Consider the following 144179-nt stretch of genomic DNA (forward strand, 5'->3'; position numbering starts at 1 on the left):
ATTTTTTAGATGGAAAACAGACACGCACACCAAAAGGCATAAAACAAACACCCAGAAATATTTTGCTTCAGTTTTACATGGGTTATTTTTAAAGATCTGTCTTGCTGTGTGGATTCCATTGAGAATGAAATGAATCTGTGCTATTGCTTCCATGGAAACCTGTTTCTTTGTGGTTAGCTGAGCAGTATCCAAGCGCTTCAACAATATCCCAGAAAGTACAAGTACTGTTAATATTTAACAGACGAAGTAAAACCTACCAACCCCATGGCATTTATTATGCAACTCACTATTAATAAAGAGATTCAGATCCATCCTAACGTTTTCTCACCCTCTAAATATCCTTGTGAGGGTTTTTTCGTTGTTAACCTGACCTACACAGAAAAAGGAATGGGTAGGGGGGAGGGGAGGACAGGACCTAGATAGAAGGGGCATGAAACCTTGAAGGTGCGATAGATAAAACCTTATCGTACTTGTAATTGCAACTGCCTCTATTTCATTTGTTTTATTTCAAGATAGAACTGGTTTAAAAAGAGAAAAATGATACATCCAAAAGGAATGTTTTGCCAAGTTATATTTGATCAAGGTTGAAAAAGAGAGTATCATGTCACCGAAGACAATTTATATAACATTATATAATCTTGGTGTGATTAACCAAGATGAGGCAAATGATGATACAAATCAAATGGCCCAAAGGAGACAATGTATATTTACCAGTGTCCGTGGGAAACTGAGGTTTTTTTTAAGCGTATATGATTTGAAACTCCCAGTGTGCCTTGCATTAAGAAAAGCATTCATATCCCTATCCCCGCCCCCCCACACACAAAAAGTCCCATTTTGCAAAAGAATTAAGCATCCAGGTAATTATTTTTTCTAAAATCTTTACACTGCCTGGATACTTGGGAACTCCTCCAGTGCTTTAGAAGTTTTATTTATACCACAGTGTGAGGAAATTCACCACTTAAGAGGGGGCAACAATACTGAAAAGCGGCCAGGGTTTTTAGTGTTTCCGTATATTATCATTCCATTTAGAATATTCTTATTTGAATGTCTTGAGATTGAGTTTCTCAATTCTCAGGAGAGGATACAATTTGAAAGCCTGAACATATATGTTTAGGTTAAAAACCTTAAAAATTATAAGGGGAAAAAATACTATATTTTGAGCTTATATACAAATGACTCTATAGAGGTGTGTCACTTTTGTGTATAAATTCAATAAAAATCATGTTAGGAAGTGCCACTGGGCAAAATCACTGAACTATTTATATCTAAAGCTGATATTTGCTGATAGCCCAGAAAGATAGCTGCCCATGTGCTTCCTGTGAATCTTTAAACTGATACAAAGTTGAAAAATAGGGTAAGTTTAAAATCATATATAATAGTATCTCAGCTTTGATAAATTAATGTAAATTTGTAAAAGATTAAAAAAAAAATCAAACATCAAAATACTAACCATGATTATCATTGGGAACTTATAGTTAATTTTTGTGAGATTTTTTCTTTTACTTTATACCTTAGTCTCTCCACATTGTTCACACTAAATATATGTCACATAAAAAGGAAAAATTATATTTTCTGAAAGAAACTATCAGCAGTCTTTTCATCTTTCTTTGCAAGGACAATTAAACCTTAAATATATAATGAGCTTTATAAGTTTTAAAGTATCATGCATCCATTATTTCATTCCAGGTACACAATAGCCTGGGAGGAAGATATTACAGAGCATGGAGTCTCACCTACAGATAAGGGAAATGAAGGCCAGAGGTCATCCGACTTTGCAGGATGGCAGGGGACATAAGAGTCAAAGCTTGAAGAACATATCTGGTGTTATGGGGTCCCTGTCTCCCAACACTTAGATTATATATGAGATATAAAACATTGATGGTTTTCACATCTTTTTAAGTTATAAGTCCATTTTCACATCTTAATTTTTTTGTATTCTGTTCCTGTATGTAACACACTGCTAAGAATCAAGCAGATGTTTAATAAACATTTTTAAATTAACTTACAACAATCTTTTTCTCTTTGTATATTTTACAACTCATTTATCTATGCAACTAAACATATTTGCTAAAGAACTGACAGCACTTCAATCAATTTTTTTCTTTAAACTATTTTCCAAAGTTTGAAACTCTGGGGTTTTAAATTTTATATATATATACATATATACATACATACATATATATATACACATATATATATACATACATACATACATACATACATATATATACACATATATATACATATATGCATACATACATATATATACATATATACATACATACATATATACACATATATATACATATATACATACATACATATATATACACATATATATATACATATATGCATACATACATATATATATACACATATATATATATGTGTGTGTGTATATATATACTTTCCTGACCATCCATGCAGTTTTAGGGGAAAGGATATAAGGAAAGAATAACATGAATATTCACTAAGCAGTTTACAAAGAGTAATGCCTAGCAAGGGTAAACAGGCATTGCATAAGTGCCAGCTCTCCAGGCCCAGTGGGAAGTGGGAAGAGGGAGAGAGGAAGGCAGGTACTCTCCCTCTCGCCGTTTTCCCAGGCTAGTCCCAGAGTGAGATCAGTAGTCAGGACAAATGGAGTTCTAAGGGACAGTCCCAAGATGCATGATAGAGAAGGGGGAAATGAAGAAACCAACACCCCAAGATGCCAGGATGAACAGGATATTACCTAGAGCTTCAAAGTTCCTTTCCAGGGTTGCTCATTTGTTGTAAGTGATCTGCATCAGCAGAGTCACTGCAAACATAGATGAGTAAACTAGAAAGAGGTACCCCTTCCTCCCAGCAGACACAATCTTGACCAAAGCACGCAGCGTGGTGAGTGGCCTGGGGTTTGGATTATACCCCCTTGTTCCCTGACCAGGGACTCACGCAGTAAGCCATGTGCACAACTGTATGCCACAGTTCCCTGCGTGAAGTGGAAACATAATCAAGTCAGGTCAGCCTTTAACTGGAAGATATTTTTGACTCCTTGCCAACAAAGTACCCTTTTGTTTAATGGATACACATACACACACATCTGATACATAACAGAGACAAAGAGATGATTTGCAGAATCCAGAGGTAAATGAATTCCCAGTTAAAAGGAAAATGGATGCCCACCTCACAGAGTATAGTACTGACGAATAAGATAATACACATCAAACACAGAGCACAATACCTAGTGTGAATCATTCAGTAAAATATTGGTTCTCTGCCATTTTCCCCTGAAACTATTTTGATAAAGCTGCTGTTACAGTGGTAATTTTTTAAAATCCAACTCTTTCTTGCCATAAGTCACAAAGCCTTCATATTTCCCCACTTAGGAATAAACTTTTTCCCTCCCTCACCATCATCCTCTATACCAAGTACATTTTAGAGTAGCAGGCAGTATGCCATAGACACTGAACCCATCTGGAAGAACTGTAAATTAGTTTTGTATGATATGTTAGTACAAAACACAAAGCCAGCTCTGACTTTACATTTTATAATAAAGCTAAAATTTGGCCCATGTTTGCAAAACTTTTGCCAGCATTTGCTATGGGTCTGTGATTGTCATTAACCCGTAGATATGAACCCATCCCAAAGACAAAAGATTCCAGATCGGCTGAGAGCCGAGCAGAAATCAGGCATATATCCCAATGTCACTGACCCTGAAAAAAATGAGACGTTGATGCACAAAATTGTGTAGGAAAAATGTTCAGAGTCATATCTTTCAATGAACTTGGGTCACAGCCCTTTCTATCTCTATCTCTTCCAAATGAACCTCAGAGACAGGTTGTTTCTGAATGTTTACCATGGCTTCTGGGGCAGCCATGAACTCTCTCCTTCCCTATAGCTTTCTAGTTAAAAAATTGTAAATGTGTAGAGAATTCACCTGCCATATCTTGACCAAATTAAAAGGCAGTGGTAAAAAGACAGCACGCTCTGTTAATAGTCTCAATCCTGGCCTTGATTTCCACATTGGCATAGAGTGACGTTGTTTTTAAGATAGTCATTAGCCTCTCTCTAAGGCTGCAGCCCTCTCAGAACTTCTGAACCCTGGAATCTCACAAGTAGACAATGACCCCCAAGGTGTTCATTTATATTTTATTAAAATGTCATGTAGCCAGATTTTTCTGACCTGGTATAGCTTTAACCAGGGACAATTTCTAGAGGATGAAATTCAAGGCAATGATCTAACACATGGTATCTTAATAAATGGTAAATTGTACAAATCAGAGAACTTCTATCATAGCAGCAAGTTTGAAAATAATAGAGGCCATTATACAGAATACGGGTCAAATACCAGAATTAGGCAGCCCAAATCAGAATGAAAATGTATACAAAACAACAGAGTACAAATATTTTAAAGCCAGGGAAACAAAAATAGATTCTTTTAAGAACAAGGTAGTGGAGGGAAAGATAACAGAAAACAAGTTAAGAGCTTAAGTTCCCTTTGGGTTCCTCTGAGTTGTAACAGCTCCCCAGCTGAGCATACCAGGTGAGACCTGATCTTACAAGGTGCCGAGCAGAGAAGAAAACAGGACCCAGGCTTTGCTTCCATCCTTTGATTCTCACCCAACATTGTACACTCCCACCATCTGGTTGACTTTTAGTACTCATGAAGGACACAAGTGCCTCTTTTCAAACAACTCCAAATCTTGAATCTCATTTTCACTCACACCCATAGGTAAAGCAGTGGCCACTATTGTGATGCTTAAAAAAAAAAATCCCCAAAATAAATATACGAATCATCTCAACTAAATTTCATTGTTTGTATGTGACTTATCTGCCCTCCCAAACACATTAAACACCAAACCTAGGTCAATTCACTGCTTTGTAATCCACAGGTCCTAGCCCAACATCTTGAAGAAAGGAAATGTTTAGACATTTATTCATCTATTTACACCATATCCATATATTTTCCTAAGTTCAAAATTATTATTGATATTTAATTAAGAACAAATTGATAGCCATTTAAAATGCAGAAGAGAACAGTTTTAGCACGATTCTGTTTCCCCCTGCATGATTTTTGCATTCATTCGGTCCACAAGGGTAAGAGTGAGGTACCTTGTTAGATGTCCCCAGGATACCAGAGTAAAGACAACAAGATGTCTGCCCACCAGAATCTAGTTAGGGAGACAACAAAGTGAGTAAATGATTGAAACAATATAGTTTTTCATTGTTAGTAGTTTTGCCTTTAAAATTATCTAGAAAGAGGGTGATACTGGGATTCCAGATTAGGAATTATCAGTTGGCCTCCTCCTGCAGATCCAGGACCCTGGGGTTCCCAGGAGAGATACAATCACAGATGTGCTAGATGTGCACGTGGTCTTCATGACTCAGGGATTCTATCAAGTTCAAGACTGACTCCCATGCACATGGCAGACGCTCTATACTTGCTGCTCAAAACAAAGGTGGGCTGGGACAGACAACTTTTGAGCTATAAGTTCTTCGAGTAGGCTATAGGAGCATAAATGTGGATAACACCTACTTTTCTTGATAAACAATCCAGCTTCCCAGTTAGCCTTATCAGGGCAAGGGAACCCCTCCCAAGAGTCAGGCAGGCCCAAGGCAATCTCACTGTAGCATCTGAATTCCAAGAGAGACAGTCCACTGAAAGCTAGAAGGATAGAATATTGGCTGAATTATCTCTGCACTATTCCCAGGGCCTAGACAATGTCTGATCCTTAGTAAGCCTTCAAGAAAAGTTTGTTAAATAAATAAGTAAATTAATGAATCAGGATAGGACCTAAAGCAACGACTCTAAAGAGAAGACACCAAACATAGACCAGAGGTCACACAAGGTAAAAAGAGTCTTCTATCTTCTCTCATCGAATTGAAATTTATACCACCACCCCCTTAAAAAGGACCTTGGTCCAGTACAGTCCTTGGTCTTGACGTTTCTTCTTGGAATGAATGAGAAGAGAAATCATAGCTCTCCCTAGAGATGAAAGGGTGAGCAATAAGTTTATTTTAAAAGTATGCTCAAAGTATTGCTGGGAATACAGTAGAAAAAAGGAGAATGCACTAACTTCATTCAGCCTTAAGGTTAAAGAAGGCTTATTAGAGCGGAGACCTTCAAGATGGCGGAGGAGTAAGACATGGAGATCACCTTCCTCCCCATAAATACATCAGAAATACACCTACACGTGCAACAACTCCTACAGAACACTTACTAAATGCTGGCAGAAGACCTCAGACTTCCCAAAAGGCAAGAAACTCCCCATGTACCTGGGTAGGGCAAAGGAAAAAAGAAAAAACAGAGACAAAAGAATAGGGATGGGACCTGCACCTTTGGGAGGGAGCTGTGAAGGAGGAAAGGTTTCCACACATTAGGAAGCCCCTTCACGGGCGGAGTCAGTGGGTGGAAGGGGGAAGCTTCAGAGCCACAGAGGAGAGCGCAGCAACGGGTACAGAGGGCAAAGCGGAGAGATTCCCGCACAGAGGATCGGTGCCGACCAGCACTCACCAGCCTGAGAGGCTTGTCTGCTCACCCGCAGGGGCGGGCGGGGGCTGGGAGCTGAGGCTCGGGCTTCGGTCGGATCGCAGGGAGAGGACTGGGGTTGGCTGCATGAACACAGCCTGAAGGGGGCTAGTGCGCCACAGCGAGCTGGGAGGGAGTCCGGGAAAAAGTCTGGAACTGCCTAAGAGGCAAGAGAACATTGTTTTGGGGTACACGAGAAGAGGGGATTCAGAGCACCGCCTAAACCTGCTCCAGAGACAGGCGCGAGCCGCGGCTATCAGCGCGGACACCAGAGACAGGCATGAGACGCTAAGACTGCTGCTGCCGCCACCAAGAAGCCTGTGTGCAAGCACAGGTCACTACCCACACCTCCCCTCCCGGGAGCCTGTGCAGCCCGCCACTGCCAGGGTCTCATGATCCAGGGACAACTTCCCTGGGAGAACACACGGTGCACCTCAGGCTGTTGCAATGTCTCCTTGGCCTCTGCAGCCGCAGGCTCGCCCCGCATCCGTACCCCTCCCTCCCCCCAGCCTGAGTGAGCCAGAGCCGACGAATCAGCTGCTCCTTTAACCCCGTCCTGTCTGAGCGGGAACAGACACCCTCAGGCGACCTACACGCAGAGGCGGGGCCAAATCCAAAGCTGAACCCCAGGAGCTGTGTGAACAAAGAAGAGAAAGGGAAATCTCTCCCAGCAGCCTCAGGAGCAGCTGATTAAATCTCCACTATCAACTTAATGTAGGCTGCATCTCTGGAATACCTGAATAGACAGCGAATCATCCCAAAACTGAGGCGGTGTTCTTTGGGAGCAACTGTAGACTTGGGGTTTGCTTTCTGCATCTAATGTGTTTCTGGTCTTATGTTTATCTTAGCTTAGTATTTAGAGTTTATTATCATTGGTAGATTTGTATATTGATTTGGTTGCTATCTTCCTTTTTTTTAATATATAGATTTTTTTTCCCTTTTTCTCTTTTTGTGACTGTGTATGTGTATGCTTCTTTGTGTGATTTTGTCGGCATAGCTTTGCTTTTACCATTTGTCCTAGGGTTCTGTCTGTCCTTTTTTTTTTTTTTTTTTGGTATAGTTTTTAGCACTTGTTATCATTGCTGGATTTGTTTTTTGGTTTGGTTGCTCTCGTTTTTCTTTCTTCCTTTTTTAAATAATTTTTTAATTTTTAATAATTTTTTAATTTTTTATTTTGATAACTTTATTTCATTTCTTTATTTTTTCTTTCTTTCTCTCTTTTTTTTTACCTCTTCTTCTGAGCTGTGTGGTTGACAGTGTCTTGGTGCTCCAGCTGGGTGTCAGGCCTGTGCCTCTGAGGTGGGAGAGCCAAGGTAAGAAAATTGGTCCACCAGAGACCTCCCGGGTCCATGTATTATCAAACGGTGAAAGCTCTCCCAGAGATCTCCATCTCAATGCTAAGACCCAGCTCCACTCAATGACCAGCAAGCTACAGTGCTGTACACCCTATGACAAACAACAAGCAAGACAAGAACTAACCCCACCCATTAGCAGAGAGGATGCCTAAAATCATAAGTTCACAGACACCCCAAAACACACCACAGTACACAGTCCTGCCCACCAGAAAGACAAGATCCAGCCTCATCCAACAGAGCACAAGCACCAGTACGCTCCAACAGGAAGCCTACACAACCCAAGAACAAACCTTAGCCACTAAGGGGAGACACCAAAAACAATGGGACTATGAACCTGCAGCCTGCAAAAAGGAGACCCCAGACACAGTAAGTTAAGCAAAATGAGAAGACAGAGAAACACACAGCAGATGAAGGAGCAAAGCGAAAACCCACCAGGCCAAACAAATGAAGAGTAAATAGGCAGTCCACCTGAAAAAGAATTCAGAGTAATGATAGTAAAGACGATCCAAAATCTTGGAAATAGAATGGAGAAAATACAAGGAACGTTTAACAAGGACCTAGAAGAACTAAAGAGCAAACAAACAATGATGAACAACACAATAAATGAAATTTAAAATTCTCTAGAAGGAATCAATAGCAGAATAACTGAAGCAGAAGAACAGATAAGTGACCTGGAAGATAAAATAGTGGAAATAACTACCACAGAGCAGAATAAAGAAAAAAGAATGAAACGAATTGAGGACAGTTTCAGAGACCTCTGGGGCAACATTAAATGCAACAACATTCGAATTATAGGGGACCCAGAAGAAGAAGAGAAAAATTAGGAGGCTTACAAAATATTTGAAGAGATTATAGTTGAAAACTTCCCTAATATGGGAAAGGAAATAGTTAATCAAGTCCAGGAAGTGCAGAGAGTCCCATACAGGATAAATCTAAGGAGAAACATTCAAATACACATATTAATCAAGCTACCAAAATTAAATACAAAGAAAAAATATTGAAAGCAGCAAGGGAAAAACAACAAATAACATACAAGGGAATCCCCATAAAGTTAACAGCTGATCTATCAGCAGAAACTCTGCAAACCACAAGGGAGTGACAGGACATATTTAAAGTGATGAAAGGGAAAAACCTACAACCAAGATTACTCTACCCAGCAAGGATCTCATTCAGATTCAATGGAGAAATCAAAAGCTTTACAGACAATCAAAAGCTAAGAGAATTCAGCACCACCAAACCATATTTACAACAAATGCTAAGGGAACTTCTCTAGGCAGGAAACACAAGAAAAGGAAAAGACCTACAATAACAAACCCAAAACATTTAAGAAAATAGTAATAGGAACATACATATTGATGATTACCTTAAATGTAAATGGATTAAATGCTCCAACCAAAAGACATAGACTGGCTGAATGGATACAAAAACAAGACCTGTACATATGCTGTCTAGAGGAGACCCACTTCAGACCTAGAGACACATACAGACTGAAAGTGAGGGGATGGAAAAGATACTCCATGCAAATGGAAATCAAAAGAAAGCTGGAGTAGCAATTCTCATATCAAACAAAATAGACTTTAAAACAAAGACTATTACGAGAGACAAAGAAGGACACTATATAATGATCAAGCGATCAATCCAAGAAGAAGATATAACAATTGTAAGTATTTATGCACCCAACATAGGAGCACCTCAACACATAAGGCAAATACCACCAGCCATAAAAGGGGAAATCGACAGTAACACAATCAGAGTAGGGGACTTTAACACCCCACTTTCAGCAATGGACAGATCATCCAAAATGAAAATAAATAAGGAAACACAAGCTTTACATGATACATTAAACAAGATGGACTTAATTGATATTTATAGGACATTCCATCCAAAAACAACAGAATACACTTTCTTCTCACGTGCTCATGGAACATTCTCCAGAATAGAACATATCTTGGGTCACAAATTAATCCTTTGTAAATTTAAATTTAAAAAAATTGAAATCGTATCAAGTAACTTTTGCGAACACAACGTTATGAGACCAGATATCAATTACAAGAAAAAACCTGTAAAAAATACAAACACATGGAGGCTAAATAATACACTACTAAATGAACAAGAGATCACTGAAGAAATCAAAGAGAAAATTTAAAAAATACCTAGAAACAAATGACAATGAAAACACGACGACCCGAAACCTATGGGATGCAGCAAAAGCAGTTCTAAGAGAGAAGTTTATAGCAATACAATCCTACCTCAAGAAGCAAGAAACATCTCAAATAAACAACCTAACACTACACCTAAAGCAATTAGAGAAAGAAAAACAAAACAACCCCAAAGTTAGCAGAAGGAAAGAAATCATAAAGATCAGATCAAAAATAAATGAAAAAGAAATGAAGGAAACAATAGCAAAGATCAATAAAACTAAAACCTGGTTCTTTGAGAAGATAAACAAAATTGATAAACTATTAGCCTGACTCATCAAGAAAAAAAAGGGAGACGATTCAAACAATAGAATTAGAAATGAAAAAGAAGTAACAACTGACACTGCAGAAATACAAAGGATCATGAGAGATTACTACAAGCAACTATATGCCAATAAAATGGACAACCTTGAAGAAATGGGCAAATTCTTAGAAAAGCACAACCTTCTGAGACTGAACCTGGAAGAAATAGAAAATATAAACAGACCAATCATAAGCACTGAAATTGAGACTGTGATTAAAAATCTTCCAACAAACATAAGCCCATGGTCAGATGGCTTCCCAGGCGAATTCTATCAAACATTTAGAGAAGAGCTAACACCTAACCTCCTCACACTCTTCCAAAATATAGCAGAGGGAGGAACACTCCCAAACTCATTCTACAAGGCCACCATCACCCAGATACCAAAACCAGAAAAAGATGTCACAAAGAAAGAAAACTACAGGCCAATATCACTGATGAACATACATGCAAAATCCTCAGAAAAATACTAGCAAACAGAATCCAACAGCACATTAAAAGGATCATACACCATGATCAAGTGGGGTTTATCCCAGGAATGCAAGGATTCTTCAACATATGCAAATCAATCAATGTGGTACACCATATTAACAAATTGTAGGAGAAAAACCATATGATCATCTCAATAGATGCAGAAACAGCTTTTGACAAAATTCAACACCGATTTATGATAAAAAACCCTCCAGAAAGCAGGCATAGAGGGAATTTACTTCAACATAATAAAGGCCATATATGACAAACCCACAGCCAACATTGTTCTCAATGGTGAAAAACTGAAACCATTTCCTCTAAGATCAGGAACAAGACAAGGTTGTCCACTCTCACCACTATTATTCAACATAGTTTTGGAAGTTTTAGCCACAGCAATCATAGAAGAAAAAGGAATCCAAATCGGAAAAGAAGAAGTAAAGCGGTCACTGTTTGCAGATGACATGATACTATACATAGAGAATCCTAAACAGGCTACCAGAAAACTACTAGAGCTAATCAATGAATTTGGTAAAGTAGCAGGATACAAAATTAATGCACACGAACCTCTTGCATTCTTATACACTAATGATGAAATATCTGAAAGAGAAATTAAGGAAACACTCCCATTTACCATTGCAACAAAAAGAACAAAATACCTAGGTATAAACCTACCTAAGGAGACAAAAGACCTGTATGCAGAAAACTATAAGACACTGATGAAAGAAATTTAAAATGATACAAACAGACGGAGAGATATACCATGTTCTTGGATTGGAAGAATCAACATTGTGAAAATGACTCTGCTACCCAAAGCAATCTACAGATTCAGTGCAATCCCTATCAAACTACCAATGGCATTTTTCACAGAACTAGAACAAAAACATTCACAATTTGTATGGAAACACAAAAGACCTCGAATAGCCAAAGCAATCTTGAGAAAGAAAAATGGAGCTGGAGGAATCAGGCTCCCAGACTTCAGACTATACTACAAAGTTACAGTAATCAAGACAGTATGGTACTGGCACAAAAACAGAAATACAGATCCATGGAACAGGATCAAAAGCCCAGAGATAAATCCACGCACCTATGGTCACCTTATTTTAGATAAAGGATGTGAGAAAAGACAGTCTCTTCAATAAGTGGTGCTGCGGAAACTGGACAGCTACATGTAAAAGAATGAAATTAGAACACTCCTTAACACCATACAAAAAAAATAAACTCAAAATGGATTAAAGACCTAAATGTAAGGCCAGACACTGTAAAATTCTTAGAGGAAAACATTGGCAGAACACTCTATGACATAAATCACAGCAAGATCCTTTTTGACCCACCTCCTAGAGAAATGCAAATAAAAACAAAAATAAAAAAATGGGACCTAATGAAACTTAAAAGCTTTTGCACAGCAAAGGAAACCATAAGCAAAAGACGAAAAGACAACCCTCAGAATGGGAGAAAATATTTGCAAATGAAGCAACTGACAAAGGATTAATCTCCAAAATATACAGGCAGCTCATGCAGCTCAATATCAAAAAAACAAACAACCCAATCCAAAAATGGGCAGAAGACCTAAATAGACATTTCTCCAAAGAAGATATACAGATTGCCAACAAACACATGAAAGGATGCTCAACATCACTAATCATTAGAGAAATGCAAATCAAAACTACAAGGAGGTATCACCTCACACCAGTCAGAATGGCCATCATCAAAAAACCTACAAACAATAAATGCTGGAGAGGGTGTGGAGAAAAGGGAACCCTCTTGCCCTGTTGGTGGGAATGTAAATTGATACCCCCACTATAGAGAACAGTATGCCCGTTCCTTAAAAATCTAAAAATAGAACTACCATATGACCCAGCAATGCCACTACTGGGCATATACCCTGAGAAAACCATAATTCAAAAAGAGTCATGTACCACAATGTTCATTGCAGCTTTATTTACAATAGCCAGGACACTGAATCAACCTAAGTGTCCATCAACAGATAAATGGATAAAGAAGATGTGGCACATATATACAATGGAATATTACTCAGCCATAAAAAAGAAAGGAAATTGAGGTATTTGTAGTGAGGTGGATGGACCTAGAGTCTGTCATACAGAGTGAAGTAAGTCAGAAAGAGAAAGACAAATACCGTATGCTAACCCATGTATATGGAATCTAAAAAAAAAAAAAAAAAAAGGTTCTGAAGAACCTAAGGGCAGGACAGGAATAAAGACGCAGATGTAGAGAATGGACTTGAGGACACGGGGAGGGGGAAGGGTAAGCTGGAACAAAGTGAGAGAGTGGCATGGATATATATATATATACACTACCAAATGTAAAATAGATAGCTAGTGGGAAGCAGCCGCATAGCACAGGGAGATCAGCTCGGTGCTTTGCGACCACCTAGGGGGGTGGGATAGGGAGGGTGGGAGGGAGACGCAAGAGGGTGGAGATATGGGGACATATGTATATGTATAGGTGATTCACTTTGTTATAAAGCAGAAACTAACACACCATTGTAAAGCAATTATACTCCAATAAAGATGTTACCAAAAAAAAAAAAAAAAAGAAGGCTTCTTAGAAGTGGGGCCATTTGAGCTATTTACATTCCACGTGAACCACAAAGACTGCCCTTTTGAAGTACTTTGCTCTTGGACTTAAAGAGGATAGCAATGAGAAAGATGACTTCATAATTTCCCCTATGAAAAAAGGAAAGGACAAAGAAATGACAACAACAAAATTATCACAGACATCAAAGATTATTTCCTGGTGACCTAACCCTTAACTATGTATGCTGGTAGCTTACTCAACAGTTCAAGAATTTAAAAAAAAAAAAAAAAAGAAGAAGAAATCAAATATGGCAAGGAATACAGACTAAGAATTTAACTTTGTGAGTTTATTGTGAAAGAATGAAAGCTACTTTTCCTTACCTACATCTCAAGGGGAGAGCAAGGATTTATAACCTGTATGTCACTCCAAGGAAGAGAGTTTCAGAAGGTTAGGCTCCCAAAGTAAATAGCTGGATCGTTCAAGATGGAAAAAGCTCAGAAGTTTCTGAAAGACATGACTCTATCCTGGTGGACCTGATGCCCATGCAATGTGGAACTGCTAATGAGGTAACATGATGTCTAGGTCTAAACCCTGGGCCCCGTGGCTCAGGAGGGATCAAAGATACAGTGGCCAAGTTGGACATGCAGACTGTGCCACCAAATCCAAACGCTTTTCAGTGAGCCACTTCAGCAGCCAGACCATAGGCCCTTCCTCAAATTTTCTGGAATGTATAAGACCCTCAGTTTCCTTGAATGACCAAAAGAATTTGCAGGGCAAAAACAGATGAGATTAAATTCTCAACAACCTTGCAGGGTCAGGAGGAAACAGAGCCAGATTTATTTGAACATGAAGAAATATAACACTTCCTGCTCCCAGAGTGGAGGAGCCAATTTATACTCATTCTATAAGTTTGCCTGAAGTTCTAAAACAAAATCAACCTTTTAAAAAACAAAAGCAAGCCCCTAGATCTTTGTAAATGAACAGCAGAACTCCACATGCTGCAGAGTACCCATATTTACCTCAGACACAGCAAGTCAACTGGAAAACCAGCCAAGCTTGATAAGTTTACCCAATTTCTAACCTTCCCAGAGCTGGAAGAATGTCTGTCTCAAGCCGTTTCAGTTACTGGCCTGAGATGACCGAAGGATTTCCTCCCACTTAACAGCCATTCAAAAAGAGGGAGGGAAAAATCCACTCACTGAAATTCCCTCCTTGGCCAATCACCCATTTAACCAGACAAACAGGAACAGAGTAGCTAATGTTTAAAGGGAACTAATGTTACATGTCAAAGTTAAAACTCATGTTTTCTCTTGCATTTTTTTCTTTTTCACAGAACATATTAACAATGTCTAAGGGTAACAAGAATTCAATAGGGACATTTCACTTTTCTAGATAGCAGGCATTCATTGGTTCTTGAATGTTTCATACAAGGCAGAATTTCTGGCTTATTGTGTTTGATAGAAAGAAAAGCATTTTGAATCAAAACAGAGGGGGAATTGCAAAATGAATTCTAATGAAACATGAGCAAGCAAGAACATCAAAGTAGGTTTTGTTATGACTTAGCATTCAAGGGATGGGGAAAAAAATAAAAAGCAAGTATCCAATTGTTAAATCAAGACTTCGCAGCTCCCCTGTCCTGTAGTCAATTTGCCAAATGCCCTTTTTCTTCTCTAATTCCATTTTTCAATATCTCATAACTCAAACCTGATTGATCACTTAGTCACATCAGCCTAAATTAATTAGGCCAATTAAATTAGAATGCATGTGGTAGAGAATCAGGCTTTCACAGAGCCATTGGCTGCTGGGCTTCTAAACATTCGACTACAGAGTCTCATTTCAAGCGCTGTGATCCTGCAGGGGTGGTTTGATTTTTCAAAGGGGACACGTTGCTACTCAGAAGGACTTCTCAGGACACTGTGGGGGAAAAAAGTAGTAAAAACCAGAGCAATCTGACAAAAATAGGAAGCATTGTCACCCAAACCCTGAGGCAACTCACACATATGGTGCCGTATTTTAAACATGAAGAAATAGACGCTGTCTTAACAGCCTGGTGCTGTTAGGATAGCAACTCCCAGACAGCACATCTTTCCTGGTAAATGTGTGGAGAGAAGCATTGTTCTGAGGAAGCCTCTTATGGATTTGCTGGCAAGGTTGCCCATAGGCAGTGGTGCAGGTTCTATGGGGCATCCTCTGAGGGGCAGGACGGGGGGCTGAGATCATGCCATGTGCTCAAGGCACCACATACCCTGATGAGGGGCTGGAGCCTGTAGGAAGGGGGCCTTTCCCTAATTGGTCCACAGAGGAGCCACATTTACGCAACTTGTCTAGAGAGGATACATATTCTTATCTGCAAAAAGGCACTATATATGCTAACAGCTTGGGAACTAGATAATAAATAGGTTGGATAATGATTTACAGTACAAAAACCTGACAATGCTGAGACTAGAGGAACTTTCACTTTTAGGCAATCTCTTGAATTCACTTTAGCTCCTAAAGAGTCTCAGCCCCACCCATCTGCAACCTTGGGATATTGGAGCTTTTGGAAAAAGCCAACCAGAGATTTGATGACACCCCTAGGTTTCCTTCAGGTTAGGGTAGGAGTGTAGAGAAGAGGGGGAAGAACTGACATGTTTCATGTCTAAACTTTAGCACACTTGAGGGCAGGGACTGTGTCTTATGCACAATTGTATCCTTAGTACAATGCACTCAACAAATCTGTGTGGAAGGGATGTATTCAAATCCATTTTATTCTTTCATCTTGCTGTGTTTTCAATAAAAGAGAGATGGTTAAACCTATCTTTATTTTTTTTATATGCACGAAATTCAATCCTATGTTAACCTGGCAAATAAAGCACTTTTGTGAACATTTTTCAAAATCTGTTAAAGGATCACAGGACCTTAGAGTTAAAAGTGTCTTAGTCTAATCTGCTTAGTTGCAAACAAGGCAGCAGCAATCTAGAGAGTTTAAATGACTTGTGGTTGATTTCACAACCAGTTGGAGGTAAAGCCAGAAGTGGAGCTCAAAACAACAGATCCCAAACCCAAAGTCTTTCTCCAGTGCTCTGAGAATAAGAGAGCAGGCATTATATACCTCTAACATAAGAGTTGTCCGCTATGTTAGGTGCTGTCAGCCGCCCGTGCTGAGGTCTTACACCATGCCTGTGGCCCCTTTGCAAGCACCATCCTCATTTTCCTAGTGCTAACTCTGACACCACCCAATCAGCTGTATGTTTGTGTACTCTACACACACTGCTAGGCTCAAAAGTGGGTAATCAGAGAGCAATCTCAGAACATTTACATAAATGGGCCCCAAAGAAAATACCAACTAGAAGCCTGTTACTTTCAATTCCTTTGTTAAATGAGCCATGAAATTTTAAAAATGATAACTTCAAAACTACAGAGCAGGTAAATGTGTCATACACCATCCTTTAGCATTGAAAGGGCTAGGCCAGAGCAGTAATAAACTGGGAAGCCCCCACTGAGAAGAGTGATCTGGCTTTGCAAAGATCATGCATCAGAGACACTGAGGAGACGCACCATAAGGTAGCCAGGATGAAACAAGAGTCATTCCACTCTTATAGAAAGCATTCCAATGACTGCCACAGAACAAAGTGGTAATCATTCTTAAAGAACGTTGGATTCACGTCAACCAGGGAACAACATTTAAAAGGGCATTTTTTTCTGTGGAATAAGTACAGATTTTCTGACCTCCATTTCCAATAACTGGAATGGCACATGTGTCTGGTAACTCAAAAGAGAAGAATATGTGAAGACCATTATAATAGAATATTTTAGTCAAATAATAACAAGCCATCCCTTCCTCAGGCAAAGGAACCAACTGCTTGAACGTGGTAGGAAAGCGAAAATTCAGAATCTCAATCACATGGGGTCACACAGGCATTTCTGGCTTAAGATGAACTTGAAAAATATAACAAAGAAAAATCTACAATGAGCAATAGATTTATGAGCTCAAAATGTCCATTTGCCCTCAAAAAGGCTTCTGGAAATAGATTTTCATTATATTTTGGACAATATAATGTTGTATCTTTTGTATCTAGAAAGTTCAAACTGGATGAACCAGCTATGAAAGGAAATTAATTTTATTATACCTTGATAACTTTTGTTTCTATTCAATAATTTCTCAACTGAGAATATTTCATGCCTGGTATTGATTACCATTTCATACTTATTGAGTGCCAGTGTTCAAGATGCTGCATAGAAGACATGATGAAAACTAACTAAATTGGCAAAGTGGAGTCGAGGGTGGGCAGTAATTCAGTGAGTTTGGGCAGCTTTCTAAAACTGGAAGCATTTTCATCAGCAGGGTTCTATGCATAAATTATTTTTGTAAGTGTCTTAAGATTATGGAAAAGAAAAGAAGGGAAGGATCTGGAAGAAAACCTTTGTAAACAGTTGTCTAGAATTGAGTTGATATGGTTTAAACTCTGAACCATACTATTCTGCTTATAATAATCAAGAATGTTAAGGGAAGGGTAGTAACAAGTGATTATTTAAAAATTTAAGTTGGTTCCCAATTTGAGCAACAAAATAAAGAAGCATTGGATTACAACCAAAAATACAAAACACATAGCCATGTGTACATACCAATATTAAAGTTTTAAAGATTAAATAATGAATGAATGAATGGAGGAGAATAGACAAATCCCCCTTGCAGAAGAATTTCAAATAATTTACGTAGGTACTTCACCCTCAAGGAGGTTGAACATAATTCCTCACTCACTCTTTAAGTATGAGCTGTGTACAGTAACTTCCTTCCAAAGAGTATAATGTGAAAGCAGGGGGAAAGAATAACTTTACAGTGGAGAAATCTGGCAAACACTACCTCAATCAGGTTATTAAGGCAAACACTAGTGATAAGTCACATTTATAGCATGTATACTTGATAAGATGTGATGAGTATGGTGTATTATTGCTGTGTGTGTTTTTTTGGTTGTTTTGTTTTGCTTTTGTTTTTGTTTTTCACAAAACTCATAACCCCAGTCTACTCATGAGGAAAACAAATACATCCTTATTGAGGGATAGTCTACAGAATAGCTGAGTAGGACTTTCCAAAACTGTCAAGATCTTCAAAAACCAGAAGAGTTTTTTAAAAACTGTCACAGTCAAGGGAAGCCTAAAGAGATATGACTTCTGAATGTAATGTGGTGTCCTGGATGGGATTCTGGAAGGGGAAAAGGACATTAAGAAAAATCTAAGGACATAGTACGGACTTTAGTTAAAAGTAATGTATCAGTATCAGTTCAAGTATGCCATACTAATGTCAGATTCTAACAATAGGGGAAACTGGGCCATGGATTTTGGGGAATTCCCTGGACTATAGTTTTGCTTTTTCTGTATTTTTCTAAAACTACTCTAAAATAAAAATTGATTCAATAAAATAAAAAGGAAGTTGGCTGTGGCAAAAAAAAAAAAAAAGACAGTGTTAGAGGTGAAGAAATAGAAGTTAACAGTCAAAAGTAGGAGCTCTTAACCCAGCAGAGCCTGGGGTGTCAGCACTGGGGAAAAAGAAAGTCAAAATTCATCTCTAAATGCCAAGCAGAACTGTTTGAAACAATGTGTTAAGAATAGCTGGGAGGTATTCATAAGCACAATTAGCACCTTGAGTGACTGGGAGCCAAAACTAAGCAGCTGTGGGAGAGCGAGCAGGCCAGGGTCATAAACATGTCCTGTGATGGCATCTTAAATGAGATAAGGTGCCCGAAGAGAGGAAAGTGTTCAGCGAACAGGGCCCAGGTTTGTAACAAGAACTCCTATGTTATGTGTTCTCCCTAGTGTTTCTAACTAAGAGGAAGAGTTAAAACTGTTTTTCTACAAAATTTTCATGTTGACATTTTTTGTCACTTTTATAAAGGTTTTTATGTCTCAATACAGGCAGCCCCTGCTTCTCACTACTTTGAAATTTACCTAGTAGGAAAGAACCTAAAAACAATGCCTCGCAACGCTGGATCTGACCAGCCTTCCGTTTCAGCAGCAGATTCTTAATTTGGAGGGACTGAATCATCCATTTCTCACCTTTCTCACCAGCCAAGTATTTTTAACTTACTGTCAGCTATGGAGTAAACATAGAGTCTATAAGGGAAAAGTCCATTTTTCACTTTTCTGCTTTTGGCTGCTGAATCCAGGACGCATTACAGCAAAAAAGAGGGTCTTTTATGTAAAAATAATATTGGTTTGTTTAACATTTTTCTCCATTTTGTTAAATATCCAAAATGAGTCCCTGCTACTTCAACAGGGTCCACTTCTTACCTAGAGGCAGCTTTTCTGCACTATCCCAAGTATAGAAACTGTGGGCAGCAGCCTTGAGCTCCCAGTGGCTCCAGGGATAGAAATGTCATAGGGGTGCATCCAGTTCCCTGTACCAGAAGGGCCCGATCTGGAAGGTAAGCCTCTGTGGACCTGTTCTGTAAGACCTCAAAGATCTGGGATGGGAGAGAGACAAAGCTTGAACTGCTGCTCAAGATCCACTGGACACACTGATACTCAAGAACCTCAACTTTATGAAAACAGTTCGTTCCAACATCTAAAAGAAACAGTCAGGGTTCCATTAGGTTCTTAGGTCTAAACTGAGAAAATGAAAGTAGGGAGGCCAAAGAAAGCAACTGATTGAATAAGAAGAGAGTGGCATTTTCTCATCATCAGTGTAAGTGGGTAAAATGTCAATTAAAAACATTTAAGCAAAGCTTTTGTTTCTCCTTTTGTTTGTTTGCATGATAGATACAGAATACACTTCATGGTCAGGGACAGAAAAGCATATGGCAAAGACTGGGTGTTGCAGAATGACGAAATTCAGATAACAGTTCTGTGTGGTGCAGTGAAGAACAGAAGGAATAGATTATACCTTGGAATAGAAACACCAGGGGAAATATCAAAGCCGATGGAGATAATGATGAACAGAGAGGCTGCCTGAGCACATACTCCATGTTCAGAAGTGTGGGTACAAAGGAAGATGAGGGAAGTTAAGGTGAGAAAAGGTCACCTATAAAAGGTGACCAGAGTGAGGTGCTAAAGGTGGGGAGGCTTAAAGGCAAGTACTTGGGCAAAGCCTGCATAGTCCACACAGAAGGAAATAGTGAAACTGTGTTTGAAGAAAAGCCCAAAGTAACTGGTCTGTCCTCATAGTCCTTGAAGACATAGTGGCTAGGAGAGCCAAACTCAAGTCCATAAAAGAAAAGTAAATAATCCTAGTAAACACTTACACAGCAATTGCTATATGCCAGACACATGTAAACATATTAACTCAATAATCCTATGAGGTAGGGACTTTATTGTCCTATTTTATAGGTGCAGAAACTGAGACACAAAGGGATCAGGTGACTTGCCCAAGGTTACACAGGTGATCACAACAGCTATCCAATGCTGACTCACATCACACAAAAGCTGCCTGCCACAGGGAAAGAACATGAATACTCAGCTTAGAACTGTATTGCCATCTAAAATAATTGTTTTAAAGTGAACTGTTTGGAACCATTGTGTTTCTCTACATTTGTTCTTTCAGTCAACTGTGCTATAAATATCTACTGAATACACATGAGGCACCAAGCACTGTTACAGGATTTGGTGGTAGGAAACATTACAAAAGCCATGCCTTCCTGAGCATATGCTCTAGTGAGGGGCAACAGATAAACAAAACAGATGAGAGTGATACAGTATATTATATGGTAATAAGTATGGTGAAGACAAAGCAGGGAAGAGGAACCAGACTGACAGCTAAAATTTTCAGTAGTGTGTCATAGGCTTGAGACATAAAGGACGTGAGGGAACCAGCCATGCAGATATTTGGGGGAAAGCATTCCAGGCAGAGGGATCAGCAAGCATAAATACCCTCAGGTCAGAATGGGACAAGATGTCCCAGGAGATTTTTGTGGCTAGAATGGATTTATCTTTGGTTAAGTTCCTAGGCCAAGCCTGAAAGTGTCTTTTACTCCATAAAAAAGTGAAATACAAGTGGTCTCTAAATTACATATACTTCACACACTGTTCTCCAGAAGAATTCCCTTCACATATCATCCTTCCAGAAATAACTCGAAGGCCACCAGCTCCTCGCAGATTCTTCTTTTATCTCTTGCTAAAAGTGGTACATGCCTTTTCCAAATTCCTTAGGGTATTTGCCATTTCCACCTTGCTTCTCATTAGAGTTGCTTTTCTGCCTTATCTTCCCTCTGAATTGTACATTCACTGAGGACAGGATATGGATCTGGTTAATTGTTTTATTCTCTAGAGTTTAACCTTGCTCATAGTTAGGGTTTAACAAACACTTGAGAAGGTTTGAGTGTGTGCTTTCTATCAAATTAAGCTCCAAATTAGAATATCATTAATTTCATATCTATATTTTATTATAAGGAGGAAACATATTGTTAACCATATTTCTTGAATTTTTAATATTCACAAAAGTTTTTGCAAACTACTGCAACTCATCAACATGTTAAGTTGCAAGCTAATATTTTAAGCTCCAATGATCTTAAAGAGTAACACATTTTTCCCACACAAGCATAAAAAGAAAGAAAAAGATTAGTTTCGACAACTTTGTTGTAAATAAGTAAAAACGACAGATTGCAAAATATCTTTGCTTATGCAATCAAAAAATAAACAAGAATAACATATTTAAATATCTCAAGTAGATAAAACATTTAAAAACTAGGCCAAACTTCCATTTTTTGCCCAATTTGGCATTGACCAGTGTCTTATGCCCTATTATTTCCAGACTGAAAAATTAATTACACAAGATGTCTTTTTGTAAGGAAACACAAAATCTGACATGGGGTTGTTAAGACAGCCAATAAGTCACTACAAAATTGCTTTCAAAAACCAAGAAGTAGAGAGACAACGTAAGAGGAGTACTACAGAATTCAAAATAATTTGCACTGAATTTCTCTTTATTTCTCTGTTGTAGAAAGTAGCCTAAAATCTCATATAACTGATTTGAAATTGACCAAGCAGACATTTCAGCTCTATGGTTATTATTACTTTTAAGAGAGTAGAAAATAATGAGAAAAATCAATGAGAGAAAAAAATTCTTTATTTTGGGAAAACAATCTCCTCATTTGGAATTGTTTCCTCCTTCTGTGCCTCTCTCTGTAGAGTGACTTTAGGTGACTTCAGGCTGGGGTGTGTGGCCTCTGTGAAGCAGACTCCTTTGGGGAAGCTGGCCCCTGGCTTGAGGAAGGCCGTTCTACAGACCCTGATCTAATCTCCAGTTTGACGGTAGATGATCACAGCTGATACTAGGGCTGAACAGCTCAGAAAGCTTCTGCTCAGTGCCCATACATTCACCAGGACTTTGTATCTTATCGCAGTAGGATTGAGAGGGGCAGGAAGCGGCAAAGTTCTAGTCATTAGAACCTAGAAACTGCCCAGTCCCAAGGAAACATAATTTAATAATCTGGGCCATCCTGGGTTCCAAAATCTGAGCCTCTCTAAGTAGAAACTATTTCTCCCTTTCCCCTTCCGTTTTGCTAACCCCAAATTGTCCTTCCTTCCAAATCATAATAGCATCACTTCCTTAATTGTCTTGGATATAATTTTTTTCCCAGAGCCAAAGCTAGCTGTCATTCTCACCATCCACAATAAGTATTTCCAGAGTACCTGCCATGTGACTCACTGTGCTAAGTTTGGAAGACTTATGCTGAGTGAGACAGATATGGTCCTTGTACTCATTAAGGATAGGAGGAAAAAATAAGTGCCCTGAAGTATAGGGAACAATGACCTTTGATCAACTTCTTGATACAAGATGGCATATTTAAGAATGTATCACACAATAAAAGACAATGGTAAGCACTGACAGAAAGTGAGGTCCTCAGGGAGAGGCAAGTCTGTGTTAGAATCACATGGGGAGGTTTGTCAAGCTCCACAGCCCAACAGTCACCCCCATCCCTCCCACCTCCACCCCAGTTCCAGTGCGAACCTTACCAGGTCCTCTCCCACCCAAGATAATGGCAATCTTTGTACATTTCTTCTCAGCAATCCTTCCCAACATCCCCCCCCCCACACACACACACACATAGTCCGTAGTAGCTAAGCGGGGATGCACTGGGAAAATGGAGTACTTTTTTCCAAAGTTCATTCATGACATGAGCACAGGCAGGCACGTAAGGCAAACAAACAAAACTTTTGGAGATTCTGAAGCTTTGGCTTTGAATATCAAAAGCCAAATCCTGGAAGACTCAGAACAAGCATTTATGGAATGGGAAACATTTAAGAGGGAACTGGACAGCCAAAGAGCAGTTTTCCTACCACTTGGATTAGAGATAAGTCTGAGGGGCTCACGTGCTGTGAGGACCTGAAGAGTGGCCTGGCACACTGCCCCCCTCTGGATTGAAACTGGGGGGGGCACAGTTGTGTCCACATCAGAAGTCACAGGTGAGAGTGGGGATCTCAGAGCAGAAGAGGCTCTAAGATTTCCTGGCTTCCCACAATGTGCTTCAGACACTTCACAGCTCACAGAAAAGCCCTGTGTCCAACATGATGCCAAACTGTAGGTTTCAAAGGGCTGAAGGAAGAAAATAGGCTGCAGAGCCCCAGGACAGTCCCCAAAGTCATGGCTTCCACAGTGTAGCACATGGAAAACAGCCAAGAGTTTCAGAGGAGGCACACTCCCCACCTCCTACCAAAAAAAGTAAAAAATAAAAAATAGTTATAAAAGTGACTGAGAAGGGAGGTGATGGATGACTCATGGTTCTGGGGCAGAGCATACAGATTGTATTAAACCCTGCACTTGTTACAAATGAATAATCTGTAACAATTTCCAATAGAGTCACTAAGAAAAGAGTTAGAAAATAAATAGTACCTGTATCCACATCCAGAAGAGACAACATCACATGTCTACTCACTGCATTTGCCACAGGGAGTTTGTAGAGAGCAGTTCTTTGGGAGACCAACGAGCAAATGGAAGGAGACCCCACTGAGGGAACCAGAGAGATCAGAGTAGGACAGAAAACCTGATGCCCTTTCCTTACGCCACACTCATCTACCAGAGATTAAGGGAACGTAGAAGGAAAGGGAAGGAAATTCTGATTAGACTGAATTTTAAACCAAAAGAGACAAAGATTTAACTAGAAGTGAATGTTGTTGAAGTGACAACATAAAGTTTTCCTTTAAAAGCAGAGATAGAGACCAGAGAGTAAAGTTCAGATATAAAGAAGAGTTTCAGCTTTGCACATCCAAGCCTGTGGACTATGACGAACTTATAACACTCACACCTATTTTAACTGGCACTAAAGGACAGATGCTCCCCAACAAACTTCTTAACAGCACATGGCAGGATCAGAGACACACCATAAATCCAAATTATCTTCTTTTACAACACTTTGGAAAAATCATGGTAAGCTCATATACAAAGTTAGTAACGGGCAACCGACTCAACTTCATAATAAGAAACTACAGCAGTTAATTAGTTCAGTCAAAGCCCACTGCATGGTTTTTCTCATTGTAACTTTTTGTTACAAATGAATAATCCACAGCAATTTCTAACAGAGATACTAAAAGGAGTGTTAGAAACTAAGTTATAGTTGTGTCCACACCAGAAGAGGCAATATCACATGTCTACTCACTGGACTTGTCCCGGGGGGAGTTTGTAGACACAGTGGTTAGAGCTTGGGTTCTGGAGTCATGGAGCTTGAGTTCTAATTCCAACTCTGCACTGATACACACAACATGTGTGAACCCCAGATGCATCAATTACAATAAGTGAAAGAAGTCAAACTCAAAAGATTATATACTGTATGATTCCATTTAAATGACATTTTGGAAAAGGTAAGTTTACACGAGCAAAAACAGATCAGCAGTTTGCTAGAGCTGGAGACAAGTGTAAGGGTTGACTAGAAAGGGCCTGAAGAATTTGCAGGGGACGGGTGATGGAACTATTCTATATCCACATGTCGCTTGTCAAAATTCATGTAAATGTATGCCAAAGAGAGTGAATTTTACTGGATGTGAATTTAGAAATAAGTGCTTTTAAAAAAAAAATCCCCATCGTGCCATTTAATGGCTGAATGATCTTGCCCCGGTTACTAAATCTTTTTGTGCTTCAGTTTCTTTACCTCAAAAGATAAACAGAAGCACCCTCTGCACAGGAATATTATAAGGATTAAATGAGTTAGTGTGAATAAAGTACTTAGAACAGAGTTGGCCACATCAGAAAGCTTTGGTCATCATCATCATCATCACCATCACCATCATCAGTGCCATCATGCCTGGTCTATGCCAGGTATAGTGGATTCCGTGTGCTCTGCCTGGATCCCTCTTCACCCATGCACCAATCCCCCAGATGCTGGGAAGATTGGCTGTTATACTCTCCCAGCTGATTTCCTCACTAGAAATTGCCCTCCAGTACAGGCCTGTCAGCCAGTCATTGGCTATTGGTGGTCCCCAGGTGTAACCTTGGGTTGATGTAGGCATACAAAGGCCAACCCCCTTCTCAAAATTTGGGACAATTCTGAAGGGCCATCTCAGCTCCAGAACTTTCAGTAGGATTGATTTTGGCCTCAATTGCAACTGCACTGTGGGTCAAACACTGCTCATCTGTGACGTCTTCTTCATAGGCAGTAAAGAAAATAAGTGTACAGACTCTGGAGCCAGACCGCCTGGGTTCATTTCCTGACTTGGCTATGGCCATGGGACCTTGGAAATCACATACCTCCTCTGTGGCTAGGTTTCCTCATGGGTTTCTGGCAAGGATAAAATTAGCTAATGCATGTAGCAGCACTTTGAACAGTGCCTGGCACATAGCAAACACTAAATTAACTGCTGTTATTATTACCCAACTCCCAGTGATCCAGCCTTCATCTGAATCTCTGTGACCCTCACTGTCTGATCATTCATTTTCTCTTAGCTAATTTCAAAACATTATTTATATTTTTAATCCATATTCATGTTGTTCCATTGTTTTATCTCAACTAGAAGTATTAGTCCTATTTTTTTTTTTCAGTTTACAAAGTAGGAATTCAGAGAAATTACATGATTTGCCTAAGATCACACAGCTAGACAGGGTTATGACAATTTGTCCTCAGAACGTGGGCTTTTCCCATTATACCACGCTAGTTATATAAGGAGCTGTGGTAAAAGCTCCTCCTTATATATATTTATTTATTTAAGTGTATGTGCTATGTAAAATACAGGTCTTAATAAGGAGACAGTAATTATATAAAAGTTGAAAGATACTAAAGCATGATAGTTCAACAGCCTCTCCCTAATACTGGAAAGCCTACTACATTTCCAACAAATCATTGGTTGTCTGGCCTCTGAATATTTTCAGTGACAAGGAACTCATAGCTTCCTGAGACAGCTTGGTTTTATGATGCTCTCTCCATCAGAAAGGAGCTATCTATATTAAGGCCCTTTTCCTAACTACTGCTTTGCTTCATTGGTCTTAGCTCTGCCTCAGGAGCCACACCAAATAAAATAAATCCTTCATCCATGCACTGCCCCTCCAAATATTTGAAAAGAGTTATTATATTCCCATTCTTGTTTCCAAGCTAAATAAAGCAGATGTCTTCCCCCAACCCTCCCATCACAAAGCTTTTAGTCACCTCTCCATCCCAGGTGCATTCCTCTGCACACACTCCAGTTTTCCAGCATCCTGAAATATAATGCCTGAATCCAAACATAGATTCCCATCTCTGAACTGAGCAAGTCGGGGAGAAAAATGACACTAAAACCCACATTGATATAAATACTATGCTTTCATTAATTCAGCCAAGAAACCCTACTATTTTTTGGAAGTCATGTCACCCTGAGAACTCGTGTGGAATTTACTCTCAACTAGACTCACCAATATTTGTTCCAAATCTCTTTCCCATTCCCACCGTATCTTATCACTGTGCTGTTTCATTGTGATTAGCCACTTAAAATTTGTCATTATTTCAATATGTCAGGAACATTTTGTCAACTAATCTTCATCTAAAATATTAACTTCTTCCAACTTGTGTCCATTTGAAAACTTCAGCAGCCTGCCATTGAGGTTCACCTCCAAAACATTATGAAAATAATGGCCTGCAAAGGGCAATGACAGAGACCTCCCTCAAGCATGCTATTGACAACTCATGCCCCCCTTGAGGTTCTGTGTTCTACCAGTTACAGATCTCACTCAGCACTATGATCCAACCTGGATCCTTCCATGTTGTTCTCAAGGGTGGTCATGAACGACTTCATCAGATGCAGGCCCAAATCTCAGTGTGCTACATTTCTGTCATTCCTGTAATTTCCTGATCTACCAACTCGATTCTGCTGTCTCACAAATAGTTCCAGCTCAAGGGAAAAAATGTATTGAATTTTATGCTAAGGAGCAAACAATGACCTTTGGGTCAAATTCACAAGATCTTCTTCAGACTGGCCCTGAAGACTATGAACTACCCAAAGAAAAGACACAGCCTGTGCACAGAGGTTAATGAGAACAGGACACATTTTAAAAACTAAAGCAAATTCATATACTAGAAGGAAAAAGGTGCAAGAGGAGAAGAGTGAAGAGGTTTGAGGATGGAGGGAGAGAAGAGGGGCCAGACCTTGTAAGTCATGTTAGGAATTTGGACTGTATCCTGAGGGCAAAGGGGAGCCACTGGCTGATGTTAACAGGAGAGTGACATGATTGAATTTGCATTTTACTAAGATCACAGGCGAAGGCTGTTCTGGGGACTCCTACTTTGACAGGGAAGTGGGAGTAGTTAACCTCTTAGGTCCTGTCCAATGCAAGGAGTCTGTAGTTCTATTGCTTAGCTAATCAGGAAACCCATAGGAGGATTAGCTTCTTCTTGGAGGATTTGTGCTTTCCCTGTCCTCATAAAATTGTCTAAGACTCATCACTCCTATTGGGTGAGGCTGTGTGTGTGAGTGTGTGTGTGTGTGTGTGTGTAAGTAATGGGGGGAAAGGGGAGGCATATATCACAATATCCTAGCACCCTCACATGTCACTGCAGAATAAGTTCTCACTGTCACTGACGGTTCTTTCCAGCTCAGCAAGCCAGGCTGCTAAGAGCTGCAAACATCAGTGAGACTAATTCATAAGCTGCAAAGTACACAAGCACCAAATACCAATATTGAAAGAATCAAGGAAGTGACAAAAGGTTGACAGATACTTGATTAAAATTTCATTCTTACCAAGCAACATGCTGTCAAAAAAAATGTAACAGATGATTACCTGGTAAATTCAGAATTCCTTAGGTCACTTGTTAAGAAAAGTCATCCATAACTTGTAAACAGACAAGAGGATGAGTGCGAATTGTTTCAAAGTCACACTGAAACAGTGTTGAACAGACCCATTTGGTCAAGGATTACTTAATTTTCTGAAATAATCTGCCATCGCTAGATTTTGGTATTTAAAATATAAATTAAAGGCTCAGGTTCTGTTAAGTTACATGTTATCTTGTAAACCTGTATCTGGTACAGAAGCAATATTTTCTGTCTGAGAGAAAAATAACCTCAAACGTCACAGTTTCTTGTACTGTTGATGGTTAACAGTTTAATTCTAATGTAGCAATCTAACTTAATATTCCTTTATTACATCATCTATAAACAACCAGCTCCTCAAATGATCTTTGAACCTGCTTTACGATTTTACTGTTTTTCTCATTAATTAATGAGTTGGATAGTATCTTTGGCATGTGTTAATTTTATATTTGCATCAACGTCATGTTTTAACTTTTTGAAAATTATACTTTGTCATTCTGAGCACTAAAAATTTTAGTGCAATACTTCACTGTAGTCTTGCTGCTGGATTTTAAATTTGATTGTTGGAGGTGATCTTTTTTTTCATAATGGGTCTTTCCTCTGTTTTCTTCATCTTGCAGTGGTAATATCAAGTAAACTAGCATTGGTCAGACTTGTACATCCTCACTTCTGGTGTCTAAGAAAAAGACAACACATACGAGAAAATATTTATACCTGGGGGCAGAAGGAAAGCAAATACATATCCTTTCCTTTTGGCCACTTCCTTTCTTCATTTTTATGGCTAAAAATTCTCCTGAGGCAAAAAATATATATATTTTATAGAAATATCTTCCAAGTTGTGAGAAAATTCTTGTCTACTTGAACAAATGGAATGTATGTTTAAAACCAAATGAAAATGCCCCTTTCTGCTTTGTCAGTGTGGTGGGGTCTGGAGTCATCCTTATTACTCAGTCCTACAGAGTTCTTACACTTAGGAGTTTCCACCTTACACAATAAATGTGCATGAAAGTGGTGCTGGTACAAGACAATTTGTTTAGTGCTGGTTTCTTACAGATACATGAAAACCAGTAAGAAAAATAAAAGATTGAATTACGGAAAATTTTCTCAAAATCTACTAGCTGAAAGAATCCAAACCTTTTTCTTCATTTCCTACGGAGCTTATGCTTTCAAATTAAAGTAAATTGTGGTGTATGTATTTATGACCACCACCTGAATTTTCCATATACTCTGAGCCTGCTGTTTTTCCCCCATGTAAAAAAGCATTTATTCCCCAACCACCATATAAAAAATACAGAGAGAAAATGAGCAACCCTGGTTCAGTACCATCATGCTAATTTACAGTTAAACTTCTCTTTTTTGTCTAATGTCCTTTAGAATCACTTGATCTTCTTAAAGTCTGTGATCTGGGTTCGTGTGGCTTTTAAAAAATACAATATTGGTTTTAATAACCCAGATTTGCAATGATTTTGATCGTTAGCATAAATTTCATCTCCTTTTATGCCAGAAGCATTTCTTGTTTCAAAACCATTCAGCCCGTAAATATTATGCTGTTCTTTTTCTGGCTTTTACTGGATCTGACAACTTGAGCCGCTGCCATCAATGTACATTATGGTACCAAGTACAGTTCTCAGACATGGGATGTACAGAGGTCGCCTGTTACTATTACAGCAGGAATCTTTTTTATTAAGATGGTTTCTGGAAAGACCTCTGATGGATGCTGCTGAGCCAGAGGCTCCCACAGCTGCAGCTCTAGACAAATCCAGGGTGGATGTTTGTCAGCGGTTGTCTGAGTCCCTGTGACAGCGCCCGAGGATAGGCTGCCAGGCTGGAGCAGTGCGCTCAGTGGGAGGCAATGGAGGGGGCTGGGCTCCGCAAATTCCTGAGCCGGAATCACCCCTGTGGAGCGCCTGGTACCCAGCGCCCCACATCCCGCGGCCCAGGGGCTAAGCTGGTAATGGAGGAAGGAGGCTGAAAAGGAACTGGTCACCTGGCATTTAATAAATGAGCTGTCTGAAAATCATTTGTATTGTGAGGAGAAACAGTTTTCTTTCCTCTCGATTTTCTGTGATTTCATTTATTTACTTAATTACTTCAGCCCCACCTTGTTCCAGAAATGACTGGGGGAAGCTTGGAGTGATTTAAGCAGTGCTCCACTGAACATGCACCCAGGAAACAATTTGCTTCTCACTGTTCCATGTCTGTTTTTAGCTTCCAAACAATTAAGCAGGAGCACATAAGCTCTCTCAGGCTGAGCCTGCACCCTGAGCAACCATCGCTTTACAGTGAGGGGGAGGGAGGTCGAAGAGAAAGCCAGTTAACATTTTCCATGTCCCAGACAACAGCTTCATTTCAGCTAAGATCCAGGGAGGGCTAAAAGAAGTAGAGGCTCCAGAGTCCCTCCAAATTCACCCTCCTGCCTTGTTACTCCTGCCCTCTCAGCCCATTTGGAAAGAAAGGCTGTGGACCCTGCTTCTTCCTAGAGGAGCTCATCATTCTAACTAAGTCAGTGAGGAGAGGAACAGGAGGTTTGGTCAAAGTAAGCAGCAAATCCAGCTGCACATGTTTAAGACACTGGCTGGTAAAGGTTAACTATTTCTTGTGGATGAGCCTAAAGGGAGCAAATTGCCTGCTCAGAGAGCACAAGGGCACAGTGCACAAATAGAAGGTAATTTGGGTCAATAACGAAGGTGGGTGAAGGGAGAGCTGTTCTGAAGCTGTACAAGAGATGATCTCATTAATCCAGACAGTGTTAATTAAGACTTCTAAGTGCTAGGAGCACAAAAATGGCCAGTAACAAGGCCTGGTCCCTGCCTTTGAAGCGCTCACCATCTAATAGATGCCAATGGAATTGCATTTAATTTGGGGTTGTTTTCTAGAGTCAGCTCTTACAACAAAAACTGAAATAAAAATCCTATGCAAAATTTCATTTGAAAAAATCCTTTAAGAAAGAGCTGGGTTTTCCTCCAGTGTTAGAAGTGATGATTCTTTGATTGCGTCCCTGGTGAAGCAGTTTGTTGTCCTGCATTCAGGTTCGTAGTGTGAGAAAAAGTAAACATTTAAACACTAGGCTCTTTTCCAGCACAGGGAGACACCCACCAACAGAAGCCCAAGAAACCGAGATCAGCTAGCACAGGGTGAGATTCATGTATCCCAACTTAAACCCACTCCCCATTTCAATAGATACATGCTTTTCCAATAAAGTTGTCACCTTTTTCTTGCTTTCCCTCTTTCTTGGCCTTTTGGTCTGCTTTCTCCCCTCGCCTTCTTCGCATCACCTCCTCAAAATGCATAAGTTAAACATGTATAAGACGCAACTATTCTGGACCTCACTTTAAACAATGTGAGAAGTACTATGGCAGAATAAAAGTTGAACCAAAATATTGTAGAAGATGGTTTTAATAGCATATCTAGGAGTTAACCTGCTCTGGCTTAATGAGGTTAGATATCTTAATTCCAAAGGAGCACTGTGATGGAGAATGACCAAGAATCCTCCTACCTCACACATCACCTGGAAGACTGCCAAGACCTTGCTGAGGGTTCCACAGCACCCTCTCCATCACCAAGCGGTTGTGGCAGCCCACAGGATTAACCCATTGTGTGCTGGGAATTCTAGCATAATGAGTATTCAGTTATTGTAATGCCATATTTGGGGGAGAAAATCATGTTAATTTTTAAAATCCTTTTGGCATAATTCCAAGATTTGGATGCTTTTGATCTTCTTTATTTAAAATCTACAGTGCTGTTAAAACCACCAAGGAGAGAGTAGAAAATTCTGCCTGGAAGGTAAGAGAAGCCTTCCCAGAATAGGCAATCTTTGAACTCAGCCTTGAACGAATGGGTTGGACAGGATTCCAGGTGGGCGGTGGAGGAAATCATTACTGGTGGCAGAAAAACTGGAACAAAAGCACAGAGATATTCTTCTTTATTAAAGAAGTAAAATCACAAAGTCAAAGAAATCTGCCTTGACCATTCCCTTATCTCCTCTTTTTCCCACTGTGCTTGTCCCGAATCCCTCTTATCACCTGCCAGAGGCACATGTCTTCATTCCATGGCCTCCTCCAGCCAGGAGAAGCCCAGAGTTCACAGTCCATACTACTTCATCTTCCTGGTTCACCCAGCAAACAGTAAAACCATGTACTTGGCTATTTAACTAAGTTGTTAAAATTAATGCCTTCACCTCTTCCATCAAAATTTCCTCAATTTGCTGCCAAGTTAATCTTTTCCCTGTCCATATCCCGTAGCACTCTGAAGCTCTAATACAACGCTTAAGCACATAATATACCTATTCATAATGTGTTGACCCTTGTTTGTCTCTCCTACCAGGTACAACTTCCCTTTGGCAATAAGGATGTACAGAGCTGAATCAACCTTTTCACAAATGGACTCTTTCTGTGGGAAAGTAGAGAAGAATGAGATGTACTGTTTTTATTAATGGGATGACATAATGAAAATATGGGCTTCAGAAACAGACTCTTTCACTAACTTTGTGCTGTTCATGTTTTGAAAATCCTCTATTTGGATTTTCATTTTCAGAGATGTGTCCTGGTAAAAAGATGGAAGGGTTTACAACTTCAAATGTAGAACCTGTTCAAACAACTTGGCTCTAATCTGTAAAGCCTGCTGGTTCTCTAATTCATTTTATTCTTGGCAAAAACTGACAAAAATGATTCTTTAAAAAAATCCAGAAGCTTCTTTTGACATCAGGCAGTCTTTACAATGCCACATTGTAATGACTTAAGGGCAAATCAATTTAGAACATATGGGTTAATTTTTCCTATAGAAAACATAAAGGTTTAAAATGATATGGTCCTATATTATTGTACTGTGACTTTCCCATTGAAAACAAAGCAGCCAGACATAAGATGTTAATGTATTCTATACAAAACGAGATTTACTTGGTCTTACCTATTTTTACCTAAAATGAATAAATAAATACTTTTGAAAGTATGATCTTTAATAACATAAATTAGTTGATTAATAAAGTCATTAGGGACTTCCCTGGTGGCACAGTGTTTAAGAACCCTCCTGCCAATGCAGGGGACACGGGTTCAACCCCTGGTCCGGGAAGATCCCACATGCGGTAGAGCAACTAAACCCATGCGCCACAACTACTGAGCCTGCGCTCTAGAGCTCGCGAGCCACAACTACTGCAGCCCGCACACCTAGAGCCTGTGCTCTGCAACAAAAGAAGCCACTGCGATGAGAAGCCCATGCACTGCAACGAAGAGTAGCCCCCACTCGCAGCAACTTGAGAAACCCCCCCACGCAGCAATGAAGACCCAACGCAGCCATAAATTTATTTATTTAAAAAATAAAAATAGATTAATTCATCCAATAAACCAGTATGAAATGCCTTACATAAAGCTTTATCATACGTTATCCCTCAGCCTTCTTCTCTCTTAACTGGAAAGGATTAGCTTTTCTTAGCTCTCTTCTTAGCATGCATTTTCATCTCTTTAAATGTTGTTCTTATTTCTTAATTAGGATCCCTATGTTTAAATTCTATAACTAAAGACTGATTCCAGAAGAGTGAACCGATTCCTTTTTCCCAGCAAAATCATGTTCTGAAACCAAGAACTTTTTCAGAATCTATGAAGTCTCCCAGAAATTCATGGTCCCTAATTTGAGAAACCAATCTTAGAAATAACTGGGATGTACTGTTAATGCAGAGAACAGTAAAGTTATAAATCCCAGTTCTGGCAAAGATGCGATGATTCTGGCCACCTCATTCATTGTTGGTGGCAGTTATAATTTATTAAGTTCTTTAGAATGAGACATTGGATATCAAGAACAATAAAAATGTCCAATATAGCTATATGTTCTGTTTCTCAGATATAAAAGTAACCTGCAAAATTTTTATAAGGATCACTGAAGTCAGATTTTACCATGGTGGGTCCTGGGTCTGCCTGGACAACAAAACCTTTCATTGAATTTTTACAGTATAATTATTTGGAGATAAGTAAAGACAATAGATTATTTCATTCAATAGATAAGAATGAAGCTGTTAAAATATTACTTATTAATAGCATTGATTATTTACATTCAGCCTCATTCCCAAAGGGATTTGAGGTTACTTTCAGAGATGTGTAAAGTATAAAAGCGTTTTTTAATTTAAAAAAATCAGGATTAATGAAAACTAAGAATGGGAAAGTAAGACAAAGCCAGAACCAAGTTGAGGACAAAATGGTAGAGACTTAAACTTGGAACTAAGCTTCTTAGCAGCCAAGCAAAAGGAGAAAATATTCACAATGTCTTTGAGAGTAGCAATCTACCTACTGGAAGAACCACAGCCTTGCCTGATACTGAGTCCAGAAAGAAATTTACCCACGCTCCTACTAGGAACAGAGACTGGACTAACCACCATGGGCACCTCTTCTGGTGATATCTGTCCCAATTCCTAGGGGAGCAACAACCACTCTGGGGCCCAGGAGCCTTGAGAATGCCCACCTTCATGCAAAGATTGAGAGATCATGAGTAATGTCAGAACTTTGTGTTCTTTGGGAATAAAAAAGAGCCTTGTCTTCTCTCTGTCCCCTTGGTATCCTAAAATTTCCATCTTGTTGAGATGAAAAGAACGAATGTACTCTGCAGCCCAGATAACCTAGGCAGCCCCAGGTCCAACCTTTGCATATTAAAGTTAAGAAGTTACATTTATAACTGATGAGGAATATTATTCAAGGATTTGTTTATTTTATGACTTTAAACAGTAACTGGAAACATAAGCCTGGCTTGAGAATAAGTTGATCAAGGGATGGTGGAAGTTTCAAAAAGTAGAGGTACTTTCAAAAAAGTAGATACTTCACTTGCACAGCCTCTGTTATCTACATATGATTTCCATCAGAAAGCATTGGCATTGTCTAATCCTTAATGTTAGGTCTGTACCCATTCTCATAAACCCTTCTACATTAGCCAAACCATGATTTAGAAACTTCATCCAGTTTGTGGTTCTGCTAATGGTTAAGAGGTAGGAGAGCAGTTTGCTGGTAAGTAACAAACGTTACAAGAATAGGGCTATGAGGAAAAGGATTGAGATCTGAACGGACCCGGCACAGAGGTGATTCTTATCGGTGGAGGGCTGTGAGATGAGATGACAACACCCTACGGATTTATACAAACCCAAGTGAAAGTCCCAGTTCAGCCACTCTGTCCTATGGGGAAGCTCGTTTAGCTTATATTCTCACCTCAGTCTCCTCACATGCAAATCATGGGTAATAACACTTACTCTACAGGTGTGCTGTAAGAATAAAGCAATGAAATACAGAAAACACCTAGGAATAAGTGCTTAACTGAGCATAAGTGCTCAGTAAGTGGGAAAATTAAGGTTTTCTAGAAAAGAATAAGACACACATAGGCTTCAATTGCAGTGGAAAAAACGTTGGTATGACTAAATGATAACTTCATAACTAAGTGAGGAGAGGAGGGAATAATGGATTCTGCCTGCTTAATCACCACTGTGTACCAAGTGCCTCACACCGTTCCTGGCAAATGGGGGGAGTTCAATACATTTTTTTCTTTTTAACTTTTTATTCCCTCCATCTATCTTCCCCTAATGCTAACATCTTACATGAACGTAACACAACTATCAAAATCAGAAATCAAACATATTTTAATGAATATCAAATATACATTTTTAAATGATTAAAATAAGGATATTATCCATATATCTGGGATATCATTCAGGAAACAGAGGAATACAAAGTCCCTTTGAGTCTTACACTACAAAGTATCAGAATTCCAAAATTATTTTTGAGAGGAAAAAATAATTCATTTAACTAAAGTGGTCATTTTAAAACAGACTCACTGAGGTGGACCTGTATAACTATTATATATAAAGTATAGGAGCTTTGCTCCTATTTGATCCTTTTGATTCATCAACGTTGGGTTCAAGATTCATGGTGAAGAAATGAACTTCAGCTTACTGAGCAAACCAGGATTTATAACAACAAAATATATAGGTACCAATTATGTAGAACAAGAGCTATTCTTTCTATTGTGAGAAAAGGACATTTTTCATACCATAACTCTTTGTTATGAATATCTTTATATACCGCATAGACATTTATCACACCCCCACCAATTTTGTGAAGAGACAGTACATCAGGGAGTTACCTAATTTCTGTCACAAACAAGGAAAAAATGTGTCAACAACAGCATTTTTTCCTTCCAAATGACAGGTTAGCACTCCAACTGCTGCTTATCCATTGGAATTTCCTGCTTCCCCTTTCACTGAAATGTTTTCTCTTTTCAGCTGAAGTAATAAATTGGAATCAATGGGGCAGGGTAGGGCATGACAGTTCATAACAACAGATGGCATCTGAAATAACTATCCTTGGTACACTGGATATAGTAAAATCAATCTACCCAGAATCAATAGGGCCAGATTTTCTTAAAGATTCACAGTAATAATTAGAATTTAAAATAAGACTTTGTAGGGAGACCTTCGAGATGGCGGAGGGTAAGACGTGGAGATCACCTTCCTCCCCACAAATACATCAGAAATACATCTACATGTGGAACAACTCCTATAGAACACCTACTGAACGCTGGGAGAAGACCTCAGACCTCCCAAGAGGCAAGAAACTCCCCACGTACCTGGGTAGGGCAAGAGAAAAAACAAAAAACAGAGACGAAAAAATAGAAAAAGGACCTGCACCTCTGGGAGAGAGCTGTGAAGGAGGAAAAGTATCCACACACGAGGAAACCCCTTCACTGGCGGAGATGGGGGTGGGTGTGGGGGAAGCTTCAGGGCCACAGAGGAGAGCACAGCAACAGGGGTGCAGAGAGCAAAGCAGAGAGATTCCCACACAGAGGATCTGTGCTGACCAGCACTGACCAGCCTGAGAGGCTTGTCTGCTCCCCGCCTGCCAGGGCAGGTGGGGGCTGGGAGCTGAGGCTTGGGCTTCAGAGGTCAGATGCCAGGGAGAGGACTGGGGTTGGCTGCATGAACACAGCCTGAGGGGGACTAGTGTGTCAAAGCTAGCCAGGAGGGAGTCCGGGAAAAAGTCTGGACCTGCCTAAGAGGCAAGGGACCATTGTTTCGGGGTGGGCGAGGAGAGGGGATTCAGAGCACTGCTTAAACGAGCTCCAGAGACTGCAGCTATCAGCACAGACACCAGAGACAGGCATGAAACGCTAAGACTGCTGCTGCAGCCACCAAGAATCCTGTGTGCAAGCACAGGTCACTATCCACACCTCCCCTCCGGGGAGCCTGTGCAACCCACCACTGCCAGGGTCCGGTGATCCAGGGACAACTTCCCCGGGAGAACACAGTGCGCATCAGGCTGGTGCAACGTCACGCTGGCCTCTGCCACCAAAGGCTCACCCCACATTCCGTACCCCTCCCACTCCCAGGCTGAGTGAGCCAGAGCCCCCTTATCAGCTGCTACTTAACCCCATCCTGCCTGGGCAGGGAACAGACGTCCGCAGGTGACCTACACGCAGAGGTGGGGCCAAAACCAAAGCTGAACCCCAGGAGCTGTGCGAACAAAGAAGAGAAAGGGAAATTTCTCCCAGCAGCCTCAGAAGCAGCGGATTAAATCTCCACATTTAACTCGATGTACCCTGCATCTGTGGAATACCTGAATAGACAGCGAATCACCCCAAAAATTGAGGCAGTGGACTCTGGGAGCAACTGTAGACTTGGGGTTTGCTTTCTGCATCTAATTTGTTTCTGGTTTTATGTTTATCTTAGTTTAGTATTTAGAGTTTATTATCATTGGTAGATTTGTTTACTGATTCGGTTGCTCTCTTCCTTTTTTCCTTTTTTATATATAGATATATATATATTTTTCCTTTATCTCTTTTTGTGAGTGGGTATGTGTATGCTTCTTTGTCTGATTTTGTCTGTATAGCTTTGCTTTTACCATTTGTCCTATGGTTCTGTTCTTTTTTATTTTTGTATACGTTTTAGCACTAGTTATCACTGGTGGATTTGTTTTTTGGTTTAGTTGCTCTTTTCTTTCTTTCTTTCTTTCTTTTGTTACTTTTTAATTTTTTTCATAGATTTTTTTATTTTAATAACTTTATTTTATTTTATTGTTTCTTTCTTTCATTTTTTCTCCCTTTTCTTCTGAGCCGTGTGACTGACAGGGTCTTGTGCTCCGGCCAGGTGTCAGGCCTGTGCCTCTGAGGTGGGAGAGCCAAGTTCAGGACACTGGTCCACCAGAATCCTCCCAGCTCCATGTAATATCAAATGGTGAAACCTCTCCCAGAGACCTCCATCTCAATGCTAAGACTCAGCTCCACTCAACGACCAGCAAGCTACAGTGCTGGGCACCCTATGCCAAACAACTAACAAGACAGGAACACACACAACCCATTAGCAGAGAGGCTGCCTAAGATCATAATAAGGTCACAGACACCCCAAAACACATGACTGGACAGGGTCCTGCCCACCAGAAAGACAATATCCAGCCTCATCCATGAAAACACAGGCACCAGTTCCCTCCACCAGGAAGCCTACACAACCACTGAACCAACCTTAGCCAGTGGGGCAAGACACCAAAAACAACGGGAACTATGAACCTGCAGCCTGTGAAAAGGAGGCCCCAAACACAGTAAGTTAAGCAAAATGAGAAGACAGAGAAACACACAACAGATGAAGGAGCAAGGCAAAAACCCACCAGACCAAACAAATGAAGAGGAAATAGGCAGTCTACCTGAAAAAGAATTCACGGTAATGATAGTAAAGATGAACCAAAATCTTGGAAATAGGATGGAGAAAATACAAGAAATGTTGAAAAAAGAACTAGAAGAACTAAAGAGCAAACAAAAATGAGGAACAACACAATAAATGAAATTGAAAACTCTCTAGAAGGAATCAGTAGCAAAATAACTGAGGCAGAAGAACGGATAAGTGACCTGAAAGATAAAATAGTGGAAAAAACTACCACAGAGCAGAATAAAGAAAAAAGAATGAAAAGAATTGAAGATAGTCTCAGAGACTTCTGGGACAACATTAAACGCACCAACATTCGAATTATAGGGGTCCCTGCAGAAGAAGAGAAAAAGAAAGGGTCTGAGAAAATACTTGAAGAGATTATAGTTGAAACTTCCCTAACATAGGAAAGGAAATAGTCAATCAAGTCCAGGAAGCACAGAGAGTCCCACACATGATAAATCCAAAGACAAACATGCAAAGACACATAATAATCAAACTAACAAAAATTAAATACAATGAAAAAATATTAAAAGCAGCAAGGGAAAAGCAACAAATAACATACAAGGGAATCCGCATAAGGTTAAGAGCTGATCTTTAAGCAGAAACTTGGCAAACCACAGTGGAGTGGCAGGACATATTTAAAGTGATGAAAGGGAAAAACCTACAACCAAGATTACTCTACCCAGCAAGGATCTCATTCAGATTCAACAGAGAAATTAAAACCTTTACAGACAAGCAAAAGCTAAGAGAATTCAGCACCACCAAATCAGCTTTACAACAAATGCTAAAGGGACTTCTCTAGGCAGGAAACACAAAAGAAGAAAAAGACCTACAATAACAAACCCAAAACAATTGAGAAAATGGTAATAGGAACATACATATCGATAACTACCTTAAATGTAAACGGATTAAATGCTCCAACAAAAAGACATAGACTGGATGAATGGATAAAAAACCAAGACCTGTATATACGCTATGTACAAGAGACCCACTTCAGACCTAGGAAAACATACAGATTGAAAGTGAGGGGATAGAAAAAGATATTCCATGCAAATGGAAATCAAAAGAAAGCTGGAGTAGCAATTCTCATAGCAGACAAAATAGACTTTAAAATAAAGACTATTACAAGAGACAAAGAAGGACACTGCATAATGATCAAGGGATCAATCCAAGAAGAAGATATAAAAATTGAAAATATTTATGCACCCAGCATAGGAGCACCTCTTTACATAAGGCAAATGCTAACAGCCATAAAAAGGGAAATCGACAGTAACACAGTCATAGTAGGGGACTTCAACACCCCACTTTCACCAATGGACAGATCATCCAAAATGAAAATAAATAAGGAAACACAAGCTTTAAATGATACATTAAACAAGATGGACTTAATTGATATTTATAGGACATTCCATCCAAAACAACAGAATACACTTTCTTCTCAAGTGCTCATGGAACATTCTCGAGGATAGATCATATCTTGGGTCACAAATCAAGACTTGGTAAATTTAGGAAAATTGAAAACGTATCAAGTATCTTTTCTGACCACAACGCTATGAGACTAGATATCAATTACAGGAAAAAATCTGTAAAAAACACAAACACATGGAGGCTAAACAATACGTTACTAAATGACCAAGAGATCACTGAAGAAATCAAAGAGGACATCAAAAAATACCTAGAAACAAATGACAATTAAAACACGACGACCCAAAACCTATGGGATGCAGCAAAAGCAGTTCTAAGAGGGAAGTTTATAGCAATACAACTGTACCTCAAGAAACAAGAAACATCTCAAATAAACAACCTAACCTTACACCTAAAGCAATTAGAGAAAGAGGAACAAAAAAAAACCCCAAAGTTAGCTGAAGGAAGGAAATCATAAAGATCAGATCAGAAATAAATGAAAAAGAACTGAAGGAAATGATAGCAAAGATCAATAAAACTAAAACCTGGTTCTTTGAGAAGATAAACAAAATTGATAAACCATTAGCCAGATTCATCAAGAAAAAAAGGGAGAAGATTCAAATTAACAGAATTAGAAATGAAAAAGGAGAAGTAACAACTGACACTGCAGAAATACAAAGGTCATAAGAGATTACTACAAGCAACCATATGCCAATAAAATGGACAACCTGGAAGAAATGGACAAATTCTTAGAAAAGCACAGCCTTCCATGACTGAACCAGGAAGAAATAGAAAATATACACAGACCTATCACAAGCACTGAAATTGTGACTGTGATTAAAAATCTTCCAAAAAATAAAAGCCCAGGACCAGATGGCTTCACAGGCGAATTCTATCAAACATTTAGAGAAGAGCTAACACCTATCCTTCTCAAACTCTTCCAAAATATAGCAGAGGGAGGAACACTCCCAAACTCATTCTACGAGGCCACCATCACCCAGATACCAAAACCAGAAAAAGATGTCACAAAGACAGAAAACTATAGGCCAATATCACTGATGAACATAGATGCAAAATTCCTCAACAAAATACTAGCAAACAGAATCCAACAGCATATTAAAAGGATCATACACCATGATCAAGTGGGGTTTATCCCAGGAATGCAAGGATTCTTCAATATACACAAATCAATCAGTGTGATACACCATATTAACAAACTGAAGGAGAAAAACCATATGATCATCTCAATAGATGCAGAAAAAGCTTTCGACAAAATTCAACACCCTTTTATGATAAAAACCCTTCAGAAAGTAGGCATACAGGGAACTTACCTCAACATAATGAAGGCCATATATGACAAACCCACAGCAAACATCATTCTCAATGGTGAAAAACTGAAAGCATTCCCTCTAAGATCAGGAACAAGACAAGGATGTCCACTCTCACCACTATTATTCAACATAGTTTTCTAAGTTTTAGCCATAGCAATCAGAGAAGAAAAAGTAATAAAAGGAATCCAAATCAGAAAAGAAGAAGTAAAACTGTCACTGTTTGCAGATGTCATGATACTATACATAGAGAAACCTAAACATGCTACCAGAAAACTACTAGAGCTAATCAATGAATTTGGTAAAGTAGCAGGATACAAAATTAATGCACACGAATCTCTTGCATTCCTATACACTAATGATGAAAAATCTGAAAGAGAAATTAAGGAAACACTCCCATTTACCATTGCAACAAAAAGAATAAAATACCTTGGAATAAACCTACCTAAGGAGACAAAAGACCTCTATGCAGAAAACTATAAGACACTGATGAAAGAAATTAAAGATGATACAAACAGATGGAGAGATATACCATGTTCTTGGATTGGAAGAATCAACATTGTGAAAATGACTATACTATCCAAAGCAATCTACAACTTCAATGCAATCCTTATCCAACTACCAATGGCATTTTTCACAGAACTAGAACAAAAAATTTCACAATTTGTATGTAAACACAAAAGACCTGGAATAACCAAAGCAGTCTTGAGAAAGAAAAATGAAACTGGAGGAATCAGGCTCCCGTACTTCAGGCTATACTACAAAGCTACAGTAATCAAGACAGTATGGTACTGGCACAAAAACAGAAATATAGATGAATGGAACAGGATAGAAAGCCCAGAGGTAAACCCATACACATATGGTCACCTTATTTTTGACAAAGGAGGCAAGAATATACAATGGAGAAAAGACAACCTCTTCAATAAGTGGTGCTGGGAAAACTGGACAGCTACATGTAAAAGAATGAAATTAGAACACTCCCTAACACCATACACAAAAATAAACTCAAAATGAATTAAAGACCTAAATGTAAGGCCAGACACTATAAAACTCTTAGAGGAAAACATAGGCAGAACACTCTATGACATAAATCACAGCAAGATCCTTTTTGACCCACCTCCTAGAGAAATGGAAATAAAAACAAAAATAAACAAATGGGACCTAATGAAACTTAAAAGCTTTTGCACAGCAAAGGAAACCATAAATAAGACCAAAAGACAACCCTCAGAATGGGAGAAAATATTTGCCAATGAAGCAACTGACAAAGGATTAATATCCAAAATATATAAACAGCTCATGCAGCTCAATTTCAAAAAACAAACAACCCAATCCAAAAATGGGTAGAAGACCTTAATATACATTTCTCCAAAGAAGATATACAGATTGGCAACAAACACATGAAAGGATGCTCAACATCACTAATTATTAGAGAAATGCAAATCAAAACTACAATGAGGTATCACCTCACACCAGTCAGAATGGCCATCATCAAAATATCTACAAACAATAAATGGTGGAGAAGATGCGGAGAAAAGGGAACCCTCTTGCACTGTTGGTGGGAATATAAATTGATACAGCCACTATGGAGAACAGTATGGAGGTTCCTTAAAAGACTAAAAACAGAACTACCATATGACCCAGCAATCCCACTACTGGGTATATACCCTGAGGAAACCATAATTCAAAAAGAGTCATGTACCACAATGTTCACTGCAGCTCATTTACAATAGCCAGGACATGGAAGTAACCTAAGTGCCCATCAACAGATGAATGGATAAAGAAGATGTGGTACATATATACAATGGAATATTACTCGACCATAAAAAAAACGAAATTGAGTTATTTGTAATGAGTTGGATGGACCTAGAGTCCATCATACAGAGTGAAGTCAGAGAGAGAAAAACAAATACCGTATGCTAACACATATATATGGATTCCATATATATATATAGAATCTAAAAAAAAAGTTTCTGAAGTACCTAGGGGCAGGACAGGAATAAAGATGCAGGTGTAGAGAATGGACTTGAGGACATGGGGAGGGAGAAGGGTAAGCTGGGATGAAGTGAGAGCGTAGCATGGACATATATACACTACCAAACATAAAACAGATAGCTAGTGGGAAGGAGCCACATAGCACAGGGAGATCAGCTCGGTGCTTTGTGACCTCCTAGAGGGATGGGGTAGGGAGGGTGGGAGGGAGATGCTAGAGGGAGGAGATATGGGGATATATGTATATGTATAGCTGATTCACTTTGTTATAAAGCAGAAACTAACACACCATTGTAAAGCAATTATACTCCAATAAAGATGTTAAAAAAAATTCTCAAAAAAAAAATAAGACTTTGACTATCATATGAAATAAATTATGATCAGTTTAGTTTTAGTGTTACATGATGTTTTTAAGAATTTTTTGACCATGAATGAGATAAAGTGTAGCTGTTAGCCAAAATAAACATTTCCAACCATTCTAGATAAATAGATGTTTCATCTGTGTATCTTTTTTATTCTCCCTCTTTGTTTTTCCTGCTCTTCCACTGGTTTTTCTTTTCCCTGTATGAGGTGATTTTCGTCTCTCCTACTGCCCCAGGCCCTCTGCAGAGACACCTTGATTATTGAAAACCCTGAAAAAACCTGGTTCATGGGGAATGTGCTCAGGAGAATTGAGGCATTGGAGTTATTCTCCATTGAGTCTAGAACAGGAGAACAAACACTGCCCTGGGAAAAAGATGAGCTGAATCTAGCCTCCATCCTTACTCACCTGTAATGAAATTATGGGCAAGTGTTTAAAAGTCTTGGAGTATTAGTTGCTTTTTCTGAAAAATAGGGATAACGATGATGCCGAGTCCAAGCTCATTCTGCTCACCAAACGACAGGCCAGTAAATTGGGAGAGGAGTTGCTGGGACAAGGAATAACGACTTTACTCGGAAAGCCAGCAGACCGAGAAGATGGCACACTAGTGTCTCAAAGAACCATCTTCTCCTGGTCAGAATCAGGGCTTCTTTTATACAGAGGAAGGGGAGGGAGGGAAGATCCACTGCGATGCCACCCGTTGGTGGAGCAGAACCCCTAACAGCCACTTGCTAAACAGCCCCGCACTGACAGCTGGCGCCCACCCCACCCCATTACAACTATATTTCCTCTGCCCAGAGCTCATCTCTTGACATCTTTACAGTCGTAACTAGAAAGTACTCCCCCTACCCTGTTGTTTGCACTGATCTTGGCCTCCTACATCTGCCCTGTGAAGCCAACAACCACTGAGCCTGTGATCAATCACCTTAGTTATCATCCAGCTAACCATGTGTTTCCAGAAACATACTGTCATTCAAAGACTTATTTAAAGAGTATCTAACGGTGAACCAGGTACGTGGAATTCATTTTCTTAGAATGACTCTTCAGTACTTCCCCTTCACAAAGAAACAGAGAAAACAAAACAAAATCACATTCAGGCAAGTCCTGTGACGGCTGTGGAACTGTGACTCCTGAATTACAAAATGACACAAGAAGACGTGAGGGTGAAGGGTTTTCGTTTTGTTTTTGTTTTTCTCAGATATGGCTGGCTATCAATACATGATAAAATTAGAAACATTTTTTTTCTGATGGATATTTTCTCCTTTACATAAATCCTGCCCCTCAATCAAATCTGAGTGCTTTAACATTCTGAAAGAAAACATTTTTTTAACATACTTTGCCTACGTGCTGCCCAATTATTAATTTAACAGAAAATCTTCAGGACAAACAGCAATTGAGCTTCTAACACCCACCAAATATTTAGTGAGTTGCTAATGCTGATCTGTGAAGATACTCAACAAATATGAAACACAGTTCCCAATTTCAAAACAATACAACTCATCGTGAATATAATATTTATTGTATTTTAGAATGAAAAAGTTCACCATTTTACAGATGGAAACAGGAAATAATTCACTGTCCAGAGAATAAAACAAAGAAAAGGATGGTTTGACCACCAGCAAAATAAAGTCAGTCCCTTCGCTACCTTCTAGAATTGGCAAAGACAGACTGCCTTATGTTTGGAAAAATCCAGGTAAGTATCCAACAATGACATTATACATAAAAGATTATCAGTAGATGACAATTGTAGATAGAGTATCTCAGCACAAGCCTTAGCCAGCTGGCTGGAGGTATCTTAAAAAAACAAAAACAAAAACAAAACCAGAGTTCCTCCACTAAAGAGGCTTTTAATTATGTAGTATTATCCATAAGTGAAAGACTTTCCCAGTCACGTCACTTAAGAGATCATTTTATCCACTGCTCTGTTTGGTTGCCAGTCTCTTGTCTCTCTCCTCAGCAATGGTAAGGCAGATACCCTTTCCACGAGGAAGACAGATCCATGGTTTGTTGCCTTTGCCAATAACGAAAATGTTGGAGAGCCGGGTGGCAAAGCTATTGCCGTTGGCATCTTTCACATGAACTACATCAAAAGAACCAGGATGTCTCTCCCGGTTAGTGATCACACCAATTCTTCCCAGGTTAGCACCTCCAGTCACCATGCGCAGGTTACCAGTGTCAAATCTGATGAAATCAGTAATCTTGCCAGTCTCCAAATCAATCTGAATGGTGTCATTCACCTTGATGAGCGGATCAGGGTAGCAGATAGTGCGAGCATCATGGGTCACCAGATGAGGGATTCCTTTTGTCCCCACAAAGATCTTTCTCACTTTGCATAACTTATACTTGGCCTCCTCAGGTGTAATACGATGAACAGCAAAGCAACCCTTGGTGTCATAGATCAGACGAAAATCCTCTGGAAATTTTTGTTCCAAAAACAAAACAAAACCAGGATGTCTGCTGCATGCCTTCCAGTATTTGATGCATATGATACAAGGAGGAAGGGGTGGAGCAGACACTCTGATACAGAGGTGCCAAAGGGGGTCTCAGATCAACATATTCAGGCAAGTCCTATGACGGCTGTGACTCCTGAACCACAAAATGACACAAAAAGACATGAGAGTGAAGTTTTTTTGTTTTGTTTTTGTTTTTCTCAGATATGGCTGGCTATCAATACATGATACGGCCAATTCATGATGAATTTATGTGTTATATGGTATTTTTTGTTAATTAAACTTTTTATTATAACGTCACTAAAATATGCTTGTGGTGCATTTTTTCATATTCACAGTAGTGCAAAAAACTATGCCAACATGTGACAATTTCCCATGGGAGAAATTATCTGTAGGTTGCATAAGGATGGAAGTTCCACAAGGGGTATGACTGCTAGAGGAGTGAAAAACAGCAGAAAAGACTCACAGATGAAAGAATACTGGAATGGGACATGACATAATAAGACTCATTTGGATTATTAAAAAAGAGAGAAGTACATTCCAACTGAACTACATGAAGATGAGAGGCCAAAAACTATGGAGAAAAATTAAGCATTAAACAAGTGGCAGCAGCTTTGAGTTCAATAGGTTTCGAAGTGTTCGGGGCCAGGAAGGAAGGCAGAGCAGCTACTGGTGAAGAGACATTCAGTGCAGGTACAACAGGCAAGCCTCCACAGCCCAAGATATTTATCGCTCACCTGCTGGATGATGCTTGAAATGTCTTTTACTTTAATGTTTAGAGTTTTGCTTCAATGCTTAATCAAGCACACATTTGTGGGTTTAAAGGATGCAGCCATTCTTTTTCTTTCTAACAGACAGATAGAATGGGGTCATCCCATTCAGAAAAAGTACCACCAATCCAATAACCAGAACATGTTCATTAGGCTCTAACTAGATTTGGATATTTTGTTTGTAATTAATACCCTATGATGGTTAATTTTGTGTGTTACCTTAGCTAGGCCACAGTACCCAGATATCTGGTCAAATGTCAGTCTGGATGTTTCTGTGAAGGTTTCGTTAAGATGAGATTAACATTTCGATCAGTAGACTTTGAATAAAGCCGATTACTTTCCATAATGTGGGTGGGCCTCATGTAATCAGTTAAAGGTCTTAAGAGAAAAAGACCAAGGTTCTACAGGGAAAAGGGAATTCTGCCTCCAGACTGCCTTTATGCTCAAGCAACATCAGCTTTTTGCTGGGTCTCCAGCCTGCCAGTTTGCCCTGAAGATTTCAGACTTGCCAGCCACACAGCCACATGAGCCAATTCCTTAAAATAAATACTCTTGATAGATAGACAGATAATCTGCTATTGGTTCTATTTCTCTGGAAAACCCTGAGTAATATGTACACCTTTAAGGGTTTAGATCCATTAACTTGAAATAAAAAGGAATTTGAGTACACAACCTCAGACATTCTGGATAAAGAATGACTTTTTATTAAACAATTTAAGTGAAACCTAATAACTGATTATAGAAACGTTAAAAACTTCTGGACTAGATTTTGAACCTTGGATCCTAGGAATCCAGTCTTGTGGTCTGGATTCATGATTATCCTCTTACCTTTTTTTTCCATCTTTCTGTTTTATGATCTGTCATAGAGTTTCTGAAGTATGACCTGGTACCCAGTTATATTTTTTTCTAGGTTTTGCTACCTCTCCAGAAAGTCTTATATACTTACTCTGTGTACACTCTCTTTCTTGACTGCTGTTTTCTTAAAAGGAGCACTTTACAGTGAAAATAACAAGACCTTTGTGGTTTGAGTTTTAATCCTGGATCCAAAGCAAACAGTAGCTGTGTGATCTTGTCCATGTTGTAATACTTAACCTCTTTGAACCTCAGTTTCCTTATCTCTCAAGATCTTCACAGAGTCAGTGTACAGAATAAATGAGGTAATGAATGCCTTGATCATATTGTTTATAGAGAAAGGGACTGACTGTCAAAAAAACTTGTATCTTTATGTAGCTTCTCAGTTTCTTTATTCTATTTTTATAAACTTATTTATTTTATTTATTTATTTTTGTCTGCATTGGGTCTTCGTTGCTGTGCACAGGCTTTCTCTAGTTGCGTCGAGTGGGGGCTGATCTTAGTTGCGGTGTGTGGGCTTCTCACTGCAGTGGCTTCTCTTGCTGCAGAGCATGGGCTCTAGGCACACAGGCTTCAGTAGTTGTGGCACGTGCGCTCAGTAGTTGTGGCTTGCGGGCTCTAGAGCGCAGGCTCAGTAGTTGTGGCGCAGGGGCTTAGTTGCTCCATGGCATGTGAGATCTTCTCGGACCAGGGCTCAAACCCATGTCCCCTGCATTGGCAGGCGGATTCTTAACCACTGTGCCACCAGGGAAGCCCAGTTTCCTTACTTTAAAAGTTGCTGATAATACTAAAAAAATTCAACAAGTATGTGATTTAGGAAATAATGTCTCTGCCAAACTTAGCAGCTAAATAGTGTCAAAATGACTATATTATTCAAGGTAGCCTAACTTCTATAACAACTCCCAAATTATAGCAGCTAAACATAATAAAATTGTATTCCTTGCTCACATCACAGCCCTGTGTGGATTAATTGGTGGGGGTGGTTATTCTGCTCCACAGAGTCATTCATGAACCCAGGCACCTTCAACTTGAGGTTCCACCCTCACACTGGCCCTTAAGGTTCTCTCTTTCAAGCCAGCTGATGAGAAAGAAAGACAGAGAAAGGAAGATGATCACCCATGACTGCTTTTATGGGCCATTCCTAGAACAGCACACATCATTCCAGTTGACCAGAACCCTACTACATGGACTTACCTAGAAGATGTAGTGCCTCTATGTGTCCAAGGAGATGAAAGCAAAGATATGGACGAACTTGGACACATATTTCTGTCTCAGAAGTCATAAAAACTTAATAGATTAGTTTTTTGGGGCTTTTTTGGGGTTTTTTTGTTTTTCTTTTCAAGTTTGTTTGCCCTTAACTGTTTACTTCCCATTGCTGGGGCATATGCTTTGATTTGTTTCCAGGCCTTCACATCTTATATAAATTCCTAGGAACACGTTTCCCTATCAGCAGAATTTAATAATGGAGAAAGAGGTAGTTCGTAAGTCCCTTGGTATCTAAAGCAGGAAGAAAAGATAGCTGCTTAGAGGAAAGAGGAAAAAAAGGGAAGCTCAGAAAATTATAAATGTATTACACTAATGAGATCATCAAAAGTCTATTCAACCATAAGAATTAAGTATTGGAAATGCTATCTTCTGTGGTGATGTTACCTTGTTAAGTTCCGGTAGTCCCCAAATCCTCTCAGCTTTTTAAGTCCCACACTGAGAAACAGTAGTGCTGGCCAGAGCCTCACAGAACATCTAGAGAAATTAGTCTGACAGCTGCAAATGCCTATGGCAAATGATGGCTGTGATGAAAAGTGCTTTCAGTTTCATAGACGATTTCAAACTCCTAAGACAGGTTGAGGTAGAAACAAACATGAGCCAGACTTCCCAGTTCACTAATTTCTTTTCTTTCTTCTGGATCCTTCCCACATTCTATGTTCATGTGAAAATCCAGATCTGCACCTGCCCTATGTACTCCATCCCACCCTGTCCAAGCCGAGATCCTTACCTGATGCAAGGCCCCCACATGCACACGGTGGGCAGCACCAATGTGACATGATGTTTGTCTCAAGGTGAGTGGAGACCCAAAGGCCTTCCCCACACCCCCCCTTGCTAAGCTGTCAGCTTTCCACCTGTATAGCTAAGTGCCAGAACGTTCCAGTATGAGCCATGCATTGGGGTAAGGAAGTAGAGGCCTCTGAAAAAGTCCAGCACTAATAATCTGACAGCACTAATAGCCAAACCACTATCTATTAAGTGGTTACTATGCGCTAGCAACTTTATATGCATTATGTGATTAATCCTACCACAATCCTAGCAGTATTAGGACCTCTGTTTTAAAAAGGAAAACTGAGTTTTAGCGAGGTTAAGCAAAGAGCTCAGGGCAGCATAGCTGATAAAAGACAGAGCCAGGGTCCAAACCTAATTCTGTCTGACTCCTCCTACATGAGGCAATGACAGCTAACATTTGTTGAGAGCTTACTACATGCCAGTCATTGTTCTAAGCACTTCACTTGACTTAACTTATTTTATCCCCACAACAATCCTATGAAGCTGACACTGTTCTTATCATCATTTTGCTGATGAAGATACTGAAGCACAGAGTGTCCTCAGGACGTACTGTATTCTGAGATGTCAAAAAGAATGCTGTGAAAGCAGAGCTGAGTGGCTGCTTCAGAACCTGTCAGAGTGGAGACATCAGGGCCATTTCCAGGCACCAGGTCGCTTACCTACCTATCCTACCACACCATGCCCAGTTTGGGTGTATGGCTGAGGGACTAAGCTGCCTGGTTCCCATGAGCCTGTAAGGAGAGCTCAGGGGAGGAGACAGGCTCAATGCCACCTCAGAAGAACAAAGATCATATGAAACACTAAAAACATGCATTTTCCTATCAAAACCTCCTACATGGACTGAAAAGTTTTCTTAAGTAAAAAAAATATATATATAATTCAAAATTTTATTAAAGTGAGAAAGGCTTTTTTTTTTTTTTTAAACATCTTTATTGAAGTATAATTGCCTTACAATGGTGTGTTAGCCTCTGCTTTACAACAAAGTGAATCAGTTATACATATACATATATCCCCATATCTCTTCCCTCTTGCATCTCCCTCCCTCCCACCCTCCCCATCCCACCCCTCTAGGTGGTCACAAAGCACCGAGCTGACCTCCCTGTGCTATGCGGCTGCTTCCCACTAGCTATCTATTTTACATTTGGTAGTGTATATATGTCCATGACACTCTCTTACCCTGTCACATCCCACCCCACCCCCTCCCCATATCCTCAAGTCCAGAGAAAGGCTTTTTTAATCTAGCATCTTTGAATTGTACTCTGAGAAGTATTGGTCTTCCCAAACCAAAATGAAGGAAAAAAAAAAAAGAAAACCTCACTTAATCTGAAACTTCGGAGGAAATTTTTGAAGTTTATATTGTTTTCCTTCAACGACACAATGAACATTTTATTGTGGGGTTATATTTTTATTACAAATGCATAAAAATAATCAAAGAAAAAAGTCAGTAGAAGGCTTGGTAAGAGGGATTTCTTAAAATTAAAAGCCGTTGTGCCTTCTCCACCTTGCCCCTACTTTTCAGAATGCTTGCTAGGTTAACCCAGCAGCCCCAGACACGGACAATGTGTCGTAGCCAAGGACTCATACAGAGACCACGTGCACTACTGAGCATATGCATGTGTGTGGAGTGTCTGTGTGTGTGGTATGTGTAGAGCGGGTGGGAGTGGATGCTTTGTTTGTCTTTTCCTTAATTTAAAAAAAAAAAAATTGTGTTTCCCTCAGAACTCAACCAGGAACTGGCACTGAGGTTTAGGGAGATGACCCAATTTATATCACTCACGCAAATTATCCTGCCTCTTCATTCAGGGTGGTACACATGGCACCCAAAACTCCCAGTCATGCCTCTTTTCAATGTGTGAACTTTGCTTTAGAATCACATTCAGTGACTAGCATGCCTCAGTAGAATGTTGAGTGACTTAAAAAATACTTGGCTCCCAGATAAGAAAAGTCAAACAAAGCTAAGTGTGTAATGTTTAACAAAGGAACATTCAGAATCTTTCTTCTGGCAGAATCAAGGCAGCAAAGAACACCCTTGTCCTTCTCTCCCAGATATAAATAGGAGAAAACATCCTGGAAAATAAATGCCAAGAGCCAATAGTCAGTTACTATTAAGAAACATGAAGTTTTAAGCCATTCATTCTCATGTTGTTCTTCTTCTAAACCAAGGCCATTAATAACCTCTGAAAATGTTGACTGATTATCTTCCTTCTGCTTGGTTGGTATTTCTGTACCAAAATGTTCACATGGGAGGGGAATAAAGGCCTGGCAGCTTAGATTCAAAAAAAGTTTGAACTGGAACTCATTTATTTGTATTTCAAAATCCTGAGGCAGATTAACTGGAAGGCATCCAAAACCTCAGAAGCCAAAAGTTCTGCCAAACATTTTTCAGCTTGGCAATCAGTAATACAATACGGCCAGATCATTAAAGAAATCCTGTTCTGAATTCCCTTGAAGTTTCTAAGACAAAGTTTAAACAAAAATTATTTCCTTCAGAGGCTTGTATGCATGATAAGATTCCATCTGTGCATAAGGAATAAGTGTGGTAGATTAGACGCCTTGACTAAGAAAAAAACAAACACAACAAAAATAAACCTACATTCATTTCTATCTCTAGACCTGCATGACTGCATGTTCATGAAGCAAAAATCTGTCTCTCATAACTTAGGAAGGAGTTGTTTATTACTCCATTGCTTTGTCATGGCTGTATCATTCATTTGTTTTCAGCAATCATGTATTGAAAACCCAGTATCAAGAAGGTCCAGCGTCAGACACTGTGTGAAGGAAGAAACAAAGATGAAGATATATAGATTTCTCCTCTCAGGGCGTGGTGATAGGTAGGGAGAGAAGAGACACATAAAAATGAGTGTTAACAAGGTATGGTGTTACATACCTTAGGAAGATAAGATAAGGTGCTCTGGGTATTCAGAGAAGGGGCATGTTAATTACAATCAAGAGGTGAGGACAGATTTCAGGAAGGAGACAGAATGAGAGCTGAGTCTTGAAGGGTATGTGGGATTTGGATAAAGTAGAAAAGGTCATTGAGTATCATGGTGTTTCATTTAGTGTTTTATTGTTTAAAATGTTCTATCAGCTCATTTCTACTCTGGATCATATTTAAGTCCACTCAAACACTTAAACCAAAACTGATTACGTGAGAACACATGTTTCTTGCCCACACGTTAAAATCAAGCTGGATGTAGTCTCACATTTCTGTATAATCACAGTTTACTTTATATGCTGAAATTTATTTTTTTTATCTGAATTGTCTCAAGGCAACGTCTCCTTAAATTAATTTTACCAGGGACAGGTTAAATGCATGAAACCTAGTGGCGTAGCCACTAATCAAAACCAGCATGAGAACAGGAATCTGAATTATTTAGCCTCATAAGCATATTACCACTTTGCCTACGAAGGGTGCTTACAGAGAAGAATCATCTTTTTGCCACCGTTGTACCAATCCCATTGTATCCATCTATGGGAAGATCAAAATCCACTTATTTAATTCAACTCATTTAAATAAGCATTTACCAAGAAATTACTGCAAAGACACTGTGCCAGTTTCTGAGGATACTAGATGATTACCTACAAGGATCTCACATCCTAGATGAGAATACATAGCACCTCTAATGCAAAGTAAAATAATAGACACAAGGGACAAGTATGTCTGATACTCACATTCCGCTTCAGAAATAAAGCTATACCGTTTGACCACCTTCATTCAGTTCCCCCTCCCTCAACTCCCCTGCCCCCACCTCTGGGAACCACAAATCTGATCTCTTTTTCTATGAGTTTATTTGTTCTTTGAAGAATAATTGACCTACAACACTGTTAGTTCCTGATGCAAAATAGCGATCTGGTATTTCTATACATTACAAAATGATCACTGTGATAAGTCTAGCTACCCTCTGTCAACATACAATGATATTACATTGTTATTGACTGTATTTCCCATGCTGTACATTTCATCCCTGTGACTCATTTATTTTGTAACTCTTAATTTCCCTCACCCATTTCACTCAAAAGCTTCAAAATTCCAGTTGTAAGAATAATAAGTACTAAGGATGTAATGTGTAACACGATTAGTATAATGAACACTGATGAATGTTATATATGAAAGCTGTAAAGAGAGTAAACCCTAAGAGTTCTCATCACAAGGGAAACTTGTTTTTCTTTTGTATCCATATGAGATGATAGATGATTGCTAAACTTATTGTGCTAATCACTTCATGATGTATGTAAGTCAAATCATTATGCTGTACAACTTAAACTTACACAGTGCTGTATGTCAATTATATCTCAATAAAACTGGAAGAAAATTAAAACTTAATTTAAAAATTTAAATAAAAAAGAAAGGTGATTTCCATTTGCATATGTAGATTCATATTCTTACTATTTATGATTCTAATTGTAAAGTAGGCTCAAAATATTCTTTAAACTTCTTTGGAATTAGCCCTAGAATCTATTTATATACAAATCACACACACACAAACACTAGTAGTATTTTTTAAGTCATTTGCCAATATTGACAAAATAACTGGTTTCACTTACCAAACTTGAATCTGAATGATTTTTCATATTTTCCAATGTTCAGATATACCTTAAAATTCAAAGATTTGCCACAACTGAGACTATTAAAAGATATGCCGCATATTTTGAAGTCAATTTTCTAGTATACATGTATTAAAAAATTCTCCAGAAAAGTTTTTAGCGATGGCACCATCATTTCAATGTACTTTCCTATCTCCTCTGTCTGGAAAACTCCTACTCGACTTTCACAACCTAATTCAGATATTGCTTCTTCAGTGAAGTTCTAGATTCCCTTCTGTACTTTCACACAACTTTGTTAAACATATAACTTCATTGCTACAACCAAGTCTAAGATACCAATAGCCTGTGCCTTAGTTTCTTCATCTGTAAAATGGGATTATTACAGATAGTATTCATAAAGGTAAAATGAATTCGTAACATTTAAGAACAGCATGTGAAGCATGGTATCATAAAGTACATTTTCAGTTACACTATCATTATTGGCCCAAGTAATTGTCATATAGTAAGTCATCAATATTGGACCATTGGATAAAACATATACCCTGTTTAATAGATATACCAGAATTAATACATTCCAGGGTGTGTTAGCCTCTTTCATAAAATGATTTACAATCACACTTCATAAGTTAAAAATAAACATTCACCGAGTCTAAAACATAGCTTTACACATTGAAAATAATGCAAATAACTTATTTACATAGTACACAGTTTTACAAAGCAAAGTGAAGAAATTAATATTATTTTCTTTCACACTATGTAATTCCGCTAATGCCAATCATAGATGAAAAGCATGTAATGTATTTGCCCATTTGGCTCCCGCTTCAAATATATCTAAGCAACTAGGTAAGTTGTCACTGAAGTCTGCAGTGGCTTTTTCATCAACGAGCTTCTAATGGTCTTTTGATGCTTATCAAATGCCTATGCATACATTTCTTCCTCTGAACCACACTCCCCTCCCAGGCTTTCAGTCTCCCAAAAGGGACAGCTGCATATTGCTCTTCTCTTTCTACACCAGTTCCAGTAGCTCAGTGGGGAAGGAAGGAGAAAATAAACACACAGATTTCTAACTTTCTACCCTAGTGACTAGTCTACCATTCCCCTAGCCAACATCCTCAAAAATATATAATGAAGTGTTTTGTGTGACTGAAAGAGTAGGTTCATTTTCCTAGCTTAACATCTTCTAAGACTGGTCCAGCTTCCATTGAGCTCTCTATTTTCTATTTATCTATACCAGTTGCATAAGACGTATCACAAACTTCAGCACTTATTTATTGTGTATTATTCACCATGACTCTATGCAGATTAGTTCTCTCTTCATATTATCATAAGCTACTTGAAAGCTAAATAATTTGAATCCTCTCACCCCACCTCCTGGCAACAGTGCTGAAAATTCACCATTTACTGAGACCTTTCCCTTACAAATAGGCCCAGAGGGACCAAAATGAGTGGGACAGGTTCAACAGAGCTCTGGTCCTCCTGCAGTTTAAAATGCAATAGGCAGAGAGAGTAAAAAAGCTCTAATACTGTCTGCTGGGGTGGAGGTGTAGACACAGTTCTTTGTGATGCAGATAACAAGGAGATTAGTTTACCTGAGAGCATCTGATTAAAGCTATTCAAAGTGTGGTCCAAGGACAGGTGCTGGTTACATATGAAATAAATTCAGAAATTAAGAATAAGCGTTTAGAATTGTTTACAGCCATTGACAAAGTAAAATTATGTCTGCTGAGCCTAACAATAAAAAAATTATGACTTGTGCTTTGTATGTCTGTAAGCAGATTGGAAATTTTGAAAAGAAAGGAAAAGAAGGAAGAAAGAGAAAGAGAAGGAAACCGGCCTTTCCTCGCAGAGAATTTGAGCATCACTGTCTTAGATGAACCAGGATTGACCTGGACCCTGCAGAGGGGAAGGACTTCCACAGCCAACTACGTGGAAGAAGGTGGGACAAGGACGGCCAGCAGCACCAAAACTCAGAGAAGAGGGTGCAAGGAACGAATGAGGAGTATCAAACCAGTGAACTGAGAAGACGGGATTCTCCTGTATGTGAGACAAGAACCCAGAATTACTGAATGATACCAAAGGTTAGGAGATTTCATTCCAAGCTGAAGAGTTTGGACTTTACTGTATTGGCAACAGAGAACTATGGAAAGCTTTTGACTGTAAAATACCGTAACAGAATCTGCACACGGGTAGACGATGCTCAATAGCTCCTTGCTAATTGAACTAATTTGCTCCAGTGGCTGTAAACTCAAATGCCGACCTAGGCAGGCAGACCCCACAGGTAGGAAGGCGAGGCTTGTCGAGCTACCTACCACTTGCCTCATCTGATGGACCTAATATGTAGATCCAGCAAGCATTTTCATCTGGAAGTATATACCCCACGTGCCAGATATCCAATCTTTCAAGAGAAGCTGAAAAGCGGGATTTATATGGGAACTCCTAAACTTCAAATGTTAGCACTAATCAAAAACTTGTTAAAGGATAGTATTAAGGCCCAACCAAACAGGTCTGAAAATTGGATTTGATGCTCAGGCCCCCAATATGCATCTCTGCTTTCACACATAAAAGAAGAGGTTTATGATATCTGCTAGAGTGGTAACCCTGCTCCTCATGTACTGTTTGGTCCCCAAAGCCTACAAAGATTATTTTTAATACTCATAATGTAACGTCTATACTATCCTGTGGTCCTCTGTCTTCAGAAATGATTGCTGGCATTAGTGATTACTGCAAATGTGTGCTGATATACCCAAATCTGATACATCCCTCAAGTTCCTTCTCTCTTGGTTCAGCAGTAGAAACTATGTGCAATTACAGCCACACGTTATAGCCCCTGCAAGTACTTCCATCACTAAGGGGTACAGTTGTGTGTGATTTTTAGTATCTTTATCTCTTAAAACCAGAGCATTCTTAATCCTGGACTGAAACTGGGCTGCCCCATCCAGCCCCCAAAGAAATAGCCCCACATTCTGCCCAGACCATTTTACTTTCCCTTTGCCCTGGGGAATCTTTGCTTAGCTAAGGTTGCCTGGGCCTGGTTTCAGCCGAGGTAAAAGCAGTATCAGGGTGCAGCTTGTAGCCCTATTAGGATGCTTCCAAGTTACGAGGCTTTTGGAAAGAGAAAAGTTTTTATTCCAACAAGTTTCAGAAAATTAAAAAAAAAACAAAACCTCTCTGCCAGTAAATTTTAAATGTGTTTGTTAGAAAGGGTGGGAGAAGGGGTGAAGAGGAGACTTTTTTTTTCAATAAAAAGTCTCTTCCCAGCTGTTCTTTCCACAGCCTGCATAAAGAAGTACATCCTTTTGATTAAAGTGCAGCTTTCAGGCCCTGCTCTGGCAGGCTGCCAAAAGCTGCCTGAAGGTGAGAGCGGCTATTTTAAGGCGGAATTGTTTGCATTTGACTTGAAAAGACTTGTTATTCCACAGTTAAGTTTTCATACTGCTCAGAAGGGAAGCAGCAATCTGAACCTGGAGAAACAAGATGGAGGAAATGACCCCTGGCCCTTCAGGGAAAAAAATTTTTTTTAATCTAAATGACCATAATTTCAACAGCTTTCATCATTCTCTGTGGTACAGTTTACTGTTCCAAGAAAGCTGAATTAGACTTGATAGGGTTACATCATAAACTTCCACAGTAAAAGATTAATATTCAATTATAAAAATCACTCAAGTCTCAGATTTACTTAGTTTAGGAGGACATGTTTTCACTCATTTATCTTATAAATGTATCCATTCAGAAATCCATACAACTGCTCACAATTTGAATTGCTTCCAAAGAAAGATAAACATTCTGGACTGTTGGCTGAGATGTTGTTGTCATTGTCGTTAGCCTGGTCATTTTTCTATTTCTCCAGGAAAGTGTGTTGGTCTTTCAGGCTGGAAAGCCGTTGGGCTTATGCTTGAAAAACAAATCACTGTGCACATACACACGTGGAAGCGCTGTGCAGCCTAAATATGACTCTCTCTCCTCTGCTCTTCTAGAACATTTGCTGCTTTCCCTGCTACAGTGTGTCAGCTAAACTCCTCAGTCAACATGTGCTCAGCACACTAGAATTGCCTGAACTGATTACTAGTGTTTCTTAACCAACCCACTTTATAATTTCCGTCAGTCTCAAGTTTTTAAGAAATTAGTATTAATTACTTCTGTCTTTGTGGGCCCAGAATTGATGAGGCATTTAATATGATTCTTGACTACTTTCTAACAAAACTGTTTTTCACATGTATGAAACAAGAATTTTAAGTTTCGTTTTTCCTTCCCTTCTGAATCTCACTGTTCGTTATTAGCACTTAGAACTTATATTTTAGGATTTCCTCATTGTGCTATAATAATGGGAAAATATCTGTATATACCTTGTACAGAATGATTTTCCTAAAAGAGAGGAGATGAGCTTGTCTTGTGATGTGAAGAAAATAAAGTCATAAATTGAAACGCCTATGTTATGGTTAACTCCTTAAAGCTAGAGAGTAAAGTAATACCTCACAGAGCAGATGTGAAATGAAACAGAGCGCTTTTCCCTACCCAGATTAGATAAGTTTTCTTTTCCCATTCTCTCCAGCCTCTTTCCATCTCTTCTCTCAAGTTCTGGAGTTTCTTTTAATTTTTTTTAACTAAACAGTCTGCATTTAACATAAGCAGGGAGAGCCTGCTCATAGCACACTAGTGGAAATCACTGAGTTTGTGGGGACAGTTCTGTAAAACGTGCTCCATGGCAATGGAATAATTTACTTCCTTTAAAAGACTAAATCAAGCCCTTTGGACCCCCAGAAGGGAACAATCTACCTCATCTAAAAGATGTGATGAGATGGGACGAGAGAGTCACTGATAGCTTTAGGCAGAAACTTTCCTGTGTCAATTTCTGGAAAGGGTCATTCCAGGCCCAGGTGTGGTCTCAGCTTCTATATAATGTGAGTGGATCTTCAACTTTGTCTCAGCTCCCCTCTGAGAATTAAAAAAAAAAGCCATAGATTTCTTCCTATGTACATACACGTATGTCTGTCCCCCCTACACACACACACACACACACACACGCACACACACACATATACACACACAGTCCTTTCCTGGATCCCACTGACCAATTTTAAGCTTTTCCAGAGATGACACATCTCTGGTGTCAGATTCATGCGAAGGAAACCCAGAGTCTGATTTACTAAACAGGATGCCAATTTATTAATTTAAATGTGGAGACATGGCTTGGTCCAGGAGCTAGGCCAACTGTCTGCACACTCCCTTCTGGTAGGTAGAGCTATACAAGAAATCAAATTACAGATCAGAAGTCTTCCTGGTGATTTTAGAAATAGAACAAAAGCAGTGGACGTCATTAAACCACAGCAGCCTAATCAATGTCTCTTCTCCATTCCAAGGATATGTGTGTCCACTCACCAACCTTAGAGTCCTCTCTCCTCTAGTCGCTGTTTCATTAAATTCCAATATACAAAGGGGAGAGGGCTCAGAAAATTAGTCTGTCACCCGTACACCATTACTTATGCCAAAAAGTTAAATACAACTTAACTGAAATACGGATTTCAGTTACACTTCAATTATTTCTTCTTCAGGATGTATTCTTGTTAGGATCCTTGCACATTTTAAAGATTTGAGAATTACTTTATTAGCAACAATAGTACAAACCATTTCTCCTTCAGGTAGCTATAAGTAGAATGTTTCTTTTACGTGTCAAAGAGAATTTAACATGACTTTGTTTCCAAATCCTATGAACACATCATGGGGAGAATTATCAGCTACCACACATCAACCATGGAGTCAACTCCATTGTTTATCTGTAGTAACGCAGGGTAACCATGGCAGAGATCATCTAAAGCAGTTGTTTGAATGCACGTGTAATACTTTCCAAGGATGTTTGCCTCCTTGGGTTTTTCTTAGATTATTATTTCTTTGTGTTTGCCTTTGATGAGCCAGACAATGGAGCCCAGAAACACCCTGAGCTAGAAAGAGTACAGTATTCTCTCCTTGGTGCCTCACCAACAGGTAATATTCCTCTCTCTCTCTCCCTCTCTCTCTCTCCTACCTCCAATTCCTCCTCCCTCCTTCCTTCTCTCCCTTTCTCAGTAAATCCTATTCAAAGCTAAGAATCTAGAAAATTTTTTTCAGCATATCACCTACCACAGCAGAATTCTCAAATCTCTGTTGGTAAAACTCAAAATTTTCTCCTAAATTAAGCTAATGAAGCAGTTTGTACAGTGATTTTTTTTGAAAGGCTAGTCTTTTGCTCTTTTCCTAGTAAGGGACCAGGTGAAACAAGTCGTGGAAGCTTTTCTCAGTGTGTAATACAGAATGGCAAACATGAGAACTGTGTCCAAGGTAAAGGCCAAAGCTGAACCAGAGAAGTAGGCAACAAGCAGCCTATCAGAACACCAAGGAGCAGACTGTGAGATAGAGACAAAACAACTCAGAGAATAGGCTAAGGTCACAGCAGATAAAGAGATGATAGAAAGATCTCAAGGCAGGGAGAAGACTCCGCCAGCTGATGAGGTCATCCTTGTAAGAGGGCTAAGATGATATGAACAAAGTTAAACTGTGGTTCACAACTGCAAACAAGAAGCATTGAATGAAAGCCACATGAGGACAGTGACAGGTGAAGCAAAGCATTCCAACACGACCCGGGGTTCACAGGAACCAGTAGAAGCTTTCCTTTCATAGGGTTAAGTGTAAAGTTGCTGCCTGGCTCCTTCCTCAACCAGTTGCTTCAGTTGAGATACCTTGAAAATCAGCAAAAGATATTACCAGGGATAGCCATTATCTTCAAGCCTCCTGACAAGTTAGATTTCCTTGCAACAAGTGAATAGGAAATAAGATGTAAGAGCCCAGATTCACAAAAGCTTCACCTTGGCTTGGCAGGACTCCTGGGTGGTATAATCTTCAGGGATTCTGATCTGTTCTGCTTTCCTTTGAAACTAAATGGAAGCCTCCAGCAGACCCTTCTCTCTGTTTCCAAAACATGTTGAAGTTTGCCAAGAGTTTAACTTATATTTTGGACAAAATGGCATCACTTAATATTCTTCAGTAAATACTGATTAAGTATATGCTCAGGAGAAGATCTGCACTTATATAATACCAGTGAAAAACTTCTTGTGAAGATGAACACAAATTCTACAAGAAATATTTCCCATTAAATGATGCCATGGTCCTTATTTTGTGGACAAATAGAGAAGTCAAATGCTTTCCCATCAAAACCCCACAGTAAGTCAAGGGCCATGCTCAACACCATTATAACATTAAGACACTACCAGCTAAACAACACTAAAAGATCTAAGTCATATTTTCCCACCCAATGTTATATAGAAAGTGTTTTCAGCTTTTCATTTAATTGCATTAGAAAGAGAGCTATTACAACAATTGCATTAACAAGGATTTAATGATTTGTGAGGAACCTGAGTGATCCTAACACTGGTGGCACAAAGGCTACATTGAAACTACAAGTTGTTAGGTATCTCTGAAACCCTGAGTCAGCAGCACAGTTTTGGAGAAAAGCCATCCTCTCACCTTTTTCCTTTTTCCAAGTCTGATGATTCCAAACGAACTTTGAACTCACAGCTGGGAGCTCCCATTCATTTAAAGAATTGGGCATTTGCTATTGCTGACCCACAGTTTTCAATAAAAGCAATTACCTGTCTATAAATTGTTAATAGTTCAAGCAACACACAACAAATCAATCATTCCCTTTGAGCAAGACAATATGCCAAGTGCTGGAGTGGACATAGAAGCATAAGGTGGTTTTCTCTGGTTATTGTCTATTTGCCCCTTATGCTCCCAAATCCATTCTCCACCTTTCTCTGTCATGCTTTGCTCTCAGGGAGGTTGACCTTCTATAGCCTGCATCCGTGAGTCCCTCACCCTCTGGTTTACAGTTGGGTGTGGCCAGCGGAAGGCACCAGCAAGAGATCCAAGGGCAGAAGTCAGGGTCTTTATCTCCAAGCTCCCTCCCTGATTGGCTCAGGTTCAGACCGTGGTTGTGATACTTTAGGCTACAGTCGCTGTCAGGGGTTCATTTCCCTTCTGAGAGGCTCAAGCTCTCACCAGGGCTTCACAACAAGTGAAAGTCCCCTTCTCCTTCAGACCTAATGCTAGTAATCATTTCCAACTATTACTAGTCTCTGGGTGCCTCATGATTCCTTGTTGACTCCCAAACTCCTGTAGACAGGTCCTTTGTTATTTCAGTCAAACCTCTTTGAGTATGCCATCTGTCTTCTACCCTGATCCTGAGATACGTGATCTCTGCCCTGGCAGCTTTTACAATTCATACTGGAGAACAAACATGAAAATAGAGCCAGTAGCTTTAATAGGGGATGGAAATGTTTCATATCTTGATCCAGCTGACAGCCACTGACACTTAAGATTTGTGCACATTACTATAACATAGGTAATCAGTTAAATAATATTATGTCATAAAAGCCAAGTGCCAGGTGAATTCTAAGGATAATAGGGCTGTAAGTGTTTAGAGGAGGAAAACAATCACATTTAGGGACACAGTAGGAGAAAGTTTTAGAGAAGGAGAGATTTGAGCTGGCATTAAGGAATGGGTAGCACTTGCACTAGCAGAAAGACAGAAGACCATTTCTGAGAAGAGGCATTCAGAGTGTCCAGAGGTGTGGAACTGGGAAATGGCATAGGAGACAATAAATAAATGGTCAGCATGTGACCCTTTCAAGTCAATTATTCTCAAGAAATATCTTTAATCATACAACCTATCCTTTTCCATAAGATATCAAACGAAACAATTAAAAAATCTCTAACATGCAGAGCATCCCCTCAGAATTTCCAGGCATGACATCATCTCAGATAATCTCCCAGAATAGAGTCTTTGCAGCACTCCTTTTCCAATGAGCTTTAGAAAATCATTTATTTTTCACTTAATCAGTTTAGTCCTTGGAGCCCACACTTCACTAGGAAACCTTTTGGGAGGAGAAGAGGTATTCATTCAGAATATGTTAGTTCATTGAGCCAATGAAGAATCAAAAAATATAGGCGCCCTCGTTCTTGCTGATGTTTTACAATGCTTGTTCTGGGCAAGTCAAATTTGAAGAGGGTCTCTGGCATGTGAGTGTGTCATCACTGTCTCTGCTCACTTCAAACGCTGTTTAGAGTACTACTGCATACCAAAATAACCTTCTCCAGCTCTACACAGGGCCAACAGAGTTCTTCATGTCCTTCATGGAGAACGTTCTTTTTAGTCATGAAATGGTGAGATAATGACAGGAAGACTGAGCACCTGAGATGTAGTAGTTGATGAATGGAACTACACTGGAAGTTTAGGTTAGTCAGTTGAACTAAGTTAAAATTATAGAAGAGAAAAGTTGCTGACAGTCAGGGAAAAAAAAAATCTATGTAAAATCAGGCACTTTCCTCATGCATTTTGAAATGTAAATACATTTAGCACCCACAGAGGTGCAAGGGAATCAAGCTATTTTGGGCCATTCTGAACAAGGACAGCTGTATGTTCTGAAACATATGGCTTAACATTTATAAAGTGGAGTTGGAGGTGGGGGCGGGTAACAGGAAACCACTGAATGGCATATTTGAGTTGGCTATTTTAGGATTCCTTAAAAGTTTTGACAGGCAAACATGACTCCCTAATAACTAACATATCAAGTATCAGGCATTAGGAAACATTCTGTTAACTGATGTTTGCATTGGAATATGTGGAGGTGGAGTTCTTTCTAGACAACAGGCCAGTTCAGTTCACCCCATCTCATTTCATCTATTCCCATGCGTATGTTTGGAGGAAGGGGTTATGGCAAGGGGTGGCTCTCTCTCAATGTATAATGTGGGTTCTACCAAGCTAGTTAAGAGCCTATGGACTTACTTTTCTGGTTTTCTCATCGTTTCCAGTGGCAAAAAGCCTCTCTGCAACCTCTAAACAATAACTTGTGCTAATTTCAAAGGGCAAATTTGATGTTTCCCTTTTCCAGTAATAAGTATTAATTGCTAAATCTGTTAGCAAGAATTTAATGAATGCCTACCATGATCTCAGCACTGTGCTAGGGACTTTGGAAGAAAATAAAACATGATCCCTGACCTCAAAGAGCTTACAGGATAGTTTGCTGGAACAAGACCAAAGCACATGAAATAAATCTAGCAAAGATACAGGAATCTATAGAAATATAGTTCAGCTCTCTTATATAGGACCAGCTTTCCAGACCCTCCAACACCATGCCTATATGTATTAAGGATTTCCCCTACTTACCTAAAAGCAGTGAGGTTTTGGAGCTTTGTGGAAATATTTCCCCTTACATTCCTACCATCCCAGCATACAATTTTTGGATGCTAGCCTACTTTATATCCTCCTTCCTCCCTCTTTTATCTCTCCCTGATGCATGATTTACCCTCCCCTGGAGCTCCCGCCATCTGGATCAGACTTTCTGCCTCCCTGGACCTAATTATTTCCCTGATTCTCTAGAGTGATCTCTTCCCTTTTTGCCAATGACTCAACCTTTTATTAGTGAACAGTTAATTCTTTGCTCTTCCAATGTTCTCTGCTCTATTTTCCTTTCCTGTATTCTTCTAAGTGTGCACTGGTAGATAAATACAAAAGTGTGTTATGTTGCTACTCACCCCCAATGCACACACATACACACACAGAGTAATTTTCTTAAATTCACTGGAGTCACTGTGCAAGTAACACCAGCACAGAGATTGAAGCTTGAAATGCCCAGTTCAATGAAAGTGAAATATGGTTAAATTTCACAAGGCAAATGAGAAGGAAAGAAACAATAAATAACAAGACAATTTGACAATGAAGGAAGCCAAAGTAGAACAGAGATCTGAATATAGAATGCCAGATACTAAAGAACCAGAGAAAGTAATGATGAGATAAGAAGGAAGAGAAATGTAGTATCTTAAAAGAGGTGGAGGTTAGGATGCATTTTCATGATTTCTAGATGGTAGACCTGGGACCAAAAAGAGAAGAAGGTATCAAGAATTCTTCATTTTCAGTCAGCTATCACCTGCTATATCCTGTGGCAAGTCACTTATTCTCTCTAGTATCTCAGTTTCAATATCTATAAAACTATATGTAACAAATCTAAACTATGGCCCATGTACAGTCTAAGAAATACCTAATTTTAAATTATCCAGGGAGATACTAATGATTCAGGTTATTTCTGCAATGGTTGATATTGTCAGAAAAGCCCAGAAAAAATGTTTGAAAGGATTCAGTTACCATGGGTGTGGAGGGGGTATGTGGGGACATGGGGGAGTCTTTGCTTCTTTGACTCAGAGACTTCAGAGAAATACTCCCAAAGGGATGTCATCAGGGGATTATACCTGACAGGATGCATTCTAGAGACTGTGATGGATTTCCCCATTACCTGGGAGTGGTTAGGTTTTGGTGCTGTTTGGAAGTGTTTCCTCTTACATTCCTACCATCAGGGCAGATTCATACTGAAAAGCAGCTTGCTGGCAGGGGTGTGTGCTGGCTGTGACAGAAGAACAATGCTTGTTAATTAAGAAGAGGACCAAGTAACAAGAAATCACAAGTCTCTTGGTACCACAAACATACTCAGCTACTTGCCTTGGCAATCCCTTTAAACCCTTGAGCCAGTTCTGCCTGTTAGACTTCAGAGAGTTATTTTAATTAGGACAGAAACGTTTGAGAAATTCTGAAACAAAATGGCTACTATTTCCTAGAGAGAGTTGCAACATGGGGAAGCATCACTCAAAAACTGATCAAATGTTTTTGAGCAATTCATCTAAAACATCTCCAAAGAAAAATATGTCCACATTTTCATAGGCGGAGATAACAAGAAGAATTCTTTCCATCAGTACAGTACTTTTCCGTTTGCATTTGTGACCCACATATGTTCTCTCACTTGCCCCTGCTCTGACCCCTTTCCTACCACAGAAAGCCGTTAAAGTGAGCATTATCATCCCCAGTTTACAGATGAGAAATCTGCAGCCCAGATTAATTTGCTCATTTGGCTGCCTGTCATAAAACTCTTAAGAAACCTAACCAGGACTTAATCTCAGATTCTCTGACTCCAAGTTCACTGTAACTTCTCTTATCTTACTATTGCTTCAAGAGATAAAAATGTATCAATTCAGAGAAAAATGTAAGAGTTGAGGAAAAAAATTAAAAGCCAGGCAATGAGTATTTGGTGCTTGCATAGAGTCCCTGATTTGTGATATTAAGATTAAGCTGCCTGAGATAGCACCGAAACGGTAGCAAACTGAATTCAACAGCACATTTAAAGGATAATACAACATGGTCAAACAGGATTTATCCCTGATATGTAAGGATATTTCAACATATACAAATCAATAAATGCGATACACTACATTAACAGAATGAAAGATAAAAATCATATAATAATCTCAATAGATGAAGAAAAAAGCATTTGACAAAATTCAACATTCTTTTATGTTAACAAATCTCAACAAACTGGGTATAGAAGGAACACACCTTAACATATGACAAGCCTACAGCAAACATCACACTCAACAGTGAAAGGTTGAATGCTTTCCCTCTAAGATCAGAAACAAAACAAGGGTACCCACTATCACCACTGCTATTCAACATAGTACTGGAAGTCCTAGCCAAAGAAATTAGGGGGAAAAAAGAAATAAAAGACATCCAAATCAAGACGGAAAAAGTAAAATTGTCTCTGTTGGCTGATGACATGATCTTGTATATAGAAAATCCTAAAGACTCCATCCAAAAACTATTAGAATAAACAAATTCAGTAGTTTCAGGATACATAATCAATATACAAAAAGCAGTTGCATTTCCATACACTAACAATGAACTATCTGAAAAGAAATTTTTAAAAGATCCCATTTCTAATAACATCAAAAAGAATAAAACACTTAGGAATAAATTTAACCAAGGATGTGAAAAATCTATAAACCTAAAAGTGTAAGATATTGATGAAAGTAATTGAAGATGACAGAAATAAGTGGAAATACATCCCATGTTCATGGATCAGAAGAATTAATATTGTTAGAATGTCTATATGACCCAAAGCCATCTATGGACTTAATGCAATCTCTATCAAAATTTCAATGGCATTTTTCACAGAAATATAAAAAACAATCCTATATTTGTGTAGAACCACAAAATACCCCAAATAGCTAAAGCAAGCTTGAGAAAGAGCAAAGCTGTGAGCATCACACTTCCTGATTTCAGAGTACAGACATACCTCATTATATTGCCCTTTACTTTATTGTGCTTCACAAATATTGCATTTTTTTTCCAAATTGAAGGTTTGTAGCAACCCTATGTGGAGTAAGTCTATCGGCACTATCTTTCCAACAGCAATTTGCTCACTTCATGTCTCTGTGTCACATTTTGGTAATTCTTACAATATTTCAAACTTTTTTATTATGATTATATTTGTTATGGTGATCTGTGATCGATCAGTGGTCTTTGATGTTACTATTGCCAAAAGATTACAACTCAATGAAGGCTCATTATGGTCAGCATTTTTAGCAATAAAGTATTTTTTAATTAAGAAATGTACATTTTTAGACACAATGCTGTTCACACTTAGCAGCATACAGTGTAACATAAATATAACTTTTATATGCACTAGAAAACCAAAAAAATTATGTGACTCACTTTATTGTGATACTTACTTTATTGTGGTGGTCCAGAACCAAACCTTCAGTATCTCTAAGGTATGCTGCCTGTACATTACAAAGCTATAGTAATCGAAACAGTTTGGTAGTGGCATAAAAATAGACACATAGATCAATGGAACAGAAATCAGAGCCCAGAAAGAAACACACACATATAAGTTCAATTAATATTTGACAAGGGAGTCAAGAATACTCAATGGGGAAAGGATAGTCTCTTCAATAAAGTGTTGGGAAAACAGGATAGCTACCTGCAAAAGAATGAAATTTGATCCCTATCTTACACTACTCACAAAAATTAACTCAAAATGGATTAGGGCTTACCATAAGACCTGTAACTCTAAAATTCCTGGAAGAAAACATAGAGAAAAAGCTCCTTGACATGGTCTTTGGCAGTGATTTTTTGGATATGACACCAAAAGCACAAGCAATAAAAGATTTTTTAAAGATTTATTTTTATTTAAAAATAAAATCAACAAGTAAGACTACACCACACTAAAAGCTCCTGCACAGCAAAAGAAACAATCAATAAAATGAAAAGGCAATCTATGGAATGGGAGCAAATATTTGCAAATCCTATATCCAATAAAGTGTTAATATCCAAAATATATAAAGAGCTCATATAACTCAATAGCAAACAAACAAGAACAAATAATCTGATTTTTTAAATGGGCAAAGGATCTGAATAGACATTTTTCCAAAGAAGACATACAGATGGCCAACAGATACATGAAAAGGTGCTCAACATCGTTAATCATCAGGGAAATGCAAATTAAAACCACAATGAAATACCACCACACACCTGTTAGAATGGCCATTATCAAAACAGACAAGGATAACAAGTATTGGCAAGGATATGGAGAAAAGGGAATCCTTGTGCACTATTGGTAGAAATGTAAATTGGTACAGCCACTATGAAAAATAGTATGGAGGTTCCTCAAAAAATTAAAACTAGAACTACCATAACATCCAGAAATTCTACTTCTGGGTATATAGCCAAAGGAAATGAAATCACTATATTAAAGAAATATATGTACTCCTATGTTAATTGCAGCATTATTCATAATAGCCAAGACATTGAAACAACCTAAGTGTCCATGGGCAGTTGAATGGATAAAGAAAATGTGGTGTATACATACAATGGACTATTATTCGGCCAAATTTTTTAAAAAAAAGGAAGAAGAAAATCCTGCCATTTGCGACTACATGGATGGCCTTTGAGGACACTATGCTAAGTGAAATAAGTCAGACAGGAAAAAACAAATGCCATATGATCCCATATGATCTCACTTATATGGGGACTGAAAAAAAGCCAAACTCATAGAAGCAAAGAGTAGAAAGGTGGTTGCCAGGAGCTGGGGGTGGAGCGAGTGAGAAGATTGTGGTCAATGGGTACAAACTTCCAGATACAAGAGGAATAAATTCCACTGATCTAATTTACAGCATGGTGACTGTCATTAATAATTCTGTATACAACTTGAAAGTTGCTATGACAATAGATTTAAATTTTTCTCACCATAATAATAACAGCAACTAAGTGGGAATTATGTGAGGTGAAGAATGTGTTAACTAACCTTATTGTGGTAAACATTTCACAATATATACATGTATCAAATCATCGCATTGTACACCCTAAACTTACACAATGTTATATATCAAGTATATGTCAATAAAGTTGGGGGAAAAGGAATAAGCTGACTGATTTCCCCAAAGAATGATGACTGCAGGTATCTAGAAATATGCTTGGTCCTAAAAGAATTGGCTAATTCCACTAAAAATCTCCTGAGCAAGCAATTTATAAACTTTTTTAGTCACTTGGAGCTCACTGGTTGAGCTAAAGTCATTTTATCCATTTTAGCCAAAGGATAAAAATATCATCAAAATGAAGTGGGTAAGAGGAAGAAAATATAACCATAGACTGGCAAGATAAACACAAAATCCTAACAGTGAATATCCCTAGAAGGTGGAATTGTGGGTGATTTTACTTCTTAGTTGGACTTTTCTGAATTTTTCAAATGTCGTACAACAAGCAAGCATTATTTCTGTATTTAGGAAGAAAGTTATATGTTTTAATATATTTAAAGAATGATGCCATGTTAGATGATGAATAAAATATAAAATTATCATTAAGATCAAGAAGTCATCATATAAGTTAGTAATAAAAGAAACCAGCCTAAGATACCTTTCCCCAAGTCTCTCACAAATCATTAGGGGCCCTCATCCTCCAGATCATTCTAGAGATAATTGTTCTAGAGGATTCTGAGGGAATAACAGCATATACTTACTCCCTTTCCCACCTCAGTGCAAATCACAGTCAAAGTTTAATAGATTTTTAATCTTCTTTTGTTGTGATATTTATTTAAACTCAGTATTTTAGAGACTTACTCACTTGAGACATTACAGGTACATATGTCAGGAGTTATGGAAATCTTCTTAAAGGTAGAGTAGACACAGGGAGGTACGGTGGGCTTGTGCAGAAAGTAAACAATGATTGTTATGGGCTTTACCCAAATGTTGTGTGATATTTCTCAAACCATCCTAAAGTCCACCCCTCAGGACAGACCCACACATGGCATCTCCCCATTTTTCATCTCCCGCCCTATCTTCTCCTTTCTCCATTCTTTCCCACCAACTTTTCCTCTTCTGCCCTTTGCTTCTAATCACAGGTTCACTTGTCAAGGATCCTAAATGAGGATTTATTGCATCAATTTAAAGACTTGTAAGGGCTTCAGTATTAAAACATAAAATGAACAAGAGCTGACTTGTGTGCATAAAATATGTCTCTTCCCTCAGAAGAGGGAGTGGTTTAAAAAACTTAATCAGCAGAATAGTTTCCAACATAACTGCATTCTGGAAGTCAGGCTAGAGGAAACAAGTTGGATGCAGACTTAAGAGCTCTAACCAACAATGGTTTCTGAGACCAAAAAGAATAGAGCTTTTTGTTTTGTTTCCATTCTACTTTGTAATGACTACTTGAAGTGGGTTTTTCAGTACATTCTCTGCTCTACATTTAGTCCTTACCTCATTTCTTCCCTCATCTTTACTTCCAACAGCTGGAGAATTGGAGAGTCTCTCACATTTGATTACTAGCAAGTATTCCTATTCCTATTCCTATTTATTAATTGAATCCTATTTCCCATAAATACCCATAATATGAATTATTTTACATTTCTGATTGTAGAACAGACAGGCTTGAATCTGTTTTAAAACACTCATGTAATACAACTGAACTATTCTGGATAGAAGGAAATGCAGTTTTAGCACTACATGATGCCATCTTATTTTGTCAGGGCCAAGTTTATAAATATGAAAAAATTAAACTCAGCTCTAAGCTCCACGAGAGTAGGGACCATGCTTTTTTCTCCCCATTGCCAGTGCCTAACACAAGCCTGGCACCTGGAAGGCAAGAATATTTAAGTTGCAATGTAACTGAATTGAAATAGAATCAATGATATCTCCAGGTGTCACAAGGCTGTAGCATCATTAAAAACTGGGTCTCAAATAGGCTAGCCAGTTCAGAAAACCCTGTCTGATGGGTAAACAGACAACTGCATTGACAGAGAAAGAGCAATGAGTGATGGAGTCGCCTATGCAAAGCTGACAGAACTGGCACTCTCCACAACTGGGTGTGAAACCTGGTGATATCTGGCAGTCAGTCCTAGCCAAGGGCAAAAGAAGCCATTCTATCTTTGAGGACAGCCTTTCTGGAGAGGTCTGCTCTCAAAAATCTCAAAGCCGTGACAAGTCACCACAAATCTGTCCTTCACTAAACAGACTCCAAAGTGAAGCCAGGAATAAAATGAAAGACGCCCCAACTTACATGTGGAAATATTGCCACAGGATATTATTGCAGGAGCCAGAGTTTGCACCTCGTGACTGAAGAGGTCCAGTCTCACCCTTGGTTCACCAAAACCTGCTACAGGGTAGAATGAGGCTGTGCTGCTACCATCTGGGATGGTAGCAGAATAAGAACCTACTTAAAAATATGTGTAAGGTTGGAGTTATTCTTCCATGATCTAAATTTTCAACTGAGAGCATTTTAAATGACCCCTGTCTCCTAAGACAGAGGCAAAGGACTATACACCAGAAGAGCACAGGGTCAAGAGAGCTACTGCGGAGAAAATTAATGCCTTTTAAAGTCAGAGACAGAGTGGCCAAAAAAAGAGCCTTCCCTGAGGCTCAGTTACCCCAGCAGGGTCCCACCCTGCTGTGTTCTAAAAACTTTTACATATTCAAGAGTCTTTTTCATACAGTAGTTTCAGAAAGACCTATTTGTTTTTTCTTTTCTTTTTTTTTTTTTCTTTTTTTGCATTTTACAGATCTTTTGCTTAGACTGGCAAATAAAGTCATCCTTCATCGTTTTAATGTGTAAAACATTTCCAGCCAAAAAGTGATTGAACTACGTCAGAGCAAAGGTTCCAACACAATTTTTCCAAGTCAGTAGGAAAGTAGAGTGTTAAACGTGAGAAACCTATTCTGAAAGAGCAGAAGTTGAAGGTAGGTCCCCCTCCACTGGGTTACAGGGAAGGGAAGACCAGGAAACCTAGAAAAAATGATCCAGGAAAAAAACAAAAATGAAAACATTCAAAGCCCAGGAAAGAACTGTGACAGGCTGGAGAGGGGCTACAAAAACCTAGGAGAGCATCATATTAATGAGGAGTGGGACTGAGGAGAAAACCTTTAAGGAAGTAGAGGATGCTAGAAGTCAACAGGAAATGAACTGTGGTTTTTGAAGGTCTGAGAGTTAAAAGTGCCCTAAATGTGACCCCTGGTAAAGAAGGCCAGGTTTCTACGGGAGGCATTAAGAGAATGCCTGGCTGGATGCATTGGAGTGAGTCCCAGAGTTTGTCAATATTTGATCTGAGAATCACCTTAGAGGGTCACCTCCTCCACCAAGCCAGTCCCATATACCAAAGATGCACGTTGTGCTGCCTGTGTTTGAGAGACCTGTAGGTATACACATCCTATCCTACTCCTGCCTGCGTTTTTAATGGACTTTGCAAAGGCCTAAGATGGCAAGGCTCCAGCCATGAGGCATGAGGCTAGAGAGCATCTTTTTTGTCTTCAGCAACCAAACACACATTTCCTGTGAAGCCAGATAGATAATTAAGGGGAAATCAAAACCGCATTTTGGGGTCATCAGTCCAGCCTCGCAGCTTCTCAGCAGAAATCAATGCAGTGAGTCAAAAAGGCTTGTCTGGATGTGCCTCAGTCTAAGTGGTGAGACTGTACCTGGAGCACTCAGCAACATCTGAAGCATTTCTAGAAGCCATCCACAGGAAAGGTGAAGCCACCACCCAGATTCAGGCATGGATTTTCACCAGAGTCCATTCTCCCTAGGCTGCCAAGTTTAAAAGGGGCTGGTGAGCCAGAGCACAAATTCAAATGGGCTTAGGCAATACCGAATCCTGTTAGATTGCAACCCTCTACTGCCAAACTTTGGGAAAACCGCTCAAATTATGGCCTTAATGTCTTTTGTCAGAACACAAATGGACAAAGTCTTCTCCCACTTCCTGGGAAGAAATCAGTAGCTGGGATAGCTGGGAGCACACTGGAATATGCAAGCCACAAATGTCTAAATGACCCAGCCAAGGGAGTCCCTCCATTTCTCATCGGAAAGGTGCCCTGAAGCAACACACACAAGCAGAGCAGGTTCTCACTGACAGACCTAGCAGGGCAGAGAGCCCGGGAAGCCTGTGTGGTTAAAACCAGCGAATGTGCATGAGAGCTGTGTATGTGGGCACAAGGTGTGGCTTTTCGTATGATCTTGCTCCACTGGTATGGAACATTTACACCTCTGGTTCTCTTTTGCAAAAAGAAAAAAAAAACTGAAAGAATAAACAGAAAACATGCCTTTGGTTCCTTCTGCCAACATCTGCGTAAACCTTTAAGGAGCTTTCAGGCAACAGAACTTGGCACTGTGCTTCACAAGTTGGTACAAAATTCTTGGTGCCAAATGTTCAGGGAGAACATGCCTATGACTCTGCAGGAAAACTCTAGCCAAGTCCACGCCCTTGTAAAGGGGTCTTCCGTGATGCCTTTGCTGTGGAAATAGGATGCAATTCCATGGCACTGGGGGCCTGCACCTTGTCCTGGCATGGACCCATGCCTAGTGCCTACATGTATAGCCGGGTACTTAGGTTAATGAGTGCGCACTCAAATTCTATCTGACTCTCCCAGTTAATAAGGCTTGGACAGTTGGGAATGTGTTGGGCAATCACAGCATGACTTGGAGACATGGAGAGTGTTCTCTTCCCAAAAACACCCAGCAGATGACACACCGGACAAAGCCACCCTGATAGGGCCAAGGCCTGAGCCAGAGCCTGTGGTCTGTACGACTGATCAGGCCCCTAGATTATCAGGAGGGCTTCAGTGCAGTCGCCCTCAGCAAGTGAGTTGCCCCCGCTTCCATCTCAAGCACAGCACTGACCCAGGACAGCAAGCCTACCCCACATCCAGCAGACAATGAATGTCGGTTTAAAAGCCAAGAGGAGGGACAAGAGGCGGGAAACTCTGAGACAACGCTAACATCAGGGGCTTACATAAGGAAACATGTGCAGTTGAGGAAAAACTCCAAAATGGGGCTCAGGTCGTAACTGGTCTTCATCCTTAGAGACAGGGACAAAGTCATCACTCATCCGACTATACACTGACACAATACAGGGGTCAGTCACTAAGGTTCCATAGGAGGAAACCATACTCTCATACCACTGACCTCAAGAAGCTTACAACAATCATTATAATAAGTAATACTTGCAGAGGTATTTTACATCTTACAAAATGCTGTTGCACATATCAATAAGAAAATAAATAAGAGAAGCATAAATTAAGTGAGAATAAAAAAGAGAGCACAGATTGGTATATAATAACATGTTGAATAAATACGACCAGCAGTAACCACTGAGATATCAGAGGAGAGAAGAGCTGCTTAAGGCCCAGATAGGTGTGGTTTAATGGGGCAGAGGAGGTTTGAAAAATGGAAAAAGTGGGAGAATCAGATTATATTCTCTTACCAGAAAATATAAGCATCATTTTGTGAGTCAGATAACAAACTTTATTTTGAAACATCTATGTTCCAAGCAATGTGCCAGGTGCTAGTTTTATAGCAATAAAAAAAGACAGAATCTCTACATTTCCAGTGGACAAGATATACAATGTGTAAGGAAACAAGTAAACAAGATAATTAGATAATGCAATAAGTGCTGTGAAGGAAATAACTGGTAATGTGACAGGATTTTTTCTTTTTTTAAGCTTTCCACTGGGCAACTCTCTGCATGTAGCAAGTGCTCAGTTAGTTGATTTAATTAAACACATGGAACACAACACTACTTCAGAATAAAAGATCCAATGCCAAGTTCACCAACTCGTTTGCAGTTGGGATCCACCAAATGTAAATCGACTTTAGCTGGCTGGTTACCCTCCAAATAGCAATGGCAATGGCCTCCTCACTTAGTGTTCCCCATCAGCCTGAGCCAACATACAATCAAGTTACAACAACGAGGGCAGAAGAGTCAAGTGACGTACAAAAAAATGAGAAAAAACATTATTATACTATTGTTGAGGCAAAATTATGATTTAAAGGGAAAATTCCTAGTATATTCTCTAGTCATGACTTTGAAAAGGCAGAAAATAATGTTGGAAAGACAAGCAGAGACTGTCTCCCTGAGGTCAGGATGCAACTTCCTGAAAAATGAGATGATCCAAATGAAATAATAGTCACATAACTGGATATATAGTGCCAAAATACCAATTTGATAGATTCCTTGTCACCTAATTGGTTAAATAAGATAATTTGATTTTCATTATATGGTCACAGTCTTAGTCTTAGGCACATTGTGCCACAGTCAGATATTTAGGTCTTATTCCCACAGTATTAACCCTTAAGAAGAGAATAGCTAGAGAGAGGTGACTCCTGTGAAAGAAGCAGGGATTAGTGAAAAGAGGCAAAATGTGTTAACAGGGTAACAGTATGAAAAATGTTAACGTGCTTTTCCCTTCTGCATTTCCTGTAGATGATCCTCTCCTCCAGCTGAGTAAGGCTGCCTTTCATGGCAGTGGCAGGGAAATCATTACATAAGGAAAGGAAAGAGAAAAATCAAGATAATATTCAGCTTCTCATATTCAAAATAGGATTTTTCATCAAGGCAATAGGCTTGAGAGCAGGATATATCAAGAAAAAGAGAGAGCATATTCTTTAATTTTGTAGAATATAAAAATGCAAGCCTAAAGAACTCAGATTATATGGTAACTTATATGTTCAGAAAATAGAATCTTTTCATCTACTGATAAATAGGTCCTAAGCTTAGTATGACATAGTGGAGGAAAAATCCTGAAACCTTTTCCTTCTGTCTTGCAATATTCTAGGAGGGCTTTCTTCTCCTTTGCTGGCTAAATGGAAGCAATACAGTGGAGAATTCCAAGGAACCCTACAACAGCACTTTCCAATATGGTAACCACTAGTTATATTTGGTTCCTGAGCACTTGCGATCTGGCTAGTGTAACTCAATTTTAATATTTTATTTTAATTAATTTAAATTTAAATAGCCAAGTGTGGCTAATGGGCTACCATATTGGATGGCATAACCCTAGCAGATGATGAAAGTCTCATAATGGAAGATGTCTAGATCCAATCACTTCTTGGAAGGGAGCAACCCAGGAGAACCTCGTGATTCCTGTCAGGCTGTGATGTGAGCAAGAAAATAAACATTTACTGCTCTAAGATTTGGGAGGCTGTTGCAACAGGTAGTGTTAATTACCCTAAATAATACTGTCAGGTACTCTTACTCAACCTTTTTATAGATGAGAAAACTGGGGCAAAGAGGAATTAATTAATTTGTCCAAGGTCACATGGCTACTAAGTGGTGGAACTAGGAGAGAGCTAGGTGGGCTGACTAGAGAGTGCTCACCCACACTCTTAGAACCTTTGCTACACTGCAGCCCCTTGGTGTATATGTGAGTAAAAAAAAGGGGATAGTTCATGGTCCAGACATCACTGCTTTACACCAAAAAAAAAAAGAAAAAGAAAAAGAAAAAAAATTTGTAACTTTGCTAAATTATATCATCTCTTTGTCATGCAAATCACAAGTAATCAAATCCCTAGACAGCCTTACCAATTAGAAAGAGTGGGCACACAGATTTCACACACACACAAAACCTGCTGTCTGGTTTCTTCAGAAATGACAGGACACTCTGTCATAGGAACACAATGAAAAGTAAGTTGTGCCCAGACCAAAGGAACAAGGAGTTCTGTACATATAAAACAGATGGGATTTCCGAAGCCATTCTCATGCATTTTCGCAGTTTTCAAATGAGCTAGGTTTTAAAAATCCATTTAATTTTTCACCAGGATCTGAGTTGATTTGAACTAATAACAGTTGTCCAGGCCTCTGAAATTGTCTTCAGCATTGCTCATCCACACTATCGTTCAGACAATGGATGTACTCATCTCCCCTTAGAGGAGCTATAGTGTCTGATACTCTCAGCTGGGGCATGACTGATAAATTGGGCTTGAGAAAGACTCTTCTCAACATTCCCCTTTCCTGGGGTCTCTTAAGATGTTCAGTACTCAGTTTGTGATATAGTAATAAGGTCTCATACAGACCATGTTTGTAAACATTCTCATGCAGCCTGCTCATAATAAAGATATACTGTTTATTGAACATCAACTTCATAAAAGGTAATTTATCTACCTCATCTTATATGTACAAATCTTAACAAAAGATGGAAACATAATATCATTATCCATTGTTTAATGTTAACAGCAAGTGCTATATGGTCTTTACAATGAACAAGGTACATTTCCAAGGAAATTAATGTAATAACTCAGTCTTCATAAAAAGATGAGAAGAGTGCTCGAATCATCATCCTGTTTTACAGGTTGGAAATTGAGGTGAAAGGAAGTTAAACAGCTTGCCTAATGTCACAGGCCTAATAAGAACAGAGCCAAGATCTCAAACCCAGGCACTCTGGCTCCAGAGGCTACACCCTTGACCTCTTCATGGTACAGCCTCTCAGTTACAGCTCAGAAAACACTTGCTCAAGATTATAAAGCAAATACAGGGTTCAAAACCCCAGTTCATCCAATTCCAAAGCCTGGCTCCTTCCTTCCTTGTCAGTGCTCCCGCAAACATGCCTCGTTCTCAGAATCACTTTAATAACTTGCTCGAGGAGACACCCAGGCCCCATCAGTCTCCCCTGGGACCTGGGAAACGGCAGAAACTGCACGTTGAACAAGAGGCACAGGTGATTCCCATGTTGGGAGGCTTGGGAACCCCGCCAGGCCAGCCGGGGCTCCCTCCTCTAGACTCTGAGCTCTTCTGCAGCAGGGTCGCGCACCTCCAAGGCAGCGGAACGCATGGCAGTAACACGGCTTTGTGGGCTCTCCCCTCCTCCTCCTGCTGCATGTGTGAGTGTACTGATGAGAGTGTGGGACATGTCAGGACACGCATCATCTGAGTGTGTGTCTCTGCATCTTCCTGCTGGAGCCACTGCTCTTGCCGTTTCACGTCCCAGCCACAGCGCTATTCTGTTCCCTACTTAGCCTCCTACCCTCTGTTCCTACCCATTACCAGACATCAGGAACTTGAAGCTGACGAGCTGGCTCCAGCAATTACAAGTCAGTTCCTGGCAGTCTGAAAGGCCTGAGGGGAGGTGCTGGTGGTGCCTTTCGACTGACAAACCCTCCCCCTTCAGGTGCCAGTATGTGAGAAGCAAAGGAGACGGGCAGCCGGGACACGACACTTGGCACCCCAAGGGAGGACTTAAAACACATGGCTGTCTTGCCTTAGCCACTGACTCTGCACCTGCGTCAGTGTGAATTCTGTCACCTTCAGCAATCCTACCCTCTGGTCCCTTTTGTTCCTCTGCCCTTCCCCTCCTTCCCAGGGTTTGTTTTTTGTGTTTTGTTTGCTTGTTTTGCCACACCCTGAGCACTTTTAGGTCCCTGTATGTGGATCATGTCCCAGGATGTGTAAGTTGGGAACAATAGTGCTTATTTAGAACAAACAGATGGATGAAGCCAACTGAGAACATCAGGGGTGTCCAAGGACAAACCACGCCAATAGGAAGCAGCATGGAAAAGTGATTTTGAATCAAGCAGTCAACCTGGAATCAGGAACTGGGCCCTTTAGACCTGACTCTTCCACTTAGCAGCTCTATGGCCCTGAGCAAGTCAAGGAAGTTTTCTCCATGTGTCTTCCCTCATCTCTAAAGAGTAGGTTGGATTATTTAACCTCTTGGTTCTCTTCCCATACTAATATTCTATTTTTTAAAGGCAAATTCCATTACATATGAGGTACTAAAAATTGAAAAAATTCAAGTGTGACATAAATCTAAATCATGAACAAGAAAACTTGAGCTAAGAGCTCAGTAGGTCCTTCCCCAAAGTACAAATAACTACTGCAGAATATTGCAGCCAGCCAGGCATGATCTCATCATCTGCCCTCAAGCATAGCAACCTCAGTTTCGGCCTCTCTGCCTTCCCACCCACTCCCAGGACAGCATCTGACCTGAATTACAGGGGAGACTTGGAATTTGCAACCTTATTACCTAGTAATGTGGCTAACCATTTCCAGAAATATAAATATCAGGCACAGCATGACAGGTCAGGGTTGAGTCAGCTGGGAAAGCAGCACACAATAGCTGGTCAGGCCACAGGAAACTTTGATTGAGAAACCTGAAACCTTTTGTCTGCATCTCTCATTTTCTGGACCATTCATGGATTTGGACCAGAATCATTTGAGCCTGGCCTTGAAGCAGCTGTACTCAGTTAAAATGAGTCTGGCCAGCCTGGCAAAGAAGACACACACCCCTCCAAATAAATTGCCTAATAAAAAGCCCTGGCTCCTGACAGCATAGGTTTGAAGGGTTGGAAGGAACATTAACAATAATTGAGGACAAACTCTTATTTCATAGTTGAGAAAGAGCCTCAAACATCCAGAAATATACATCTCACTAAGACTTGAAATATGGACTATTTTAAACTAAATCTGGACTCTTTCCTAGTTGTAGTTTGGGTGCATTGTTGGTGCTATCTTTGTCACATACAGAGAACTAGAACTCCTGAATAACAACTAATTTCTCTCCTTATGAAACATTCCCATAGAAAAATCTCTTTTGAGCCTCACCAAAGACAAACAAACCAACCCTGGAAAGTAGATATTATAATTCTGCTTTAGAAATGAGAAAACTGAGGCCAAAATTATACAGCTAGGAAATGACAGAGCCAGGATTTGAATAGAAGTCTTGTTTTCAAATCCCAGATTCTTTCCACCACCCCACAGCTGCTACCACAAAGGTGCATAGCCCAAGTAACAGAGCGAAGAACTCAAGGGTCTGTAAAATGATTTACCAAGGTCAACATACATCCAGTACAGACAGTCTGGCCAAACCATTTGTTTTCTGTCAACATCCAGGCTGATGAGGAAGAACCAGTTGGTTAAATATTTTGAATATCAACCTTGTTATTACTGGCTATCATAGTAGACTCACGCATGGTAAGCAAGGTAAATGAATCCCCACCGATCGGGGGTAAATCTCACCCAGCCCAATGGCAAACATCCGAAATTCCACTTAGGACTCCACCCACTACCTGTTCTTTAAGCACCTAATAATTACTGACATATGTAGCATTGAAGGAAGAATCTGAAGGCTGGGCTTTTAACAGGAAAGACAGAGAACACAAGATCCCTGGGGATCAGAGGAAAAAGAGAAAACAACTGACAAAGCAAGGAGGAGAGAAAAGAAAAATTCAGAGCAGGAAGGTAGGGATGGGACAGTACTATTTGCTGACATCTTTTTAGATCTTAGTCTCAGTGGTTGATTCTTTCTCATTCATTATCTAATGTTTGTCCTCATTACGCTCCTATGATATTGATATTAACACCATATTACAGATGGGAAAGTTGAGTCTCAAAATCAGTCTCTCCTATTTTGCAATTTTGTCTCAGGCCAATCCTTAAATTTTTACCTCTTAAGTTATTGTCTCAATTATTTATTAATCCCACACACCATCCCTGTGTAATGTTCTGGTAAATTTAGAGCGTCTTGCTTTCTAGGTGGAAATGGAGAGAGTGAGACTACGTGATACAGCCAAGTCTGAGAAAGAAGGACTAGCTGGCATTCTGAAAACCATACCTCATCTCACTAATATTTTAAGTATACCTAAAGCTACACTGAGGCATAACTGTACGATAAAATCCTGTACTGTCTTTAAAAATGATACTGTGTGTGTTTTTGTTGATAATGGAACTTTTCCTGATATGGGATGAAGAGTACAATTCTACTGCAGTTTAAAACAATAAGGCACATATTATATATGAGTGTGTGTAAGTGTGTGTGTCTGTAAGAGAGCGAGAAAGAAAAAGATAAGGGAAAGAAAAGCAGGAGGAATTGGTGAAGAAAAGGAAATAATAGGATGTTATTAACTTACCAATAGGCTAACAACAGACATCCCTGGGCAGGGAAATGAAGAGTGATTTCTTTTTTCTTTTTTTAGTTCATTTCTTCACATTTATACAGTGACAAAAGTATTACTTGTATAATACAAAAAAAAATGATGAGTTAAGGGAGGAAAAAGGTATTTATTAATCACAGCTAGATTCTCACTGAAGAGAGAGAGATGGAAAAGTAAGGTATTCTAATAATACCAAAGAGTCTTGGGTGAGGTAAGGGTCACAGTTTTTGGGTTTTTTTTAACATCTTTATTGGAGTATAATTGCTTTACAATGTTGTGTTAGTTTCTGCTGTATAACAAAGTGAATCAGCTATATGTATACATATATCCCCCATCACCTCCCTCTTGCATTTCCCTCCCACCCTCCCTATCCCACCGCTCTAGGTGGTCACAAAGCACAGAGCTGATCTTCCTGTGGGATGAAGCTGCTTCCCACTAGCTATCTATTTTACATGTGGTAGTGTATATATGTCCATGCCACTCTCTCACTTCATCCCAGCTTACCATTCCCTTCCGCTTGTCCTCAAGTCCATTCTCTATGTCTGCGTCTTTATTCCTGTCCTGCCCCTAGGTTCATCAGAAACATTTTTTTTTTAGATTCCATATATATGTGTTAGCATAAAGTATTTGTTTTTCTCTTTCTGACTTACTTCATTCTGTATGATAGACTCTAGGTCCATCCACCTCACTACAAATACCTCAATTTCATGTCTTTTTATGGCTGAGTAATATTCCATTGTATATATGTTCCACATCTTCTTTATCCATTCATCTGTCAATGGACACTTAGGTGGCTTCAATGTCCTGGCTATTGTAAATAGTGCTGCAATGAACATTGTGGTACATGACTCTTTGAATTATGGTTTTCTCTGGGTATATGCCCAGTAGTGGGACTGCTGGGTCATATGGTAGTTCTATTTTTAGATCTTTAAGGAACCTTCATACTGTTCTCCATAGTGGCTGTATCAATTTACATTCCCACCAACAGTGCAAGAGGGTTCCCTTTTCTCCACACCTTCTCCAGCATTTATTGTTTGTAGATTTTTTGATGCTGGCAATTCTGACCGGTGTGAGGTGATATCTCATTGTAGTTTTCATTAGCATTTCTCTAATGATTAGTGATGTTGAGCATCCTTTCACATGTTTGTTGGCAATCTGTATGTCTTCTTTGGAGAAATGTCTATTTAGGTCTTCTGCTCATTTTTGGATTGGGTTGTTTGTTTTTTTGATATTGAGCTGCATGAGCTGCTTGTATATTTTGCAGATTAATCCTTTGTCAGTTGCTTCATTGGCAAATATTTTCTCCCATTCTGAGGGTTGTCTTTTGGTCTTGTTTATGGTTTCCTTTGCTGTGCAAAAGCTTTTAAGTTTCATTAGGTCCCATTTGTTTATTTTTGTCTTTATTTCCATTTCTCTAGGAGTTGGGTCAAAAAGGATCTTGCTGTGATTTATGTCATAGAGTGTTCTGCCTGTGTGTTCTTCTAAGAGTTTTATAGTGTCTGGCTTAACATTTAGGTCTTTAATCCATTTTGAGTTTATTTTTGTGTCTGGTGTTAGGGAGTGTTCTGATTTCATTCTTTTCCATGTAGCTGTCCAGTTTTCCCAGCACCACTTATTGAAGACGCTGTCTTTTCTCCATTGTATATTCTTGCCTTTATCAAAGATAAAGTGACCATATGTGCGTGGGTTTATCGCTGGGCTTTCTATCCTGTTCCCTTGATCTATATTTCTGATTTTGAGCCAGTACCATACTGTCGAGATTACTGTAGCTTTATAGTATCATCTGAAGTCTGGTAGCCTGATTCCTCCAGCTCTGTTTTTCATTCTCAAGATTGCTTTGGCTATTTGGGGTCTTTTGTGTTTCCACACAAATTGTGAAATTTTTTGTTCTAGTTCTGTGAAAAATGCCATTGGTAGTTGGATAGGGATTGCACTGAATCTGTAGATTGCTTTGGGTAGTATAGTCATTTTCACAATGTTGATTCTTCCATCCAAGAACATGGTATATCTCTCCATCTGTTTGTATCATCTTTAATTTCTTTCATCAGTGTCTTATAGTTTTCTGCATAAAGGTCTTCTATCTCCATAGGTAGGTTTATTCCTAGGTATTTTATTCTTTTTGTTGCAGTGGTAAATGGGAGTGTTTCCTTAAATTCCCTTTCAGATTTTTCATCATTAGTATATAGGAATGCAAGAGATTTGTGTGCATTAATTTTGTATCCTGCTACTTTACCAAATTCATTGATTAGCTCTAGTAGTTTTCTGGTAGCATCTTTAGGATTCTCTATGTATAGTATCATGTCATCTGCAAACAGTGACAGTTTTACTTCTTTTCCAATTTATATTCCTTTTATTTCTTTTTCTTCTCTGATTGCTGTGGCTAAAACTTCCAAAACTATGTTGAATAATAGCAGTGAGAGTGGGCAACCTTGTCTTGTTCCTGATCTTAGAGGAAATGGTTTCAGTTTTTCACCATTGAGAATGAGGTTGGCTGTGGGTTTGTCATATATGCCCTTTATTATGTTGAGGTAGGTTCACTCTATGCCTACTTTCTGGAGGATTTTTTATCATAAATGGGTGTTGAATTTTGTTGAAAGATTTTTCTGCATCTGTTGAGATTATCATATGGTTTTTCTCCTTCAATTTGTTAATATGGTGTACCACATTGATAGATTTGTGTATATTGAAGAATCCTTGCATTCCTGGGATAAACCTCACTTGATCATGGTGTATGATCCTTTTAATGTGCTGTTGGATTCTGTTTTCCCCTTTCATCACTTTAAATATGTCCTGCCACTCCATTGTGGTTTGCCAAGTTTCTGCTTAAAGATCAGCTCTTAACCTTATGGGGATTCCCTTGTATATTATTTGTCGCTTTTCCCTTGCTGCTTTTAATATTTTTTCTTTGTATTTAATTTCTGTTAGTTTGATTAGTATGTGTCTTTGCATGTTTCTCCTTGGATTTATCCTGTGTGGGACTCTCTGTGCTTCCTGGACTTGACTATTTCCTTTCCCATGTTAGGGAAGTTTCAACTATAATCTCTTCAAGTATTTTCTCAGACCCTTTCTTTTTCTCTTTCTTCTGCAGGGAGCCCTATAATTCAAATGTTGGTGCGTTTAATGTTGTCCCAGAAGTCTCTGAGACTATCTGCAATTCTTTTCATTCTTTTTTCTTTATTCTGCTCTGTGGTAGTTTTTTCCACTATTTTATCTTTCAGGTCACTTATCCGTTCTTCTGCCTCAGTTATTTTGCTACTGATTCCTTCTAGAGAGTTTTCAATTTCATTTATTGTGTTGTTCCTCATTTTCGTTTGCTCTTTAGTTCTTCTAGGTCCTTGTTAAACTTTTCTTGTATTTTCTTCATTCTATTTCCAAGATTTTGGATCATCCTTACTATCATTACTCAGAATTCTTTTTCAGGTAGACTGCCTATTTCCTCTTCATTTGTTGGTCTGGTGGGGTTTTACCTTGCTCCTTCATCTGCTGCATATTTCTCTGCCTCCAATTTTGTTTAACTTATTGTGTTTGGGGTCTCCTTCTTGCACACTGCAGGTTCGTAGTTCCCGTTGTTTTTGGTGTCTGACCCCAGTGGTTGTGGTTGGTTCCGTGGCCTGCGTAGGCTTCCTGGTTGAGGGGACTGGTGCTTGTGCTCTGTTGGGTGGGGCTGGATTTTGTCTTTCTGGTGGGCATGGCTGCGTCCAGTGGTGTGTTTTGGGGTGTCTGTGGACTTAGTATAATTTTAGGCAGCCTCTCTGATAATGGGTGGGGTTGTGTCTTATCTTGCTAGTTGTTTGGCATGGGGGGTCCAGCACTGGAGCTTGCTGGAGGTCGGGTGGAGCTGGGTCTTAGATTTGAGACTGAGATCTCTGGCCGATTGATATTACATGGGGCCGGGAGGTCTCTGGTGGTCCAATGTCCTGAACTCTGCTCTCCTGCCTCAGAAGCTCAGGCCTGACATCAGGCCAGAGCACCAAGAGCCTGTCAGCCACATGGCTCAGTAGAAAAGGGAGAAAAAAGGAAAGAAAAACATTTTTTTTAAATAATAATAAATTTTTTAAAATTATTAAAATAAAAAAATAATAAGAAAAAAGAAGAGAGCAACCAAATAAACAAATCCACCAATGATAACAAGCGCTAAAAAGTAAACTAAGATAAACATAAAATTCAGAAACAAATCAGTCGTAGACAGCAAACCCGAAGTCTACAGTTGCTCCCAAAGTCAACCACCTCAATTTTGGGTTGATTTGTTGTCTATTCAGGTATTCCATAGATGCAGGGTACTTCAAGTTGATTGTGGGGATTTAATCCACTGCTCCTGAGGCTGCATGGAGTAATTTCCCTTTCTCTTCTTTGTTTGCACAGCTCCTGGGGTTCAGTTTTGGATTTGGCCCCACCTCTGCGTGTAGACCTCCCTCAGGCATCTGTTCCCCACCCAGATAGGACAGGGTAAAGCAGGGGCTGATTAGGGGGATCTTGTTCATTCAGGCCAGGGGGAGGGAGGGGTACAGTAGTTATAAGTGGAATGCAGGGCGAGCCTGCAGCAGCAGAGGCCAGCATGATATTGCACCAGCCTGAGGTGCGCCATGTGTTCTTCCAGGGAAGTTGTCCCTGGATCACGGGACCCTGGCAGTGGCAGGCTGCACAGGCTCCCGGGAGGGGAGGTGTGGATAGTGACTTGTGCTTGCACACAGGATTCTTGGTGGCTGCAGCAGCAGCCTTAGCGTTTCATGCCCATCTCTGGTGTCTGTGCTGATAGCCGTGGCTTGCGCCCATCTCTGGAGCTTGTTTAGGCGGTGCTCTGAATCCCCTCTCCTCGCACATCCCGAAACAATTGCCTCTCAGGCAGGTCCAGGGTTTTTCCTGGACTCCCTCCCGGCTAGTTGTGGTGCACTAGCCCCCTTCAGGCTGTGTTCACGCAGCCAGCCCCAGTCCTCTCCCTGGGATCTGACCTCTGAAGCCCGAGCCTTGGCTCCCAGCCCCCACCCGTCCTGGTGGGTGAGCTGACAAGCCTCTCAGGCTGGTGAGTGCTAGTCGGCACCGATCCTCTGTGCAGGAATCTCTCTGCTTTGCCCTCTGCACCCCTGTTGCTGCGCTCTCCTCTGTGGCTCCAAAGCTTCCCCCCCGCCCACCCCCTCTCTCTGCCAGTGAAGGGGCTTCCTAGTGTGTGGAAACTTTTCCTCCTTCACAGCTCCCTCCCACTGGTGCAGGTCCCATCCCTATTGTTTGTCTCTGTTTTTTCTTTTTTCTTTTGCCCTACCCATGTACGTGGGGATCTTCTTGCCTTTTGGGAAGTCTGAGGTCTTCTGCCAGCATTCAGTAGGTGTTCTGTAGGAGTTGTTCCACATGTAGATGTACATTTTTTTTTTTTATAAATTTATTTATTTATTTATTTTTGCTGTGTTGGGTCTTCGTTTCTGTGCAAGGGCTTTCACTAGTTGTGGCAAGCGGGGGCCACTCTTCATCACGGTGCACGGGCCTCTCATTATCGCGGCCTCTCTTGTTGTGGAGAACAGGCTCCAGACGCACAGGCTCAGTAGTTGTGGCTCACGGGCCCAGTTACTCCGCGGCATGTGGGATCTTCCCAGACCAGGGCTCGAACCCGTGTCCCCTGCATTGGCAGGCAGATTCTCAACCACTGTGTCACCAGGGAAGCCTTAGATGTATTTTTGATGTATTTGTGGGGAGGAAGGTGATCTCCATGTCTTACTCCTCCGCCATCATGAAGGTCCCCCCAAGGGTCACAGTTTGGTAAATATGAGAAATGTTACAAACATGATACTCTGGTATAGAAAATGCTGGGCTCTTCTCCTGGACTGATGAGCTACAAGAGTTCTTGTCAGGCACTATTATTCAGGCAAAGGTGGAGACACAAATTTGTGTTTACTTTAAAAAAGGAAAAACAACAACAACAAAAAATTGAAACTTTTCCAGTAGCATATACTTTTTTATTATGTTATTAATGTTTAAAGACTATCTTAAGAAGTTTAGAGACAGAAGTAGCTTCATATGTGAATATTAGTTACAGAGTTTCTGAATACTTCACTTAATAGACATTTATTAGCTGTCTATTATTTGTTTAGCACTCTACTATGCCATGATCTAATCATTCCTAAGACATTTTCCTCAGGACTATTCAACCTGTATGAAGGGTAAGAGGGTACTTGGCACTTGACTCTTAAGAAGCACCACCACACTGTAGAAAAAGGGCCCTCCAGTAACAGCGAAGACCTATTTTTACTCCTTAAACTACTCAGGAAAATAAGCCATCAACTGCAATGTGCAACACAAAAGGCAAATTAAAAACAAAACAAATAAATAAAACAAAAACACTGTAAGGAAGAGCTATAACACGTGCTCAGTTTCTTTACCTCTCACTGGTTTGCACCAATAGAGGGAAATAGATGACTGAATTCAAAGTATTTTGTTAAATTAAAATTCCTCAGAACCAAAAAAGCATTCTCTTGATTATGGTGTACATTACCATAAAAGATAAAGTCTAGGAGCCAGTTTCTAGTCCACAGTTGATTTAGAATCCAAAGGATTCTAAGAAGATAAAAGTTATCATTTAATGTTTTTCATTTCCCTGTGGTCACATAATTCTAATGAGTTCAATTTGGGGCTCCATCTATTTTTTTCAGCAATGTACACGTGGGAGTTTTGCCACAAAATTATTTACAGTGGGGAGCCTCAAATTTACTTAGCTGTTCAAAACTTGAGCGGCTGGTTAAATGCACTCTTGATAAGAAAGTCTTTCAGCATGAAATACAATGCCTTGGGCTTAGTAGGTATTTCATATACATGTTAAAGGAAAGCTGTTGATTTGGTAAGACCTACACCAATTATTGACTTAGGGCTATGCCAAGATCTCAGGCACTGAAAGAAAGGGAAATTAGAAACAGACTTCTTAAATACATAGTAAACTGTTAATAGTATTTAGTATGACAGAAGCCTAACTTAAAGTAACTTGATAAATGAGGAAATTATTAGCACACAAAGTATAAGGAAAATGGAAAAAAGAAATACAGGGAAAGGTCAGGCTTATCGTTGGTTCTCAGGAACAACTGGAACCAGAAACAGAACCTCAAGTAATTCTCTCCCTAGCTCTCATTTCTGCTTTTCTAGGTGGTGACTTCACTCTCCCCCACTGACTTCCTCTATATGGAAGGAAACATGGATACCACAACTGAAAACCCCTCGTCCTACGACTTTTCTCTCTAAAAAGAGTTAACTCATCCCAGTTTTAGTAAGAAAAACCCCAGTGAGTGACCTAACTAGATTCAAGTGCCCACCCATCAACTGTGTCTAGAGGAGCAGGTATTCTTCCTGCACCCCCAAAATTAGAGCAAGGAAAGAAATAACTACCAGAAGAATGGAGGTGCTTTCTCCAGAAGGAAGGAGAAGGGGGTGCAGCACAAAGTAGCAGGCGCTCACAACAGATAAAAACTAAAACAGTGATGGTACATGCAAACAAGTCATTTTGTTAGTAGGTATCATTAGTATTATTATTATAGTAAAATGGCAATGGGAATTTAAGCCTGCCACAGGTTATAAATGGAGCTATGACCTGTTTATAGCTTTTTGTAAAAAACAAAAAAATTACTAAGGTACAGTGGAAATGCAATGAACTATACATATTAAAATGTATAATGTGAAACATTTTGACACATATGTATAACCATGAAACCATCACTACAATAAGAAAATGAACCCGTCCATAACCTCCAAAAGTTTCCTCCTGTACCCTGTAGTCCCTCTCTCTTACTTCTCTCCAAATCCCCCTTACATCTCAACACAATAATCTCCTTTCTGTCACTATAGTTTGCAGTTCCTAGAATTTTGTATAAATGGAGTCGCACAGTATGTACTCTTTCTTGTCTGATTTACTTCATTCAGCATAATTATTTGAGATTAACCCATATTGTGCCATGTATCCATAGTTTGTTTCTTTTCATTGCTAAGTAGGGTTCTATTGCATACAGACTTATTGTGCCCCATCCCCTCCCTGCCCAATTCACATGTTGAAGCCTAACCTCTATTACTTCATTGCTCTAAGAACGCATTTGGAAATAGGCCTTTTAAAGAGGTAGTTAACTTAAAATGGGGTCCTTAGGTTGGTTCCTGATCCGATATGATTCGTGTCCTTATAAGAAAAGGAAATTAGAATATACAGAGGGATGCGCACACACAGAGGAAAGACCATGTTAGGACAAGGCAAGAAGACAGCCACCTATAAGCCAAGGAGAGAAACCAAATCTGCCAACACCTTGCTCTTGGACTTCTAGCTTCCAGAACTGTCAGAAAATACATTTCTGTTGTTTTAGCCACCAGGTCTGTGGTATTGTTATGGCAGCCCTAGTAAACTAATACATATAGATTTACTATAATTTTTTTGTTATCCTGTTGATGGGTTGTTTCTAGTTTGGAGTTATTACGAGTAAAGCTACTATGAAAATTCATGTACAAATCTTTGTACAGATATAAGCTATTACTTCTCTTGAGTAAATACCTAGGTATTTAGGCCTAGGTCACATGGAAAGTTCTGTTGTATTGGTTTGGCCAGAAAGTTCGTTCTGGTTTTCGGTAAGATGGTACAGAAAAACCCGAACGAATTTTTTGGCCACCCCAGTAATAAACCACCAGTTTTCAAAAGTGGTAGTACTATTTTACATTCAGTACTTTATATTATTTTATATGTGAGAGTTCCAATTATTCTATATCCTTTCCAAAACTTAGTATAGGCAATCCTTTTACACGTAGACATTTTCATAGGTATACAGCAGCACATTGTTGTGGTTTTAACTTGCATTTCCCTAATGACTAATGCATTGGAACATCTTTCACACAGTTACTCACCATCCCTATATCTTCTCTGATGAAGTGTCAAAGTTCTCAACTCATTTTTTTAAATTGACATGGTAATTTTTTTATTGAATGCCTGATATTGTAAATTTTACCTCTTTAGAATTGATTACTTTTGTATTCCTACAAGTATTTTGAGTTTTGTTCTGGGATGCAGGTAAATTACATGTTAAAAGTTTAATCCTTTTGGATCTTGCTTTAAACTCTGTGAGGTAGAGCCAGAGCGGTATTCTAGGACTATTTTGCCCTACTCTTAAGGCAAACCCCTTCTGAGTACTCTAAAGGTCCCAGGTATTATGAGGTTTTCTACTCTGTTGGGAATAGAAACTATCTCCAGCTCTGCCTGCACTAGCTTCAGGAATTATTTCCCTTAATTCTTTTGAGTGGTTCTTTTCTCTGACTCACATGATTTCCTCACATGCATGTGTGAATCAGCGTTCAACCACATACTTGAGGGGACTCTGCTCCTCTCCAGCGTTCTATCCAATCTGGTTCTCTTATGAAGGCAAGTCACCTTGGCCTCTCAGGTGCCCAGTTCAGTCTCCTCTGTTCAAAGAGGCTGTCAGGCATCTCCTGGGTTCTCCCTCTCTGTAACAAGGTGTGGCAATTCTCTCCAGGCAGTAAAATGAGGGCCATCACAGAACTCACCTCATTTGCTTCCCATCTTTCAGGGATCACTGTTCTTCATTGCCTGATTATTTGTTGTCTTGAAAACCATTTATACATTTGGAGGCTTTTTTTTTCTTTTAATTGTTTCAGTTCAGAAGGTAAAATTAGCCCCTGTTATTCCATTTTTTTTCTGGAAGTGGAAGTCTATAGTTCTTTTTTCAATATATTATACATATTTATATATGAAAAGTTATTTGTAATTAGAAGACTTTTTACCTGCCTGGAATCCAAGGTCTCTGCCATATAAAATTTCTGTATTGGTTAAACAGGGATTGGTAAATTTTTTCTATAAAGAGCCAGATAGTAAATATTTTAGACTTTGTGGGCCACATATGGTCCCTGTGCGTATTCTTTTTTAAAAAAACAACCCTTTAAAAATACAGACTCACAGAGAAAACAAACTATGGTTACCAAAGGGGAGAGAGAGGAAGAGAGGAACAAATTAGGAGAATGGGATTAACAGATACAAAATACTATACATAACATAGATAAGCAACAAGGATTTACCATATAGCACAGGGAACTATATTCAATATCTTGTAATAACATATAATGGAATATAATCTGAAAAAAATAACTGAATCACTTTGAGGTACACCTGAAACTAACACACTATTGTAAATTAATTATACTTCAATATTTTTAAAAATGTAAAAAATAATTTTAAACTATTCTCATGGGCTGTGCAAAAATAAGCCATGAGCTAGATTTGATCTGTGGGCCATAGCTTGTTGACCTCTGAATTAGGATAATTAGCCTCTGCAAAAACAAACTTAAAATATTAGTTATTAACGAAACAGACATTTCTTTCTCACACATGTCCCAAACAGGTATTCTTTTTTTTTTTTTTTTTTTTTTTCAAACAGGTATTCTTGATTAGTGGCCATCGATTTTTACTTTCCAAGTCATGATTCAAGGATACAGATGCCTTCTACCTCCTAGCTCCTTCATTTTCTCACAAAGCTTTTAAGATTGCCATTGTAGCAAAAAGATTATGGAGCATTGCATGGGGAGGTTCTTATGAGCAAGTCCTTCTGGGTACAACTTCCATTGTTCAGAACTCATTCACATCAGCACATTTAACTGCAAGACAGGGTGGGAAACCTCATTTTGCCCTGTGCTCAAGAGGAAGAGGAAATAGACTTGGGTAACAGCTAGCTAATCTCCATTATAATGTCGACTGAATTTAAGTAGCCAAGCCCCAATTATCCAAAGTATACATATCCTTTGCCAGCATGTTATTTGACCTGTTGGTACCACGTATATGGTAACATGCCAGATGATGAGTTTCAATAGCTCCTATGATAATTACAGTCTATTAATTGTTCATCTTCCTCTGTCTTCTACACAAGATTCACATTCCTGCAGGAGTGATCATGACACATCCTCCCTTTCTCACTTCTCTGTCACTCCATGAAAGAAGCCACTGCAAATGGGACTTTGCCAAGTTCAAACCACTAGTTAATGGTAAGATTTCTAAAAGAATTTTGAATCTCCTTACCACAGTGATTTTTCCATCCTATCCTGCTGCCTTGCCCCAAAACACTGAGATAGCCACTAACTGGTCTGTCTTCTCTTTGAGGGAAGAAGTTTTGTCTTGTTCTTTTTTTTTTTTTTTTTTTTTTTTATTGCTAGTGTCTAGAACACAGCTAAGTGCTCAAGAAGATTTTCTGTATAACTTAATTTGGCACCTAACAATGATCAGTCCATTAAATTCCTACCCATAAAAGTTATTACCATTCTTCACTTTGAGAATCAGTCCCCATTCCCGTTAGTTCAAATTCCCGAATAATTTTCTCACCTCCACTGGGGACTTTCCTACAATGCATCTTGTTATCAGTCTGAATTGTTCAGGTGTATAATTATATTAGGGCACATTATTAAAACAATGAGTATTTGAATTTAATTGGAGCATAGAAGGCATGAAAATAAATAGTATTTCATCTGTTAATTTATTTAAAAAAGAACTGATGATAGCAAGGGGTCTCTTGAGAGCTGTAGATACTGTTGACTTAACCCCGCCCCACCTCCAACACACACACGCCCAATTCAACTTTGTAAGGAGGTCCAAAGCCCTCTCCAAATTTCTGCTAATGCATGAGAGTTGTGTTCTCATGCCAACTCCTCTCCCCACCTCCTGGTTCCTATATTCAGTAGCTGCACATGGTCTCTGCTTGGCCCCACCTAAACCCAGATATTCTGCTCGGTCCTTCACTATTGCACCCATACGCTTAAATACACCAGATCCTCTCATAGGTAGATTTACCTTAAAGTTGACGAGCTGATGATGCTTAAGCTTCAGAACCTCTCACTTATGCAGCCCCTTTTAAGAATCTGCTCCTATTTGCTTCATTTGTAACTTTAGGCTCTTTTTCAGAAAGAAGGCCTCTGGAATTATATAACCTTCAGGCTTCTCAGAACCTGGCTCTTCTCACACCAAGTGCTCCTGGATACCTCAGCAAACATCACTGGAAACTTCAGGAGTTAAAAATCATGGAACTGACCTAGAGTCTGCCCTGAGCCTCCTTGTTGACTCCCCTTCCTCTCCCCTCTATTTCCCTTTATGTCTTCTTTTTCATCGTTTTTTTTTTTTTTTTCTTCTCAGAAGGACGGGAGGGGGAAGCCTTTCCTAACTAATTATTAGAATATTTTATTGTTTGAATATGTCCCTGAGGTCTCCATTTCCACTCCTCAGCAGCTTATAAACATTTCTTCCAAACAAATTCTCCACCATTCATTACACAAACATCTACTGAGAAGCTGTAGTCTGTACAACTCAATTCTGCATTATAAAGAGGTCACGACCCTCAAAGTCAGACTAGGTTCAGTCCTGGCTCTGACCTTACTAGCTGGCTGACCAAGGACAAGACACTTAAACTCTTGGAGCTTCAGTGTCTTTACATATAAAATGAGGCAGTTGGGCTGTGTATTGAATGCAAGCTCCTTAAGGGCAGGACTCTGTCTTACTCTCTGGCATACAGCAGGAGTGCAATTAATGTCTGTTGACTGATTGACTTTAAAATAAATAACATCACAAACATGTTGTACTGATTAAATGTAAAATGGGACACATACAAAAAGCCCAAAAACTACTCAATGAAAGAACCCAGTGCCCGGCCTCAAATATCTCATACTCTAGCTAAAGAGAAACTGAATAAAGGAACCACTAAAAAGAGATGCGAAGGCAATAGAAATGAAGTCTGAATTTTACCTTCAAATCTCTTTTATGAGAAAATGATGTCTATCTCCTAAGAAACTCTGAGATAATTTAGCGTAATCACCTGAAATATAAATTTGGAGGCCTAAACGTAACTGAAACTAGGCAATGAGATAAAAAGAATAAGATGATTGTTTTGAAACAATACCCCCCATAAAACCTGGTATGCGATTAATTGTATTCTTTTCTGAATTTGTAAAAAAAAAAAATAGATTTACAGGTTTTTTCTACTTAAAGTGTAGCAAGATATATACACACACACATATATACATATATATTCATTTAAATCTTCCTGTAGCTGTTTCCACCTTTCAGTATGGTATATGATTTAACCTTGGAGGAAGTCTGCTGTTTTGCTTGGGAAAATGCTGGGATGGGATTTTTGGCTATGCCTGTGAAAAGGCGGCCGAGGCCTAGAGGGAGAAGTTGAACCAGGAGAGCTGAAGTGCCCAGGAGAATGGACTGGGGACAAAGGTGGTTATGATGTTAACTTGGGGCCTACTCTGAGGGTACCAGAGGCAGGAGACTTAGAGCCCTGAGGTTTCAAAGGGAAAATATATGAAAAAGGTGACTTTAATCTGAGCTGCAAGTAGGCCCTAAAAATGTAGCATTAACTAATAAGAACCTGCTGTATAGCACAAGGAACCCTACTTCACCTCACTGTACAATAGAAACTAACATAACATTGTAAAACAACTATATCTCAATTTAAAAAAACAATGTAGCATTAGACATTAGACAGCCACTACAGGACCCTATAAAATGCCTGGACAAGCTTGGGAGTAGAGATGTCCTAAATCCACTCTTTGGTTTTCCTCCTTAGTCCCTGGAAGCCCTTAGTTCCGTGTCCCATGAACAGGGACAAGGAAGCCCCTGGTCCATGCTTGGGACAAAGAAGGACAAGGAAAAAACATCTTTATGAGATGCCAAAAGGTGACCCAGAACATAGCTTCTCAAACTTTAATGTAGGTGCAAATCCCTGGGGAACTCGCTGAAATTCAGATTCTGATTCAGCAGGCTGAGGTGGGACCAGGAAATCCCTGCCTACTGGTGAGGGTGGGGCATATTCTGAGTAACAAGAATCTACAGAACTGAGACTGGAGCAGCAGTTCAGAGTATGGCTGGGGGTGGTTAGGGAGACCATGACAAGAGATGATCAGGACATGAGCACTCTCCAGTAATCCTCAGGTATCCAAGAAGGAATGGAATTTCCTACAATAGGGAATGTTGAAAACCTGGCCCTCAGATTACTCAGTCTTTTTCATAATTTTTTAAAACTTCAGTGCCTGCTACTGCTTGTCTTTGGGCAAGTTAGTAGACATCAAAGAACAAAAGGCAGCAAACACATATTAATAGGAAAAAAAACAGTTTTGTAGCTTGGGTTATATTCATACTTGTGGTCATGGTTTTATAATATATGCATACTTCCTGACTTTGAAATTGTTTGTAGCTTATCTAATGGAATCAAGTACATCACCATATCATTGTGTTCCATAAATAGCAGCAAAACTCCCAAATGCTCTGCCCCCTGAAGGTGTTGTAGCATTTTAGGTCATGGCGGGTGTTTACGTTCCTGGGGACTAGAGAGTTTTAATGTTTTCACAATTTCTTCTCCGAGAATTTGGACAGCATATGTAATTAAAATCACTGTAAAGATATGTAATGTGAGTTTAGTTAAGTAATATAGCTAAGAGATTTGAAACTTCACCTTCTAACCTAGACCTATCCTCTCAGAAATTTGTCACTACCTGCACAGAACAAAAGCACCCACCTTGACACACCAACACAACAGAAAATCATCCCCTTAGCCCATCAGCACTGCTCCTAATCCCAGGCCCCTAAGTCAGTGACAACCCCCCCACCGCCCATGAATTGAAACACACACTAAGAAAAAACGTCCATCTCTGGAAGGAAATGTGGACTTTCGCATCGATATACTGTAGTATGTACAGCCAAAAATTAGGGTTTTTTTTTTTTTTAAATCAGCATGTAATTTGTTGTTTGCTATACAATTGGCCGTTTTTATATTTATAGAGACAAATATAAACTGGTGGATCAACTGTTCATCATCAAATGGATATATTTTGAATGGGATTAACCAGTTTAAATAAAAACATAATCTTAGTTGGCAAAACCCTTAAGGGTTATCTAATTCAAGCACTCAGCTTTTTTCACCAAGTAGCCATGGAGCCTACAGTCATTCACTTCCAATAACACATGGTCTAGTCCATTTTTTGGCAGTTCTATTAGGAAGTCTTCCTAAGTAGAACCAAAATCTATCTCCCTGTGTCATCTGAGCATTGGTTCTATTTCTACCCTTTATGGATCTTTGACACAATCTGGTCTCTCACATGACAGCATTTCAGATATTTCAAAATATTATCATATTTTTTCTGCCCCTTAATTTTCTTTTCTATATTGTAATAGTTTCTCTTAAAGTCATTAACTGAGCCTCAAATGGTACTGTGTTAAGTACTGTATAATCCTAGGTATATCCATGGTCCCTACTATGGGATGGGTAAAGTAATTCCAAACTGGTTCCCTAGGGAGTTAATAGATGTACCCTTAAAAAAAAAAAACCCTCTTTGATCAAATAAGTTCTATATGCAAACTCTGAGCTTAAAAAAATTCAAATAGACTTCTTTGTTGCAGAAATTTTCACTCTTTAATATGCTGGTGGACACTGTGAAACTCTAAGAGGAAATAAAGTATTTTCCCAAACATACAACTACATAACTTTTTAAACAATAATATTTGGAAAGCACATTGACTCTCAAGTTGGACAATCCCGAGTCCCATACTCAACATTTCTACTTCCTATGTGATCATAGGGAAATTCCTTAACCCCTCAGATACTCATGTTTTCTATTTTGTGAAACTAGGATAATAAAGCCTATTTCCATGGCTGTTGGAGAACAAGAGGTATACTAGGTAACACACCTTACACGGTGTCTAGCCCATAGTTAGTGTTCAATAAATGGTAGTAATTATTATATTCCCATGTGTTCCAATAAATTGCAAGTTCTTTCCAAATTAATCTTATCAAAAACAACTATCTGTAAATGTGTAACATAAAGTAAATTCCTCTGAGTATTTGCATTATATTCTTCCTTCATTCTTCCTTAAAAACTATACACACTCAAGTATCTCCACCTTTTCAAAGCAATAAAATAAACACACACAAGTTGCAAAGCATGTTGGCATAAATAGAAAATGAAGAGAGGGAAATTTAGGAAGGCTCTGGAGACTATGTATGTTGGATCAGTACCAGTTAAACAGGTTGCCTCCCCAGTTGCAGTATCGTCCCACTGCTTGGAAACAAGAGGCAAAAAGAGTTGTCAGGTGTAACAAGCACAAATATGGGTTTACCAAACTCTCTGAAAATTTAACTTATTTTAAGATGGGTTCTGTTGTTCTTGAGGTATTCTTGGGGAGAGTAAAAATTGGAGTTAGCAGCATGAAAACCTAGTGGATCAACCTTAGCAACAAATAGCTACCTTACTGGTTATTTTAATTATTAAATAAAATACTATGTGTAAAATGCTTAGGACTGAAGAAATCAACTGTTGTCATAATCATTATCATCATCACCATCAGAGAAGGGGAGAGAGTTGTGGAAGGAAGCAGAGGGGTAGAACTTTGATCCCACAGTGTGGTAAAGCAAAATCACACAAGGCAGAAAAAATCCTGGCTGAGCATCAGTTCCCGTGCCAGTCCTGCCCCTTTCTAGCTGTGTGACTTTGAACAAGTAATTTGGGTTTTTTTGTCTATGAGGTCCTCAGTTTCCCCGCTTGCGAAATAACCTCCAGGAGTCTTACCAGATCTAAATTCTGACTCCAGCCTCATGTGTGCCCAGGTACTGAATGTGAAGGCAGTGATGGGTATGTTTAGGATCAGGGAGGGAAGTACAGATGAGAGAGAAGGAGGAGGAGAACCAAGTGTGGTTCACATTGTGTGGCTCTTCAGCCAGGCAGCTCCAAGTGGGAGAGAAGAGGTGCTGGGAAAGACCAGCCCAAGGCAAAATCCTCACATTGCTATCCTCCCAGGCACTGCTCTGGATCACAATGTGCATGTTGGCAGCAGCTGTGTGTGTGTGTGTGTGTGTGTGTGTGATTTTTTTTTTTTTTTCTGGTCTTACCCAGAGTAGTAGGGCTCAGTATTAGGCAGGACAGTGAAGAATAAGCACATGCTTTGCAGTGACAGAACCTAGTCCCTGTAGCGTTGCCTGATAAAATGCAGGACACACAGTAAAATTTGAATTTCAGATAAACAATGAATTTTTTAATAATTATATCCAAATATTGCAAAGGATATACTTACACTAAGCATTTTTTGTTGTTTATCTGAAGTTTAAATGTTCACCTTGTCATTTTATTTGCTAAATCCAGCAGCCCTGAGTCCCAGGGTTGCTGCTCATAAACAAACAGCTGTTTTATACAATAAGAGATGAATCTCACCACTAGGAATTTTATGTAGGATCAGGCTCTTTTATACACACTTGACTTGTACCTCTGGAAGCATAAGCTTTATTTGATAACTTGTCAAGGTCAGAGTGTCCCTGGACATGGCATTTGAAGGCATGTGCTTAAGTAGGTGAATTATTTCTCTCCCCTGCTCATGCAGACAGCATAGTAACTGAGTAAATATCTTTGGCATTCAACTGATCTGGATCCAAATCCCAGATCTTTGGTGACTCAGTGTGTGGTATCAACCGAGGTACATACATTTTCAAGCCTCAATTCCCTCATTTGTAAAATGGGGGCAATAGCATCTACTTCCTAGGGTATTCTTAATGAGATTGTCAAAGTACATCGAGTACGACAGGTAGTAAGCACCCAACAAGGGTCACTGAGATGATTTTGCATTTTTATGTATCAATTCACTCATTTTGCCTAAATGATTAATTTGATAGAATAGAATAAATGCATTTATTCTTACCCCCATTCATTCCCAGAAAGGATGATGTAGATAAGAAGTATATGCCATGTTCAGGATGGAGAAACTGTCTAGGGCAGGTGATAATGAGGTTAAGGAAGCAAAGGCAGTCATAGATGTAGCACTGAGAATTTCCAATTGGGCAACTTGTTTCTGCATTTGGAAAAGGTGAGGAAAATATGTGGATTTCCAAACCAGCTTACAGGAATAAGGCTAGTATCCAGCTCATTTCTCCTTTGATTCTTTTAGGGAAAGTCCACCTTTTTACTGCTTGACCCTCATAGTAAAAACAGGTTTTTTAAAAAAATTTGGTGGTGTTGCTTCATTGTCCTCCATTACTTTTGACAACTGTAATATGAATCTCTGTCCATAAACTCAGAATTCAAAACATGTAACTTTGTTTTTCCTTATATCTACCTATTTCTGCTCCTGAGCCCCATTCTACTGAATGCTAGAAACTTAATCTTGGTCACCTCAGAGTTTTGTCCCTGTCCCCTCCATTCCCAACAGCTGCATCTAAATTGCATCCAGGGGTCTTAAAATATGCCAAGGGAAGGTGGGGAATGAAGAAGATGCCTTCAGGTTCTGAGTCTTTATCTGTACACTTTGGCAGATAATGTCCTCTGAGACATTCCTCATCCAGCTCCTTGCAGTCCTTGGTCCACTTCAGCTATTTGTTCAGAAGGTTATAAAACTACAGAGCATAGCAAAGAAGCGATTTAACGTTAATTGAATATTGATAAAAGAGGAGAGGAAAAGTTAATTGAGTTAATTAGTTGCTTAGTTGCTAAGGTAACTTTCCTCCCAGTTGGAAAGAATTGTCTCAGGATTAGAGCCAGACTTTAGAGAAAGAGATATATTATCAGCTTTTCTCTTTCAGTCTTGGAAAAAGTCTGAATAATCAAAGGAAGGTGGGGTGCAAGAAAGAGGCTCTAGGAATAAAAGATGGTGCAGAGCTTCCCAGCACAGAGTGACATCACCCCCAAGAAAAAGCAATGAGCTCTCTTCCAGGAGAGAGCTAGCTAATTACTGAGATCCGAGCACAACAGCTGAGTAAGGAAGCCATTGGCCCATGAGCCTGGATGAATTCAAGCAGCAAGAAAAAGGGCAATAAACATTTTTTAATACTCAAATTACAAGGGCCTCCCAGGCTGAGGGAAAATGCTGAGAAATTTTATAGGTGAGAGATAGTAGATGTTTTCAAGAGGCAGAAAGAGAAGTAAAGTTATATTAGGTTGAGAGGATGCTTGTAAGGTTAAAAGAAGTGGCACTTCACTTGCCTTTTCCAAAAGTATTTTACTCTTGATCTCTGATACAAAAAAAAACAAAAACAAACAAAAAAACAGTAATTAGAGATCACTAATTACTTACCCTGTTATTTTAGTAATATATTTCATGGAAAAATTGAAATTTGCTGAATTGTGTGCATTTCTGTCCCCTCAGTTAACGATGTCTAAAACACTCCACTCATTGGGCCTTTTTACCAATTCGCAGACTCTCCCAAACATTGTCCAATGGTAGCTACCAAAATTAGAGTTATTATGGCTAGAAGGGAATGATCTGCCTTGTGTTTTTAAAACCTGTTTTGGAAGCCCTGAAGCCCCAGAATTCTCCCCTTGGCATGAGCAGGGGAGACCAGACTCCCACCCAATATATTTGTTCAGGGCTGAACAAAGTGTTAGCTGCCTCAAACAGGGCCCTGTATATCCAACTGACTGTTTGATGCCTCTTGTTGGATGTCTTAACGTCACTTCAAAGGAAGCTCCTCTCATAATCTTCCCTCCCCAAATCAGGTCATCTTCCAGGGCTCCCTCTCTCAGTGGAGCCATCACCAGCCTTCCCAGGCCAGGAACCTTCATGCCATCCTTAACTAGCTTCTCACCATGTCCAATCAACCCCCAATTTCTATTTTGTTTCGTCCCCCAAATATTTTTTTCAAAATTTTCCCTCTTCTGCAGATCTCCAGCTCTACCTCCCCAGTGTAAGCTACACAATCTCTCACCTGCCAGAGCTTCCTGTGTGACTGAATGTGCCCTCATCCAGTCTGCATTGCCCCCAACTGTTCTCCATGCTTCAGCTGGAGTGATGGTTATGACATGCAGATCAGATGAGGTCACCCTTAAGGCATCATGGTCTTCCCAACCTCCAGCACAGCTTAAACCCTTCAATAGTTTCCTGCTTGTTTTAGGATGAGTATACAAATGCCCAATGTTAATCTCCAGGCCCTGCATGGTCTGATAATAGCTAACCTCTTGAGCACTGATCATCCTCATCTTAGCACTTTGCTCTCTCCACTCCAGCCCCTCTAGTCTCTGGTACTTACATCCTTCTCTCCAGGTATTTTTGCATGTGCTGATTGCTCTGCCTTCCCCTCTGCACCTAGATAACACTTACTCAGCCCAAGCATACTTGTCCCAGAATCCAGACCAGGTCTAATCCTCACCAAGTGAGATGCTGGAGCATCCTGTCTCTCTCCCCTTCTCTCTTGCTTATTTTGTATCTGTTTCTCTGATGATTTGAGTAAATGTCTGTCTGCCCCACTGGAGTAAAACCTTAGACTCTGTTATGGGTTTCACTGTGTCCCCTCAAAAAAGATAGGTTGAAGTTCTACCCACCCAGTACCTATGAATGTGATCTTATTTGTGACTAGGGACTTTGCAAATGTAAGCAAGTTAACACGAGGTCATTAGAGTTGGCCTTAATCCAGTATGACCAGTGTCCTTGTAAGAGGGAACTTTGCTCACAGAACACAGGAAGAGCACCTGTGAAGACAGACACAAAGGGAAGATGTTCATGTGAAGATGGAGACAGACTGGAGTTATGCTACCCACAATCCAAGGGACACCTGGGGCTTCCAGACACTAGGAGAGACAAGGACGTGTCCTTTCCCAAAGGCCTTAGAGGGAGCATGGCCCTGATGACACCTTGATTTTGGACTGTTTTTCACCTCCAGAAACGTGAGAGGATAAAATTCTGTTGTTAGACGTAAAAAAACAGAAACAGACTCATAGATACAGAGAACAAACGCTTGGTTACCAGAGGAGAATGAGGTGGGAAGAGGGCCAAAATAGGGGAGGAATATTAAGAGGTACAAACCACTAGGTATAAAATAAGTAAGTTACAATGATGTAATGTACAGCACAGGAAATATCCTCAATATTTTATAACAACTTTGTATGGAGTGTAATCTATAAAAATACTGAATTACTATGTTGTACACCTGAAATTAATATAATATTGTAATTCTACAATACTATAACCTAATTTAAATAAATAAATAAATAGACATCTGTTGTTTTAAGCTACCCAGTTTGTGGTATTTTGTTACAGCAACTCTAGGAAACTAACATAGACTGTAAAGCCATATGAGGACAGAGACCTTACGTATTTTTACTCATCGTTGCCTTCCCAACCTCCAGCACAATGCCAGGTTACATAACCACTTTCTGTAACAATAATCTTCAAATAGAGAAGGTGACTTTCACAATTACCTGGGAAGCCTTTACAAAGAATTCTTGCTCATCCACAAAACTCACTCCACCCCCAAGAGGGTTCATCCCCATAGCTCTGAAACATCTTAAAGGAAAGGATTCCCTTCCTTCTATTCAAGGTACAGTAGCCAGGATCACCTGAGTCATTCAGGCAGACTCCCTTCTTTCCCTGAATTATCTGAGTAATTGCATAATTATCTGCTTCACTTTGGTTGCACAGATATTTAGCTCTGCACATAAGTGTGATAATTGATTCATAGCCAGAGAACACAAAACGCATGGCTCCAAAACATGTGCCTACAAAAAGGAATCTATTTAAACTGAAATTCAGCCCTAAGAGTTGGCTAAAAACAGCTCTAAACGATCAGTTACTGAGTGGTGAGCACTATGAGAAAAATGATGCCATCTTTGTCTTTAAACGTAGTTGGAGAGAGAAAACAGAAGTACATGAACTGAAATAGTGAACACAGGACCATACCAGGGTCCACAGATGCCACATTCATGGCACAGAACAGATGTCCTATAACAGAATTCAGAAGAGAGAATGACTAGAGAAATTCATGACATATTAAGTTAATAAATAAATAGATAAATAATTAAATAAACAAACAAATAAATAAAAAAGCAAGTTACAGTATAGTATGTTTACTATAAGTCTCTTACATAAATATTTTTAAATAGAAAGAAAACAAAGATCCCATACATGTGCCTATAATCACAACAAAATAAAAATTAGAAAAGTACATGGTGGCATATGAGTGGGCGAGGAGGCAACTTGAGAAGACTTTTAATTGTTACCTTATATATATCTGCAGTATTTGAATTATTAAAATGAGAGATGATTAGTTTTCTAATTCAAATGACTGAAATTTAAAAATCACCACCATCCCAAAAAAAGTAAAATAAAAGTATTTATCTTTACATCCACCTCAAAATGATACTAGTTTGAGGGTGACAGTCTTGGCTCTGTCAATCCTTCTATTACTTTCTCAGGTACGAACAATTAAGTCGAGGATCTAACACTCACTTTCCCTGTATGAGAGGCCCACCAGCCATTCTGCAGCCAGGAGTGCCTCTCGGCAAATGGGCACACTCCAGCACATGGGCTGCAGAGAAACCAGGCATTTGGGTTCCACCCCAGAAAATAAACACATAAATAATACATTTGGTGCCAAAAGAAAATCCTATCGCCCTGCTTCAGAGGCTTACATTCAGCGGAAGGCTGCCAGGGTGTGCAATATTTAGGTGGTTGGTAAGGGTGACTAAAGTCTTAATGTATCTGATAATGCCAAGTGTGAGGGATTAGTCAGAACTGGGCTTGCGAGCAGCAGCATTTTAATGATTTATTGAATTCCTCTTAAGGTCAGTAGTTTGTGATTTGCCATTTTTAAAATGCACTGTAAAAAGATAGATGTGTATTTTACTTTACAGGAACTGAATCATTTTCTAAATGCATTTTTTAAGAGGAGAAATCAGTACAAATAACCACTGCCAGCATACCCCGTGTCTAACCTAATCACATGAACTCCAGCCCAGATAAGCAGCTTTCTGAATGTTATTGGTGGAAATACGGTTTCCAGAAGGAAAAGAGACAATCCTGAGGTCAGAAAGTTGATGTTATCAGCTTGCAACATTATTCCTGTTGTATAATTTTACCTTTGGGACTGTTATTTCAATTCAAGTGTACTGGAAATTCAGAGTTAGCCTAATCAGTCATCTCACTCAGGGGCCTTCAAATACATTTTTTTTCATATTCTGAGGTGCCTGCGTGGCATTCACATTTTCCCTTAGTAGTTAGAGCCACAGGTAGAAAATGTGAGAGTTCATCAAAAAGAGTTGCTGAGTGCTGCCTCCAGAAGCCCAGCTCTCTGCCAGGAGCCCCTGACTAAGGACCACATTCTATCCCAGCAGGGCATGATCCCTCCTCTAGGTGGAAAATTAATGTAGCATCTTACGTAAAAATCATACAGGGAGTGAAAAAACGTGGTAAAATTTACACCTCCTGACTGTCAGTGAAAACTCTCTCCCCTGGCCCATGCTGCCTTTCAAGATGTATTAATGTATTCGCAACAATAAATACATAATGGGCGCCCATCATGTACCAGGTTCTGTTCTAACCTCTGGGAGACTGACAGTGCATGAGCAGACATGGCGGGTCTTCATGAAGCTTGCTGTATTCTTGACAGGAAAGGCACTTTAAAGAGCAGTGGTGCATAGGGTGACATGGTAGAGAATATACGGGATCCATGGTAGGGGCATCTCAACCAGGCCGGGGGATGTCGACAATCTGAACTTAGGTAGAAACACACATAACACGGAGGACAGGGAACTGGGGGGCGAAGATGCCAGAGAGCGGGAACTACACAGCAATGGGTCCGGAAGTCAGAGAGCCTGGAGCCCCACATAAGAGTGAGGACTTGGTATAAGCAGAACAAAGATTGTGATAAAGGAAATAGTGAGAGACAGGCTGGAGAGATGAGAAAGATGCCAGACTGTTTCTGGAATCCTGCCTAAAGACAATGGGAGGCCACCTGTAAGTTGTACATAGGGGAATCACATGATCACATTTGCATTTTAGAGAAAGCCCAGGCTGCAGTATGGACACTAGGTCAGAAGGACCTGTTGTAGAAATCCAGAGGAGAGATTAAGAAAGAGGATGGAAGGGATAGAATCAATTGATAGTTAGGAAGTAGAAATGACAACATTTGCTAATTGCTTGAATGGAGTAAGGAAGGAAAAGAAAAGAAAAGGAAAGGAAAAAAAAAAACAGAAAAGAAAAAAAAAGGAAAAAGAGCCAAACCTGACTTTCAGCTTTCTGCCTTGGTCAACTGGGTAGAAAGAGATGCCATTCATTCATAAACGGGGAACACATCGGGAGGGGCAAACTTGAGGCAGAAATCCAGGTTTACATTTGTGCTAAGAGGATTCCTAGGGAGGGAGATTTTTTAATAATTATGCCAGCCTTTTACCATCTGGAAAGAGAAAGTCTCCTTGGGGAAGATTTTGTTGTTGTTCTTGGAAGAGTTGTCTGGCTGCTCTGTAAAAATTTAAGTTAAAAAGTACCCCGCTGCCCTGAGAAAAAAATTTCCCCCTCCCAAAGACTTGGGAGGAAAAGCAGTTCCTCTCTTTAGTATATGAGAAGATAAACCAATTTGCTTAAGGAGCCTATACGGCTTCTGAGAGAAGATTACTCAGGTTCCTACCAAGACTCAAAGGTATAGACACTACTGGGCAAGAACTGCAGGGCATGGCCAAGGTCTAGTATCAAGATAGGACCCCAAGATTCCCAGAGGAAAACTTACCAGAAACAGGGGCTTATGGTCTTGCAATCTATCCTGTTGGCCAAAAAACCCATGCGAAATGGCCAGCTCCTGCACAGCATTAAACTGAAGTTGGAAATCAGTCCTTTCTGTCCTAAGTGTTGGTAAATAGTATTTGTGCATGTGAGCTGGAGCCCTGGAGTCCAAGACACAGCCCACTGAAGCTCCAGCAGGAGTGAAGCAGCAGATCCAACACAAGGAAGAGACAAACATCATCATTAGGACACGCAGGACTGGTTTTCCACAGTAACACTATATGGCAATAAGGGCAAAAGCAAGAAAGAATACCTAAGGACATCAGGGATTGACTCTCTTTGGATAGAATCAATTTGGGAACATTCTGGACAAATCAGGGTTAATAGGAAGTCCAAGAGAGATGTTTTGGGATTTCTGTTGTTAAAAGCAGGTGGGCATTTGAGCTACTAAATAGAAAAGTAAGAGATGTGACTCTACAACACATTAAAAACTGGTAAAGTACAACACAATGCTAACATGTATGCTACATTTAACATAATTGCTCGATTTTTTTAGCATTATTTTAAATATATAGCAGAACAAAAGGAGGAAATCAATGCTATACATTTGTATATTGTTACATGATTTTTCAAAGTACTTTTGTAAATGTGGGTAAACATACCGTTTTTTTGCCAGCTCATCATCCCATCTCCTTTATTCTGGTTAAAAAACTGCTCTTTTTTGTCAGGGGCCCATTCTATGTGGTTTAGATGGGGCTGATCCATCAGAGAGCTGGACCTGATGTTTGAGGAATGAACGGATATGTGACACAAATTAATACGAATCGTTCCCATAGCTTTCCTGAGTATGGGGAGGAGGAAGCTCTTTCTCTAGGATCATGACTTCAAAGGATGATAAAAACTTGAAACCTGCTATCATATAGGAGTTCACGAACATTTTTAGGTTGAAAAGTGCTATCATTCATATCTCAAAAGATTGGAAACTACTGGCTTAAGATAAGAGGATCAAATTTTGACAGGAAGAGCCCTGGGCTGCAAGACTTGCCAAGTTCCCTCTGAGGGGATGTGGCCATTCGATGTAAAAGGAAAGGGTAGGTAATAGCAACCTCCCCTTTTTGTCCTGACCCTCTCCCCAGGGGTAGCCCCTCCTCCCCTGAGATTCCGGCCAACTGGGAAGCCTTCAGAACTCCTGCTGGAAGTAGAGCTTCTCTTCAAGTTTGAAAAAGAAAGGTAGAACCCAGTGTGAAGGACACCAGCAAAAAATGGCATCTTTCTTGGCAGAAGACTCACCACCACGAAGTGTGTCAGAGAAGGACAATGCAGCAAATGAGTTCACCCAGTTTCTGATTTTATTTTATTAAGAAGATTTTTTTGGTTAAGGTCCCCAATGTATATTAATGCATTAATACTCATTAAATAAATGAAAAACTGCTTTCCACAAGTATGTTTTATTGTGCAAACCACACATTTCACAGAAGGCTCACAGACTCATAGTGTTGACCCTGCATCCAAGTGTAGAGCTTCAAACAAACAATAGCCCTTTACTGTGGAAATGCAGACTGAAACCTGATTACTGTATTTGCTTTTTCTCTTGCTTTAGCTGTAACAGACCATAGACATTATGCGACACACAACCCTAAGCATGTGCAGGATATGCACCGTATGTTCTTAACATCCATATATTTGTATATATGAATGTCTTTACACATATATTGTGTGTATAGCAAATGAATACATACATTATTTATTTGTCAATAAGCATCAAACAAACAAAAATTGCTTAGTCTATAACTCTTAACTGGCACATTCTCTTGCTCCAAACTACCCAGTTTTCCAGGTTTGCTAACAAGCAGGAAATGAGCTTTTGTGTTTTGTTTCCATTTATTTTTTCATCTTTCTCCCTGAAGAGGTAGATTTGAATTGTAAAGTAGAGGAAAAGGAGCAGTAAAGAGCCTGGATAATCCACATACTGGATAATCCCTTTCTTTGTAATTACTTTAATTCCTAATATTTATATAGCAACCAATAAACAAATAAAATGACATACAGTAGATTATATATTCCCTACTCTTACTCATCTACAGTCCCTAACAGAATGCCCTGCACATGGTAGACTTTTAATAATAAGTATTTGATTAAATCCAGTAAATGATATAACCAATCTTATAATTTCATAAGTAACTTGAGTATGTCAGTTGATACTACAGCTAACTAGGTCTTCCCCTCCCCCTCCCTCATCTTCCAACATCCCCATAGTCAGCATGAATTACATCTGAGATGGTCCTACTCACTTGTGACCTGAGGCCTAGAGTCTCAATGATGTTTAAAATAGCATGGGTAATGGAGCAAGTGTGCCTATGACTGGTCATTGACGGAGACATTTTTGCCTGCTCAATAAGCATCGAATGGAGGCAACCCCTTGGAATTTACATTCATTGTTATAGTGGCTAAGTTTTGTTAAAATCCAGCAAAATTGGAGTTAATTTTATTTAGTAGAAATAGGCTTAAAAATAGCCTCCCAAGTGAGCATAGTTCTGCAATTTTACCATCCCATAGTGATAATGAAAAAATTCTGTTCGTTAGTTTTCCTCTTTCATTTGGTTAAAACCCCCTCCTCCATATAAAATTAGATTCTATACTGATAGTATAATTACTGTATAATAGAGTTTGCTCAACTACTCAACACAAAATGCTTTGCTTTCATAGCATTTTAATATGAGCAGCATAATGGGCACCAGCTTGAAAATCAGCATGCCGGAAAGGAATCTAGGACCCCAAACGAGCTCAAGTTTGTAAAATTTGGTTCAGCTGCTCAGCAAACTAGTTAATTCTAACCGACTTGACATGTGGATATCAAAAATTTTCTGTTCCCAATCGTGTGTTTTGGTTAAAGAGAAATGGTCTGGCTCCAGACACATCATAACATGGACGTTGCCCTGTGGGTCTCTGAGGGCTCACGGTATGAGTGGGCCTCATTGCCTCACATGCAGCAGGGGAACCTTATCCGCTCCACTTCATGGCTCTGAAGCATGATATTGAAAAGCCAGATGCTCCCCATGATGCATCAGTTTTAAATTAAATTAGACTTTTCTATTTCTCCCAGTAAATACTGCTTTTATGGACTTAATGGCTCTGTGTTGTACGCCATACACTAAAACCATTTACCCCTTTGGGGATAAGAGATTAACACAAGTAATATAGTGAAACCCCTTATTTACATAATTGCAATTTTCCTTTTGCCATAATAGAGGCTTTTTTGACCTTTTAAATGTCCAATACTGCCAGAGTTAGCATGGTTCGTACTGCATGTCCAATTTATTCACTCATTTCTCTGAAATAACTCGTAAATCTCCCTATTGTTTGCTAAGAAACTACTAAAAGGCAACCAGTTTCTTTTACATACTTCCAACGAGTGCTAGAGAAAGAGCCCCACAGAGGGGCTTTCTTCAACCATTTCCACAGGGGTAAGCAAGTCCAGGAGTCCCATCAGATAACAAAATTAGGAAATGAACTGGAGTATATAATAGGGAGTCACTGGGCCTATGCCATCCTGCAGGAAGCACGACCCACCTACACACATTCAATTTTATACACACACACACACATACACACATATATAATATATATACACATATACCATTGACCGTTGAACAACACAGGTTTGAACTGCATGGGTCCACTTATATGTGAATTTTTTTAAATAGAAAATAATACAGTACTACATGATCTGGGGATGGTTGAATCTTCAGGTACACAGGAACTGGGGTGTGAAAGGCTGACTGTAAATTATACAGGGGATTTTTACTGCGTGGAGGGTCGGTGCCCCAACCCCTGCATTGTTCAAGGTCAACTGTATATACATATATACATACATATATACACATACATGTGTATATATATATCAATCTGGCCCAAAGCACCACTACTGCTAGTCTATTGCAGCTCCAGGTACAGTTCATAACCCCTCCCTATAGCACTTCCCCAAAACGGGGATACTCTAAAAAGAATATTCCTAAGTTGTCCCCTTTCAAAATGTTTTTGGAACTAAAGTCCAAAGGACACTAACTCCTGGAAAAAGGAAATCTCAATATCCATTATTTGAGAATTTTTGTGCCTGGAGTAAGGAAAGTCCATGTAACTATTTTGCTTGATGCTTTAAATATGTTCTAATAATTGTGCTGAATTGAAACTACAAGAAACATCCCAAGCAATTTAAGAGTTTCCCTGTATTTGTACTCCATATTTGCAATATTTCTCTTGCCCTTGCTCCTAAAAGAAATGGAGAGCATATACATATAAGTGTAAATGTAGAACACACAGCAATCCTCATTAAGTATCCTATCACATACTCTTTCCAGCCCCAGGGTCTAAAATTAGATGGGACCATGTGACTGGTTCTGGCCAATGGGCTGTGAGAGGAAGTGGCAGTGTCCCTTCTGGGTGAGACAATGCAAAGCCTTTGCACAGCTCTCTAGTCTCTTTCCTTACCCTGGTAAGCAAAGGGGGCAGATGGTTTCAGAAAATCCAATCATAAGATTGTAGGGAGTTCCCTGGCAGTCCAGTGGTTAGGACTCGGCACTTTCACTGCTGTGGCCCAGGTTCAATCCCTGGTCTGGGAACTAAGATCCCGTAAGCCTCACGGTGTGGCCAAAAAAAAAAAAAATTTTTTTTCAATTAAAAAAAAAAAAAAGATTGTATCAGCTAGGTTCTTTGAGTGATTGTATAAACAAACTTTTTCCTTTCCCGCCCACATACAAAGGTCAGCAAGAAAGAAATATTGGTTTTTTTTAACCACAATATACCTAGCCTAGCCCAGTTAAAGCAATATTCAGACATCTTTGCAGTGACAAAACTCTGTCCTTGACTAAACTTTAATCAGGCTCCAAGACCTCTGGGCCTTGGCCTTAGTATACCTCTTTCTTGGGCCTCTATCATCCAGTTTTAGCAGGAATCCTGCTAAGTCAATTTAGAGAGAATCCCTCATCCTCATATCTGATCACCCTCCATATCTGATCAAATTTTCATCCCACACCATTCCCCAGGTGATATCTGATCACCCTGGCCTGCCTTCAAGAATCCTGTTAGGTCTGTTTAACCAATATCCTTCCCCATCCCATGCTTTCTCTTAGTAATTTTCCATCCACTGACCCCATCCTGCTCCTTGGCTATAAATCCCCACTTGTCCATGGTGTATTTAGAATTGAGTCCGGTTCTATACTGAGGTCTCTTTACCCTTATTGCAGTAGTTCCTGAATAAAATCTGTTTTGGCCATTTTACTGTCAAGCTGTGCTTTTTCTTTAACAGCAGTAATTCTTTATACTGTCTCTCTTTGTCCATCCACTCGTGCCACCTGGTTTCACTTACAACTTCTAAGCTAGGTCAATACATAACCACAATTACCCTGGCAATTCTGTAAAGCACAATTTTTTGTGAACCTCTGTTCTCCCAAATTTGTTTATCAACATGAAATCAAATATAGAATCCCAAAATTAAGTTTACAGAAAAATGTTGCTTGAAAGTGTCTTATGGGAAGGAGAGCTACTAGCTTTTATCCTTAACGTTCTGTGGATTGTTCTGAACTACCCCGGCGTAATATGTAATACTGCATCTGCAAGGTAATGATTAATTATTACTTTATTAGGAGTATACATAGGTTCATCATTGACATACTACTAAGTGTGGAGGTTCGATTGATTTAGGAGATTAAGGGATGATTTTGTTTTCAGGACAATTTCTGCAATCCTCCAGAGGTAGTATCTATGTGTGGTGCTTCCTACATAGGTGCTTCCTGTCACTGTACTGTGATGGATGAACACTCTATTCAAAACTCAGACTGCCTCCCATTTGTTCATAAAAGCTGGCAATGAAGAGAAAATTTGCTGAAAGAGCCACAGAAGAGTGAATTCCAGAGAAATGTAAAACAACATGACAGAGAAGCATTGGGGCCAAAAATAAAGCAACCAAATTCCACGAATCTAAAAGAGTGATTTTGTATTTTATTTTATTTTTTTGGCCAATAGTACATTCAGATGCAGATTCAAACAGCAAGCCTGCTGGTTCTCTTGTCAGCAAAAATGCTAAATAGGGGCGAACTTGTCTTCCTGGAGAGAGAGGAGCATAGTCAAACTGAAAAACCACCTGAAGTTTGAACCAAAAGCCAATTTAGATCAAGCTGAGCAAACAGACAGGTCCACTGGCCAATCCAAAACCAAGTTATTAAAAAAAGAAAAAGAAAAAAGTATATAAGTACAAAAAAGAACTGTACAGTCCAAGGCAAACCCAGAGAGCACTTTCAGGGACTAATAGCCCACTTCCCATTCAGATCCGGGCCTAGGGTGCAGCCTGGGGCAGTTCCCACCATTCCTCCCAGTGCCCTTTCTTTGTTTTGTGTTGATAAAATCAGAAAGTCAAGGGTAGCCAGAGGACTGCGGGGGCTGTGAGGGAGGGCGGTTCCTCCCACTGGGCCCAGGTTAAAGTGATGGAGGCCGTTACTTGCTGAGAGCAGATCTGCACTCCCTTTTTTTTTTTTAAGGCACCAGCTGAGCTTCTCTGTCAATTGCCCTCCACACTGAGTCACTAACCAGCCACTGGGCGTGGGGTTCTAGCAGCAGTAGCTCTTATCTCTGACACTCCCCACCCCTGCCTGCTCCTCTTCCTCTCACATGGCTTTCTTTGGTAAAGGAGAAAAAAACCTTTGCAATCCTTTTAGCAGTTCTGAAAATTGTTTACAAGTGATTCTTTTTGAAGGGCCTCCCGGTGTTTGCAAAGCACAGTCGGGTTATGTGAGACTTTAAAAGGTTATTGAACATATTTGCTCATGTGCATAATGTATGTATAATTTCACTGAAGAATTTTGGGGAGGGGTCATTTTCTATACTTTCATTACATATTTATTGGCAGTGATAAGCAATACTGCTTGCGTGAACCCAACTATTTTTCAAAATTTACCTTTTTCAGAGTATATATTACTATATATTCACTTCTAATTTTCTAATGAAAATGCATTATACTATACTTATATAAACAAAATAATGTATTTTCTCTTTTGATGACATAACTGCTCTAAAGCAAATTCAATATTTACAACTTCCTTCAGTCAGCAACCATGACTCATAAGATGCAAGTAAGTTTTTGATACATTGGGGAAGGATGTCTCTTATACACCTGCAAATGCGGTGATGTGTCTGGGTCTGAATGTCCTTATCTACAAAAAGAACTAAACTCCAAGGCCCCTTGGCTCTGAAAGTCTACAATTAGCAAGGGCTGTGCCGCAAAGACAAAACAAGGTGTTTCAATAGGATTTAAAAAAAAATAAGGCACTGAAATTGGATTAACTTGGCAAGCAAAAGCAACCCTTCCACTGACCACCCAAAAGTCATTCTGCAAATATTAATTTCTTAAGTAACTAAAGAATAATGATGTATGTCTTTTTTCCTTAAGTTAGATTGGAAGTTCCTTGAGGCTAGGACCAATGTTTTTAATTAAAAATGACATTTCCCATAATAAAATCAAGAGACATCTCTCATCCTACCTTAACAATGAAAAAATATATTAAATCCATCAAAAAGAATGCAAGTCTCAGAGCTCTCAGCCCAAAGATTTTTTCTCTCCATTACAATGTGCTGCCATCAAGAGGGTCGATGTAAGAGGCTTCTAGGGAGAGACAATGAATGGCAATTAAGAGGAAGAGATCCAAGACCACTGTAATAGACATGAACTATATAAGGATCCTAAAATCTTGGCACGGGCTCTTTTGTGCCAACAATATTTCTGCAAGTAAATGCTCCCTCCCTAGGACTCTTTATAGAACACTTGGGTTGAGCACTTGGGGATGGAGCCTGGGTTGGTGGGCTGTGTTGCCTGACATTTGCATTGAGACCCTTCCCTGGCAGAGCCTGGTAGCACCCAGGTGACCACTGATCTTGAGCAGACAGGGCTAGCTCAGTGCTACAAGGCAGCTCTGAGGGCCTGGGGACTAGAGCAGTAATGCTTTCTGAGGTGGCATGCACATTCTCAGTTTGCAATTCTATTTTGTCAGAACTAAAGGGAAACAGCGGGAAGTGGCTTGGCTGCTTTTCCAGATGCTTTTGACCAAGCAGGGCACTTTAAAAAAAAATCTGACTTGACAAATGTTACAAAGAGAGAAATAGGTTCTATTTGCCCATTAATTTTAGCTGGGATGTGGTCTATTGATTATTAAAAACAAACAAACAAACAAAACTACTAACATAGCTTTTGTTTCCCTGTTGTACGCTAGAGGCTTCATCCAGTCCAAGGGTCTAAGACTGGCTGTTAGAAGTCGGGTTTTTGTCCCCCATCACCACCATCTCCTGATCTTCATCCTTGATTTCCTCCTGCTTCACTGTGTCTCTCTAAAATGTCATTTTTAATCCCTGTCCTTCCCTACCTCAAACGAATGCTGTGAGGACAAATGAGATGGCTCAATGTTACCTCCTTCCCTATCCATATGGCACTTCGATTTGCAAAGACCACATCGGGTTCTGGACTGGAAAACAACAGCATTGTGCCAGAAATGAAAGGAGGCAGAATGGATCCAGGCGGAAGCCCAACAGGACGCAGAGGCAGAGATCCAGGCCAGGGTTGGAACACTGGACTGGCCACAGTCTCACATATCAAGGTTATGGCCAGGCCCCCAGAGTACACATTTGTGTGGTTACAGGAACATCTTTGAGTCATTCAGGTCTCAATTGCATCACTGTTTGAACTCTCAGGTGCAAAATCATAGGGATTATACTACAGAGCTTTTCTTCCTTTTACCACAGAGTATTTTTCCTTGCGTGGCCTTGAGTGCCTCTTTTGTTGTCAGAAGTCCTGATAATGACTGAACTAGTCATTTTAATTCACTTGGGTCCAACTAAGGTATTTTTGCGGCACCTTCTGGCTTTGGCGCATCCAGCAGACCTTGGGCAGCTAGGCAACAGGAATGAAGTCCTCAAAGGGGGCTCAACCACAGGCCCTCCTCCCTTCACACCCAGCCCCTCCTTTCCAGTCACACTAATCCCCTCCAAAGACCCAGAGGCTTCTCCACGTGGACACCCATGGGAAAACCAATAGAGAGGGCAGGACGGGAGCAATGCTGCTCTTTGTCACTGTTAATTGTGAGCCGGTTATCTGATCTGCTTTGACTTACTCTTTCTGGAAAGGTCTGCATAATTTGGCAATAGAATTCCAAGATTCTCATTTATTATAAATTGCGCCTTTGCCAATTGCTTTTGTCAAGACTCCCCATTTCACCTCATGTCTCTGCTCTCTACTTTTGCAAATGCACTGATCTGTGAAAATGAATTAAACAGATTAAAAAGCAGCTTTCCTTATTTGTTGGAATAAAAATGGACAAATGCGGACATGGCACATCCCAGTACACGATCTGTGAAAAAAAATTACCTCAGACAAGAGGGTGGCCTGACTCTCTGGGGAAAACAAACCCAGAAAATGCTCCGTGGCTCAAGTTAAGCCACTCCTGTAACCTACAGTGATGGTCTACTTAACGACAGCCCACAGTGATAATCCAGTTATTAGGCTTTCAACAAACCCATACCATAATGACATCGTAGATTCTTATAATTAAATTTGATCTTTATATAAGGCGGTTCCTCTTCACAGAGAAAGAAATATTTGTGATGTTAAATAACTCATCTTACAGACATCTCCCAGTTCACAAATTAGAGTAGAAACACTCAAAAGGAGTGTTTACAGATACATGTTATCTTTAACATATGAAAATTCTAGGTGCCGTTTTGACCCCACCTGCCAGACCAGGACCAAGCAAAAAGCAACCTCCGCAGTACGGCTGGGAGTGTCCCAAAGCATCATCGTGGTGCATCAAAGGGGGCGGTGGGAGTTGGAGGCCATATACATTTCAGACAAGTGATGCGGTCGAGGAGTCTCGGGAATGCCACACTGCACTGCTCCTGGGAGCGTCAGTCACACCTAGGCCTTGTGTGTTGGGTGATCTCCAGGGGTGGGAAGAACACTACGTGTGCAAACTAAACTGGTAGCCCTGAATGCTTTTATTGAAGAGTTCACACTTTGTTCTTCTCGTTTATTTGCTTAATATTGTTTGGAAGGGCTAGGGGTAGCAAAAAGAGAGGAAGCACACTTCGTTACCCAAGCAATGAGCCACCCTCTCCTCCCCTTGAAGATCTGGTTCTTAATTCAAAATCAAGTATGCAGGGTTTGGTAGCCAAAACTTCCTTATCTCTGTGCTAGATAATCTTATCATCTGCTCCAAGGTTTGTCCTGAAGAATAAATGGGTTAAAGCATGAAAATTTCATGGTTCTGTACCTAGAGAATGGTAAGTGCTCATTTAAGAATAGTTATTCTTATCATGGTGATTACTAGCAGTATTATTTTCTTAAATGGGCTTAGATGAATAGAAAATGAACCCACTCGTCTCACGACAAGCAGCAAGAAAGAGTTTCCCTCTTGAAGATGGGTAAGAGCATAGCTGAAGCCAGTCTCATCACAAGGCATCAGTACTCAGGAATACTGGCACAGTGACATGAGCTATGGACTCCTCTGCATTCATATGCAATTTTAGACTTCTCACAGAATGTTCATAGCTGTTTGCAATGTTGCTCATTTTGTAACCAGTTATTATGTGGACTGTCCTGTGCACTGCAGGATATTTAGCATCTCTGGCCCCCTCCCACTAATACCAGGAGCTACCCAGTCCTTGTAACACCCAAACAACATCCCACACATTTCTAATTGCCACGTAGGAGACAGAACTACCCCACTTTTTGGTAGAGCAAGTATCCCTATATCCACTTTACAATGGTATAAACGTATAAAGAGTGACTGACCAAGTTAATCAGAGAAGAGAGACAGTAGAAACAAACAGGAATTGATTTATGTATGTCACAAACAGTGATCACATGGGGTGGGGGAAGGGAAGTTACTTTTTTCTAACTACACAGGAACCCCCTGTAGACATTCACCCAGTGAAAAATCAGTCACCGTGGGTTATTGATAATGACAGGAATGTGTTATATTCCTCAAGGTTTGAAGATAGAAAAAAGGTCAAAAGTGCTGAAAAGAATCAAATTTTCTCTCAATGTACCTGGCTAGAACAATAGGAGGTAAAGGGGAGAGGAAGGCAGCATGGGGAGGGAAAAATCACAACTCTGAAACACCTCAATAGAAGGAAGGCAAATCCCTGAGCTGACCCCACCCCAATTTCATCCTTGGATTTTAATATGTGTCAGCAATGCATCACAAAATAACTTCTGTGGATCAGCATCCAGGTAAAGCCTTTATAATCTGTAATTCTCTTTAAGTGCAATTAACCTCCTATTTCCTCTCAGTCTCTCATTCTGTCGTGTGGTATTACAGCATTTAGAGGCCACATGTTTTTGGAAAGTCTTTTCCACTGTTTTACTGAAGTCAGTGAAAAAGTACAATTCTACGTGATGAAATTTATGACACAGCCAATTCTTTTTTTTTTTTAATACTTTGGAGGGTTTTATTTAGGCCAACTTCTTAGTACACAGCAACAATTAATTCCAAATAAAATTTCAAAATTTCAGAGTGAATGTTGACACAGCCGACTCTTCAGGAACATGTCTACTTTAAATAGGGAGAGACACCTGTGTTTGGCTGCGTTCCTTAAACTTTGTGTAAAGACGAGTAAACACTGGTACCCTGTGCCTATACAGGGAGCACAGCTGGCTTCACTTTGAGCCTCTGAATAAATTTTCTAGCTTGAAAGGAAACTGTGGCTTCTGCTGTGCAACGAGCTCAGACTTTTTTGTTGGAAGTCTTCAGAGCAGAAAGCCAGGTTTGACCAGAGGTGCTCTGTGACTCTTTCCTGGGTACTTTGAACCCTAAGTATAAAAGAACACCACCTGAGTGTTTGCTAAGGGAAATAGGGGCTTCTGAATTCCTCTGTGTGCCAGAGAAGGCTCGGCTTCCTTGCAGGATCATCTAATATTAGGCTAACTTTTCATGTACTTTTTTCCCCACATCTAGCTCTTCTTTTCATTGCTTAGTAAAAAAAAAATTCAAACGTATCCAAAATTGGAAATGTAATGCTAGGATCATAGCAAACATTCAGAATGATTTCATCAAATCCACTACACACATACATACACACACACACTGACTATGGGGACAGAGGGTGGGGGAAGGGAGGGTGGCAATAATGTCTGCATTTAACTCTGAAATATAAAAAAGTTTAAAAATCACATGCCTCATTTTCAAGTCAAGAAATATTTTTGGAACACCAGCCAGCCATGTGCCAACCACCTGGGGGGGTGAGAGGTGCTGAGGAAGAGAGCTGGAGGGGACAAGAGAGATCAAAGACAATTAACACCAGTCCCTGGAATACGCAGGGTACTATGTCTTCCTGGTATGGGAAGGGCCGAGGACAGCTCTCATACTTCTCCTGTCTTCCAGGAGCCTGCTGTCTAGCTGGAGGATGAGAAACGCTGAGGGAAAAACACCTCACAGACAAGGGGTAATCGTAGGTCAGAGTAAGGAAAGATTTCCTAACAGCCATTTAGGACATCTGATCTATAGCAGCCCTCAGGAGGCTCCTAATATCGAATAATAAAGGGGCCAGGTGACTTTTTAAAAAATGGGCACATGCACCACTTTATTATAGAAAATGCTATTTTAGAGGTATTCAGTCATTTGTCAAACAGTTATGGGGCACCTAATATGCAAGCACTGGAGAAAGACAGATATATTTGTTTGGATCTGGACACAAATTACTTACTGACTTCATAGACTGAAAGTTGTTCCTACTCCTCACTCCCTCCTTATAGAAGGAATATCCATCCATGAACTTTGCCACATGACCTTCAGGAATATGGCATTAGAGAAAGTGTGGAGTATATTTCTCTACCCCACTGATACTGGGCTTGGCCACATGACTTTGCTTAAGCCAATGGAACCTTAGTGCATTTGACACAAGCCAAGGCTTTAAGTGTATTTGCACCATTTGCCTTGGCCTCTTGTCTTCTCCATTTCTATAAGAAGAAATTGCTCTGAAAACCACAGGTTCAAAGAGAATGACAATCACACAGGCGAGACTTGTAGTCCACCTGAGCCCAGGCTTGATTAGCCAAACCACAGCAGATCTACAGAGCCACAAAAGAGAAATGTTTGTGGTTGTAAGCCACTAAGAATTGGGGGGTGTTTGTTGTGTAGCATTATTGCAGCAATAGCTTAATAATACACTGACCAATGGTTCACCCTGAACTATGACATATGCAAAATTTTTCTTAGTGCCTTCTAAGGTACGAATCCTCCTAGTCTGCCCAGGACTACCTCTGTTCTAAAACTGGGACAATTGGTCATTTTAGTGCTTTCCCACCTCCAGTTTCTGAATCCTTTCTGCTGGTTGGTGCTAGCCATAGCTCTGCTATAGATGTCAAAGGCCCTCATTCTGCCCTGACAGTTCTTGCTGGCCCAGACTCCCACCCACCACTTCTGCAGCTCCCCAACTGAGCCTGCCCTCTATGAGCAACCCCAAGTGCCAGATCCATAGGTCTTGTTTTTCTTCAATCTCACCTATCTCCAGTAGTTACTAATTGCTGGTAAGATATATTTACCACAAGTTGTTAACATTGATGTATTATTCTAAAAGATGTTTCTTAAAAAAAAAAAAAACTCCCAGAGTGGCAATGCCTTAACCCAGGGTTGGCAGATACAGGTGTTGCCATTATCCCCAACCTATACCCATGGCAGACATCAGAAATCAATTATGACACCCTTTCCCATTAAGCCCAGATGTTCATTCGAAATCCTGCTCAACATAGTGCTTTTGGTAACCATTTCTAATATATTCAAGTTGGAACATAAAATGAATCCCATATGTCAACCCTGCTTAGGCCAGAAAAAAATGTAACTCTAACGGTGGGACTTTCACCTGATGCTCTGCTTCTAAGAGGACGGGTGGAGGCATAGAGCAGGCAGTAAATCAAGAATCAGTCAGTCAGGAAGCCATTTCCGTGACTCTGATCAAGTTATGGAAATTTTCCTGGTTTCAGCTTCTTCATTTGTTTTTTTTAAAAAAAGAATTTTATTAATTCCATGGCCTTCATGCTAAGATGTTTCTCTCTAAAATGTTATGACATTAAAGAAAATGAATTTCTCTGGTGTCTTCCAGTTATACAGGACCCATATCAGAGGGTTTCCTTTAGAAAGATCAATACAAACTCTGCTGAGAGGATAAAATGAGACCACAAATTTTTGAATACCTTGTTTGTTGTAGTATGTTCTAGAAAAGAGACAGGAAATGACTTTATGTTTATTGTTTATCATCATTAACATATCATCCTCCATCTTTTTCCTCGTCATAGGCCCAGGGCAGCTTGACCTCTGTTGAAGGTGAGGATGGGGGTAGTTCATGAAGATGATTTTCATGACACCTCTTAAAATAAACAGTGAGAAAATTTGGGAAGTCCAATCTGCACATTAGGTTGTTGGTATCAGAAAATAAGTTTGAATGTAAAAAGGATGTAAGAGTTTGGCAAATACCTTAAGCACTTTAAATTTCCATTTATGTATCTCCAAAATTGGAGAAACACATACATACAGAGTTAGAGAGAAACATTTGAATAAGGCCTAGCTGAATGAGAAAGAATTGTACTATCATGGGGATTCATTAAAACTTACCTAAAAGCATTTAAACTGCTGTCATATTATGAGTGGTCTGCAAATGGCAACAGCCGTTAGTATTATTTAAGATATAGTTTCATCAGTCACCTTGCAAACTATCTGAAGAAAAGCCTTGTATAAGGAGGATGACATTCCTGGCCTCTAGGAAAGGGGCAGCCAACGAGGATCATCCGGCTCTCAGGACACTGGAAATGTGAGAAGGGCTGCCCATTAGGCTTTTCTTGCCTCTACCAGAATCAGCTAATCCACCTCACCCAGCAACCTGTCATCACCCTTTCTTTCTAGGAGGGATGCCCTGCACTGGGTAACCCAGGAGGGGGGCACATGGTTGACACAGTTGCTCCTGGTGAGAGTGTGTGTGTGTCCAGCTCAGCAATCCAACCCACTCTGAGAACACTGACAGGGCTGGGATCTGGACCTACCATCTCCATGTGAGTGGTCCTGCACTAGGGAGATCCCTACACCAGGATGATGTCACCACTTCCATGTGGCAAGCAAGTATCCCTCAGGACAGCTCTGGAGATTTCATTTACATGACATTCTGGAAAAGGCAAACTATAGGGACGGGAAATATCAATGTTGCCAAGAGCTGGGGTCAGGGAAGGGGACTGACTAGAAAGGGGCACAAGGGAACTTTCTGGGGTGATGGAAATACCATGAGCTGAATTGTCCCCCCACAAATATGTTGAAGCCCTAACCTTTCAGTACCTCAGAATGTGACTGTATTTGAAGATAGAGCCTTTAAAGAGATGATTAAGCTAAAAAGAGGCAAGTAGGGCAGGCCCTAATCCGATATGATTGGTGTCCTCATAAGAGGAGGAAACTTGGTCACTGGAGACACCAGGGATATACCTACACAGAGGAAAGACCATGTGAGGACACAGCAAGAAGGTGCCACCTGTAAGCCAAGGAGCAAGGCCTCAGAAGAACCAAACCTGCTGACGTCTTGGATCTTGGACCTCCAGCCTCCAGAACACAGAAAACAAATTTTTGCTGTTTAAGTCACCTAATCTGCAATACTTTGTAGTGGCAGCCTTAGGAAACTAATACAGATATAGTCTACATTGTTATTGTGATGGTGATTACATGAATATTTTACATTTGTCAAAACTCATCTAATTATATACTTACAGAGGGTGGCTTTCACTGTACATAGATCATACCTTAATAAGCCTGACTTTAAAAATGCTACTAATCAGATTTTTAAAGTCTGGCAGGAATAATGATATCTCTTTGAAGAATTTCCTAAGTAGGACTATTTTTGAAAAATACACATTTAAATAGAATTAAATAACTAAAAATCAAATATAATTCTTAAAGTTTTATTTTGTTTAGTTTTTCCAATGCAAACAGTTCTACGAAGAAGATAACCATGATATAATGCAATCTCTATTCTTATGGGGTTTTTTTGAATTATTTTTTGTGTATAAACATTTGCTGGTTCAAATAGGATATGAATCCTTAAAGCCAGGGAGATAATCTACTATCTATTAATATTAACTGTCAACTCATATCCCTATTTATTTGAAGGTTCTTAATTGTTTTGTTCATGAAATTATCAATATTTATCATCAATAATTGAAATACTCTACTTCTGTAATAATAAATATGTTTGTATTTTAAATGGAGATTTCAATATATAAAGCACATTACATGTAGAATATTTACCTGTATCTTAATGAGATTATTCAGATAGACATGCTTTGTACCTATTACTGATTTTATTATGCTGATTAAACATGATGATGACTAACATAATCACTCAATCATTGATCATCCCAAGTTCAGAGATGTCATCAACAACATTGAAGTAGGATTGTGGTTACTCAGCCTTAAAGGTCATGGGGTCAAGGCCAAAGCTAAAGCCAAATAGACAATTTGGCCAAACACTGTACTAAGGTTGAAGCAAAGATTTACTATATTCCTATAGGAACTGAACTGAATTACAGACTGAAAACAAAAAGTGAATCTATAAACACAAAAAGACATACTCTTATCATTTCATCAGACAAGAAAAAGAACCTGACACTGTAAACGCTTAGTTCTCATTCATATAAACAAACAAGTCTATAAAAGTCCATGCTCAGGGCACCATCACTGCAATAATCCTAAATATCTAGTCTTCCAATCCCCAAAATTCAGCCTCCCAGATGTAACCGAGCCTTTCCTTGACAGGTTTCTGAAGCTACAGTTCAGAAACTATTGAAGTAGAGTTGCAAGAGAGTCACTCTGCCCTTTCCTTTTTCCTGCCTAGAGATTTCTTTTGGGAACTCTTGAAAATTTACAAGAAATTTTCGGCCAGACAGCCTTGCCAGCAGGACTGGCACCCTTCCTAGGCCCGCCTGTAACTTCATGATGAATGCTTTAATAATCTGCCTCTTTGCTGCCTCTCACCCTTCAGTGCTTTGCTCTAAAGACATTTGTTTTTTAAATCCAGTTGAGGAAAAAGGCCTGAACAAAGCTACTTTTTTCTGTGGTCTTTCCACGGCCTGCTCATGGGTCAGCATTTAGCTATGCCAACGCCTCTAAGCGTAATTCTTAGATGAGATATCTCCTCCTGAGGCAGCACAAGCTGTTTCCTTCTTTCATAAGGTACAATGTGTGCACTATTCCATAATCAAACAAGTAGGGAAAATCGCTACTTAGCATATGCACAGCTCAGAACACAAATTCGAACACCAATTAGTAACAATACGAATTTAAGTCAGAATAGCCAATTTGCTAGTATGAGAATCCCAGCCAGGAAAACGTTTCTTCCTTTTCTACCATAACAGCCCTCACGCACAAATAATTGAGAGTCTGAGAGTTAGAGATCTTCTATTAATGTTTTTAATTGCTTCTACGTATAGCCATTGCCTTCATAGCAGCACTACCTAGGGTAGGGAAATGTGCAAAATTATTCCAGCAGGTCATCTAACATGGGTCATCATGACCTGGAGGCTAATTAGAGTAACCCTAAAGCTAAGAGAGTGCTCAGAGAAAGAGCACTGGAGTTGATCAAATACCAGTCTATGTCTTCTTTGACCTGGCTGTGAGGCATTGAGCAAGTTACTCACCCTCTCTGAGCCTCAGTTTTCCCACTATAAAATAAGAAATGCACCATGTGGAAGTCCTTTGGGAACTAACGTGCCATTCAAGTGTAGGAGACTATCAGTAACAGAGTCAGGGCATACTTTCCCATCAAGCCTAAATAGAAGTGCGAGCAACAGAATCCCTAGTCTGGTGCTACGGTGTGGGTGTGGCTAAGAATCCCATAGAAACAGACCCTTTACTGTGTTTCACCCCTTGTCCTCACAAGAGCAGTTTTCCTTTCCCTACACCTTATGCCTTTGGAAATAAACTCTTCCAAATATTATTTGAAGTCACAGAAAGAAGTCCCAGCCAGAGTATGTATCTGCTTCTTTGTATAAGTGTTTCTTCTCTTATAAGCGTTGAACTTAAGATCTGAAGGCTTGAAGACAAGTGGACATTCTCCTTATATTCTGTGGGGAATATGTAGTGGCACCCTTCATGGAAAATGGATTCTCTTAACTGACTCCAGTAATATAATGTTCCGATTTACAAATTTATATTTTATCCCCTCTGATGAATGCATAGCAATATATAGTAGAGATATAATCAATTAAAGATACTTTCAGACCTTGAGAGACCGAGTCGTAAGGAATAAGAGTCAAATATAGAAACTTAGATGATATATGTGAAATATAGAGAATGCAGAAGCATTGTTCAACAAAGAAAAAATATTTAATATAGGTAAAGGAAAAAAACGAGCTGAATGAAGTAAAACAAAGAAAAACAAGGACTTACTGTATATAGCACAGGGAACTCTGCTCAATGTTATGTGGCAGCCTGGATGGGAGAGGAGTTTGGGGGAGAATGGATACATGTATATGTATGGCTGAGTTGCTTTGCTGTGTACCTGAAACTATCACAACATTGTTAATCAGCTATAGTCCAATATAAAATTAAAAGTTTAAAAAAAAAAGAAAAAGAAAGACAAATGACAAAAAAAAAATGTGTTGAGTAAATGATTATCTTAGGGATATTGTCAGGGGTGTACTAGAACTTATCTATTAAAACCCTTAAGAATCCATGGAATTCATCTAAGAAGCCCTTGTTGAACCCTATTATGGGTAGGACACTGTGCTCACTGTGGAAGTAATGCAGGAGAAAAGGCAGATGATCTGGGTTCGAGTTCCAGTGCTGCCACCTAGCCATTGGACTTTCATCATGGCACTCACTTCTCTGGGTCTGGTTTCCACATCTATAAGATATGTGGTTAGACTAGATGAAAAGTAGCAAGCTAGAGATCAGTAGGCGATCACTGAATGAGCCAAATCTTAAATATTTTGGAAACATTACATAAAATCTAGAATTCCAGATTTTCTTGAAAAGTTGGAGCAGCCCCTAATGTTGGGTCAGCTTCCTGCACGGCAGCAATAGGCTAGAGCTGATTATTTGCACCAGGATACTCTCACCTCTCCCTAGAGATGCCTAGAGCTGCCCAGTGTGTGCTTATGTGCCTACTCTCTGCCCTGCTTCATTCCCATGAATTACCTGCATGGGCTCTTGAGCATTTACACTTGTGACCCTGGATAGCTGTTCTCTACCATCCCATTCAGTTCTCAGACTCCATAATTCTTTAAAACTCTGCACCTAGAATGAAAAATCCAGCACATTGATTCTCTTCTTGCCCGATAATTTCAATCATCCCATTAGTTGGAGAAAAGCACTTAAAGATTTGAATCTAGAAATCAAAACTATCATACTGATGGTCTAAAAACTCTTTAAACCTTCCACCTCTTGCATGTTGCTGTGGTGTTTATTTTAGCTTCCCGCTCATCCACTTTGCTTCGTGTCCAACTTGATTTCTGTTTTACAGTACATTTACATAGACTTTCCACAGTAATTAATTTCAAAGCATGACACTGAACTGGTTCCTTCGAACCGGACACATCAGAAACTGAAAATGCTTATTTAATGAGAATAGCTGGATGCCAAAGATGGAATTCTTGGAGCTCAGGCAAACCTGAAGGACCTGCAAACACTAAATCTTTGTCTTTTAGCCCCCTTTTTAAACTACTTCCATAAAAGAAAATCTATTCTATTTTGACCAGACTGCACACAAACAGGAGGTTAAAAATGTTTGCCTGACACTTTTCAATACCCCTGCTTTGAATGCAGCAGTTTGTTTTGCTGCCATATTTCTTTCAAACGATGTGCTTTGTAAGAATTTTAGATTCATCAAAATACCTATGAGCAAAGTTTTTTAGTAGAAAGTGTTAGCTTGCTGCTTGCATGCCTTTGAATGTGAGAGATTTTACCATATGTTGCCATATCATTTAGATTATGTCTAAATGATGCCAAAAATCTGGAGGAAAAAAGGGAGATTCCATTATCTAGATGCTTTATTTGCAAGTCACCAAACAGCTAGCTGTTTTAGATCACCCAGCTGTGTGGCACCATAGCTAACACATCTGGGTGATTAGCTGAATTATTCATTTTCATCAAGATATTTTGTTCTCCTATGGACAATATCTGAGCTTTACACGTGGATGTGCATAGTATATGCACGTGTTTACATAAGCACATGTGTTTCTAAAATGACAGATTTAAGCAACTGTTTCAAATAAAAAATGCAGGGTCAGACTCTTCCTTCACCTCCTGCTGGACATCTGTAACAATCTACAGCTCTTTTCCATCTGTGCCCATGCAACCCTCAGGGTCAGGCTAGGGAGCAAAACTGAGAGGTTAGCCCGGTAAAGCCAAGGAATGGGACTGGCAGTCCCATTGCCTGCAATCCAGTCAAGAGTTCTGACCCTGAGCAAATGCTGGTAGATAGGCACACCTAGGAGAATGCAGTCTGGGCTGGAAGAATCGTGAAATACAACGTTACTATTTAAGGAGCACTTATTATGCACCAGGCTTAGTGTTTTTACCTGCATCATCTCATTTGAACCTCAAAATAACTCCATGAGGCAAAAACTATTATTTCCTAATCCCTCTTTTTGTTTTTCGGGTTGTTTTTTTAATTTACATAAATAAGGGGACTCAGAAAAGTTAAGTAACTGGTAAGTGGTAATGTTTGTATTTGAAGACAAGTCTGGCTTCAAAACATGCCTCATAATAAAGCCACTACCCTGTCTTGTCTGGGTCGCATCTGGCCGTCCTCCTCCAAATGGCACTGGAGCACTCGCAGTGCATGTCTCTCAGGCTGGTGTGACAGTGGCAACCATCCCTGTGCTGATCCAAACCTACACTGCTAGAACCTTAGTTAATTCCTTAACATCTCTGGGCAGGGTTAGAGAAGGAGAAGGAGCTGATGTTACCCTGCTTTCACAACCATCAGCACATGCCACTTGAATGGCTAGGGTGGGCTGAGCACAACCTGTATTATTGTGTTTCAAGCTGCCATATTTCCTGAGTTTTTTAACAAGTCTAATCTCAAATCCTATCTCTCATTGTCAGTCTATCTATTTGATTTGAGGTTTATAAAATTAGACTGCTAAACTCCATGGAAGACTGTGACATCATCTACCATCTTGGTATGTTTAAACTATTTGAGTCATGGATGGCTGCAATTATTTTTAATGTTCGCTGTAGTACTTTTAATATATCTCCATTAAAGTCTGTTTAAGGAGGTACTTCTCCTGGGGGTGGGGGGGAAGCATGATTTTTTGTTCTTGGAAACTAGGCAGGCATGATATATCACACCATGGTACCATGAGGCAGACAATAGAAGGAACTGAACACAGAAAACTTTTGAAACCAAACAAGCAAATAATTGTCATCCCAATTATTTCATTATGGCTGACAACAGAATAACACAAAGGACTGAGTGGCTCCCAGAATGGCACGACAATCATAAAAGACTGAAGATACAAAGAGTATTTCTAAGAGACAGCAGAATTTGTACAATATGTGATGTACAGTAAAACCTTGTTATTCTGATCACAGCTCTTTTTTCTCCAAATAGTATGTAATTCAAAACAATTCCCACTCCCCAGCTGCCTAGACTGTCTTACTGTTATTTTATTAAAATAGAAGCTCATTTTAACCTGGCTAATTCAAAGTCAAATTTTGCCAGCCCCTTACATGGTATCTAAGGAGCTCTTACTTCCTCTCTGTTTCATCTCCCGGGCTCTCCCGACCCCCAAATTGGTTTCACAAATGCAAGCGTGCAGAGTAAAAGAAAATTACCACACTGGATGGCAATAACATATGCAGAAAAATGCATGTTAAATATCTGTTCTTTTGTGACATTCCAAATTCTCTTTCTTTTTTAAGATTCCCTTATGTTTAGATATTAAACAATAATCTGAACACATTCAGAGTATATGATTTATAGGAAGGAGAGGGAGGGAAGGAGAGAGAGAGATTCAATTTTTCACTAGTAACAAAATCCATTAACATCTAATAATAATAAGATCTCATATAATGAAACAATTTATCGGCACTGGCTACATGCAATGAACTTTAAATATATTAGCTTATAGAGTCCTCACAGTAACCACGAGTTAAGTATTTTCGACCTCATTTTGGTGGTGGAGAAAGAGAGGCACAGAAAGGTTAAGCAACTTGCCCAGGCCATGCCGTTGTTAAGTGGCCAGGACTTGGACTCAGCCAGGACAGGAACTTAGGCCTCTGTTTAGGAGGACAACGATGAAGCTTCTTAAGTCCAGAAGTGGAACTCCATCTTCTTTCCTCCCCCTTCCACTCTACCCTCACAGCACCAGCACCATCACTACCCCGAGGCCACCATCACAGCCCCATGGAAAAACTGAACCCCCTTCAGTCCTCAACTTCCCTTCCCACAAAACATTAGAGAATTCCCAAATCCTAAAACAATAATGATCCCTTTAGCAGCCAGTAAACTCCAAGACGGTTTTCTAGCCAGCACTTGAACAGGACAGAAGTGGGCAACCCCTGAATCTGGAGTCCTACGTGGCCCTCAGGCCACTCACTGCCAACACCCAGGTAACTCGAATCTCATCAAGGGCTAGTAGACTCCAGCTGCTGCATTCTGTTCTGAAACTTGTCTGTTCCACTACTTAGGATTTCTAGTGGGGCCCTCATAACCCTTTTCCCCAACACGGTTTTGATTGGACACAAATTCCCAATACCACACATCTGTGTATGCTTTGCTGCTTACCTATTCCTTGCACCAGGCTGATGTACCCAGCCCCAGTTGTAGTGGCTCAAAAAAAACCCAGAGTTGTAGTTGGCTGCAAAAGATGCACAGCTATGCCCATCTCAGAGAACTGCCCTAGGCCAAAGGGAGCTGCCTCACCTTGGAAGTTATGGAAGTTATGCCAGTGACCAGTGACTGACTACCTGGGGCACAAAAGGTTGGCCCTTTGCTTTGAGGGGAAGCCATCTCTGGGGTGCAATTTGTTACCCACAGCTCACAATAGGTCCCTGTGAAGCTAGGCTCCAGCTGAAAACATCCTTCCTAGCTTTCTTCCCCTTCTCCTGAGAGCATCACCTCAGTAAATCATGTACACAAGAATCCCTGTCTCAGGCTCTGCTTCTAGAAACTAAGACAATGATATTAGCTGCTCTCCCAGAGCCAGGACTCTTTTCATTCACCTCATCCCACCCTCTGCCTCTAGACTTACCCTGCATAAGACTCCTCAGCCTGGCCCACTCCAAACTTCTATGCAAGGTGCCAGGTGGTATTTTCAATAACCATATAACATTTTACCTACCTATAAAAATAGAAAATATTCATAACTTATTTTCCTGAGCAAGTTATACCAAAAGTTTACTGGATTTTGTTCTGCCAACTTAGCTGCAGATTGTGCACTAGGAAGAATAAATATGGAGTAGTGAGAGTCAAGATGTCAGTGTGGGAAGATGTGGACTTAGCGTCTCCCCACAGCTAGGGCACCTGCCAGCCGCTGGTGGGGGACTCTGATGCCCAAGGAGATGGGAGGAACCCCAAAGTGAACTGGTAGGTCAGAGGGGGACTGAGGGGGGAGGAGAAGTGGAGACCAGACAGCATCCACACCCCTGAGGCCGGGGAGATCACAAGAGGCAGGCGGGAGGGGCCCTTCCAGACCAGAAGAGCAGGAGAGGAGGGTGTTTGCCCCACCCACTCGAGCCCAGGAAGCCTGCTGGGCTCCCAGGTGAGGTCGCCACCCTCTGAGACCAGGGGTGGGGGGCACACCTGGGCCCATTCTGTTCCTTGAGCCTAAGCCCCCCCCCCACAGCCCCCAGGGCCTTTTCCAGCCCTGTGGGTCCTGAGCATTGGCCCCCCCCCACCACCCAAACCTTGCCCTTGCTGAGGCCCTGCCCTCCACAGCCAAGGACTTCCCCCCCTTTTTTCTTTTTTATTTCTTTTCCCTCCTCTTTTTTACTATTGTGGTACTGATATACTTTCCAGTTGTTGATTAATCTATATTTTTATTTTTATATTCTTCCTAAGATATCTATTACTTTCCTAGTCAAATTTTATTTTTTACTTTTTTTTTTTTTTTGCCACCCCAGGAGGCTTGTGGTATCTTGGTTCACAAGCCCGGGGTCGGGCCGAAGCTCCTGCGGTGGGAGCTCTGAGTCTGGACTAACAGAGAATCTCAGAACCTAGGGAATATTCATCGGAGTGAGGTCTCACAGAGTTCCTCATCTCAGCACCAAGACTCAGCTCTATCCAATAGCCTACAAACCCCAGTGTTGGAAGCCTCAGGCCAAACAAGCAGTAAGACAGGAACACAATCCCACTCATAAAAAAAATAAAATTAAAAAAAAATGAGATGGCAAAAAAATATGTCACAGATGAAGGACCAAGGTAAAAACCTACAAGACCAAATAAATGAAGAGGAAATAAGTAATTTACCTGAAAAAGAATTCAGAGTAATGATAGTAAAGATGATCCAGAATCTCAGAAATAGAATGGAGGCACAGATTGAAAAAATACAAGAAATGTTTAATGAAGATCTAGAAGAACAAAAGAACAAACAAACAGAGAAGAACAACACAACAACTGAAATGAAAAATACACTAGAAAGAGTCAATACAGAATAACTGAGGCAGAAGAACGAATAAATGAACTGCAAGACAAAATGGGAGAAATAAATGCCAAGGAGCAGAATAAAGAAAAAAGAATTGAAGACAATCTCAGAGACCTCTGGGACAACACTAAACACACCAACATTCGAATTATAGGGGTCCCAGAAGAAGAAGAGAAAAAGAAAGGGTCTGAGAAAATATTTGAAGAGATTATAGTTGAAAACGTCCCTAACATGGGAAAGGAAAGAGTCAACCAAGTCCAGGAAGCACAGAGAGTCCCAAACCGGATAAACCCTAGGAAAAACCCACCAAGACACATATTAATGAGACTAACAAAAATTAAATTCAAAGAAAACATATTAAAAGCAGCAAGGGAAAAGCAACAAATAACATACAAGGGAATCCCCATAAGGTTAACAGCTGATCTTTCAGCAGAAACTCTGCAAACCACAAGGGAGTGACAGGACATATTTAAAGCGATGAAAGGGAAAAACCTATAACCAAGATTACTCTACCCAGCAAGGATCTCATTCAGATTCGAGGGAGAAATTAAAACCTTTACAGACAAGCAAAAGCTAAGAGAATATAGCACCACCAAACCAGCTTTACAACAAATGCTAAAGGAACTTCTCTAGGCAAGAAACACAAGAGAAGGAAAAGACCTACAAAAACAAACCCAAAACAATTAAGAAAATGTTAATAGCAACATACATATTGATGATTATCTTAAATGTAAATGGATTAAATGCTCCAACCAAAAGACATAGACTGGCTGAATGGATACAAAAACAAGATCTGTATATATGCTGTCTACAAGAGACCCACTTCAGACCTAGAGACACATACAGACTGAAACTGAGGGGATGGAAAAAGATATTCCATGCAAATGGAAATGAAAAGAAAGCTGGAGTAGCAATTCTCATATCAGACAAAATAGACTTTAAAATAAAGACTATTACAAGAGACAAAAAAGGACACTACATAATGATCAAGGGATCAATCCCAGAAGAAGATATGACAATTGTAAATATTTATGCACCCAACATAGGAGCACCTCAATACATAAGGCAAATGCTAACAGCCATGAAAGGAGAAATCGACAGTAACACAATAACAGTAGGGGACTTTAACACCCCACTTTCACCAACGGACACATCATCCAAAATGAAAATAAATAAGGAAACACAAGCTTTAAATGATACATGAAACAAGATGGACTTAATTGATATTTATAGGACATTCCATCCAAAAACAACAGAATACACTTTCTTCTCAAGTGCTCATGGACCATTCTCCAGGATAGATCATATCTTGGGTCACCAATCAAGCCTTGGTAAAATTAAGAAAACTGAAATCGTATCAAGTCTCTTTTCCAACGACAAGACTATGAGACTAGATATCAATTACAGGAAAAAATCTGTAAAAAATACAAACACATGGAGGCTAAACAATACACTACTAAATGACCAAGAGATCACTGAAGGAATCAAAGAGGAAATTTAAAAATTACCTAGAAACAAATGACAATGAAAACACGACAACCCAAAACCTATGGGATGCAGCAAAAGCAGTTCTAAGAGGAAAGTCTATAGCAATACAATCCTACCTCAAGAAACAAGAAAAAGCTCAAATAAACAACTTAACCATACACCTAAAGCAATTAGAGAAAGAAGAACAAAAAAACCCCAAAGTTAGCAGAAGGAAGGAAATCATAAAGATCAGATCAGAAATAAATGAAAAAGAAATGAAGGAAACAGTAGCAAAGATCAATAAAATTAAAAGCTGGTTCTTCGAGAAGATAAACAAAATTGATAAACCATTAGCCAGACTCATCAAGAAAAAAAGGGAGAAGACTCAGATCGACAGTATTAGAAATGAAAAAGGAGAAGTAACAACTGATAATGCAGAAATACAAAGGATCATGAGAGTTTACTACAAGCAACTACATGCCAATAAAATGGACAACCTGGAAGAAATGGACAAAGTCTTAGAAAAACACAACCTGCTGAGACTGAACCAGGAAGAAATAGAAAATATAAACAGACCAATCACAAGCACTGAAATTGAAACTGTGATTTAAAAACTTCCAACAAACAAAAGCCCAGGACCAGATGGCTTCACAGGTGAATTCTACCAAACATTTAGAGAAGAGCTAACACCTATCCTTCTCAAACTGTTCCAAAATAGAGCAGAGGGAGGAACACTCCCAAACTCATTCTACAAGGCCACCATCACCCTGATACCAAAACCAGACAAAGATATCTCAAAAAAAGAAAATTATAGACCAATATTGCTGATGAACATAAATGCAAAAATCGTGAACAATATACTACCAAACAGAATCCAACAGCACATTAAAAGGATCATACACCATGACCAAGTGGGATTTATCCCAGCGATGCAAGGATTCTTCAATATACGCAAATCAATCAACATGATACACCACATAAACAAATTAAGGAATAAAAACCATATGATCATCTCAATAGATGCAGAAAAAGCTTTTGACAAAATTCAACAACTATTTATGATAAAAACTCTCCAGAAAATGGGTGTAGAGGGAACCTACTTCAGCATAATAAAGGCCATATATGACAAACCCACAGCAAGCATCATACTCAATGGTGAAAAACTGAAAGCATTTCCACTAAGATCAGGAACAAGACAAGGATGTCCACTCTCACCACTCTTATTCAAAATAGTTTTGGAAGTCCCAGCCACAGCAATCAGAGAAGAAAAAGAAATAAAAGGAATCCAAATCGGAAAAGCAGAAGTAAAACTGTCACTGTTTGCCGATGACATGATACTATACATAGAAAATCCTAAAGATGCCATCAGAAAACTACTAGGACTAATCAATGAATTTTGTAAGGTTGCAGGATACAAAATTAATGCACAGAAATCTCTGGCATTCCTACACCAACAACAAAAAGTCAGAAGGAGAAATTAAGGGAACACTCCCATTTACCATTGCAACAAAAAGAATAAAATACCTAAGAATAAACCTGCCTAAGGAGGTGAAAGACTTGTACTCAGAAAACTATAAAACACTGATGAAAGAAATCAAAGATGACATAAATAGATGGAGATATATACCATGTTCTTGGATTGGAAGAATCAGCATTGTGAAAATGACTCTACTACCCAAAGCAATCTACAGATTCAATGCAATCCCTATCAAACAACCAGTGGCATTCTTCACAGAGTTAGAACAAAAAATTTTTTAATTTGTATGGAAACACAAAAGACCCCGAATAGCCAAAGCAATCTTGAGAAAGAAAAACGGAGTTGGAGGAATCAGGCGCCCTGACTTCAAACTATACTACAAAGCTACAGTAATCAAGACAGTATGGTACTGGCACAAAAACAGAAATATAGATCAACAGTACAAGATAGAATGCCCAGAGATAAACCCACGCACATATGGGCACCTAATTTATGACAAAGGAGGCAAGAATATACAATGGAGAAAAGACAGCCTCTTCAATAAGTGGTGCTGGGAAAACTGGACAGCTACATGTAAAAGAATGAAATTAGAACACTCCCTAACACCATACACAAAAATAAACTCCAAATGGATTAAAGACTTAAACGTAAGACCAGACACTATAAAATTCTTAGAGGAAAACATAGGAAGAACACTCTTTGACATAAACCACAGCGAGATCTTTTTTGCCCCACCTCCTAGAGTAACGGAAATAAAAACAAAAATAAACAAATGAGACTTAATTAAACTTAAAAGCTTTTGCACAGCAAAGGAAACCATAAACAAGACAAAAATACAACCCTCAGCATGGAAGAAAATGTTTGCAAATGAAACAGACGAAGGATTAATCTCCAAAATATACAAACAGCTCATGGAGCTCAATATCAAAAATAAGAAACAATCCAGTTAAAAAATGGGCAGAAGACCAAAATAGACATTTAACCATGGAAGATATACAGATGGCCAAGAGGCACATGAAAAGATGCTCAACATCACTAATTATTAGAGAAATGCAAATCAAAACTACAAATGAGGTATCACCTCATACCAGCCAGCATGGCCCTCATCAAAAAATCTAGAAACAATAAATGCTGGAAAGGGTGTGGTGAAAAGGGAACCCTCCTGCACTGTTGGTGGGAATGTAAATTGATACAACCACTATGGAAAAGAGTATGGAGGTTCCTTAAAAAACTAAAAATAGAACTACCATATGACCCAGCAATCCCACTACTGGGCATATACCCTGCAGAAACTATAACTCAAAAAGAGACATGTACCACAATGTTCATTGCAGCTCTATCTACAATAGCCAGGACATGGGACCAACCTAAGTGTCCATCAACAGATGAATGGATGAAGAAGATGTGGCACATATATACAATGGAATAATACTCAGCCATAAAAGGAAATGAAATTGAGTTATTTGTAGTGAGGTGGATGGACCTAGAGTCTGTCATACAGAGTGAAGTAAGTCAGAAAGAGAAAAACAAATACCATATGCTAATGCATATATATGGAATCCAAAAAAAAAAAAAAATGGTACTGATGAACCTCGTTGCAGGACAGGAATAAAGAGGTAGACATAGAAAATGGACTTGAGAACATGGGGTGCGAACCTGGGGCAAAGTGAGATTAGCATCGATATATATACACTACCAAATGTAAAATAATTGGCTGGTGGGAAGCAGCAGCATAGCACAGGGAGATCGGCTAGGTGCTTTGCGATGACCTAGAGCGGTGGGATAGGGAGGATGGGAGGGAGGCTCAAGAGGGAGGGGATATGGGGACATGTGTATGCATATGGCTGATTCGCTTTGTTGTGCAACAGAAACTAACACAGTATTGTGAAGCAATTATACTCCAATAAAGATCTATTTTAAAAAAAAAGAATGAATATGCCTTAGTTTAGGAAGCCTCCTGCATCACTCTCTTCCCTTAGGGCACTGAAGAGCAGGCCTACCCATGGTTTAACATCTAATAAGATGATCTGGGCCAGGACAATTGCCTAGTGAAGATTACTCTGCTTTCTTGGCCCTGAAAACAGGCCACCCATCCAGATATGGGAACATGGAGACTGGACACTTCTTTCAGAGGTTAAGTGTAGGGGCACATGTATGCCTGCATGCATGCATGTGCACATATGAACACACACACACACACACACACACACACCCTCAGGCCCAACATAAACAAGCAGCTCCAGCTTAGGAAGGATCAAGGGCTGGCAGGGGAGGATGCTTGGACACTGAGAAGTTTTCCCCCTTCAAGCAGAAGGGCTGAAAAGCATTGCATTTTCCTTTCTACATAAGGTTTGAGTATTTCCACTGATTCCACTGAAAGGTCTTTAAAAGTTTCTATGAAGCCCTTTGACCAGCTTCCGACTCTTGCTGCAATGACAACCCCATCTCATTGGAGCTATTAAAAGGCTCATTGTCTAGCCCAGGGAAGGGAAATTAATCCTCAGATGAAACAGACCCCAAAACACCAGACATTTTTTTTTAACAAATTTATTTATTTTATTTTTGGCTGCATTGGGTCTCCATTGCTGTGCAGTACGCTTCTTCTAGTTGCGGTGAATGGGGGCTACTCTTCGTTGCAGTGCACGGGCTTCTCATTGTGGTGGCTTCTCTTACTGCGGAGCACAGGCTCTAGGTGCACAGGCTTCAGTAGTTGTAGCTGGCGGGTTCTAGAGCACAGGCTCAGTAGTTGTGGCGCACGGGCTTAGTTGCTCCGCGGCATGTGGGCTTCCTGGACCAGGGCTCGAACCCGTGTCCCCTGCATTGGCAGGCAGATTTTTTTTTTTTTTAACATCTTTATTGGAGTATAATTGCTTTACAATGGTGTGTTAGTTTCTGCTGTATAACAAAGTGAATCAGCTATACATATACATATATCCCCATATCTCGTCCCTCTTGCGTCTCCCTCCCACCCTCCCTATCCCACCCCTCTAGGTGGTCACAAAGCACCGAGCTGATCTCCCTGTGCTATGCGGTTGCTTCCCACTAGCTACCTATTTTACGTTTGGTAGTGTATATATGTCCATGCCACTCTCTCACTTCATCCCAGCTTACCCTTCCCACTCCCCGTGTCCTCAAGTCCATTCTCTACGAACACCAGACATTTTTTCACATATTCATTATTTTTCAGATCCCCTTCCAGTGTGCATGTTTTTCCCACTTATATTTGAGTGTAGGCATTGTCTTGCTATCTCCTTTTTAAACAAAAAGCAGGCTTAACTGGAATCAGGAAACACAAAAGCTTGTATGTGACCCTGGATAAGTCTGTCTGTCTCTACCCCCTCATCTGTAAACACAGCGCCCTGGACCAGGTTGATCTAAGGTCCTGTCCTTTTCTAATGTCCTATGAGACTTTACTAGAAGCACAAGAGTATAGTCTTAAGAGCATGGGGTCCAGAGCCAAATTATCAGGGTTCATATCCCAGATTTACCACTTACTATTTACATCTTTGAGTAAGTTCCGTGATGAACCTCAGTTTCATCATTTGTGAAATGGGGACAAAATGAGTTAGCTCTCTCACTGGGTTGGGGTGGGGATTTAATGATATGATATTTAGAATGTACTTAGAATTGTGCCTGGCACATAGCAAATGTTCAATAAATATTTAACTGTTGTGATTCATCCTCATTCACCAAAAAAGAACTTGCCAGGTTGATTTCCCCACTAGAAGACATAAAATATTGGTGGCTCCAAATACAATCACACTAACACTTATTAAGAACCATGTGCTAGATATTAAGGAATTATACAAATTATCTCATTTAAACCACATCAAAATTGTACCAGGTTGAAATACTATTTTCTTCCAATTCAGAGATGAAGAAACAAAGGACCAAAGAGGCTTAGCAACTTGCTCATGGTCACACAGAATACATTTTTTTTAATATTTCACCATTAGCTCTTCAGGAACAAAAGCCCAATTCATAGCATGATGCCATTTTCCTTGGCGTAAATCCTTCCACCACAGCCAGTTACAAGCTCCCAATGTGGCATCACTGAACGCAGAGCTGGGAAGAGATGAGCACAGCTGGCTCTCCTGCGCTGCAGTTAGAATGTTGTGAAGTGAGCGGCCCACTCCAGACCCACAGCTGACCTCTTCACAGCATGTTCATGTCATTCGACTCCTGAAGCTCAGCACTGCTTTAGAATGCAAACCAAATGATACACATACTCCTTATAAAACATCTAACTCAGATTATAAAACTCAAACTCAGATTTTGCTTGTGTTTCAGTGTGTAAGTCTGAATAGGGGTCTGAGCTATGTTTTTAACTATGCATTCATGTTCTTTTTATTCGTGGAAGGAACAATTGTTTCACTTCAAAAGGACTTAGAACTGATTTATTTCTGTTATCTGATTCTGTACCACAGTTAATATGGTAATTTATTTGCAAGCTATAATAAACATAATGTTTAAAAAAAACAGATTTTTCTCTTCATTTATAAATCTAATCTAGTTTTCAACAATGTATAAATTTCCTGGTTGGTTGGTATGGTTTTAAATGTTTGGATTGCACAATTATTGTATATGATGAAAAATGTATATTATGCATTCTTTCTAATTGAGTGTTTTATGCAAATTAATGTTTCTCAGTTGAAACTGTTGATTCATTTCTGCTAACTTATTAATAACACATTACCAGATGTTTCTAAATCTCTGTATACAATTTCAATTCTTGATCAAGCCTGACATACAGAATTTCACCCAAAGAGCCTTTTCTTTCTAGTCTTAATTTAGAATATGCATTGATTTAGCAATTTTAAATGTACTGTAAGAATAAATAAGAAGATTCTGTTTCTAATCTTTTGTGGCAGCTAAAATACCGTTTTGTGCACCATAAAGCAGCTATATGAATTTATTCACAGATAAATATAGTGGTAGCAAGCAAGTTGTAAGAGCAGAACTATACATTCCCCCGCCCCCCAGATTCTAGGAGGTTTCTTTTACCACCAAGAATCTCGGGTGCTCCAGGCTTTAGCAGCCATCATCATGGCCTCAGCTGCACGGTGGCGGCCAGGGCTTGAGTCTGGGGAGCCCGCTCTAAGCTGTCTCTGTCAGCATTAAGAAAGGCCAAGCCCCGGGCCCAGGAGGCCTGTCATGCCCTACCCTCGCCCTTCTCAGCCCTGCAAGTTCTGGAAAACAAAATTGAGATGGAGGTAAATGTTGACTTTGGCACCTCCTTTTTTGTATTCTTCTAGCATCCAGCTCCTCCCTCAGAGGTCTCAAAATTTGAAAGCCTTGAATAAACTAGTTCAAGCTTTGGGCTAATATGTTAATAACCTGAGGTCATCCTTAACCCCATTGCCAAATGTCTTCATTATAAATGACAACTGACTAGAAGAGGTCATGATAGGCCCAAAGAAGTTGTTCAAAGGTGGGATTTCAGGGACTGTTACACCAGAAAGTTTTTAATGGGAGAACATCTCCCCCAGTCTTCAAAAACACACCGTGTGCATAGCTCCTACCCTTTTAAAGGACCACCTCCAGCCCATCCCTCCCACCCCCACCCCACCTTGGCCCCTCACTGCCATACAGTCCCCAAACCGCAATTCTCTGTGCACCAGTGATAACCTGTCTCCTCCCTTCAGAGGGGAATAATGCCAGGCTCTTTCCCCTCTTCCACCACTAACGGCTAATATATACTGAATAATCACCATGGATCAGCCTAAGTTCTAAATGCTTTGCACACATCAAGTGATTTCATCCTCATTCCACACTTGTGAAGTAAGTACTATTACCCCTGTTTTACATGGAAGGGAACCAAGACACAAAGAGGGTAAGTCACTACCCAGGGGTCCACAGCTGACAGGTGGCAGGGCTCGCCTGTCCCAAGAGCCTGGCTTCTAGCTGTGTGCCCTCGACAGCCACACTGCCACATTGTACTGCCCTTTGCTGGCAGCATGTGACATTGATCCCTTAACCTCTCCTCATTTTAAACTGAGGAACTGGATTACATCATCATCCAACCTGTTCCCACTCTGACACCTCATCCAGGTTTTAGGCACATCGTCATCACTATTAACTTAATGCAGAAACTCCCATTGTCATCATTTCAACACCGCAGCCTTCTCCTGTGTTCACAGAACACAGAAACAGACTTTTTTCCCCATTGGTGAAAATGGCTGAATATTTGTAACACGGCCCTCTTGCCTTTCAAAAGAAAACAAATTAGAAGAAGGTGTTTTTGCTCTGCTTCATGGTGGAACTAGGTTGCACCAGAAGACCTGTGTCTATTTCTGCCTGAGCTGTTATGTCTCTGGGGCTTCAGAGAAGAGCCTTGTCCTTCCTCAGGCTGTGTTCTCTTCCCAGGGGAAATGTAGGCAAAAGCACTGCTATCGGATGATCTTTTTAAAAATTCTATGGAGATGCTGGCTGCTTATATTCATTTTGTAGTCACCACTTAGCACTGGTTTCACTATTAATATCCAAACACAAAGGGAACATGTGAGAAGGGATATAGTCAGACAGTCTATTTACAGAAGGTAAAAATGAAGAAACAAGATTTCACATAATTCAACTTTCCAAACAACACTTTATAAACAAAGATGAGTACAGAAAGATTCATTTGAGTATACAACGGGTACTGATTCTGAGCTACCTAAGAGATCAATTGGTAATTCAGTCATTTAGCAAATATACACTGAGGGCCAATGATGCAAAGTTTACCAAGACTTTTGTGTCAGGAACAATGTTCATCACTGTACATAGATCATCTTATTTAATTGTTATAAGAAAATCTCTGAGCAACTATTATTCCCATTTTACAGATGGGGAAACAGGTGAGTGAGTAACTTACCTACGATCATGCAGCATATAAGCTGGTAGAGCTAAGATTTAGGACAATAAAGACCAAACATCCCCATTTTGGACTGGGTTTTTTGTTGTTGTTTGTTTGCTTGCTTTTTGCTCAGGGTTTTTGGGTTGGATAGATAAAGCCAAGATCTCCGCCTTCAAATTAACACCAAACTAACATTTCATAGATCCATGATCATCTATTCCAACTTTCTGCCCTGGCCACAGATCCACCTACCCTTGTTTAAGTCTAAGAGTGTTGATAACATTCTCTGAATTCTGTAGAAAAAAGAAAAGCAAACTATAGAGCACTGAGATCTAACTTAGATGAGCATTGATCCATAGGAATTATGTCCGCAGTGTATTATTAAATGAAGAATGTTACAAAGCAATCTTGGAGCAGGGAACTATACATCCACCCCAAAGTGTTAACAGTGCTTAACTCTTCTGAGTGGGATGACAGGTGTTTTTAGCCTTCTTTTTCTTTTTCTGTACTTTCACATTTATAATTCAAAGAATAAAATAAAACTGCTCTTGCAACAGGAAAAATTTTTAATTTTAAAAACTGTAAAACGAACTATAAAAAATATATTGACACAGCTGAGGATTCTCAAGGTTTTATGGCATAATGCTTTCGTGGCAATGCAATGGTTTACCAAAAGGCAATGCTGACACACAGCCGATACTGTCTGGAGCACTTCCCCTGGCTCAAGGCTCCCCACTCCTAATGCCACCCATTCCTCTCTACCACCATCTTTGCACACAAATATGACACGTGGGCTCCCCAACAGACACCCAATTTCTGTTAGCAGGAAAGGCAGGAAAAACAGAAAGACTGCCTTCACCCTCTTTTCTCCCAATACATTTGCCCTCTTCTGTCCAGGATTTCTGGAAGCCAGACAACATTCACCACGTTCACCCATCAAAATTATGCCCATGCTGGTAACCAGAGAGGCTACTTCCTCATCTCCAAGATGTCTGAAATCCTACTGGACCTTTTCTTTGGCCAAGTTACAAAGATTTTTAGAAGCAAACTTTCCTAAGGACATGCTGATCTGTCTCCCAATGATCAGTCTAAATATTACCTTCCTCATATAATTTATAAATGCCACATGTAAGAACAAGGCAGTGAAAAGGACATGGTGAAACCACACCTGAACTGTCTTTCTCCTCCTTGTTATCACCCCTCTGGTTCAACTGCAAAGAAATGAACCAAAAAACAGAATTTCTTTCAAGGCTCTAGGGTCCCTTGTGAGCAAATCAGTCATAAATAGAATGCATCTCAAACTTAATTTACTGATGGCATGTATAAGAATGAGGTCAGAATGTGATTTTGCAAAGAGTTAAATCACTTTGTCCATTTTCATTGCTAAAGCACCTCTTTAACCTGTATGCCCATTTAAAACTGTTTTTTTAAACTATTCTCCTTAATTACCGAGAGTAATTATTACAACTTAAATAAAAAGTAGAATATCGAACCATAATTTTTTTCTCATAATAGGCCACTCCTAAAAGAGAACAAAATGATTTGTATATCACACAGACAGAAAGCATACCTTTTAGGATTGCAATGAGATTTTAAAAAGAAAAAGAAAACCAGCATATATGCCCCTCCTAATTCTCCTCTGTATCTTCTATGTTGGAGAAGGGGGTGAAAGGGAGCTGCTAGGCATCGACTCAAGATGCTCTCTGGCTCAGGAACAGGGCTGGGGGAATTAAAGCCACCAAAAGAAGGTCCAGGGTGCCACTGACACGATTTCTCCAGCCATCCTCCCCAAACACTGTGTGAAGTTCCATCTTCTCCCAACCTGTTGTGTTTATTTCTATCTGCAGTTCTGGCTTCACCCAACATTGTGCGGAAACCGCATAATCTTCACGTACAGTTGCCAACTGTAGCTTCATCTTTATCTTAACCATTCCTTCAATAAAAGAAAAACATTAAAAGAATATACTTTTCCTGTGAAGCTCAACTATGAACATAACAGTTGATTATCTCACTTTCAGTATGACCATTTGGGGTCTAAATATTGTTTTATGAATGGCAGCAACCATAATATGGAAAGCATGACTGTCCTAAAGAACAGATTTACAAGTCAGAGATACAACGCACAGAGTGCTAACCCAAATGCCTGTAGGAGCCCAACAAGTAGTTTAAAGAGTGAGGCAAACCGAGGGGAAGATGACAGGAAGACACAGCACTGGGAGGAACTGGAGTGTGCACTCCCACCCCCAGGTGACAGGGGACAGTGGCCAAGCGTGAACAAGGGACCTTCCTTCTTAGAAGTCTAAAGTTAGGATCAGATGAACAGAGAGCCTCCAAGGTCAGATGGGTGCTTTCAGATCAGTGACTCAATCTTCTGCCAGAAGGGGCCATACCCAGAAACCGGGGCCATACCCAGAAACCAGAGCCAAGCAAATGCTGGGGAACCAACTCCGAAGACCAGTAAAAAATATCCAAAAACTTGCTATTTCTATCCTCAGAGAGGAGCATGTCATCACAAAGGGATGAGTTCCAGGAAATATTTTGGGACAAGAGTATTTTGATATTTCTCAGATTGTTTACCACAATACTGACTGCCTACACAGCTTGTGCTGAGGCCCAACTTGAAAGAGGGTCCAGCTTACCTTTTCTCAGGGAAGACACCAACTACAACTGCTTCGAAAAAAGGTAGCTGAAACAATTGGGGAAACAGAGGGATTTCCAGTAAAAAAAAAATTAATTTTACACAAATCTTTTTGATCCTGGAAAGGCTCAAATGGAAAAGGCTTCACATATCTGTACTGTGTAAATTCCTTGGTTTGCATTATTTATAAAACACTAAGTTAATGACAAATCTCTACTCCATTTCTGCTATGTACACACAGCCATCCTGCCACTAAACCATTTAGGGAGTTATTGGGAGGGAATGATCCAGTTAGATCTTTCCCTTCTCATGTTACTAAGAACTGTGTCATCATTGCATAAGACCTGAAGTTGCAAAAACTGTTATTTCAAAAATGATGTTTGAGTTCTTTCGATGCACCAGGTCTTAGATGCTGGAAAAACAAGGATGGGTAAAGCAAAGTCCTTGTTCTTCATGGATTCCAGTCTGAGTGGATGTCAATCATATACAAAACTAGCCAAATGACTATGCAAGAAAAAACATTATGAACAAAATTCTATGATATTATGGGCACAGACGTCCCTAATTCTGCCTTGGAGATGAGAAAGGGACATTTGAGCTAGATTTTAAATGACTGTGAAATATAGGAAGGGTTGTTCCAGAACA

The 144179-nt window shown here is 39.7% G+C and overlaps 1 long non-coding RNA gene and 1 pseudogene across 2 annotated transcripts; one reads left to right on the forward strand and one right to left on the reverse strand.

The window, feature by feature from the left end:
* Positions 1–38422: 38422 nt before the first annotated feature.
* Positions 38423–48348, reverse strand: LOC309628987 (small ribosomal subunit protein eS4 pseudogene; annotated as a pseudogene). The gene is made up of 2 exons: positions 48336–48348; positions 38423–46829 (listed from the first exon to the last, which is right to left on the reverse strand). The product of its transcript is annotated as a small ribosomal subunit protein eS4 pseudogene (transcript).
* Positions 48349–51640: 3292 nt separating this feature from the next.
* Positions 51641–108012, forward strand: LOC309629805. The gene is made up of 2 exons (XR_014245227.1): positions 51641–81301; positions 92874–108012. It is a non-coding gene; the product is annotated as an uncharacterized lncRNA (long non-coding RNA).
* The last annotated feature ends 36167 nt before the right edge of the window (positions 108013–144179 follow it).

This window comes from Balaenoptera borealis (genome assembly GCF_965194805.1).
Source record: "Balaenoptera borealis genome assembly, chromosome: 5".
Taxonomy (NCBI): domain Eukaryota; kingdom Metazoa; phylum Chordata; class Mammalia; order Artiodactyla; family Balaenopteridae; genus Balaenoptera; species Balaenoptera borealis.